At 47.4% G+C, this 143,692-nt stretch overlaps 2 protein-coding genes across 13 annotated transcripts; both read left to right on the top strand.

Moving 5' to 3' along the window:
- The first annotated feature begins 33,986 nt into the window (after positions 1-33,986).
- LOC118882033 (neuroendocrine secretory protein 55-like) lies at positions 33,987-36,071 on the top strand. Its single transcript, XM_036827544.1, has one exon. The coding sequence runs from the start codon at positions 35,120-35,122 to the stop codon at positions 35,852-35,854; it is 735 nt and encodes a 244-aa protein (XP_036683439.1). The 5' UTR covers positions 33,987-35,119; the 3' UTR covers positions 35,855-36,071.
- Positions 36,072-48,110: 12,039 nt separating this feature from the next.
- On the top strand, positions 48,111-102,967 carry GNAS (GNAS complex locus). Of its 12 annotated transcripts, XM_036827532.1 has the most exons (14): positions 48,111-50,060; positions 50,282-50,401; positions 88,342-88,414; positions 91,361-91,405; positions 95,653-95,707; positions 95,794-95,913; positions 97,647-97,744; positions 100,899-100,953; positions 101,091-101,164; positions 101,296-101,354; positions 101,463-101,583; positions 101,750-101,880; positions 102,097-102,164; positions 102,442-102,865. In XM_036827532.1, exons 1-14 carry the CDS (start codon positions 48,113-48,115, stop codon positions 102,586-102,588), a joined length of 3,114 nt encoding a protein of 1,037 aa, XP_036683427.1. In that variant the 5' UTR covers positions 48,111-48,112; the 3' UTR covers positions 102,589-102,865. The 12 variants fall into 12 exon arrangements, with proteins under 12 accessions (XP_036683427.1, XP_036683429.1, XP_036683428.1 ...); XM_036827534.1 differs by lacking the exons at positions 50,282-50,401; positions 91,361-91,405 and adding an exon at positions 93,623-93,625; XM_036827533.1 differs by lacking the exon at positions 50,282-50,401.
- The last annotated feature ends 40,725 nt before the right edge of the window (positions 102,968-143,692 follow it).

The following is a 143,692-nucleotide window of genomic DNA, read 5'->3' as shown; positions in this document are numbered from 1 at the left end:
CATGGCACCCAGCTGGGTTTATTCGCAGCTGACAACGGGAGAGCTGGAGGCCCCCGACACAAAGTCTACTCATGTCTGTCTGTGCCTACTGGCCTCCAGCACCATTTTAAAACCTCAAAAAGACCTTCCAGAAACTTCTCCACAAACCAGCCAGAAACTCTAGCTCCCCAAGAACCTGCCTTTCCCAAGCTCAAGTCTAAATCAAAGTTGGGCAGAAAGAGTAACTAGGATTTCTAGAAGAAAATAACCAACCAATGGGGAGATGACCACGAGTTCATGCACGGGAGACCAGGCTGTAACCAGATGCCAATGAGCGAGCACTTTGGGTATTCCGAAGGCAGATGGGAGGGCTGGGGGCCTGAGAGGTGCTGCCTTTGTGTAGCAGTGACTCCTCTTGGTGCCCTTGGCCCACCCTGCTGGAATGCCCTTTGCCCTAATCAGGACAAGCCCTTCTCCACTGGAACCCTCCCTGAGATTCCGCGGTGTGATTTAGCCTCACTTGCATTTAAGTATCTTGTAAAACAATATTGCCATCTCACGTGTTAACCAGTTGTTAGATCTTCTGAGGGGAGCTTTATCCCAGGACCCACCTCTGGCAGTCTCTTTATCCCAGGACCCATGTCTGCAGTCTCTCTGAGAATGCGTTGCAGGCAAGTGTCGATCCAGCCAGATGCTGGAGTTCATTAGGCTTCCCTTATCAGCTGAGGATTTGCGGCACTTAAGGCAAGAGTGACATCAGAGAATGGACAATATGTTCTAGAACAGAACGGAAAATACATTCTAAAATGGCATAGAAAGCGAGGGTCATCGTCTCTGAACAGAGGTGGGCAGACCCAGCCAAAGAGCACGGGGCACTTTGGGGAGACTCCCCACCCACCTGCCTGATTACAGGGCACCTGGATTTGCTTCTCGGCACGGTCACCGAAAGCTCACTGCAGATGCCTCTTTTTTCCTCTTTTCTTGATCCTATTGAGTGAGAGAGTCCAAGAGGCCAGGTCATCGAAAGTCAAGTAGATTTGCAGGGGAAGAAGGGGTGATGTTGTGCAGAGTTGTGTGTCCCCAGTTTCAGCCCCCAGTGGCCCAGCTCTGTGGTTTGTGCGTAGCTGCAGGCTTAGCTGGGCTATTATTTACTTAATATTGCTTTGCTCTTGCATTACTTAAGTAAATTATTTGAAAGGGAACTTTTACAGTCCCATAGTGAATGGAAAAATCCATATCACTTGCCACCCATAGGAAATATCCATAAAAACAAGTCCACGCTTATCAGCATAATAACGCACCCCGTATCAGCAGCCACCTTGCTTAGAGGAAGGAGGTTCAGAGGCAGGGGTTCTAGAGTAAGTTGTGGCCCACGACTGGAGGCTGTTGTCAGCACGCTGTAATTTGGAGACACCGAAAGATCACAGCACATTAGCAAAGCAAAGAGTCTCGGAAAACAACAGCAAAATGAAACATTCCAAGATCCAGAGAGGCGCCCGGCTTTGCCCAGGGGAATACGCTGGAGTTGGTTTCATAGAAATTCGTCATCCCTTCTGCCTGAGGCGTTTTTCAGAACAAATTAGCACGGGTGTGTGGTTGTTTTTTTCTTTTTAAAGGAAACTTAATTTTATAGATTAATTTCTGAGCACTTACTTCTGGTTCAAAAAATCAAAACATAGAAAAGGGTGTGCAGGGTCTCCCCCCCCCCACCCCCGGTCTCCCCCTTCCCCTCCTGGGACCCAGCCAGCACGATTCCCTAGTATATACACACTAGGTATATACAAGCCAACGCATACGTGTGTATTTTTTCCTTTTTTTATAAACACAGATGGTAGCACGCTATAAACACTGTTCCCCACCGTGCTTCAACAATGCGATGACGATGACGCATCTCCTCTCACTATACAATGAATCTCCTGGTCTGTTTTTAGCACGACGTGGTAATGCCATTGCAGGGAAGGAATGGGGTTATTTGACTGGTCCTCTACGGCGGGTATCTATGTGGTTTCCAGTCTGTTGCTATTACCAACCGCTCCGCAATGAATAAACTTGTATATTCATCACTGCCAGACGGAGCGAGGACAGCGCAGGACAAATTCCGGGCAGTGCAATTAGCATGCGTTTCAGAATGCTGCTTCGCAGGTGTTTGTAATGTTCCCATCCCCATGGGATGGAGACCTGGGCTGAGGAGGTCAAGACCAGAGGACATGAGCTTCCAAGAGTTGCTTTTTATTTTCTCCATTTCAAGAAAATCCTTCTCCTAGCCTCAGTCTTAGGAAAAAAAATATATATATATATATAATTCAATTTGAGCTGCCCACCCCCTGACTGGGTTCTCTATGAATTATGGATTTTTAAAAAGACAGGAAGGGAGGTGAGATATTGAATTTCCAAACTGGTTTTATCTTAGTTTAAACTTCATCTCTTGATTCTAATGTAGGTGCTGGCATACCAAGTGGCCGCAGTGGCACATGTCCTGGCCCTCTCCCAATTAGCAGGGGGCTTTGTGCACGGCCAGCGGGTTTGCTCTGTGGTCACTCAGCTGGAGCACAGCCTGTCTGACTGTCATTATTTGTAGGGAAACCGGAGCCCCAGACCTCACCACCTCCTGCTGGGACTTGTCCAAAGGACTCGGGGGCTCCCGGACCACCACGGGTCCCTGCCTGGGTGAGGGGCTGTGTCTCAGGTTGGAGAGCCACAAAGGGAAGACTTCTGAAGATGGAAAACAGGGGCAGTGACTCAGAAATGCAGCAGACGAGCGTCCTGACTCAGGAGCCTGTACCATTGCTTTGAGGTCCTCTCTTTAAAACACCAGGCATGCCCGGCCAGTGGCTCTGCACCAACGTGATCTTGGCACTCCCCCGCCAGACCATTTGGCCTTGACTGGAGACATTTCGGGTTATCACGACTTGGGGGAGGAGGGGTGCTATTAGCATCTTGTGGGTGGAGGTTGGGGAGACTGCAAGACACCCTACCGTGTCCCTGCTCCCCCCACCTCCCCCAAATGTCAACAGTGCCCTGGTGGAGAAACCCAGCCCTAGCCCGGCCTTGAGATGAAATCAAAGCGATCTGGGAGCTAAATGCTATCTTGGAAAGGTGGGAGGACCCATCCCGCCCACCCTGAGAATAAGAGCACGTGGACCCCGCTCTGTTTCCCAGTCCCTGGCACGTAGAAGACCCTCACTGAATACCAGCCTCCTAAATTTCTATGCTGCAAAAATGTACACATCACCTCAGAGGGGAAATATATGGGGAAAGCAATATCTCAGTGTTCTCAACGGTTTTTCTCCTCTGAGCTCGGAGAGCCTCTTTCCAGGACAATGTTACTTTATATTCCTACAATATCACGCAAGAAGGATTGTTCTTCTCACTTTCCAGATAGACATATTTTCCAGAGAGCTGTTCCTGACAGCTAGTTAGTGAGGGAACCAGATCAGAATCGATAAGTCCTGGATCCTTTTTTTGCTTTTTACAAAATGAAAACAGCTGTTCTTTTCAGATTATTAAAATGATACACGCACCTTGTTCCTTACAAAATTCAAACAGTACCAAAAACATCAGGAAGAAAAATAAAAAATTACCCAAACCTGTTCACCAAGAGAGAAACAAATTGTAGACGTTTTGGTGCTTATCTTTCCAGCCCTTTCTCTGCGCCTGAGCATATGCATATATTTTACCCACACCGTTTTACCCACATCAGGGTTTCCCGACCTGGGTGCTGTTGATGTTCTGGGCTGGATAATTCTCTGCTGTAGGGCGTCCTAGGCATTTGTAGGATGTTTAGCAGTATCCCTGGCCACCAGATGCTAATGGGATCTCCCCACCCCTGAGCTGTGACAACCAAAAATGTCCCTCGACATTGCCAAATGTCCCGGGGGGGGGCAGTGGGGGGAGGGGAGCAAAACTGCCCTGAGTTGAGAACCACTGAATCCTGTACCGACTGTTGTGTATACACCCAGTGTCTTGAAAGAGAGAAGGGTGAGGCTTATGACTTCTGTGTCCTTTGGCTTTAGCGTCAGAACTAGGCATCAAAGCCCAGCTCTGGTATTTACAAGGTAAGAGCTCTAGGAAATTACTTGACTTCTCTGCGCCTCAGTTTCCGGTCTGCAGGCTGGAACAGCGATGGGACGTCTGTGTCAGGAATGATCCCACGGGGCCCATCCAAAGATTACGCTGCCAGGTTTGGCCCACGTATGCCTCGCCCTGTGGTTCCTGCCGCAGGGACCCCAGGACCGGAAGGAGGCTGGCCCCTGCCCAGGCAGGAGAGGCGGGCTGCGGCGTGATTTAGTCCAGGCACCAAGGCGAGGGGAGCTGCGAGGGGCCTGGCGCAGATGGCGTCGTGAGGTTCTGTTTGTGGGCTTTGTTTTTTAATTCAATTCTTTCGGAAAACAGATAAGCACACGTCTGCTTCAATCTAGTGTGCTAGGTTTTTTTCTTTTCGTGTAAACTTTGGTTTCTTTTGAGCTTCAGATATTAAAAAAAAAAAAAGACAAATGTACTAGATCAGTGGAGGTTTAAGCAAATTGGTTTATTCCACTGCCGGGGGAATTGGGGTAGATGAGTCACCACCCCGGGTTTGTCGGATTTTTACCGAGAAGCGTATGGTTTCCATGCTGATGAAGAAGAAGAGGCCTGCAGTCTCCTGTTGGATGGGAGGTCAGGCCCCTAGGTCCACTGGCCCATTCGGGACCCTCCCTTCTCGGCCCCCAGTGGTCTTGGCTGGGCTTCTGCTCGCTCTGGCCTACGGTTCCTCGTCCATGAAATGATCCCGGAGACAGATCTGATTATGTCCCACCCCCTCCTTATAGCATCAGCGCATCCCCTCCCTCTCAGGACACTAAGCGCCGTCCTTTTCAGGGCCCGCGAGCCCTGAGCCCTGCCTGCTGCTCCGCCAGCTAGCCTGGCCTTCCTTGGGCGGCCCCCGCCTGCCCCCGGGTTCTCTCCCACAGGGCCTTTGCACCTGCTGGCACACCCCTCCACCTGGCCGAGCCTCCCCGTCCTCGGCTCTCAGCCCCGCATCCCGTTCTCGGGGCAGGGGGGTGGGGGGACCAGCCTGGTGCACACCCTCATTTGCAGCGGTTTGGCAGGTGCTGCTGTGATTAGCCAATTAATGTCTGTCTCCCGTTCGGCCACAAGCACCCAGGGGGCTGGGGCCCTGTCTAGTTTTGTTCACTCTCCCACTGCCAGCATTTCACACAACGCCAGGCACTGTCAATAAATAAAGTTGCAAGGAAGGAAGGAGGGAAGGAGGGAAGGGGACCCTCCCATCTTTGAGAGAGAGATTTTCTTTTTTACCTTCCACATCTCACTCTTCCACATTCAGGTGGGACATGAACATGAGCTCTCCCGGATGCCCCCTGCTCTCCCGTGAGTGGCCGGGAGCCACATCCATGAAGCCACCTGTGAGGGCCCGGCCACCTCCAGGCAGCACGTGGGTGGAGCCATGACTCAGCGCTTTCCCGGCACGGGAGAGCGCGGAGCTGCCAGCCTTCCCGGGGAGCCGTCCCCGCCAGTGATGGAGAAGTTATGTGAGGCATCATTTATAGTAAAAATCAAATGAACATTAATTCTGGTGAGTCACCCATGCAGAAAGGGCACCCGGCGGCTGTGGACGTGGGCTGCGGGTGAGGATGGCTGGAGGTTTAATCAAAGGAGGGAAGGCGCTGCCGTCACGGTTCCCGAAGTTTGGAGGGTGGGGTAGGGGTAGGGGGTCCGAGCCCCACCCGGTGACCACAGTCCCACATCTGCAGCATCTCGGGGCTCCTGGGCTCGGAGGGGATTTGGCCAGTAGCCCAGCCAGCTCCCTTATTTTACAGATGGGGACTCGAAGAGCAGAGAGCGACACCGAACTCACGGGGTGTCTGGCCCCCAAGCACCCCTTCCCCGGCCTCGCCCATCCCTGCTGCGTCCTCGGTGGCCCCTCTGCGCAGCCCCCGGCGACCAGGGCCACCTGCGCCCGGCGCTCTGCCCTCCTCCCCCTCCTCCCCGGCCCAGTGCGTCCACCTCTCAAGGGGCAGCTCCAACAGCCTCTCCCTGCACTTGTGTCCCCACTTCCCCTCTGGCCTCAGATGGCATCCTCGAAGGAACTTTCCAAAATGCAAATGGACTGTCAACTGGCCTGAAACACTTCAATGGCTCTTTCTTCCCTGACCCCTCAGTCAAATCCAAGCTGGGAGTGGGGCTTGGGGGAGCTCTGCAAGGTCAAGGCCTTCCCATTCGCTGCCCCCTCCCCCCATGGGCACACTTCCCTTCTACCTAGTCGTCTGGCTTCTCATCCCATGTACATGCCACCTTCTCCGAGAAGCCCTCCCTGCTTTTCCTGGCCAAGACCCTGCTATTCCCATGGCCAGGGTCTGTGTCAGGCATGGGCTCTATGCTCCATGAGGACAGGCCCGTGTCTAGCTCGTCCTCCCCTGTGTCCCTGGGGCCCACGGCAGGGCCTGGCTTGCAGTAGGTGCACTTATGTCTTTTCACACTGCCTGCAGGGAGAGGTGGGTAGTGACTGGCCCCGGAGAGCTGGTGATGGCACTGGGCACCCCCTGCTCTTCTTCTTCCCCTGGCCTTTCAGGCTTCTTCCCAGAGGGAGCTGGTCCTCAGGAAAGTTGAGGGGCGCCCTTGCTCCCACCCACCTGCCCTCCCCAGATCCCTGGCTGCCCCATCCCAGCCCCTCCACTCGGCAGGAGACTGCAGCCTTCCTCCCAGCTCCGGGCCTGGACCGCAGGCCCAGACGTCACAGTGAGATGTGAAGGAACAGGCCCCAGATGGCTCCCGTTCGCAGGCGGGTGCGAGTGCCCAGGACACGGGCACGTCCTCTTCTTGAGAGGATGGCATCAGTCCCAAGCCACCTCGGATGACGAGAACATCCTGCCTTTTTGAGAAAGGGAAGAATGTCGGCCGGGGTGGGGGGGGCGATATTTGGGGCAGACGGGGCCTCCCTGGATCTCCTTCCCCGAGAGTGTGCTCTGAGTTTTCCTCACCTTGTGGAAACCACTGCCAGCTGCTAGGAAGGCTGGCGCGACACAGCCTCAGGGCCGCAGGGCAGGCTCTGCCAGGCAACCGGCCAGGGAAGCTCTGGAACTAGTGGTTCCGGCCCGAGGAGGCCTTTTCCCCAGGATGTCCTGGTGCGCACGGCAGGGGCATGTGGTAGCTTCCAGGGAGCAACACCCCGCCACACCTGTCCTGTGCCTTAAACTCAGACCCAACGCCCACGCCCGCACTTGCCCAATGCCTGTCTTTGGTGCCGAAGCCCCAGGCACCTCCTGTTCACCGACCTCCTCTTTCCTGCCCCCAGACATCCCCTCATAAGGGGCTGTCTCCCTCACCTCTTCCACCTGGACGTCGGCTGTGCACCTGCTGGGTGCCAGCACACCTGGGACTTGGGAGACCCAGTGGGCAGAGCAGAGCACAGCCCCGCCTTCTGGCAGAAGAGGGCCCCAAGCCCTGTGAATACGCACACAATAGTGCGACGCGGGGAAGCGGCATCAGGAGCCTCATTGGGTGGGGCTGGGACGAAGCGCAACTCGAGGGCCCCGCAGTGGTTCTCTCTGCAGCGCCCAGCTCCGTCCAGGAAGGCCCGGTCCTCTGTTACTGTTTCTCATGAGGCTGGGCCCAAACCGTTTCCATATGTATACACCTGTATATTTTTTTATGGTGTCACCTCCTAATTTTATTTCTGTATTACTTCTTTTTTACCATTTTGGAGTGCCTTTTTCTTTTTCTTTTTTTAATTTTATTGGAGTATAGTTGATTTACAATATTGTGTTAGTTTTGGGTGTACAGCAAAGTGATTCAGTTACATATACACATATATTCATTCTTTTGCAGATTCTTTTCTCATATAGGTTATCACAGAATATTGAGTAGAGTTTCCTGTGCTATACAGTAGGTCCTTGTTGGTTGTCTATCTTATGTATAGTAGTGTATGTATGTTAATGCCAAGCTCCTGATTTATCCCTCCCCCCAATCCCATTTCCCCTTTGGTAACCGTAAGTTTGTTTTCCATATCTATAAGTCCGTTTCTGTTTCGTAAATAAGTTCAGTTGTATCATTTTTTAAAAATTAGATTCCGCATATGAGTGATATCATATGATATTTGTCTCTGTCTGGCTTACTTCACTTAGTATGATCATCTCTAGGTCCATCCATGGTGCTGCAAACGGCATTATTTCGTTCTTTTTCTGAGTAGTATTCCATTGTGTGTATATATATACCACATCTTCTTTATCCATTCCTCTTTGTATTTCTTTTTTTTTAATTGAAGTATAGTTGATTTACAACATCATGTTAATTTCTTCTGTATGGCAAGGCAATTCAGTTTTATATATATATATATATATATATATATATGTCCTTTTTCATATTCTTTTCCATTATGGTTTTATCTTATTTTATTTTATTTTGCCGCACCGCACGGTTTGCAGGATCTTAGTTCCCCGACCAGAGACTGAACCTGGGCCACGGCAGTGAAAGCCCGGAATCCTAACCACTAGGCCACCAGGGAATGCCCTGTACACTTATATTTTAAGTAAACTTTGTATTTTAGAAGCTTTAGATTTACAGAGAAGTTGCCAGGCAGCAGTTTCTGTGTGCCCAGCACCTGGTTCTGCCACTGTCACGTGCCATGGTAATTCATCACAACTAATGAGCCAATACTGATACATTATTATTACCTGAACTCCCCCCGTTATTCTGGTCTCACTAGTTTTTCTCTGATGCCCCTTTTCTGTTCCGGAATCCCCTGGGGGACCCCACATGACACTCTGCTGTTATGGCCCCTTAGGCTCCTCTTGGCTGAGAGTTTCTCACATTTTCCTAGTTTTCGATGACCATTTTGAGGAGTGCTGGCAGGTATTTTGTAGGGTGCCCCCTGACGTCTGGGTCATGGGTTTGGGGGAAGCCCACGGATGCGAAGGCCTTCTCAGCATGTCCCTTCAGGTCCACACTCTCAGAAAGGCTCCACCACTGACGGGGGATGTGGCTCTAGGCTGTGACATTCCCTCTCCCTCCTTTCTACACTGGACTGCCGCCCAGACTTCAGGGTTGAGGAGTTATTTGCCCCTCCTTGAAGGGGCATCTATATGAATTCTTTGGAGTTATGATATCCATGTGGTCTCGTGGACATAGATTTTACACAGTGGGTTATGACCCAGTACTATGACTTGGTTAGTCAGATGGTCCTAGTCTGGGGCTCCAGGCTCGTCCTGCAGTCCTCATCCCAGCCCAGGACTAAGCTCTTTTTGCAAGGAGACTGGTTCCTTGTACTGGAAAGTGGTATTAGAAACCAAAATCTGAGTGTGGGGTGTGATTGTTGCTACTGGGTGTCATTGCTTCTCAGAGCCCTGGATAGAGCTGGGAAACTTACGTACGTACACTCGCCCGTGTAGACACACTGGCCTGTGTAGACACGCTAGCCCCTGTAGACACACTGCTCGAGGACCATTTCTTCATCCATCCATCAGTCTCTACATCGAGCTAAACATCCTCAATCATCAGGACCCTTGAAGGGCATCTTCTTTACAACTCAGCTGCCCTGGTGCATTAAGAGTCTAGGTCAAGTTTAAAGAGGGCAAGAGGTGATGTGCTAAATCTCCTTTTTTTTTTTTTTCCTTTTCTCCCTGCCAAGCAGGTCAAGGTAAAATTTGTTTAAGCTACTTTTACACCAGTAGTTCTCAACTAGGCATGAATTTCCCCCAGGAGGACACTGGGCAGTGTCTGCAGACGTTTTTGATTGTTAAAGCTGGTGAGGGCGGCATCTCGTGGGTGGAGGCCAGGGGTGCTGCCCCACATCCCACGGTGCCCAGGACAGCCTCCACAGCAGAGGGTGATGCAGCCCCAAATGTCCGTGGTGCTGAAGGTGGAGAAGGCTCCAGGCAGAAAGATTCAAGTGGGAAGGAACACTTGAGGGGCCCCCATTAAAGTCGTAACCTGCTTTCTTTTCTTCTCATGAAATAATACATAAATTTAATAGAAGTGATGCGTTATACTTTCTCATCTATGATATTCTAATCCTTTGATTCTTTAATTTTTTAAATTTAACTATAGTTAATTTACAGTATTGTGCTAGCTTCAAGTGTACAGCTTCAGCTTCTTTTCCATTACAGGTTATTACAAGATACTGAATATAGTTCCCTGTGCTCTACAGTAGGTCCTTGTTATCTATTTTATATACAGTCGTGTGTATTTGTTAATCCCAAACTCCTAATTTATCCGTCTGGCCCCTTTTCCCCCATAAATTCATTTTCTATGTCTGTGAGTCTGTTTCTGATTTGTAAATAAGTTGATTGTGCTATTTTTTTAGATTCCACATATAAGTGATATATAATATTTATCTTTCTCCGTCTAACTTACTTCACTAGGTCCATCCATGTTGCTGCAAATGGCCATAATTCATTCTCTTCTATGGCTGAGTAATATTCCATTCCCTCTCTCTCTCTCTCTCTCTCTCTCTCTCTCTCTCTCTATATATATATATATATATATATATATATATCTCACATCTTCTTTATCCATTCATCTGTTGATGGACACTTAGGTTGCTTCCATGTCTTGGCTATTGTAAATAGCACTGCTATGAACATTGGTGTGCATGTACCTTTTCCATTTACAGTTTTCATTTTTTCTGGAAATACATCCAGGAGTGGGATTGCTGGATCATATGGTAACTCTATTCTTAGTTTCTTAAGGAACCTCCATTCAGTTCTCCGCAGTGGCTTCACCAATTTACATTCCCACCAACAGTGTAGGAGTGTTCCCTTTTCTCCACACCCTCTCCAGCATTTATTGTCTGTAGACTTTTTGATGATGGCCATTCTGACTGGTGTGAGGTCATACCTCACTGTAGTTTTGATTTGCATTTCTCTAATGATTAGTGATGTTGAGCATCCTTTCATGTATTTGTTGGCCATCTGTATGTCTTCTTTGGAGGAATGTCTGTTTAGGTCTTCTACCCATTTTTTGATTGGGTTGTTTACTTTTATGATTTTTTTAAACATTAAAAAAATTGTTATTCATATACATATGAATCACTCTGCTGTACACTTGAAACTAACGCAACATTGTAAATTAATTATACATATTCTTTTCCACTACAGGTTATTACAAGATATTAAGTATAGTTCCCTGTGCTCTACAGTAGATCCTTGCTGTCTACCTGTTTTACATATAGTAGTGTGTATATGTTAATCCCAGCCTCCTTATTTATCCCTCCCCCAACCTATCCCCTTTGGTAACCATAAATTTGTTTTCTGTGAGTCTGTTTCTGTTTTGTAAATAAGTTCATTTGTATCATTTCTTTAGATTCCATGTATAAGTGATATCATATTTGTCTTTCTCTGTCTGCCTTACTTCACTTTGTATGATCATCTCTAGGTCCATCCATGTCTCTACAAATGACCCAATTTCATTCCTTTTTATGGCTGAGTAATATTCCATTATATATATATGTACCACATCTTCCTTATCCACTCATCTGTTGATGGACATTTAGGTTGCTCCCATGTCTCGGCTATTGTAAATAGTGCTGCAGTGAACACTGGGGTGCGTGCATCTTTTCGAATTAGAGTTTTCTCTGGATATTTGCCCAGGAGTGGGATGGCTGGGTCATATGGTAGCTCTATTTTTAGTTTTTTAAGGAACCTCCATAATGTTCTCCACAGTGGCTGCACCAATTTACATTCCCACCAACAGTGTAGGAGGGTTCCTTGTCTCCACACCCTCTCCAGCATTCGTTATTTGTAGACTTTTTGATGACGGCCACTCTGATTGGTGTGAGGCGATACCTCATTGCAGTTTTGATTTGCATTTCTCTATTAACTAGCGACGTGAAGCATCTTTTCACGTATGTGTCTGTTGCCTATCTGCCATAGAGACCACATTTGGAAGAAATGTCTATTTAGGTCTCCTGCCCATTTTTTGATTGGGTTGTTTGTTTTTTTTGATACTGAGTTGTATGAGCAGTCTGTATATTTGGAAATTAAGCCCTTGTCTGTTGCATCGTTTGCAAATATTTTCTCCCAGTCTATAGGTTTGTCTTTTCGTTTTGTTTCTGCATAGACTGCTTTCTTGCTTCTCCTACCCCACTACATTTTTCTGCAGAATTTATCAGTTTCTAATACACTACATAATTCCTATTTCTCATTTAGGCCTTCCTCTTCCCACCAGAGGAAACTCCACGTGGGACGCTGGCCTCTCTTGCGTGCTAAGGGACCCCAGCCCCACGACGGGCCATGTGCCCATTGGCTTATTGGAGTGGCGGGAAGGGGGAGGTGGGAGTGGCATGGAAGCCACAAGAAGGAAGGTTGGCCTTGGAGAGGATGGTTGCATTGTTCTCCCTGAGACAGAAGTAAGGGCTACAGTGAGAAACGGTTGGCAGTTGGTGTTACAGGAGGGAGGCCAAGCCCACAGCAGCGCCAGGGGCGGCGAGAGACGTGGGCCTTGAGAACAGAAAAGGTTTGGAGCAGTGATGAGGCGGGCACGAGGGGAGCAGGCGATCGAGGTGGGCAGCTCTGTGCCCTGTTCTGGGTGTGGAGGGGCACTCAAAGAGGAGACGGCTGGGGCGGGGGGGGGACTTCGCTGTAGAGCTCGTGACCAACCTCCTACACAGTTCCCGAAGCGACACGACACTGCTTCTCCCAGCTCTGAGGGTGGCCTGGGAGCAAGGGCCTCACCGTAAACCTCGTCTCTTGGCCTTCCCCAGAGCCCTGGGCCTCGCCGTCCTGTTCACCCAAGGCCTCTTCTGCCCGGTACCTTGTTGTGGAAGGCACCCAAGCCCGGCTGGCATAACTCCTGGGGCAGGCAGAGGGGCGGCCGTCTCTGAGGGCCCGGCTCCCCAGCGCAAAGCCACTGTGGACCTGGCACCTTTCCTGCAGGGCCCCCTCAGCTCCCCTTCCCCAGCCTGTGGAGCCAGGCCCAGCCTGCGAGGTCCGTGAACGGGGCCCAGGGGTCCTCGGGGCCCAGGGGTCCTCGGGCCGCAGGAGCTGTACATCAACTACGTGTTGCCATTGGGATGGGGGGTCAGTTTCTCAGAGGAATCTGTCTTCAAGAATTCATGGCTCTACTGGGGACAAGGTGTCTTCCTACTGCCTCCTCTCAGTACTCCCTGGGGACACGTCCTGCCTCCACACCACCCGCCTGTGCCCAGCGCGTCCCAGGAATTGCCGGGAAGCCACTCTGCACTTGTGACACATTCTTCAAGTTCGGTTGCCTTTTCCACACCCTCAAGTGTCTGAATCTTTTTGTTCTGCCCATCCATCCACCCACCCACCCACCCACCCATCCAGCAATCACCTGAAAGCCTATCTGGCTCTACATGTGCTCTCTGGGGTTTAGTGTGGTGGGCAAGATGGGCATTAAGGAGATAAGTATACGATTCCCTGCTGTGCTGAATGCCATGAAGGAAAGGAGCAAACTGTACCGAGAAAAATGGCAGCGAAACTGACCCGACGTGGTCTGGGGTGGCGTAGGTGGGGTTTAGGCTTCCCGCAGGACCCCCAAAGCATCGACCATGAGTTAGGGGCACACTGGGAAGGGCCGATAGGGACGAGTGCACGTACACAGGCTACACGTGCGGAGCTGAGCTCGGTGGAGAAAGAACAAAGACAAAGAGACCCACCTACTCGTTCCACACAAATTTATTAGGCACCTACTTTGTGCCACGCGTGGAGACAGAAGCTGGAGAGCGTGACAGTCCGCGTGGCGGATCTGGCCGTCACCTTGGGGTTCAGTCTAGAAGAAGTAGAAGGCGTGGGCAGCAAACAAGTGTCCAGCAAAGGGACCGAGACGAGAGGGGCTGTGGCGCCCAGTGAGGGCTGGACGGTCAGGGGGCTTCCCAAGGGTGGGGAGGACTGGCCAGGCCAGGTGGGCAGCCAGGGTGAGAGCGAGCAAGACCCCCAGGAGGGGAGGAACAGGCCGGGTGCAGGCCTGCAGGCAGCTGCGGGCTAAAGAGCGTCGGGGGCCTCTGGGGAGCTGCAGGTGCTCCAGGCCAAGGTTGGCGCGGCTCGCATTCCAGGCGGTGGGGGGACACCAGAGGCCCGGGGCAGAGAACAGCAGGCGGGCTCTCATCTCGGTGCCCACTGGCCACCACGGGGCGGCTGACCGCGCTGGGGCCTCCATGGGGGAGCAGGCAGGCGACGTGGCCGGGCCGGCCTTTCCCTCGCCCGACTCCCCACGTCCTGCCGCCTGAGCACACAGCCTGTGGGTGCAGCACTCCTCAGAGCCTTCAGGAAAGCCTCCGCCCAACCCTCTGAACCAAGCACAACAGGATTGGGGGGGGCCCTCCGGAAGGGTCCTTCACGGTCACTTCCCACAGGGCTGTGCCTGATGCCCCCTCCCAGCCCTGCCAACGCGGGGCCCAGACGGACGTGGACCTCCCTGTCCGCAGCCCAAGTTCTCACACGATCATGAACCAAAGACCACGCCCCACCCGTTCAAACACGCACGTGGAAAGCTGCCTCCCAACTGCCCGCTTCCCCTCCCAGTTCGAAGGCAGCACCGTTTGCTTTGAAGAAACAGCCTTTGAACGTGGGCTCGGCAGCAGGCTCAGGGCCCCCTGGAAAGGAAGAGAAGTGGATCGCGGCTCTGCCACCGTCTCACGCATGACGGCAGCCTCGACATTTCACTTCTGAAGGCTTCTCTCGGGAGGCTCTGTCGCCGCCTTGATTTGAGTGGCGGGCCGCGCCGACGACGTCGTCCTGCGTGGGGACCCGGGGAGAGCCGTGATGACGCCTCCCCCGCCCAGCCAGCGCCACGGCGACGGAGACCCCGCCCAGTACCGAACAAAAGCTGCAGATCAAAACGGGGCTGGCAGCTCACCGCGAAGCCACGCAAAAGGCCCGTCCTTCGCGGCCCCAGGAAGCCCTCCCTCCTCGGCCCCCGGTCCTGTGTCCCGCCCCATAGGCTGGCCTCCACGACAGGTCCACGCGACTGACCGTGGGGGCTCTCGGCTGATGGGGCTGGACATCCTGCCTGGGGACAGTCGCTGTGGCCTAAAGAGAGTTAGAGACCCGCAAATGTGGCCAGAGCTGGAGGGGGGAGCCTGGGTGCAGCCAGGACGCGAGTGATGCCCGGGGCTCCGTGGGGCGGGGAGCTCTGCCCTCCAGGGTGCTGCTTGGGGGCCGGACGGCCACAGATCTGAGTAGCCCGGCGCCCTGGACGAGCAGGGACTGGGGGACGAGCCCGTGGCTGCCTCAGCCAAGGTCACTACATCCAACAGGCTCGTTTACTATGCAGCAGTACAAAGTGTTTGCTCTAGGGCTGCGCTGCTGTTTTTTATTTTATTTTTATTTTTAAACAGATGGTCTAGAGTTTCCTGCTTATCAGCTGATACGGCCTGGCAGTAAACTGGTACAGTAAATCCTCTTGTCTCAGGCGGCTACGGGCCGTGGGGTGGCCACCATGAATTAATCAGAGCATCTTAAAGAAGCCCCATGGTGAACCTAAGGTCAGCTGCGACGAGGTATTTCTAAGAGGCAACTTGCTGGGCCTTTATTCAAAGCTAGACGTGACCCAACTCTAATCTGCAGATCATGCAACATGGAAACCCTTAAGAACAGGCAGGTTCTGGTGGAGGGTGGAGACCACGCCTCACCTCCCGAGACTGTGCATAAAATTCTGTTTTCTTAGCAAACCTTTCCTTCAGAGGGCGAGGTTAGACTCCCATCAAGGAGGGGCTGAAGCATGAAGGTTTCAAATCAAGGAGGTGGCATCATGGAGGTTCAGTGGTACCGACAGAGTAGTGCTGGGGCTTCAGAGGGGGGGACACCGCTGCTGACGGCTCCAAGGACGCTCGAGAGCAGAAAGGCTTGGGGTAGAGAGAGAGAGAAGGGGGCAGAGGGTTAACAGGATGTAGGCAACCCCCACGCACACCCCACAACACCCCAAGGACACACTCGGACGGACCTTCGACTTGGCGTCCTTCTTCTAATGGCCCAAACAGCCCTCAGGGCAACGTATATCTACGGGCGATCTTTAGGCTGTCGTCTGCTACTGATTTAGGGAGAAGCGGTCATGGTTTTGAAAATGGGGCCCCTTTTCAGATGAAGGGGAGCAGGTTGTTAATGAAATGGGTTGAGTCGAGATCCCCCAGGCCTCTTCTGTGATCTTAGACAAATCCCCTGCCTGGAGCTGACTCCTTCGGGGCCCTAGCCAGGCTTAGAGGAGCTTCTCTGAAGCCCGTCCGGTTGGCCGGAGGAAGGAGTCGGAGCCGCGAGCTCCCGCTGTTTCTGTGGAGCAGGAACGGGGGTGGGGGGCCCTACCGTGTGGCGCTCAGGATGGAATGACAGAGCTGGTGGAACCCATGGGCCCTGCACCCAACCATGGTATGGACGGGGAAAGGCACACGGGTCGTGTCACTTACCTGTGAGCACACAGCCAGGTCCAAGAGCAGGTCCAAGAGGTGTCCAGGGTGCGGGAAGCCGCAGGAGCCCCTACCCCCGGAGTCTCCTGAGAAAGGGGCGCGGCCAGCTTGGTTACTGCAGCTGCGCCACCTGGTGGCGGGGGCCTGGGGCACTTCGTGCCAAGGCTCGGGCCCCCGGGAAGGTCAATCACCCAAAGAGAGTAGGACGCCGGGTGGGGCTCCAGTGGGAGCCTGGGGGTGTCCCAGAGACCCCTTCACAGTGGACCCACAGCACGAGGCACCCGCCCAGCCCCCCCGGCCTGCTGTTCCCGTCAGGGGGCTGGAGAAGCGGCCCCCAGCACTGATCCTCTCCCCAGGATCACTTTCCTCACGGGTCCAAAAAACCCCGGAAAACCTGTAACACCCTGGCAAGAGGATGAAGACGGGTGGCCCCTTCAGAAGGGGGCCGGTGGGAGGGAGGCGTTGCCGGAGGCTGGGTCACCGTGCACGCTGGTGTCGCCAGTCTCGGCCATCTCCCCAGTGGGGACAACCTCCCCACCACGTGGGCTCCAGGCCAGAAGGAACCAGCTCCGAGGACAGGCTGAGCCCCAAAGGGCTGAGGAAGGGTCCAGAAGTACCGGGGACCCTCTTCTACACTGTCAATAACAAGGACTCAGAGGAAAAGCCTCCCTGAGACTGGGAAGCAGACCCCAGCCACCCCAAGTCACCTCTGACCCCTCTCATGCGCCCACCGGCCGTGCTGTGAGCCCCCCAGATCATCTCAGACACTCTCCCCGCCCACTGGTGGCTCCGGCCAGGCCTCATCTGGACTGACTGGTCCCCCGCTGCTCCCTCCTGCCTCCGACCATCTCCTCCGCGGTAGCAGGGAGGCTTTGTTTTTTCCTTTTGGCTGCCCTGGGTCTTCACTGAGGCATGCAGGGCTCTCTAGTTGCAGTGCGCGGGCTTCTCTATTTGTGGCGTGCGGGCTCAGCAGTTGCGGCGTGCAGGCTTAGTTGCCCTGCGGCATGTGGGATCCTCCTGGACCAGGGATCGAACCCACGTCCCCTGCGTTGGAAGGCGGATTCTTAACCGCTGCGCCACCAGGGAAGTCACAGCAGGGGGACTTTAGGAGGCGTGGGTTCAGACCACGGCTTAGACCCCTCAGCCTGCTGCCCTCCTCTCCCACCCTGCCCGCCCCCCCCCCCACTTCCTGCAGCCAAGCTGGACTCTGCTGTCCCTACGGCCCACGGCCAGCTCTGCCCACGCCAGGGCCTCTCCCCAGCTTGCGACCCAGCAGGCTCCTGACTCAGTCCAAGCTCCATCTCAGACCCCTCCCTGGGGCCCCCTCATGCCCTGAGCAGCATTCGAAGGCAGCGGTTTGGAGAGTGAGCTCTGGAGCCCGACCCCCCACCTGACTTCCAATCTAGGCTCCCCCATTTTCCAGCTGTACGGCCTCGGGCAAGTTACTTGACCTCTCTGTGCCTCCGCTTCCCCGTAAGGTTACTGTAAAGCCTAAGTGAATGAATGTATTCTCCTCGTGTCTGGGAGAGGGCAGGCACCACGAGACACATCAAACGAAGAGGAACAAACAAATCAGGAGTAGGGCTTCTCCACGCCAAGACCGAGCGTGGGGCAGGCCGTGTGCTGACAGCCAACCCAGCGCTTCTCCCACAGGAGAAACGAGAGAGGAGGGACCTCCTACTAAGCCTCCGCGTAGGTGGCCCTGAAGGCCCAGCCGCAGTCACGGCTGCCACGGCTCCTTCCCAGGGGCCTGGACAAGCAACAGAGAAGTCTGAAGTGCAGAGGACAAGGAGGAAATTCTGCACAGGAACAGGAATTAACTCAAGGGCTGCCCGCCGCCAGCCAAGGGCCCCAGGGGCCCCAAGAGAACCCCACCCCCAGCCCGGCCCCCTCCGCTTCTCCTTCCCCTGCGTCCAGGAGCCACACCCGGGTTTCGGCCCTGCCCTGGCCTCCTCACACCTTCCTGAGCCCCCGCCTGGCCACAGCCGAGAGGCCCGGAGACACACAAATGCCAGTGTAGCCGCGGTGACTGCCCTGACCCTGTTGAGTGTCTGTTCAGGCTACGAAGCGGCCGTGGGGAGAAAACTGGGCCGCCTCGTTGGCCCCGTGGGCCTGGCCGAGGCCCGGCGAGGGGCTCGCTGCCCCCGTCCTTCGCCCGCTCCTCCCCAGGCTGGGCCACTCAGGGCTCATCCACGAGCCCAGGTCTCCCGGCCCAATGTCACGGCAAAGTCAAGGAGGCCCCGGCCAGCAGCTCAGAGGCTAATTCTGATGGCCCTCGTTCCTTCTGAGATAATAATAGCTCCACTTTACTGCCGGAGGACAAGTGCAAATGCCTACAGAGGCCAGGCCCTGCTTGGCCTTGAGTGACGGAGCCAGGTGACGGCGCGGTGGCGTGTGTGCGGCTCGCCGACAGGGGGCGCCCAGCCCTCAGCTTCGGGGGCCTGTGGATGGCGGGCCCCAGACACCCAGACGCTCCCTTAGGCCAAGAGAAGTCAAATCTCCAAAGCTTCTGGTCAGATCGCCTACTATCAAAGCACTGGCGGCTATCAGAAGTCGGACCTAAACACATCTGCACGGTGGAGACACAACCCGTCCCTGGGTGGGCTCAGGCCTGGGGGCGGCTTCCACCTCCACTCGGGGCAGGGGGCGGCTGTGCACCGACGAGGTTCTGCTGCTGACAGCAGCAGCGACGCTTGGCGGCTTGGTCCCCCAGAGCCCCGGGCCTTCCTAGGGAGGGAGGAAGCGCCCGGGCAGATGAGCCGTGGCCCAGGGGCGTGGGGTGGACGGGCAGGGCACTGAGCCTGGCGCTCCGGTCTGTCTGACACCCAAAACCAGGGGCCTGGACCACAGGCTGCATCCTCATCCCGTCCCTATGAGCGGGGGGCTCAGTCCTGCCAACCTCCCACCTCCAGACCCGTCCTGGGCACGTCCCCTGCCCCCGGCACCTGCTCCGAGCCCTCACCTGCCCCTCCTCCGCCCGCCAGGGCCTACCACTCACTCCCATGACCCTCCTGCTCCCTCTTCACATGCTGGGCTTCTTCCCAGACGCTAATCCTGCCCAGCTCTCCCGACCAAATCTAGCTATGGCGAAGTGGTGTCCTCCAAATCCCCCTGCCCCTCTACCCTGCTGCCGACTGGGCTTCCATTTGTCCTGGGACATTTAAAAATATCTGTCCAGCCTTGGCATATAGAACCCAATACCCCCAGCTGTTTGAATACCGGGGCCTCACTCGGCCAGCACATGCCTCCGCTTCCAGTAAACGCGTCAGCTGACCCGGAACACGGGGTCGGCCGAGCCCTCCGTCCCCATCCCGCCACTCTTCGCTTGGCTCCTGCATCAAGTGTATTGCCAGCTCGAGCCCATTCCCGACCCTACAAGGAGAAGACAGGCGCGGGCTGGGGGCCTCTGAGCCATCTGTGTGCCCGTGACACGGAGCACATGCCGGGAGCATGTGGTGTGATGTCTGCCACAGCTGTCCCTCTCTCCCTGGCTTCCGACCCCGATGGGCCCCGTGGCCCTGGTATTAATATAGCACAAAGGGGACCGGCAGCTGGCCGTGGCAAAATCTTTCCACACGGACGGTGACAACTGACATCACACTGATTTGGGGCCCGTATGTTCCAAACGGGCATTCTTTTAGAAAGACCATGGCTGCAACCTGCCTGGTCACTGGAAATGTGTCCAACTTTGCTTTGGGAACTGGGGACATCTCCACTGAGCAGTCGGGGGGCCGGAACCCAAACGATGGGTGGTGGCTTTAGGAGCCTCCTAGGGCTCACAGGAGTTAAGGGTCCCCTCCCCTGGCGAGGGTCCCCTCGGTCGGTGCGGTGATTAAACGCCTCATGGGGAAGAGGCAGGGAAAGCAGGGCCCGTGACCCTGACACGCTCTCCCCAGGGGCGGAGAAGGAGGGCGGCTTCAACAGACCCCAAAAGAACTCAGGAAGAATGGGTGCAATGAGATGATTTCTGGGATTTAGATGCTTTAAAGGCCGCTGGAGAAAAGGCTGGGGGTGACGAGGGAAGCAGGGCGCCGGGGCTTATGGCCACGCAGCTGTGCTGGGGCCCTAGGCCTCAGCTCCGCCTGCCTCATCGCTGCCTCGGGGCGCTTGGAAATTCCCATTGCAACTTTACAAATATACACGTGAAAACAATATTCAGCAAAAGTTTGCTGAGGGCCTAGTGTGCACCGGAACTCTCCGGGCGCCGGTGAGCCTGTACACACAGCAGAGAAGCGAGCAGCCCCTGGCGGTCCACGGCACGACGGGTCCACTCCCCGCACGCCCTGGACTGGTGTCAGATGTCCCTTCCACCGATGCAGACCTTTTAAATTTAGTGTTTAAAAATCCTACAATGAGCCCTGTAACCCTCCAGCCGACCCAAGGAAGCACAGTCGGTCACCTATCAACTAGAACCCCCTGCTCCCCTGCCCTGCCCACCTTCTCCGCAGAGGCAACAAAGATAGCAGCTGGGGTTTATCGTGTGCTTATCGTGAACATCATTTCGGCTTCCTCATGCATATACTAATTGCTTTTGAACTTTATGAAACGCGGATCCTACCACGTCTGAATATGGACTTTGAGGCACGGGCTCTTTTCTGGCATTTTCTGGCAGCCAGTCAAGAACAGAGAGCACGATGGAAGGAAAGACGCCACTGCCCCACGGAATTCCCGGAAAAGCCCCGAAGGAGAGGAGAGGCCACGGCTCTGGGGGGAGAGGGCGGCCCTGCGAGACGCCCGGCGGGAAGGAAGAGGGGCCCGAGCCTGAGTGGCTGCTGCTTGCGACGCGGCTCGGCGAGGCCAAGGGCACAGGGTGAACCCTCCCGGAGAAGCGTGTTTCTTGGCTGCGTCTGCAAACAAAAACATGCGAAGTGACGGCAAATGTCACGGTAAAGGCAGAGCAAGACAACTACATCTGTCGATTTATTATTAGAAGGCAAATGTCATGGAAAGAAAATCCACCCCGAGCCATTCGGTCCTGTTGAAACTCCACAGGGTGCAGCTGGCTGGAACCAGAATCCTTCCCACCACGCCTCCGCTAGGAGCGGCCTTGCTCCATCCTGGGGTCAACTCTAATTTGTCCCCTTTGATGGCAAAAAGTCACTGGCGAGGGAGACAGGAAGACCACCTGTCTTCACAGCCTCCCTGGGGTCCACGTGAGTATGTGTCTCGGAGAAGAGGGCGCTGGGCTAGATCCAGGCGGCGGCCGAGGCGATTCTGAGGGGCACGAGGCAACAGAGGGGCGGTCCGTTTTAAGAGCTACTCGCTGATCTTGGCGTGTATTTAAAAAATACTCAGCCAGGGGCTTCCCTGGTGGCGCAGTGGTTGAGAATCTGCCTCCCAATGCAGGGTACACGGGTTCGAGCCCTGGTCCGGGAAGATCCCACGTGCCGCGGAGCAACTAGGCCCGTGAGCCACAACTACTGAGCCTGCGCGTCTGGAGCCTGTGCTCCGCAACGGGAGAGGCCGCGACAGTGAGAGGCCTGCGCACCGCGATGAAGAGTGGCCCCCGCTCGCCGCAACTAGAGAAAGCCCTCGCACAGAAACGAAGACCCAACACAGCCAAAAATTTAAAAAAAAAAAAAAAAATACTCAGCCAGAAGCTAAGTGACGCTGGTATAATTTTCCTTTAAAACCAAACTCATTTACGTGAAGAAAGCAAGTCGGGTTAAAGAAAACTATTACGTGCTTAGAGGCTGGGGATGCGGCAAAACTCGTGAAGGCAGAACAGAAATATGTGAAGTCTGAGCACAGATGATCTCGATATTTCTAAGAGACTGTTGTAAAATTTGTTCTAACTCCTAAGGTACTGTTGAGCTCAGAAAGTTTTGACTATGTTCTCTGCCTAAAAATGGCCATTCCACAGAGCAGGCCAGCCACCCCAGCCTGGACTGAGCCTTCTCTGCTCGAGGCCCTGTGCTTCGGGGCGTTTCCACGGCTCTGCCGGCCCAGAGCCCACCCCGCTACCCACTGCAGCTGCTGCCAAAGGAAGCCCCAACAAGCGGGGTCGCTGGGCTCAGCTCTCGGTCAGGAACCCCAAGGAACCCCTGGAGAAGCTCCTGTTTCTCCTCTCCTGACTTTGTTCTTTTCCCCAAGTTTCCACAATGACTTCAGAAAGAAACACAGATGAACAAATGTCACTCTTCGTGTAGGCAGTTCACCCAACTTAACAGGTGCTCTCAACGGCAGACCTTGCTCTCATCACACACAAGTCTATTTTAAAAATACTTGAAGTGGGAACTGACTCTTTTAAACATGTTAAAAATAATTATATTATTGTTCACTGTATTACCTCATTTATTTATTTGTAGTGTCACATTATTAATAACAGTATTATTATTATTAAGGAAAAGCCAGGTGCCCATACAGCCCAGTTTGCCAGGGAAGTCCTGCCTTACCTGTCATCCCAGTATCCCCCCGCAGTTAGCACTGCCTTGCACACTCAAACATGTCCCGGTTGGCTGACAAATGATTAGGTCACCCTAGTCATGCACCAGACGTAACATGTCTACGTCTGCAGTGAGTAGGGTGGGAAGCAGGGGAAGGACAGAGACCTGGATTTCAAAGGCTGGAGGGCATTCTTTAAATCGTGGCCATTCCCAACTTAAACTGTCTAGATCCAGGATTAGGAGAGGAGGTCTCCCGCTCAGGTTCAAAACAAGCCAGCGCGGCGGAGCTCTCCACCCCGAGGTAGTGCTGTGAACGGTGCTGTTTCTAAAGGAGCTCAGTTACCTTCAGGAAGAACTAAAAGTGGCCCCGACCCCAGCACACCCAGCCTCTCTCTTCTCAGATCTTTCAGTGGGGTTTCCCGCCCCTTGTCTTCGTGGCAGATCTCTGAAACGAACTTCACTGAAGTTCAAGGTTTTTTCTTGACTGGTTTGAGACAAGAATGATGAAGCCAAGGTCACAGCCCCAGAGGCCCAGCCCCGAGCCCTCACTCCCAACCCAGGGAGGTCCGGGTTCTCTGGGTCAGAGGAACGGGGTGGTGTTGAGAGCGGGGACACACGCACCGCTGGTGGGGACGAACTGGCGGCCTCGTACTGAAGGGCGGCTGAGCCAGAGCCCCGTGTCTACCTGCGACCCAGCAGTCCCACCGCTTGAGATGGACCCGAGAGAAACCCCTGTGAACGCGCACACGGAGCAGGTGCCGGGACGGGGGCAACGCTCTTCCAACAGGGACCAAGCGCACGTCAACAGGGAGGTGACTGTCAGTATCTTCTATTCAGACCAGAGACAACGGGTGACAATCCAGGCAGCTTTCGGAAACCAGTGCAGAAGGGTCTCTAAGATACAGGGCCAAGTGAAAAGCCACAAAGTGGCATAGACGCTGCTGTGTTTTTTTAAAAAAGCCATTTTTCTGTGGAAACTGGCCAGTAACCTCAGGGGGATTCGAGAGGTGGGTTATGGAGCCCGTGGCTGGTGGAGGGTCACTAAGGCAGCCTTTAGCCTTAGCTTTAGTTAGTATTTTTAACTTCTTATGTAATATATCTAATTCATATGTTCCACATGTAATTAAACATTAAATTTTTTAAAGTAATGGCTGGGAGAAGCTGCTAATATACCACGGGTTTCATAGAGTAGACATCCTGAGAAAGGGTCTTGAGGAAGATTAACTTGCCTTTCTTGTACCTAATTCCCATATTTGAGGGACGAGCTTTAGGTAATAACTGGTACTTATGGAGTTGGTTGGATATTTGAATAACCGGCAGAAAAAGAGAGTGTCGCCAAACAATCTTCGCTTTAACTGCGCCCAAGTCCTTCTCCTGGCTGCCGTGTGGACTTTGCCAGGCTTGATTCCTAAGGGCATGGTATAGTTCTATTTCTAGCTTCCAAACACTTGTAACCAGCTCTTGCTTTGCTCTTTCTTTAATAAGGAGCCGGCAGAATGTCAGTTCTAAAGTGATCAAGAAAAGAATGTGAAGCTGTGAACTGTCCATTTGGATGCTGACAAAAAATAGATCTGGAATCAGGGGGCTGACATCCGAGCCCTTGGCTCGCATTCCGTGTCTCCGTGAAGGCCCCCGGTTGGCACAGCGAACCAGGCACTGAACCTGGACCACAAAAGATCCCGTCTGAGAGACGGCTTTGCCACTAGCTGGCAGGTCCCACCCGCCTCTGAGCCTGTTTCCTCACCTGCACAGCCAAGGAGCTAAGATTTGGTCTCCCAGGTCCCTTCCAGCTCGGGGACAGCTTCTGTCCTCCATCGGGGTGCCCCTCCCTGGTGCCCCCCTTAATGCCAGATTCCTTCCGCTCCCACAGCTGCCCTTCCGTCGAGCTCCAGACCCATGACCTCTTTCTGCCTAGTCGACTCTTCCTCACACGTGGTCCAAAGGCACTTCTAACTCCACAGGTTAAGGACTTCCCTGGCAGTCCAGTGGTTAGGATTCAGCGCTTCCACTGCGGGGGGCACTGGTCTGATCGCTGGTCAGGGACTAAGAGCCCGCATGCTTCGCGGCATGGCCAAAAAAAAAAAAAAAGACCCTAACCCCACAGGTTAGTTAGAATGGCCGCCTCTCACCCCACTCACCCCATCAGAACTCGAGGTCCCCCGTCCCCTCAAGCCCAGGGAAAGGCACTGACTTCGGCCAGTTCCGCCAGGTGTCATCCTTCACCCAGCCAATGCCCCACATCCATGCTGCTGCCAGGCCTTGTTGGTCAACCTCCTAAATAGCTCTCAAAGCCGTGCTCCCAGCCGCCACCATCTCTCTGCCCCTCAAATTCCATCCCCCTACCCCGTGGCCAGAGAGACTTTTGAAACCGACAACTTGATGACGGCACCTCCTGCCCATCAGGACAGAGGCGTCCCTGTTCAAGACACAATAAAGACCGCATTTCGTCCTGCCAGGCCAACGAGGCCCTTCGTGGCAGCCCCTGCCCACCCTCCAGACCCAGCTCACTCTGTGCCCCAGTTCTGCTGACCTTCGGCTGGTTCCCCTAACACGCCATCCCTGACCTTGGAGCTGTACGCCCGACCCCCACCCCACGTTCATCCTTCAGTTCACAGCTCAAGTGTGCACACATCATTTTCTCAGGAAAGTATTCCCTGACGTGCCCAGATCGAGGGCAGCTTCCTCCGCCGTATACTCTGAAAAAAAAAAAAAAGCACGTTTCTTTTCCAGTGCCCTTAGCTCGAGTCGGGTTGTAATGAGAACCTCCTTCACGTGGTGATTCATTGTTTCCAGATCCCCAGCTCTGGGTGGAGAGACAGGGTCGGAGAGAGCTCACCTTCATATCCTGGTGCCTAATACAGAGTATGGCCCATAGTGGGTACTCAGTGCATTTCTGTAGATCAAACTATGGCTTCTAAGACCTTCCATCGAGAGGCCACAAAGAGCTCATACAGCTTACTATCAAAAAAACAAACAACCCAATCCAAAAATGGGCAGAAGACCTAAATAGACACTTCTCCAAAGAAGACATACAGATGGCCAACAGGCACATGAAAAGATACCGAGTATCACTAATTATTAGAGAAACGCAAATCAAAACTACAATGAGGTATCACCTCACACCAGTCAGAATGGCCATCATTAAAAAGTCTACAAATAACAAATGCTGGAGAGGGTGTGGAGAAAAGGGAACCCTCCTACACTGTTGGTGGGAATGTAAGTTGGTGCAGCCACTATGGAGGACAGTATGGAGGTTCCTTAAGAAACTAAAAATAGAGCTACCATATGACCCAGCCATCCCACTCCTGGGCATACATCCAGACAAAACTATAATTTGAAAAGATACCTGCACCCCTATGTTCACTGCAGTGCTATTTACAATAGTCAGGTCATGGAAGCAAGCTAAGTGTCCAATGACAGATGAATGGATAAAGAAGATGTGATATATAAGAGGGCACTAAGAGACAAGACCCAACATGACTGGTCTCTCCCACTTTCCGTTAGGTCCTTTCTGCCTCGCTGGGCTCCTCCCAATCCTTACCATCACTTTCCTGCTTCTTGACCTTTACCACCACCATCAGTGACAGCTACCCTACCACTGACTGAACTCTCATTTCAGCAGCTCAGTACCAGTTTGCTTGCTATCAACCACTACTAAGCACTTCCTATTTCTTTCCTCATTTGATCACCTCCACAACCCTGGAAGGCAGGTTTCTTTGGACCCTAGAAGGATCTTGTTTTGCAACTGTGGAGGCAGAAGACCAGACAGGTAATGCCACTGGTTAGCTATGAAGCAGAAGGAGGCAAGGTGTATATTCAGCCCAGCTGGTCCCAAATCTGGCTTCTTGCTTCTCATCCCAGCTCCCTCTGTTGAGTTCCTCTCATTGGATACCATCTTGTTTCCTTTTAAAACCCACCTAAATACTATCAGAGAAAAGACATTAAGAGAAAATCCCTTTAAAGAAAGAAACACAAGGAGATGCCCCATTGCACCCATCTCATTTAGAAAAGGAGCAAAGATTCTCGTCTCTCACATCCTTTCAGAGAACATGGCGATACACAAAGGAAGGGTGAAGAAACCAGAAAAAGATGAAAGAAGAAATAAAAACACCAATTTAACTAAATGATATGGCTAACTAGAAGACAAAAGAATAAACGAAAAATTATTTTAAATTTTAAAAAAGCCCAGAATTACCAAATATCACAAAACTGTGGAGTCGGAAAGGACATGAGTTGGAAGTTCCTGATTTTGAGATTTCAGATGATGCTAAAATTTCCAAATAAATATGGAATGCCAACCTGAGTTGCCACCCAGTTTTTCTTTTTTTTCAATATGCTAAGTAAAGTCATGTAAAAAACTAAATAAAAACCAAATTTAAAAACAAAATCTTAAAACAAAAAACCCCATATTACTATCCATTGTCATTCAAAAAGAAATGACACTGAAATACCAAAAGGTAGGATGCTTATGCAGCCTCCATCTCAAGGACAGTCCCTTCCCTGAATAAATTTAACCTGATGAAACCCCCACTACATCATCTTTATTTTTCTCACTTCACTGCGCATTGGCATTTGGCAACCACCGACTTAGCTCAACTCTCTCCCTTGTGCGGGATTGCCTTCTACAATATCCTCCTGCAGCAACCTCCTCTGAGCGTTTGCTCGAGCAGGCTCCTGGTTGCCTCATAAGCCAACCAATTCTAAAAGTAGCAGAATAGGAGAAAAATGCACAAAACTCAACACCATTCCTATAAACACAAAATAAACAGCCTGAATATAATGATAAAAGAGAGTCCGTTCACAGTAGCAATAAACATATCAAATACTTGGGAAATATATGATATATATTCACGTATCAAACTCCACATATATACATCAGAATTGTATAAAGAAAACACAAATCCTTAATGGGAGAAATAGAAACTCAAACGAAGAGAGAGACCATACTTCCGGCTGAAGGCTAAACACAGAAAAAAATGACGGTATTTCCTAACTTATAGATTAAATGAAATTCCAGTCAAGGCATCACCAGGGTCATTATGGAACTTGACAAGAATGATTCTTAAATTCTTTTTTCTTTTTTTTTTGGCTGTGCTGGGTCTTCGTTGTGGCGCGCGGGCTTAGTTCCCCTGCGGCGTGTGGGATCTTAGTTCCCACATGGACGCGGGGATCGAACCTGCGTCCCCTGCCTGGGAAGGCAGATTCTTAACCACTGGACCACGAGGGAAGTCCCGAATCTTAAATTGTATAGAAAAATAAATGGACAAAACCATCAGAGGAGTCTGAGATTAATACGCAGTAAGAAGATTCTTGCCCCAGCAGATCTTAAAATATAGCATGAAACGATGATCATTAAGGCTGTAAACCAACTAAACCACTGGGGAATGATGCCACAGCTTAACAAACACGGCAGAAGTAAACTCGCTACCAATAAAAGATACATAAGCCGCACTATGCCACCGTAGTCTTGAGGACAGACTGATGTTTTTCAAAACTTTCCCATCTCAATTTGGAACAGGAAGTTTCGGAGTTTGTTTGTTTTTTTAAAACTAATTAAGCAACATCAGAAAACTTCAAAGTGACAAAGATGAAGATTTCCTGACAATCTAGAAAAACCTTTCGTATTCCTGTGTGTTTCGTATTCCTGTGTGTTTTGAATTCCTGTGTTTTGAATTCTTAGGGCCATCTCAAGCTCCCACCTCTGAGGCTGTCCAAAACACGATTTGAAATTCCTTAGATTCATCTTGTTCTCTAGTTGTGAGTGTGAGGGTGGGGTGGTGGAGGTGCCAGGGAACCTTCTGGGCTCCTTAGTCAGGGGCCGCGGCCCACCGGCCCAGCACCCAGCAGGCCCCACAGGGCCCTCTTGCCGTTCTCGGCTTCCTAACTACACGGATGGTTCTCAAGGGCAATTAGGCCTGAAGTCCTCACTTGCCGCAAATCAATCAGACCTCAGCGATCTGGAAAAACAAAAGTCTTGCTCTTCCTTCTTCCCTCAGGAGTGAAGAGGTGGGAGGGAAGTAACGGCTCTTTTAGGAAGGAATTTCTAGACCAGCAAAGGGGAAAACTCCCAATTTACAATGATTTTTAGCCAAAAAAAAAGGATGAAGGTGGGAGGGTCCAGAAGTCATCATCACCAGACAATAGTGAGTTTTCATTTCTGATCTGAGAAGACCTGTTCTTTTTTTCTTCTAGTTTTGTGACATCTTCTTTACCTTGGGTGGTTCATGTCTAACTGTGGGCCCTGCTGGGACCTGTATTATCCTGGCACTGGAGGTGACCTTGTCCATCATCTGCCCCAACATCTCAGGACCCTCATGCACAAGGGAAGAAGCGGGGGGTAGGCCTCCACCAGAAGCAGGAAGCAGAGGTCGGTCACCTGGACCACACCTGGCCGTGGACCTGCCGACAGGGAGCTGATCCAGAGCATTCCCTGGCCCCTGCCTGGCTGACAGGTCCCACAGCCTCGGGGTGCCACAGACCCTCACACCTGTGCGGGCAGGATGGCCCTTCCCCGACTGCCACGGGGAAAGACAAAGCCGAGAGCACGTAACAAATACCTTAGAATCCTCTTCAACTCAAAGCACCGCCACGGTGAATGAGGCTGATTCCCCCAGTTATGAGGACGGGCTGATTACAGAGCCCAGCATCATTTGCCTGAGGATAATTGCCTCAATTCTCCACTTCACTTTGCACATATAGAAATAGTCCCAATCTACCGAGGCCTCAATGACTAGATATGTAAAATTGGTCTAATCATGTCTTGAAGAGCTTGGGCTGAAAGGACAGCTCTGAGTGCCATCCTGAACCAGGACACCAGCGAGACTCTCTCCCTCGGCCCCGCTGCTGCCTCGCTCCCCCACCAAGCCTGAAGGGGTGAGTCAGACCCTCAGCAGAGGACAGAAAAACAACCTTGAGGCTCTCTGTCAGTGCCAGTGGCCGGGGGACCAGGTGGGAGACTGGACGAAAGCTAAACCACGCGCCCCAGGACGGTCCTGACAGCTGAGTGAGTGGTCCTCTGCGATCAGCAGTGTTTTCAGCCACCGCCCACTAGCCTCAGGAGGGGCAGCTGGGCAGGGCAGAGGACACAGCGGACACCAGCGCCACCTGGGCCACGGGCAGCGCTGGCCACAGGAGAGCACCAGGCAGGCTGGGGCAGGGCAGGTGACAGAATCCAGTCGCCATTTCTCCAGGACAGAGCCAGGCAGAGGGCCAGAGTCCAGTGTGAACCAGGGACCACATCACATGAAAGCTGAGAGCCAGAGCCAAAGCAGAGGAAGGGAGGCACCACGCCCCAGGAGGACCTGCCCACCCAAGCTTACATTCTGCCTGGGGGAGGGGCCTTCCAGACACTTCCTGTTGGATTAGGAGCCTAGAAATTGCTCCTCCCATGACAGGAGTAGGCAGGTAGGCAGGCAGGTGGATGTAGCGTTGGTAGGATTACCTCGACAGCACACAAAGCCAAGAGAAAAGAAGGGCCATTCCTGAGAGGACGACCCAGCAGCTCTGCACAGGGACACAGCTCACTTCTGATCCTATCTCCCTTTAAAAACGAAGGGCACAAACAGAACACTGTAATCCCAACAAAGGCCTGGACAGAAGCCAGCCATGCCAAATAGATGATGATTTCCCCCTGTTGTTTGCTTCTGGCTCTAGATGGCACACCCCCAAAATCACAGAATCAGGAGCCCGGGCTTGTCGCCCTTTCTACTGGTGAGAGCCGACAGATACCGGCGCCGTCTGAGTGACAGCGACGTGGTGCCCCAGAAAAGCGAGCCAAATGCTCTTGTACTGGACCCAGACCTCTTTGGGGGGGCGGGCAGCAAGGCCATGCCAAACTCCCCGTGGGCTCGGGCCTTTCTGGTTGATTGCCACAGTCAGTGGTGGGGAGCACGTCGTACTCCCTGAGCTCATTTCTACCCAAAGGGAAGTTTGAAAAGCTCGCCATCTCTAAAAATAGTCCTTATCAATGATTGTCCAAAAAAATGTGTTCAAGAGTGACTGTACCCACTCGCCTGGCGAAGCAGAACCAAACTTTCGTGTCTCATCTTGGAAAACGTGTTGGTGCCGAGGGGACCCAGGACAATGGCCTGGCGAGCCTTTGGAGAATTCACGTGAGTCATCTGTCTCCCCTAGAGTGACCAGAACAGGGCTTCGCACACAGTAGGCGTGCGGGAACAGGTGGCTTGAAAGCACTCCTCTAACGGGCTTCGGAAAAAAAGAAAAGAAAACCTCACAGTCAGACGAGGTAAAAGCCCACCTCTTTCAGAAAACCACCAGATGAACTCTCCCTGATTGTAACCACGGGCAGGCAGCTTCCCTCCCTGGTGTATCTATCTGGCGAGGATTTAGAATGTGGCACCTGTTGGCAATCCACTCTTTAATAGTTGGGGGCATTTCACATTGACATGCATGTTGTCAGATGACAGGGGCTGGTCACTTCTCAGTCACCTCCGTCTCCCCACGATGCCTGGAAGAGTGTCTTGGTCACAGAAGTGACTCAACGTGTGATTGCTAAATAGCCAACTTCACTTTTAATTTCCGAGACAGCTCAGGGAGGGGAGGCAAAGAGGCCCGATACAATTAATAGACAGAGACGGATTTCTTTGCTTCAGCAAATGAGCTGCGGAGAGGAGAGTCACAGAGCCCTACCCTGGTCACAAAAGGTCCACCACTGGCCGAGGCTCCATCACTGACACCTGTTTGCTCGTGTCCTGAAACTGCCACCCAGACATTCCTTCCTGCTGCTGAGCCACTTGCACTTTCAAATGCTTCTAAAATAGAAGCCGAGTCGGAAGAGCATGTCCATCAATAGAGCCCCCGAGCCCCTCTCCCAGGGCCTCCAGATCCCTTTCATGGAACCAGAATCTGACTTGAAAAGAACTCGGTGAGCGTGGAGTTCTAATTCCACCTGGCTCAGGAGTCCCAGGGAAAACATCTCTAATATGTGGTCATCTGTCCTTTGATTTAACGCCGCTTCTGACAAAGAGCCAACCATCTCCTGACAGCCGTTCCATTTCAGAGTCCTAATTGTTGGAATAACCTTCCCTGGGCTGAGCTGAAATCTGCCTGTTGAAACTGCCTCCCATAGGTTCTAATTTTGCCCTCCCGAGCCACATAAAATACATCTTAATGCCTTTTCCACAGGACAATCCTTTAAGGGGCTGAAGACAATATTCTTCACGATTCATCCAAATAAGAACCTGATCGTAATGAACTGGGAGCTGCGCTTTCCCGTCCAATGGGTTCAGGAGCCTCCCTCTGGCAGAGCCCCGCCGGTGATATACGTCCACATTTTATTCACCGCAGACAGACAGAGCCCCTCGTTCCTTCGCCTGGTAACAACCCGAGGCCGTTCATCACCCACTTGCTCCTTTTAGAAATTCACTCTGCAGCAAGCACTTTTAAAGTCATGCACGTAATGCGTTTTAAAGAGCGCTCTCTGCACAGAGCCGTTTGCTCAGCCTCGGCACTAAGCGCGAGATGGAAGAGTATTTCAGCGAGGCCCTCCTGCTCCCAGAGCCCGAGTCGAATGTACGCCAGAAATGTATCTGTAACTATACATGACTGGGGCTCTAAATGCAGTGCTTTGTTAAATGTTCATTTGCTGATTAAAATGCATCTTGCGAAGAAAGTGCATTAGTAATGCAGAATCTAGTCCAAAAATACGTATTATGTAATGCACATTTTTTAATAATGCAGGCAATCTCGGTGTATCTATATTAGTGGATCGGCTCCGGGCTGCCAGCTCCATTATAGGCAGAAAGCACTCCTTTTGCAAAACGAAGTACTTTCTTATGTACACTAAAGAATCATAATCCACCTCGTTGCTGACAGCTGGCATTTGTCTCCATTGAAAGGGCATTCAGCAGCACCCACATATTCCTGATTTTTTCCCAATGTGCCCTGAGAACCACTTGAATGATGTCTTTATGTTCCACTCACTGTCAGGGGGGCCGCGCTGATTGAAGAAAGAAAGCGGGTGGGTCAGTGTGAGCAGAGCCTTTGGAAATGTCTCAGGTTGGGGCTGAGAGACCAGGATTTGAGATCTGCAGCTCCAAAGGGCCCTGTCCCGTGTCCCCTAATACCATCCACATGATGACTGGAGCCATCCAGTCACCTGTGATAATAAAACCCTTTCAGTCGCTCTGCAAAGTGGTAAGGAGGAGAGCACAACGAGAACGCAGACATCTGTCCTTTTACGAGGTTTGCAATCAATCCCACTTTATTAGACCAATCAGTATTTTAATGCTACGAACTAACTCGAAGAAAACAAGATGCAAGATAGACACAGCCAAGAAGACAGGGCAGGAGCATTCAAGACCATCCCCAGCGAAGATGCAGAAACAAAACCTCCACATGTCAAAACGGTCGCTAGGATCTCACTAAGGTCTTCACTCTGGGCTCGACAGCTCTAAGGCAGGCATGGTGCGCGAGGGACAAGGGGGAGTCATGCCACACCGAGGAACAGCTGTGGGTGCAGGACACTTCGGGCACCAGCAAGCAGTGCCCGGAGGGGACACCTGGTGGACCACCTCAGAAGGGAAGGCAGAATTACCTCATGGACTCTTCAAGTTTCCCCCATGTTGATTCAAAGACAAGAAAAACCACCTGTCCCACCTGTAAAGCCTTGTTGTTGCCTCCACAGATTCTAGGAAGATGGTTTTGCTCTGAGTTATACCACCGGTGGGCCTGTCACAAGGGCAAAAGCGATGCTCCGTATTTTAACGGGGAGGGCACGCACAACCCAGAAGCAGCAGTCAGGTTACAGCTGGAACCCCAGAGCTTCCGAAGTTCCATCCTGCCTGAGCAACGACCACTCCAGGGATCCCCCTCCAGGAGGACACGGAGCTCATTTGATTTTCCAGGGCTGAGAAAGAGATGGACTCATTTCCTTTGGGGTTCAACGACATGACCTAGGGTGTCTAGCTGTCCCTTAGCCCTAATGCTCTGGTTGATCCAATAATTTTCTCACTAGAATGCACGCCGGGTTAAACAATGTTGGTGGGTAAGGAGGGAGTCCTGAGTGATTTAATGCTCTTAGTAACAGCAGATTAATCCTAAGTATCCTTTCCTTAATGTAAGATTTTCTTCTCTTTCCTTTTCTTCTTCCTACTCTATCTTCAGCACCTAGAACAGAGCTTGGCATGTGCTAGGCACTCAGTATTTGTTGAATGAACTCACTTGTTGAATGAACTCACTTGGTTGAAAACCTATTTATGAAAAGAGCTTTGAGTGGTACCCAGCGGTTTCCTTGATAGCTGATCGCCCTGCAGCGCCCCCCAGGGGCAGAGAATTGGCTGCATCTACTGAATATCAGCACAGAGATTAACTAGTGGTTCCAGCTTATTAGACTTTCGGCACATGTTCTCAGCTAGAGCTCAGGGCGGTCCACCAACAGGCTTGGGGACGTGTAAACCATCACTCCGTCTGTCTGTGGGGGTCCTTCTTAGGGAAGATGCTCATCTATCCATCGGGTAACTAATTAGTCTCTTGAGACCGCATTGGTGGTTGGGGGGATTGGAAACTGCTCAGATTACAGTCACTGTACCAGGTCTGCCAAAGGTGATCTCATGATTAATGATTGCCTGAGGTTACCATGCTCAGACTATCGAGCCCCTGGAAAATGCCCGGAACCGCACCGTTAATACTGACGTACAGATGCTCATTCCTCCGGAATATCCGCAATTTTGCGGTCTGGTTTTTAGCTGCTTCGGGCTTTGTTCAACTTATCGATAACCCTGGAGAAGCTGGGGAGCGGTACGGACCCCGTGGAGAACCCATGCCCAGCTGCGCAAGCACTCTAACCTGTAGCTAGCTTGCTCTCTCGCTCCTTGGCACCCGCCAGGCCCCCAGCCGCTCCCATCGCCCAAATCCTTTCAAACAAGGTTCCCTCCTGCCACCTGCCGGCCCATTAGGGTCTACGCCTCGGGCTCGGCGCCACTGCGCAACTCGCGCGGAGCCGCCCCCCGCCTCCCTACTGCACATGCCCGGCAGAAGTCCGGGCGCGCAACTTTGCAGAACCTCTCCGCCCCGTTTGTCTTCGCCTCAGTCTCCTTTCCTCTCCCAGGCGAGAGGACCAGCGGAGGCACCTCTCCCGAGTCTTAGGCTGCAGAGTCTAAGACTTAGAGAGAGGAGCCTGGGAGGAGACAGACTTTTCCTCCCCTTTTCCCATCCCTTCTTTTTGCCCAGAGAGGCAAATAGAGGCGCGGAGCTTTAGAAAGTTGAGTGGTCAAGAAGGTAGGTGCTTCCCTTTTTCTCCTCGCGCCGAGGTGGGGCTGGGACCTCCGCACCCAGCTTCTTAACCTCGCGAGGAGCACCTTTGTCGGCTCTAGCAGCCGATGCTCTTCGGAGCTGCTCTCTGCAGAGCCAGAGGGTGGGTCGGATTCGCCGAGTGTGCGTGAGGATGGATCGCAGGTCCCGAGCTCAGCAAGGGCGCCGAGCTCGCCACAGTTACAACGATCTGTGCCCACCCCTAGGCCGCCGGGCAGCCACCGCACTCCTCTGGCTCTCCTGCTCCATCGCGCTCCTTCGTGCCCTTGCCACCTCCAGCGCCCGCGCCCAGCAGCGCGCGGCTGCCCAGCGCCGGAGCTTCCTTAACGCCCACCACCGCTCCGCCGCCCAGGTATTCCCCGAGCCCCCCGAATCCGACCACGAGCACGAGGAGGCAGACCGCGAGCTCTCCCTCCCCGAGTGCCTGGAGTACGAGGAAGAGTTCGACTACGAATCCGAGACCGAGACCGAGTCTGAAATCGAGTCGGAGACCGACCTCGAGACCGAGCCTGAGACCGCCCCCGCCACTGAGCCTGAGACCGAGCCCGAGGACGAGCGCGGCCCCGTGGTGCCCAAGCGCCGCACCTTCGACCAGTCTCTCACTGAGCGTCTCAACGCCCTGAGGTTGCAGAGCCCCGACGCCTCCCCGAGTCGCGCGCAGCCCAGCACTCGGGAGTCTGAGAGCCCCAGACAAGGGGAGGAGCCCGAGCCCGAGGACAAGGATCCGAGGGACCCCGAGGAGTCCGAGCAGCCAGAGGAGGAGGAGAAGCAGCGGCGGCGCCGCTGCAAGCCGAAGAAGCCCACCCGCCGCGACCCATCTCCGGAGTCTCCTTCCAAAAGGGGACCCATCCCCATCCGGCGTCACTAATGGAGGACGCGCCCCAGATTCTCCTTGTTTTCTTTGACCCAGGTTGGTGGCCCACCGCTAAACTGGGGAGTCTGGGGTCGGTGCAGGAGCGGCGGGAGGAAGGGAGGGAGAAGCAAAGGCAGGTTAGGAGGAAGGCGGGAAGAGAGCGGGCTCAGCTAGCTAGCCCTGGAGGCGGGGGCGCAGGGCGAGCTGGGAAGAGCTCCGCGAATCTCCCCCAGGGCGCTGGCGGGCGCCCGGGTGGCCAAAGGCTTGTTGGATGGAGGGGCGGCGGGGCGCTCCTCGCGCCCCTCTGGAGACAGCCTGAGGTCTCCGAGCTGGTGTCCAGGATGCACGACTGAATTCCGAGAGCGCCCCAGGTTTCGAGCTGCACACCCAGAAGGCACGGGTAAGTCACTTGCTTTACGTGCTTTTTTCCCTCCTAGAGTAAGTAGTCTCAAACCAGTTGGCCTTGGCGGGTGCCAGAAACGTGGTTCGGAGGTGCTCGCGCCAACTTTCAGAAAGCAGAGCCGCCCGGCTGTAGCGACACTGTTGCAATGTGCAAATACTAACCAGGCTGGGATTGGGCGACAACTCCGGAGACTGCCGGCTCCTGGGGAAAGTCGCGCGCGCACGCGCGAGCGCGCCGCTTAAGACGCTCGGAGCCTAGAGCTCAGGTCCCGTCGCTGTCAATTTGGAGCCGCCGGACCTCGGCGCCAGTGCCCCCCGCGGCTGCGCGCCGGTCCTGGCCGCCACCGCCCGTCTCCGGGCGCTCGCGGGGCCGGAGACCGCAGCAAAGAGCGTGCGCACCTGCCCGCACGCCCCAGAGCCGACCTCTAAGAGCCGGCCGGCGGTTCCCCACGAGTCACCGGTGCTTGGAGGGCAGGCAGAGGAGGTACGGGAGTCTTGGGAGGTGCCCAACGGGCTACCAGGGTTGGTGGCGTGGGCTTGGTCACGTCGGGGCATCGCTAGCCTTTTGGCGCAGCTAGTCTGGTGGTGGGGCTGGGTGCAGCTTGTCTGGAGAGGTCCCGGGCTGTTTGCGCAAGGGCCTGGGGATGTAAGAGAGGGGCTAAGAGGTCAGCGAGGTGGTCACGAGCGGAAAGGTAAAGCAGAACAAGGAACAAGCTGGAGAGGGAGTCGCGCCTATCACCAGGGAACCCTACAACGCGTCCCCAAAGAGCGCGGCACCCGCCGAGCTGGGGAAAGGTGTTGGATCCGACGCAAGTCCTTGGGCGATCGGTCGAGAGGGGGCAGGGGCCGGCGGCTACGGCAGCCTCGAGGAGGGGAGGGGAGGGGAGGGGAGGCTGCGTGCACCGGCCATTTTCAGCTGGGGTGGAGCTAAGTTTGGAATCTGTAACCTGGAGGCGAAGCTGCCCTGGTGTCGGAGCACAAAAACAGCCGCAATCCGGTAACGCATCTTCGGTGCGGAAAGTGTGCCTTTCTCACCAATCCTGGGGGAAAAGACTGGTTAGTGAAATGTATTTACAAAACCTCACCCGATTTGGAAATTGGCCGTATCTTGGTGCGCGCGCGTCTCGTCTGGCGTTGGTTTGAGCTGTTCTGATGAGAATGATTGGGGGGGGGGGAGTGAAACGTTTTGAGACTTGAAAAGACGGGTCAGGTTCTTAGACTCCTAAGATAAGGTTGCGGCCAGAAGGAACACACGTTAAAGGGTCTTCCTTCCAGGTCTCTTCTCTGGGAAAGGCGTCGCGGAGCCCCAGAACTTAGTTATGCTGGGCTGCGGCGCTAATGGCTGTTGGATGCTGTTCTGGTCTTCACTAGTAAATACCGGGAAGGGGGCTTCCCTGGGCAGCGGGGAAATGTCCAGAAGTCTGGAGGCTGCCGAAGACTTGTAGAAGGGTCCGGTGTGCCCTGGCTTTGGCTTGAAAGCGTGAAACTGCCTAAGTGAAATGGGGCTACCCAAAGCTGACATTTCTACTTAGTGTAAAAACAGCGGTTCTGTGTTCCTTTCCGTGGCATTAAGTGTTCTGTTTTTTCTCTGTTAACGTCTTAGCAGCCTGAGTTCACCCAGTAAAATGTCTCTGGTGAATAGGCAAAATCAGCCAGGGTGCGGTTGGCTTTTTTGGTGTGCTTTTCAGTGCGAGGGCTGCCCTCACAGGCTGGGGAGTTTGGGGAGACCCGTTTTCCTGCAGAGCTGGGGTTTTCACTAGAGAAATTAGCATATCGCCTTGTTGCAGGATGAATATACAAGTTTTTTTAAAAAAGTCGTCAGTGCCTAGCCCACACCTGCCCCCCCCCCCCAGTCTTGGGCTCTTTTTTAACCTGAAGCGTGCATATGGAGAGGCTGGCTTTCTTAACTGTAACCAATATACCAGGTTAGTTGTTGCGGGGCCGGGAGGGGGGGGGCATCTAGGAACGCACAGTTCGCCATCTTTCAGACGCTCCTCCATAAACTACCTGATTGTGAAAACCTGTTACCCACCCAACCCTCCCCCACTCAGTTCCCCTCCCCCACCCCCCTCCTTCCATCCTGATTCCAGGGTGGAAGAATCATTAGGCACATCCAGAACAACTGAGGAGCATACCAAGCCCCTATGACCAGGACTCACCCCCATGGAGAGGGGGTTTTGCTACAGAGACGCTTCCAAAAAACCCTCTTTCTACCTAAGGCACTGGTGTTTAGCTGCCTCTCTTTTCTAGAGGCATTTCTGGCAAGTTTTCCAAGCATTCCCAACTCACTAGTCTCCCAACTAGCCCTTTGTCTCGCCCTGCTCAACTGGGGTGTTAGCATTTGAATGGGCTTACTTGCCCTTGCAACTTAGGAAATTGTCTCAAAAAAAGCAGACCTTAGAGTTGACCACAGGGGTGAATTACCAGCCAGTTATAAGGTTTCGATTGGAGAGAAAGAGGAAGAGGAGGGGAAGGAGGGTTAAAGCTAGTTAAGTAAAGCTACTTAAATTGTATGCTCTGATATTCAGGATTTTTAATTTTGCGACATTAATCATTTGCTTAATAGAAATGTGCTTTTTCTTGGACAAAGGTGCTCTTTGAACTGAACTTTTTGAGTCGGAAAGTCATGCAGCAGTGTTCAAATACTGTGTGGTGTCCACAATCTGGTGTAGGTTTACTTCTAAGGTTTGGCAAACAAGACTTTTAATCTGTTTACCAGAATTCAGGAATTGGGAATTTTAAAGTTTGGAATTGTTTTAAGATGATGTTTCTTTAACGCACTAGAAACTTTTTCCCCCTGGAATTGCTATCAGCCCTTTACCCTTCAGCCCTCATTTTTAGCAGCTGTGATAGAGGGTTTAATGAGAAAGAAAGCTGAAACTTCAGTGTTGGTTAGAAGGTTTGTTTTTTTGTTTGTTTGTTTTAAATAACCTGCATGGATTTTACTTAATTTGTCTGTATTATTACTGCTCTTCATGTAAAGGGAGACTATCGAGAGGAAACTGAGCAGAAACCTTGGTGTTTGGGAAAGTATGTCTCTTTAACAGAAAGGTGACCTATAACAGCAAATCACTAGAATCAAATTAAGCTTCCAGAGTGATGTCATATGCCAGCTCAAGTGCTGCCCTTCTCTTAAAAATTGTCCAGCAAAGGGGGAATGAGATTCTCATATTACATCTTTAATCCCCATGTTCCAGAATGAGGGATGGAATTCCTCGTCCTGCTCTGCGGGTTTGACATTAATGACGCTATTTTCTAAATCCTGATGCCCCAGAACTGGGCAGCAGGATCTAAGACCTCAGGCTCTCCTCACCCTGGCCCTGCCCAGCAGCCTCGGGTCAGACCCAGTGGCCTCTGGCCTCAGTTTCTTCACGTGGAAAATGAAGTAGCTGAAGAGATGGTCCTAGCATCCCTTTCTGCTCCCAACACTTGGAGGTTGATTAAGAAGCCCGGAGTTGCCCAATTTGACTCATACCAATGATTTTAATGCTAAAGGAGCCCCCCCAATGTTAAACGTTGATAGAATAAAAGCACCAGTTGTGAAGAAATCCGTTTTGTGTTGATCTAATTTGATTTTCCCAAATCTGGTTTTGAATTGGGGGCAAAAATGGTTTTGAGGCCAGTTAGAAATAAATGATAAATAAGTAAGTAAATAAGCAAGCAAGCAGGCAGGTTAGAGAATTCAGAATTCTACTGTGTCCTGTTACTAACCAGGGGGGAAAAATGGCCTCCTCAAGAGCAGATACTTAGTGTTTGCCTTAGGTGTGCTCGTTTTCCCACCTGCTCTCCCTGATCTCAGGGTCGGAAGACAAGCTTTTCAGGGTCGGGGCAGGGAGCACTGCAGCCTGGAGATGCTGGCCGCTTTGGGAGAGCGAACTTAACAGCCCCGCTGCTTAACTGACCATAAGTGTTGAATATATTCTTTGGTAACACTTTCAAGTGCCCTGATTAGGTGAGACCTGAAAAAATGGCCCAGAGGCTGCAGCTAGTTAGGACAAACCAGTTTTCTCAACCTTTGTATCTTTTTTCTCTATCACTCCCTCCCAGGAGCTTCTTCAGACATCTTTTTCTTAAACAGTCCTCGCCCATGAAATGTGGACACCACCGATATAGAGATATACCGTCTATGTTTCTGTACTGCGGGATCTGGTAATAGCTAAGGGTTTTTTTGCACTCCCCCCAAACCAATCTTGCCTCTGTTGCAAATGCATGAGATAAAGAAAGCAAATGTTTAAAAAACTGGTTTATGTCAAATTAAGTGATTTAACATCCCGTTTTTGTTTTGTATTTTAAACTTTTGGGGAGCTACATATTAAAAGGCTCTATGTAAGGTGAAGTTTACTGATGTTTGTTTTCTCTTTTTTCCATCTCGTGTTTTTTCCCCAAGCCCCCTGGTACCGATACTGATGCTAGTGCCTAGTTAGTTCACGTGGCAGAGAAGCCAGCGTAAACAGCCGAGTGACTTCGTTCTCCCAAGGCCAGGAGCGTGCAGCGCAGGGCCACCATCACCTGCTGACAGCGCTCAGCCAGTTGAGGCAGGACACCTGACAGGAGCTGGCGCCATGGAGCCGCCCCCCAACGCCCTATTCCAGGGCAGAACCGGGGAGGCAGCCCCCCCAGCTTCACGCGTGGACACGGCCTGTTTTTATTCTGCGGGCTTAGTTTAGGCTGAGCGCGTGGCCAATTAGCTGGGGGGGGCACAGCTGTCAGAAAGGCCATAGCTAGAGGAGGCTTCATGGACAGAGGGCAGGTGGTGGCTGTAATGGGGGGGTCGATGTGAGGACGACAAAAGGAAAAGGTTTGGGGGGATCACAGGAAAAAGGAAAGAGGGAGACAAGACACCTGACAAGGAAAAGATGAGGTTTGGAGATGGGGGTCACAAAGCCTGTACATGTGAGGGCTAGGAAGAACAGGCTGAAGCAAGAGATTGGGGGAGAAAAAGGTTTAGGGGCGACTCCGTGGCAGTCTTCAAATGCAACGTCAGCTTAGCATTAGGAAGAGCATTTTTCACAGCCAAGGATGTCAGGGGACGGCCGCTAATGGGGGTCTCAGATTAGTCACCCTTAACGTCCCTGTCCCTCTGAGAGGCCTGGCCCAGAAATTTCGATTTCATAGGTGCAATAGAGTTGTCATACATATACCTCAGCTGCTTCAACTAAATGGAAAGATTCACAGCCTAGGAAATCTTGCTTTATATGGCTCAAATCCTAAGTCTTGGATTCTGGTTCAGGGAGAGTCCCCGAATCTCAAACTTGAGGGGTGTGAGGGGTGCAGGGCCAAAGTCTCCCCCACCCCGCCCCCGCTGAAGAAGACAAGCTTCTCCTCCCCGACGCGAGAGCCGGCTTCTGAGTGCCCTGGCTTATGTTGCTGTCTCAGTTAGATTTCATTAGGAAACTTCGCTCTGGGTAATTGAGGTTGTGCGCGAAGGTGAAATATACCATTCCCCTTAAATTCAAATCACGTTGCCAAGAATCACCCGGGGTGCCTGGAATTTCCACCATGAATTACCGAAATTTCAAACAGAGCTTCCACTAAAGCCAAATTTCTCTTCCGGGATTCCCTCCCGCCATCCCAGCCCCCCACTTTTGCCCCCTCTCTCTCAGTCCCCTTCCCGGGGTGGCACTGGAACCACCACTTCTCCCCCTGAAATTCTCTGCTGCATCACCAGCCAGCCTGGAGTCCACAGCTTCGTCCAGGTGACTGGACAATGTCTGGACCCACCCTACACGCGCAGGGGGTCAGATGCCGGCCGGTCTGGCTGCAGACCCGGGTGGCCGGTCCAAAATGAGGGCTCCTGAGCACAGCTAGTGAGCTGAACTATAAGGAGTCTGAATTCATGGTGGGAACCCTTGGCCCCTGGGGCTCCAGCCTGGAGCTTTTTAATCTGAGCAGATCAAGTCTTCTCATACATCTGGCTGCCACTGTCTTGTACCGTCATCCCTGCATCTGCTCCTGACCCTCATCCATTGGAGGCGTTCTCCTTGCACTTAGCATTTGCCTGAAACAGCCCGGTCACGCAGACCCTTCTGCAGACAGCAGTAGGCTGTTGCCGCCTCCACCGGCCACGGCTGGCAGAGGAGATGCTGAAAGGTGGAAGGATGGGCGCAGCGAGTCCTAACTGAGCAGTAATTAACTGAACATCTTCAAAGTCTTACTGCTACTCAGTCAGCACTCAGAAAACATTTGTCACCGGGAGGCTGAGAAACATAATCGCTGCCTGGATTCGCTTCCCTTTGTCCTCCCCTTTCTGCTTTTGCCTTTTCCTCACAACTGGTGGAGAGATTCTCCTTCTCCTCATTTGACAGTAACCCACTGACAACTAATGACTCGAGGGGGCTGCAGAGAAGGCTCTTCTGCAAACTGCCCCCCACCCAGCCCCCTGCTAGGAGGAAATGCCACCGCCAAAGATCATTTTTTCCTGGTTTCTGCTCTCTTCTCTCTTGCCTACCCCGCCTCCCTCTCAAGGGACCCTCTTCCACTTTGCTTTCTCTTTCTTGAATATAGGGATGAACTAAAAAAGAAAGCTGACAGGCAGCTACTTAAAATCTGGATGGGCCTCGTGCCTTGGGCAATGCGTAAGAGTCCCTGAACGCAAGTACACTGACGATCGTTCACTGATGATGACGTGTGCTGCCACGGAGGCGTCGCTATAGCGCAGGATGGAGTTGGGGAGGCCCAGGGAGTCGTGTGGAGCCACCAAGGAAGGGGGCCACATCCCTGCAGGTGGCACTGGTGCCTTTCAGGTCAACAGTGAAGAAATACCGTCTTTCCATTTGGGGTTACCTCTTTACAAAAAGCCAGCCGATTGCTACCTGTGGCACCTGGGCCGTCTGGTCTGAACAGACTGACTTTCCTTAGAAGTGCAGCATTTAACTGAAACATGAGTAATTTTCTCATCCTTTCTTAATGCATCAAGTGGAGAAAAGCTATCCTTTTCAAGTAGCTGAGAATACATAATTTTCAAGAACCCTTCACCTAGATACTGAGAGCCAATCCTCTCCTCCTCTCACGGGCACCTCATCTCACTGTAGCCCCTCGCACACTCCCTGTCGGGGAGGGTCCAGACCCTGGCCCACAGCTTCACCCCAGCTCAGCCTTCCTTCAGGCACCCTGACTAGCCTAAACAGCCTTCCTCTTCCTGGGCTGCGTGAACCCATTAACTAACTCTCTTCCCCCTTCCTGCTCTTTCCTAGAAAAGGTTTACCTCTTCCCCAATAGAAATCCATCCAGAATTGGAAATCTATGCCCCAGGTACTTTGCGATTATAAAATTACAATGGCAGATCCTAAAAACTGTGCCCTCTGGCCATCTCCATCCAGGTCAAGGCCACATTTCTGTCTTAGCCAACAAGATCGCCAGCCCTGAATGGGCTCACCAGACAGTCCCACCAATCAGTGTGGCCCCCAGTCAGCCCACCAGCTGATCACCCCCAGCTCTTACCATACCCGTTCCTCGGGTCCCTGTGGCCAGGCTACCCAGCTGCCTTTCAAACATCGGCCACATTGCCGCAGTCTCTCAGGTCCCACTGCTGATCTGTGGTGGAGTTGCAGCTCTGATCCCCATTCATCCAAGTGATTTGGGGTTTTCAGATTCTGGTAGCCAGTCACTAGAGAAAAATAAGAGTGGACAAAAAGGGGAACACTGGAGTTAAATGCTGGAATTTTTTCTCCTTGCTCCAACTTTAACTGTTAAAGTTCCTACTCAAGTCTAAGGGTCCTTTCGCAGCCCACAGCAGTGGGGCAGTTTCAACTGGGGGCGATTTTGCCTCTCAGGGGACGTTTGACAAAATTTAGAGAATTTTTGGTTGCTACAACTAAGGGGATGCTACGTCTAGTAGGTAGAGGCCAGGGACGCTGCTAGGCGTCCTTCAGCGCCCAGGACAGTCACCACAGCGAAGAATTACCTGGCCCCAGAGGTCACCAGTGCGGAGGTTAAGAAACCACCATCGAGATGAGATCTGTTGACCAATTCTTACACTCTTCCCTCCGGCGTACTCCCACCCATCCCGTCCTAGCCCCACTGCTCTCTCCTGTAATGTCCCCCCTTTTCTTCTCCAGTGCTCCAGGTGTTTGAGCTTCTATCACCAAACATAGTTCTCCCCTTGAAGGTTTTATCTGATCTAGTCATTTCATCTTCTAAGAAGGATAACTGTCCCTTTGAATTCGGGGTCTTTACCTTCCTTCTAAACTTCCGTCCCCTCCTCCTAAATAATAAGCTGAAGAAAATCTCCACCCAGACTGTACATCCTTCCTTCTCCTCTGCCATGTCTAAAACCAGACTGGCTCCACCACCATGCCAGCTTCTCTCCAGATCCTCCACAACGTCCCGATCCCACAGGTGTCCCATCATCCAGGCGCCAGACTTGACTCCCCCACCCTTTGTGCGTCGCACAGAGGTCGCCAGAGGGTCCTCTGGGATCCCTCTTGAGTCCCTCCCTCCAGCCCTCCTGCTTCCTTCCCTGTGTGTGGTTCTCTCTCCCTTAAAGGTCATGACCAGACACAGCCTCCTTTGTTCTCTTCAACAGGACCATCCTCCGCACTGCCTCAAACCTGTCCTAAAACTAGGCTCAAATCCTCACTTGCGGGACAAAAAAAAAAAATTCAGTATCTCTTCCATTTCCTACCAAAAGAGCCTCAAAACTGCTTGCCCTGAGAAATCCTACCCAGTTTTTCCTGCCTCTCTCTCCCACTGCTCCTCCCGGACCCGGCGAGGTGGCCTGTTCTCTTTACCCAGCCATGTGCCACGTTTCCCACTGTTGGATCTTTGTTCGTGGTAGGCCAGCGTCTCCCATCCCCCCCCTTCTGTTCACAGCCTAGACATCTATCCCTCCATAGAGGCCCACCTGAAACTCCATTTTCCCCAGCAAGGTCCCCCCAGTTGCAGGTGTTTTCTTTCGTTTTTACGTTGCTCAGCCTCTGCGAGGGAGGCCCGCTGTCTGCCCAGTCTGTATCCCGCCAATGCCTGTGCTCTCCTGGCGAACAACCAGGATGCTACCGGCTCATGAGGGTGTAGAACAGAGACCCTGTGCCCATTCCTTGCTGACGTGGGCGGCGCGCGAGGCCTGGCGAGCGCAAACCGTCCCTCCGGGGCCCCCATCGTGGCCTCCCTGAGGCTCCACACCGCGACGTCTACTAACCTTCCACTTCGGCAGGGCTCAGCACCCCCGCGACCTCAACTCCTTATCCATCTGGGGCCGCTCCTCTGCAGCGGGGCAGTGAGCCCCTCTCCTCAGGGTCTGGGCCCTCTACCTCCAGGGCCTGGAAACCCTGCTCCTCGCCTCACCCCGGCGGCGGATCCCTGTTAGGTGGGCTCGCCCACCGCCATCAGCGAGAACAAGGGTTGGTCCCTGAGAGCCCTCACCTCCCCTTTCAGCCTTGGTGACTTGGGGCGCCAGGAAGAGCGACCCCACGGCGCCACCCGGCCTCGTGGCGGTCCAGGCCTGGCCGCCATACGCCCGCCCACCAATCCGCTTCTAACCACCCCGGCCGCATAACCTCTTAGGGCGTTCCAACGCGGCGCCCCCTATTGGACCTCCCACTCATATCCGGTTTCCGGTCCGGCGCCCCCCGCTCATTCGCCAGGCAGGCTTGATTGGCGTGACCCCAGCCCAATGGCCGACCCAGCGCTGGGGTCGGAGGGGAGCGAGTTGACTGTTGCAACCCAGTTGGCCCATTCAGTGGATGCCCAAAAGGTTGAGCTGTTACGCGTGGGGATAGTTGTCCAAAGTTTGAACCAAAGTTCAGTGTTGGCACTTGGAAGTGTGTAGACCTGAAGAGCTGAGAGGAGACGCCCTTGGGGAGGCTCCACACGTTACCCGGGGTCCAACTTGGTCAGCTTTCCTCCTCGCAGCGCGGCCGCGTGCGGGGGCAGTGAGGCGCTCTGGCTGTGACCCCCTCGTTTGAAGAGGGTTGCGTTAGGTTTCACGAGGTTGGAGCGTGCGTGCGTACGTGGTTCGCTCGACTGCGGCTGGCAGATACAGCGATCCAGGCGATGCGATCCCGGCGATGCGCCCCGCTTGCCGCATCCCGCCGCCCCTCCCCCCGCCCTAAGGCCAGGCGACCACCTGACTCTTGCCCAGCTGCCTTCCACCGAAAAGTGGCTCACAGGTCCCTGTCACCCACTGGCGAGACAGATACGATGCCCGAGTCCTGGGTCTTACGCGAACCGCAAACAGCAAATTTTTCCCGGGGCTCAAAGCCAGATTTCGCCGACCCCACACCCAGATCAGTGTGCATGCACGCGCGAGCCCACCCAGGTGGTGTGGGCATTGATCCCCGCCGGCTCGGAGCCCACCACGCGCTACGGCGACGGGAATGCAGCCGGGCGACTGCCGGGTTCGTGGCCGGACTTGTGTGCCTCCTCAGCGGGCTCAAGCACTGGAAAAGTAAAGCAGCTGCTCTGGGAGACCCACAGCGAGAGCAGAAGTACTGGAAGGGGGCTAGAAGAGGGCTAGAGAGGGGCTAGAGGAGCAGACTGACCGACCCCGCAAGCCACTGCCCGAGGCGGGGAGCAGCGCACCGCGGCCGCAGCTGCCCGCGCGGCACGGTGTGTATTTTTGGATTTGGTGCGCATGGGGTTTGTCAGTCTCTGAGACCACCCTAAACCGGCCATAAATTTCAACTGAAATTCCATTTAGCCCTTCCCCCCGCACAGTAGGACCCCCGGAACTCTGGGGCCTACAGTCTGTGGGGTCCCTGTGTGCGTCCCATGCCCCCCCGTTCCGTGCCGCGGCAGCTACCGCTTAGAGAGTCTCGGTGGTAGATGCCCGAGACCCTCTTATTCCCCTGTATTTATCATAGTCCCCATAAACGGGGAGGAACCCTGCCTGCGCCACCGCAGGCCACTGCTGAGACCCCAGAGTGTGGTGGGGATGGGGGACATAGAGGTGCTTTATAGGAGCCAGCCTCGGCAACCGGCAAACAAAAACTGCAGAAGCGATGGGAAGTACCCCAACACATTTTAAAAACAAATTGCGTGCTCACACTCGGCACCCCTTGCCCCTCGCCTCCTGCCTGCTCCGCCGGTGGGCTCACGACCACCTGTCGCATCCCCGCGCGCGCCTGCACCCCCTTCCCACGCGCCCAAAGCCTTGCGCTCCAGACTCGGAGCTTAGGATCCGAGGCTGCTGGGGGCTGGGGCTCAGGGGTTCAGGGGTAATTTGGGGTTATGAAACACTCCTGCAGTCCCCCCTCCCCTCGAGGAGAGTCTGTTGGGTCTGGGAGGGAGGGTTTCAGCTCCTGCGCTCAAGCAGCCCGGGGCCCACGTCTTGCATCACGTGTCCCGCAACGCAGGAGAGCTCTCTCTCTGGCCAGGGGAGAAGAGAGGAGAAACACTCCAAATCAGTCAGGGAGAGGACTGGAAGGAGCCAAAACGTCCCTGCGTGGCCTGCGCTCATCAGCCCCCTTACCCAAAGTCCGGGGCTCCCGGCTGCCGGAGCCGGCTCCCGGAGCCACCTCTGCCGGGGCTGGAGTCCCCTGGTGGCAGAGAAAGAGCACTACGAGCGATTTTCGGACCGAATCGGCGCGCTCCTCTGATCCAAGCAGGCGGGGCTGGCCTGGAGCTGAGAGAAAGAGAGAGGAGGGGACGAGGCAGGCCAAAGGGGGGGCCAGGGGCAGCCTGAGGGGATAAAAAGTGGCCAGAAAGGAGCCAAGACTCAACCAGCAACAATAGACTTGCTTCTGCCATGGTCTGGGGTTTGAGGTCCTGAACCCCTAGACCTCACTAGGGTTAGAAAGTGAGGTTGGAGAACTTTCCAGCTGGTACTTTGATTTTTTATTTTTATTTTTTGGAAAATATTTTTTTCACCCTAGTTCGGTCGGGTGCTCCGTCTTACGGGGCCCCAAGTTTATTTTAAGAAGCCGCCACCGTGTTATGGGCGTGCGCAACTGCCTCGACGGCAATAATATGTCAGGACAACGCAATATCCCCCTTGAACTCGGGGAACAGCCCGAGCAACCACCTTTGGAGGCCCCAGGGGCAGCTGCCCCCGGTGCTGGGCCTGGCGCAGCCGAAGAGATGGAGACCCCACCGCCTCACAGCGAGCCCGTCCCCGTCGAGATTGAAGGCGAGGCCTGTGGACCCCCAGAGGTCTCCAGGCCCAAGTTCCAGGGCCTCAGCCAGGCCATCAAGGAAGCCGGAGCCCATGGAGGCTACAGCCCACCTCCTGAAGAAGCCATGCCCTTCGAGGTCGAGCAGTCCAGCTTGGGAGGCTTCTGGCCTACCCTGGAGCACCCTGGAGACACCACTGGGGCCCATGCAGGCCTTGAAGCCTTCAGCCCACCGATCGTGGAGCCCGGAGCCTTCGGTGAGGTCAGGCCAAGCCTGGGAAGCTACAGCCCTCCTCCCGAAGAAGCTATGCCCTTTGAGTTTGAGCAGCCTGCCCAGGGAGGCTGCAACCAACCTCTCTTGCAGGTCTCAGACCTCGCTCCAGGAGGCCCAGGTGCGGGGGTCTTCAGGGCTCCTCCCGAGGAGCCCCGAGCCCTCAGACCTGCAAACGCAGGCTTCAGAGGAGGATGCAGCCCTCCCCCTGAGGAGGACATGCCATTTGAGTTTGATGGAGCAGACTTTGGGGACGACAGCCCACCCCCTGGGCTCCCCCGAGCTATCCCACAAATCGACGGCCTTGGCGGCAACCAGATCGCGGCAGTCGCGGCCCCGAGTGCGGTCCTCCTCGCTCCCGCCGCGAACGAGCCCCCCCTCTGGGTCCCAGGCATCATCGGCAGCCCATCTCGAGAGGCTGTCAGACCTCCTCCACACTTCGCGGGCGACAGCCCCCCGATGGAGATCTCCGGACCCCCGCGCGAGATTGGCAGCGCCCCCGTTGGGGTCGACGACGCTCCCGTCAACGTGGACAGCCCCCCAATCGCGCTTGACGGCCCGCCCATCGAGGTCTCCCGAGCCCCAGTTAAGAGAGAGCAAGCAGAGGGAGAGAGACCCCCAGTTGAGGGAGAAGCAGCCGAGATGGAAGGAGGCTCAGCCACCGCTGCCGCGGAGAGAGGCAAAGTCCCCGATCCCGGAGACGGAGCCCCTGCCGCCGGAGCAGCGCCTGACACGCCAGCCGCCGGGGCAGCCCCTGCCGCCCCTGACACTCCAGCCGCCGGGGCAGCCCCTGCCGCCCCTGACGCTCCAGCCGCCGGGGCAGCCCCTGCCGCCCCTGACGCTCCAGCCGCCGGGGCCGCCCCTGCCGCCCCTGATGCTCCTGCCGCCCGGGCAGCTCCTGTCGCCCGGGCCGCTCCTGTCGCCCGGGCCGCCCCTGTCGCCCGGGCCACCCCTGTCGCCCGGACCGCTCCCGCCGCCTGGGCAACCCCAGCCTCTGGAGCGCGACCCAAGATCAGTTTCCTCAGACCCCCCAGCCCCGAGATCCAGGCTGCCGATCCGCCTCCTCCGCGGCCTCCGCGCGCGTATGCCTGGCGGGGCAGGTCTGAGCGTAGCTGCTACCGCGGCGGCGACGACGACGACGACATGTCGGCCAGCAGCGACAGCGGAGACGAATCCGACGACGGGACCTTCGGATGGCGCCGCTGGTTTCGGTCCAGGCGAAACCGCCGCCGCCGAAAGAGCCGGCGCAACTTGCTCCGCAACTTCCTCGTTCAGGCCTTCGGAGGCTGCTTCTGCCGATCCGAGAGCCCCCAGGCCAGAGGCTCCCTCAGCCCCAAGGTCAAGAAGGTTGCCCTGGCGGAGAAGCGCAAACAGACCCGCAAGGAAAGCATGGAGAAGCGCGCCCAGAAGCGCGCCGAGAAGAAACGCGGCAAGCTCATCGACAGGCAGCTCCAGGACGAGAAGATGGGCTACATGTGTACGCACCGCCTGCTGCTTCTAGGTAATGCGGCGGACTCTGCCCGCGGGGAGCAGGGCCGCCCGGGGGCCCCGGGAGCGGGCGGCAGGGCTGCCCGGTGGGGCCTGGGGCCCGGCGGCGGGAGGAGGGGGTCTGGGCAAAGGCGGGAAGAGCCTGCCAGAAAGTTCCAGCTAGGGGCCCTAACTTGGCCCCGGGAGCGGGAGGGGTCTCGGGTGGGCTTGGGTGGCGAAGTGTATGCCCTTTAGGGAGAAAAGTGGTGCCGTACAACACTGAGGGTCGTTTCCAGCTGGACAAACCAGCGCCAGCGACCGTAAGACGTCGCCGAGTCGTGGGGTGGGGGACGGCAAGAAAGGCGGGGGCTTCAGGTGAGCCAGGAACTGCAGGGGAGGGCTCCGGGGTCGCTCAGGCTAGGCTGGCTGGGGCCGTTGGTGGGTTGGGGTCACTGGGGAAGGTGCGTCCCCGCCTCGCCTGGCACGGCTGCTTGGACTAAGACGGCTTGTTGTTGGTGTGTGTTGGTGTCCATATTGTGTCCGCCTGTGCATGATATGCTCAAGCGTTCTCCCATTCCCGCCCCTGGCACCCCCAGATTACCCGCCGACTGTGTACTTGTACCGGGGAACGGGCTGTCTTGTGTTTTGCGCCATTGCGCGGGCAAAAACTTTCCGTGTTCGCACACTCGGGTGGTACCTGTGCGCTGGCGCTGTGCAGCGGGCGGCGCAAAAGCGCCCGAGAAGGTAGCGGGAGAAGCCGGGCAGGATGTCGGGCCGCTGGCGGGGCGCGGGGAGGGGGCCGCCTCCGGCCGGCCTCCGTAACCTGTTTTCTGTCTGTCTTTCTCTCTTTTCTCCCTTTGCGCTAAGCGTTTCCTCACTTCTCATTCGTTCGCCCAACCCTCCCGCCTTTACGGTTGAAAAACCAGACACTCAGGTATCTGGGGCGTCCGGGGCTGCGCGCAGAAATTCGGTGTTCTGCACACACTCTGCCCACCTGGCGGGGGATGGAGGGAGGAGGGGGAGAAAACCCCCCCCCACTTAACCCGCTGTAGGCGAGTCCCACATCCCAAACCAAACGGGGCTGGTTCTGGGGGAGGGAAGGGGGTGGGGGGGTTGGAGGGGGGCGTGGCCATGTTTAAAAAATATGAAATCATTTTTCTTCCTAGGGAAGAGCCTGAGGTAAGCCAATCACTTACCCTTTTACAGAATACAGTAGGAGGGGCTTGGTTTAAAGAGAGAGGGGTTATGCGTTGGGAGTGGAATGCCCATCTTGTGTTTGAAATGCAATTAAAATAAAACTTTAAAAAAAATGCTTCCAGTGTATTTTAAGTGTGTGGACAAAATGTGATAAAACTGTGAGACATGTAAATGTTTGCATGTGAATTTTTTCAAGCAGCTTTAGCTGGGGGCAAAGAGGCTCAAAGGTAAGATCCTCTGCATATGGGCTTGGGATACAGAAACATTAAAAAGATGTTCATAATCCCATTGAAAGGGTACCTTTGGTGGCCCTGGCCTTCCCCCTCCTCCTCCTTTCACCTATGCCAGCTTTCAGGGTCCTCTCCCTTCTCCAGGACCTCCCTCCTCCCCCCACAGCGAGACCCTCTCCCGTATCTCCAAGTCCCTCCCTGGCCCTGCCCAATTCCCCCCTCCCCCTTCCCTCTTCCCCCTCCCCTAGACTCAGCTCAAACCTGGGGCTTGACTCTTGTGCCACAGCTAATCAAAGCAGCAATTAGCAAAGGTCTGAATGTGGGGCTTAAGTGAAAATTTCAGATGTGAAACTCCACAATCTTAATTTCTTTATTTATTCTCTAAGACCTCTCAAGGGATTTCAAGATCACAACTTTTCAGGCGGTGCTACGTTTGTTTGCTAAATATTTTATAATGTGTGATGGTGTCTATTAATGACCTTATGGGCATCACTGGTTGCTGTTGTGATATGTGCCTCTTACGCATCACAGTTTTAAATGTGATGGTCATTCTATTTATGCCCACCCAGGGAAATATGGACAACATCATTTCCCCAAAAACATACAGGAGGGAGACAGTTTTAACATTTCAGATGCCTCAACTGCGTGGAAGGCACAGCGCTTCAAACGACAACGTGCTGTTTTCCTGCAGACAACTGATTTTGCCACAAGAGCCCCATTTCAATATCCCAAGCATAGCTCTGGGTAGCAAACCTGTGATGGGGGAGGCGGCCATAATTGGGGGCAGACAGGAGAGCCAAGTGACGGTGTGCACTTGACCCCTAATTGGCCAGTGCCCCTCATATGCCGGGGCCTCAGTTGCCTCATTTGTGAAATGAAGCTTTCAAGCAGATCTTCACTAAATTCTCCTTTGCTCCATGGCCTGAATCGCCTATTCTGGGGGTTTGGGATGGGGGTGGGGAGCACCATCCACTTAAATCAGGACTGGAGCCTTAAACCATAGATTATGCACGCATCGACTCTGTAGCAAACAGTCCGTGTCTGGGGCTGAGCCTTAAGAATATTAGAAGTTTCCCTTGCTTACCCATGTTTTATATGCAGGGGGGAAAATTCACCTTAAGTAAAGGAAATTAGCCGGGGTCACCCTGCCATCATCCTGGCCCTGCACCCAGGTCAAGCACGTTTGCATGCAGTGTAGTCCAGTGAAATGTGGGCCCTGTCTAGCATGAACCTGAATTCAGAAAGCCAGATTGCCTGCTGTGGCAGTGCGGCTTGTTGAGCCAGGCTGCAATCTGAAAAGGTTTCATTTTGCCAAAGTGACAAGAGAGGCACCCCGCTGGGTCTGAATTACTGATTGCGGAGGGGGAGAGGAGGCAGGATGAAGACCCACTTCCATTTAGGACAAGGCTTTTCACTAACATTTAAATCCTAACATAGAAAACAAGACATCCGTATACGCTGACCACTGAAAATGCAGATCAGATGACCATCCTTTGATAATTGGTGACATACAGATTCATCTGTTGCTTTAAAACTGTGTGTGTTTCTGTGTATATACCCTCTCCATTTTTATTGCCCAGACAGCTTAACCACATTACAGGGAATCTTAAAAAGGAAAAAGGTAGATAAATAGTTAGAAATAGATAAATAGATAGAGAGACAATCAGTAATATGACTGAAATTCTAGAATAGCTAAAAAGTTGAAGCCTTTTTCTTACTCAACACTAGCCAATAATAGACTTATTTCCATGTTTCTGTTGCCTTTCTGAATAATTTTGGTGGCTTAAACATGTTTTGGAAACCTAATTTGGGTGATTCCCTCATTTTTGTTAAGAATTGAAGGGACTGCTAGACTAGAATTTCTTAGTAGCTGCTGAATTTATTAAAATTGTACAGGCAAATGCTATATATAATGCTATTCTGCCGTGACACTTTATTTATACAGTGAATCTCAATTAATTGTATGATTATTTATGCCACCAGGTGCAACAGTGAGGCACCCATCTCATCCTGCTGGAGTGCCCTTTTTCTTTGCTTTGCTTATTTCTTTATTTATTTATTTTTAATTCAGAGATTTTTCCGTATTCAAAATGCCTCCACTGAGCTGTTTGGTGCAGTGGGAAGGACATGGCTTACCAGGCCAAAAATCTCTTCCTTGCCTTTTAAAATCCAATTTCCATAGATTTTTCTCAAAAAAAAAATGCCTTTCTATACAGCTATGTTAATTTTTATCATTCACCTACATTACATATACCATGGAAAACCGGTATTAAGCAAAAAAAAGTGGGGTTTGTCACCTTTTTGTACATTCCTCCCACCCCCTTACTCTCCCCACCCCCAGCTTGAGAGGGATAGCCTCACTGCCTTCAGAATTGTTAGTAACCTGTAAAAGTAATGATTACACATAATGATAGCACCTTTTTTTTTTTTTACTGTAGTTTTAAAAGCCTTTCATCCAGTCACATTTGTCCTTTGCAACAGCCTTGGGCAGTAAAAATGTGATGGGACCCCATTTCATAGGCAAGTAAACCAAAAGCTCAGAGATTAAATGTCAGGGACTTTTGCTCAAAGACTGCAAGGTAAGTGAAGGAATCAGAAGTTTCTAATTCAGTGCTTACCCCCAAAATGCGGTAATAAGCTATAAACCGTCATTTCATCGTGAGGCATGATTATTGTTAAGTGCGCTATGTGCTCTTAAAATCCCTTGTCAGATGACAGGTGTCCCGCAGTCTTCTGCTTCCTGAATTATAGCCAGAACCAGACAGATCCTTGGTTATAAATGTCCATTGAGTGTACGTGAAATGTGAGCCTCCTCATTGCTGGGATACCTGTCACTGCTGTGGTGATATTTTGTTTCCACATTTGCTGTAATTCATCTGCCAACACTGCAGTCTTTGTTTGTTTGTTGGACTTCTTTTTTTAAATGCAGGTTTTCTTTAAAGTCTTTTTAAAATCCCCCAGAAGTGTTCTTTAGCAAGGTCTAAAGCTTTTTTCTTTACTCAGGTTTCCACTAAAAAATCATTATCATCATCCTTTAAAAATACAGTTGCTTTTATGCATAGCCCCTCCGTTATTAGTGTTTGAGGGTAATAGACTGTTTAGAATCTCCTGGCCTGGATCTAATGACCCTATTAAAATAACTCTTGCTCAATATTCTTCATAGTGATGATTTTTTAAAAGTATTCCTTCCTTTCATTCGGGGCTAATTCCTTCTTGGTGAGTACATAATCTTGGAAATCACCTTTGACTTTTATGGAGGAAGGTTGGTATTAAGCAAAAAAAAAAAAACTTTTTTAGAGAAGGTAACCTAATTGACTAGATTTGAAATTCTCCATCCCAACCGTGTGTCTTCTTTTTAGAGTCAATTTCCCCACCAAATAAAATATACCCTTCACCCCCAGCAAAACCGTGGCCCTCCAAATCCCTCTCCATTAAGTGACTTTTAGGAGGCATGTAAATAGCAAATGAAAACTGGTCTCTACACTTCTTGGTTTCTTTAACCTGTGGCAAAGGCGGGGTTCTTCCCAACCCACCTTGTGCCTCCTGGGGTTTCTAATGGAATGTGAAATTACCATGCCAGTTGTCCATTTCAAAATCGGATTCCTCTGCAAGTGTAGCAATTTTCAAAACAGAAAGGGCAGGGCCAGTTGCTGTGACAGGGTTCCCACCAGCAATTAAAACAGTTAGTCAAGTCAGTCTAATTAACCCTCTCCAGCTCTGGTGGCCCCCCAGTAAGAGGAACTCAGACTCTGGCCCTATTAACACCAACCTCAACAGATTTCATTGAATTAGACTGAAAGGGTCTTTGTCCCATCAGATTCCTGTTCTGGCCTGTGGTCACCCTGGGCATAAGAGCCTCATCTCTTTAGAGAGTGAGAGAAAGATGGGCCTGAGTCTCTCTCTTTGGGATTCTGCTAAAGAGTCAGCAAGTCAAAGTGGCCTTTATAAAACTGAGGAAGGCTAGTGGGAAGCCCCAGATACAAACTGGCCATTGGAGTAGGCCAAGGGAGGGGAGGGGTGTTTGCAGAAGAATCAGAGGAAGATGTGTCCTTTTCCTTAATTCCTCTAAAATGGGGGCCAGATACTAGAAATTGAGAGAAGCCTTTAACCCAGGGCCTGGCACATGTAAGTGTCTCATAAATGGTAGCCATTATTTTTAGAAATTTACTTTTCTTCCTGGACTTTTCTCTCCCTGGTCCAAATGAGGGTTTTTTTTTTTTTTTTTTTTTTTTTTTTTTTGGTGTTTTCTGTTTGTTTTTAATATTTTCTTGGCCATACCGTGTGGTATGTGGGATCTTAGTTCCCCGACCAGGGATCGAACCCATGCCCCTTGCATTGGAAGCGTGGAGTCTTAACCACTGGACCGCCAGGGAAGTCCCTGGTTGTTGGTTTTTTTGTTTTCTGTGTTCCCCATGAGACCTAAAGTTCTAAAAGTCCCAGGCACCCATCCTGTCTTTCTGTCTCGATGTTTCAGAGTAAACTCTTTGTACACGTTTTATAAATAAGGGTCAACCCAAGCCGTAGACTGACGACACTTTGCCAAATTTATGATCGTGTGGAGTCACTGGTAGATGCGCAACAGGATGAGGCGGGAACTTATTTTTTACCTGTCCTGAGAAAGTGCCGGCTACCCCCCTCTTGGAGCCCACAGCCCCCTCTGCCACCTCCCCCTCTTTTTATTAGCCCCCATTTATAAACCAGCCGGATACTATGGTTGAGCCCGGGGTCCTGAGCACAGATTGCTCTGTGCTTATTACATATCCAAAAAAAAAAAAAAAGATTGTCTCTAGTTTTCCTTCCCGACAGCCAGATGGTGACGAAGGCCAGCCACTGGGAATGGAAGATGAGGAGACCTCCAAGAACAAGGTAGGGAACAACATACACACAAAAAAAAAACATGTTGGAATTTTCCTGATTGTTGATCATCACATGCTCAGTTGAGATATGGGATGCTCTGGTCTCTGACAGACAGCAAACACTTGAGAGGTGTAGCCCCCTCCAATCAGAATTACTGGCGTAGTTTTACCCAGACAGCAACTGGGGGCTGTAATAGAGAAGGATGTTAGGTAACTGATCTGTGACAGAGCAATGAAAATCAAGGGCGTGCGCCTCTGCCGTCCTTACTTAGAAGGAAAATCCCACGTTGCATTGCAGAGTAATTTGTTAAACCTCAGGAGAATTCCCGAGCATTTCGACTCCTGGAGTTCTGCCCACAGAACTTGAACATTAGATCTTACTAAATGTTTCTTAATGATTCAATTTGGGGCGAGGAGAGAGGTAAAAAGGTAGAAATTGTTATCGGATCCCGAATTTATTATGAGTCAGTCAATGTTTCTGAAGTTGTCACACATACTTGGTGTGTGGGACAGAGTACGTACCTTAAACTTCCTTTAATGAGTTGATAATGGGAAGGAAAATCTCTCGTACCCACTTCTGAAGGAGTGCCACAGTCAAGCTTTCACGAGCTCTGTGTCAACACGGAGCATCGATTCTTCTAAGGGAAAAAGAACTCGATTTCTCCAGCTCTTGACTCTCCGCCTCAATCCGAAGACCAGAGTACCTCTCTCCTCTTTCCTATTTGAACAGTTTTGCCTTGCCTCAAACTGATTGCTAATTTGCAAATGACCTTGGAGATTTTTTTTATAGGGAACCTCCATTCAGGTAAGTTTGCAGCTGTGGGATTTTTGCAAAGAAAGAATAATTCGTATGATGAGGCACACAAACTAAAATCAGGCATTGTGATAGAGTCCAGGGCCAAGAAGGGCTGCTTGCCAGAGCTCAGCCCAAGGAAATAGGAACAAGGTCCTACACCTCAGCTAGTGTCCATCCCAGCACCCTGCTGACCTTGGGGACCACATGCCTAGGCCTGTTTCTTTAGCTGTAAAAGTAGCTGATTGTTACCTTTGAAAAAGAAAAACCCATCTGTGGAGAATAGGCCATGTTACTTAGGAAGTATATAGCTACTTAAATTGCTGGGGCCACTTGGACACCCCCTTTTAAGTAGATGCTACTTGCTTCTCTGTGGTTATATAAGGTAACTCCTAAGGTTTTTGGCCTTTGTGGGCTGCTGAAATCATAGAAAGTTCATCTTAATTCCTTATCGCTGTTCTCTATATAGGTCTGTTAGGCCTACAAGATGCTTAATTAACTTATTAATAAAATCATATACGTCGTTCGGGGTCCTTCCACCCACTGCCCCCCCCAATATGAATTTTTTAATGACTGACTCTAGAATGGCGCAGAGATGGTGAAGGTGAGTTGATATTTCAGGTGGCCACTAGATGGTGAGACAGTACAGGCAGAAGAAAGGTGTCACATCTATAGTGAAAATGAGAGGGGAGGGGGAGAGCCAGCAGAGGCAGAGGAGGGTCCCACTCCAACTGCACCCTCCCACCCCACCCCAGGACAAAGCCTGGATTTAACAGGCCCCAGAGCTTTACTCAGACCTAGCCTTTTATGTTTAAGCTCTGACTTCTCCCTGCTGGCTCTGTGCTGGGATTTTGGCATTTTCAGGGGGCTCTGTCTAACAAAGGGGTCTTCCATAGGCGTTCCATTGCCATGGGGACCATCCTGTGCAACGTAGGGTGTGTAGCAGCCTCTCTGACCTCTACCCACTAGACGCCAGTAACACACACACACACACACACACACACACACACACACACACACACACACACACACACACACACACACACACACACACACACACACACACACACACACACACACACACACACACACACACACACCCTACACCACCAAGCAGCACCATATATACAGCGTGACAACCAAAACTTCCTGTAGTCATTGCCAAGTATCCCCTGGGGTGGGGGTGGGGGGGGGCAGAAATCATCCCCAGTTGAGAACCACTGCCCTAACATTATCAACATCAAATCCTGGGGAAGGTAGCGATCATACAGGTCAGAACTTGAACACCTTAAAAATAAAAAATCATCTTCAGAGAAAAGGCTGTTGACTTCAGTTACTAATAACCAGTCAGAAATGTTTATGCTATGTTATGTTACTAATAACCAGTCAGAAATGTTGGTGATCCTACATTCCGGGGTAGAACTAATTTCCAAAAATCTCTGAAAAGAAGGTGACCTAAAAAGTCACCAGCTGACCCTAAGTAGAATAGAAAAGGGTGGAAATTATGAATCGGTCTAAGACTCTGATTAACCAAGTCAGTCCCATAGCTAATCGATGGGCCGGGATAAATGGGGGCTTACATAGACTTTAACCCTTAAATGATCACATCTACCACTTAGGGGTTCTTTAGGGGCCTTTGTCTGCAGCAGGCAGGGAATTCTCCCCGTCTGATGTGCGTAAATTAACTCGCTGTGCATCGTGGAGATCGGCGGCCAAGATAATAAGGCCTGGTACTCGGGTGGCTGCGGGTCACATATCAGCTCTGGGATGGCTGGGGACCCACCTTGCGTGTGTCCCACAAAACGCAAATGGAGCCTGTGATTGGCAGTGCGTACACACCTGCCATGGGCGTGGGCCCTGTTACCTGGGTCACCTGAGTCCCACGACCACAGGGAACCAGCCCACTGAATGGAGGTGCCCCCTCACCTTTAGCAACTGATATTTCAAGGCAGGAAGCTGTAGGGGTGGGATAGGGGGCAGTGGAAGGAATGCCTCAGAACGACTGTACTGAGGAAGGTAAAATAAGATCTTTTAGGAGTAAAACATACTTGTGCCAACAGGAATAAGAACCCAGGGACGTTTCCTGATCAAGAGAGTTGCACTTGGTTTTTGATAAGATGGTAGATGCACCCTGCCTCCCCCCCACCCCATCCTAGGGCAGATTCTATAACCAGTATCTTGGAATAATCACAACAGGAATAAATCATTTTTTAATTTTATTTTTTACAAATTTTTTTTTTTTACTGAAGTATAGTTGAATAAATCATTTTACTTTCAAATAGTGGTCTAGGCCCCCAGCTTACACCTAACGAGTCTCTCCCCCAGGTATCCCTTATGGAAGGAGACTTTATCGCTTCTTTATTATATTTTGAGCCTAAAACATTTATATTTTTGCCCCCTTCTGATCTTCCAATACAGTTATTACAGATTCATCAGAGATTTAACTTTTTTTTAAAAAGTTTTTTTTTTCTTTTTCCTTAGAGAATTTGGAATTTGTGGCCTTTAAGTTAATTGCAAAGTCTAGAAGGAAAAACAGAAAACAAAAAACCCACTCTCCACTCCAGACACCTATATGAACTTGGACTTTTGCTTTTACTGTTAAGATTACTTTAGGGTAAAGGGTGGAAACTGATTGGTAGTTTGATAAATTATATATTGGACATGTTAAATTTAAAATATCATTTTTTTTATAGGTTCCAAGTTTAGTTAAGTGAAGTGCCCCCTAACTAAGATCTTCTTATTGCAGAATCCTCGAAACTACCCAAGGCATGTTTTTTGAATGTTGATTTTGACTTTTTGCCTGGGACCAAGTGCAGCATCTTTCCAAGGAAATGCTTAGAAGGCTCCAGGCAGAACCCAAAAACAAATGCCAGACGTTAGGGGAAAATTTTTTAAAGTTGGATTGCCAGAAAATAATAGCTATTTATAATTCAGCACTTAGGTGATTTCATTTCTTCCTTTTTAGCTGCTAAAAGGGCAGCGTATTAGATCATTTTGTTTTGCAAACAAATGGCCAGGGCTGATTTTAAGATGGACACTTGATGGGAGGGTTCCCCCTTTCCAAATGGAAGTCTTTGGGCCTTTTCCCGATGGGATCCGGTCATTCCGGAGCGCTATCAGGAAATCTTTATCCTTGAGCGGTTTGGGATGGGGTGAGCTTGTGATGATCATCCTTTGCTGTCTCCCCACGTTGCCTTGATTGTAGAGGGGGCGGGCAGAGGGGCCCAGGATCGTGGAAAGAGCACACTGGGTAAATGCTAGCGGGCTCTCATTTCCGGAACCTTGGTTGATTCCACTGCTCTGTTCAAGGATTCCATGAATTTGCCAGGTGACATCCAGAAAAGGCCAAAGTTTGACTCTTGAAAGTCCCGACAGGGCTCCATGTCGTGATGATTCTGCCATGGTCAGGATAGGGACTTAAATTTGGCGGGCCGTCCAAGAGAAAGCCAGGGGGGATCTCTCTCTGTGTTCACCTTTATGTAGAAAGAGGTAATGACCCAAGGGACAAATCCAAAACCCTTGCAGACATCTTATCCTGAGACTTAAGTTGCCAGACGGCAGGGGCCTCACTTCTCTCTTTCTTTCTGGCCCTAGAACCTTGATTCCCCAGAGATAGGGTCTGACTTCCGATATTAAGGCAGGCTCCAAGCTGGGCACTGATCTTTCATTCTGCCAGGAAGAAAGGGTCAGGAGACAGACCACCAGGGCTGCCTTCGATGGAGAAAGCGGGGTGCCCTGCCCCATTCTCCCCAGAGGTCCACACAGCTCAGAAATGGGGGAGCAGAAATCATCTTAAGAGATTCCCTCATTTTTTCCTTGCTTTCCCTTTTTTCTCTCTCTTTTGAGATTTAAAAAAAAAAATAAGATTCTTATTTTAAGGGGGTTTCTGAGCAAGAAATACCTTTTTTTTTTTTTTTAAGGGAAAGAGATGAGAACACCAACTATTTAGGGCTGAGAAGTAGAGACAATAAAATAAAGCAAGGCTGCTCAGAACTGGCTGGCAGATGGCGCTCGGCTTTTACTGTTGAGAGCCTGGCTTTTCAAAATTCACCGTGTGCTGGTGCCTAAGGCAGAATTCCACGGCCCCTCCCCTAATCCTCTCTCCCAGGGACACAGCTCCCGCCCCCAAGGCCCAGGGATAGTTTTAAAGGTGTTCCAGTTGAACAATTGATATCTGAGGTCAAACCCTGTCCCTCTTATTTATTTTTTTAATATTTATTTATTTATTTATTTATTTTTATTTATTTGGTTGCACCAGGTCTTAGTTGCAGCAGGTGGGCTCCTTAGTTGCGGCTCGCCAGCTCCTTAGCTGTGGCACAAGAACTCTTAGTTGCAGCATGCATGTGGGATCTAGTTCCCTGACCAAGGATCCAACCCAGGCCCCCTGCATTGGTAGTGCAGAGTCTTATCCATTGCACCACCAGGGAAGTCCCAATCCTGTCCCTTTTAGCTAGTGGCTCTATAAGACCTTGGCCAGTGCAGGAACACACACTATCACAATGACCTCTAAATTCCTAGGCCGTGTGTGTGCCCTGGGTCTTCTGGGAACCAGTTTCTGAGACCTTGGGCAAATTGCTTTATCTTCTGGGTCCCAGTTTTTCTCATCTGAAAAATGAGAGGGATGTCCTTCTCACTTTGAAACTTCTTTAATTCTCTTATTAAAAGTTTCAGTAGAACTGGTATGCCAAACCACCCCCCTGCCCCACCACACACTCTCTCTCTTTCTTAAAGTATCCTTTTCAAAATGGCAGCTTGTACAGGAAATTTTAGGCCTATCTTTTGCCCTTTGGTACATAATTAATAATTTCTTGGAACCCATCCCTGGGAGAATCTCTGCAGGATGCAGAGGAGAGTGGGACAGTCTTTCTCACCCCAGTCAAGGGCTAGAAAAGAAATTCAGAGGTGGGTAGAGGTCCTTTTTTCCATCAGGGAAACCCAGGGAGCCTTCCTGGAGGAGTTAGCATTTGAGACAATATGGGAAGAGGCAGGGAAATGCGGGAGTAGACTTTGGGGTGAATGCTCGGTGCTGTCTTATAGAGAAGACACTGGCTGAGGGTAAATCCTTATGGTTTTTCCATTCATGGAAGCATCATTGGGTTTTTGAGGGTCTCTGAGATTTCAGAGCTAGTTTTAATTTTCTCCCCTTTACAGCCCTTCTCTACCTCTCAGGGCTGCAAACCCGCTGAGCACTCAGGGGCATTCTTACTAAGAGTCTTCTCCATCTAAGGCTGGGACCCGCACCCTCCATCTCAGGCCCAACCCTGGACTTGGGGGAAGGTCACTTCTGTCTTGTTTAGGCCAAGTTTCCAGTGGAGGGGAGGTGAGATCTGATGGCGTCTGGGGCCAAGTTCCTTGGTTCGAAGAGAACAGGCATCCTTGCCATTTCTTCCCCCCACCTCCCCTCCCCTCCCTGCAGCAGCTGTAGAATCATGAGGTCATCTATTTGAGAAGGGCCACGTGAACTTACCATGCCAGGACCTACCAAGTCCCGGCATGGGAGTTTATTCCTTTCCAACGAAACTTACCCTCCATATACTGTTCTTAGATACTCTCTCTCCCCTCCCTCTTTTATAGTTGAACAAAATCAAAGGGACTGAATAAAATATATTAACTTCGGGCAAAAGCTTCCCCCGCCCTGCTAGTAAAATCCTCTTCTTTAAGTCAACAAACTTTATTCCGACATGCTTCTCTTAAGCTCCTAATCACCTGGGGCTCCTTGAAAGCTTTTCTGACCTTTTTCCTCCTCACACCTTCCAACCTATAGCCCTGAACCTTGGACGAGGCAGGTTAACAAAGCCCCCCCCCCCGGGGAAGGGGGTTCCTCTGGATGCTGGGGTCCCTGGGAAAGCAGGGCAGGTGCGCTGCCCAGTTTCTAACACCTTTTCTGGGCCAGTAGAGCTCCTCCCCCACCAGAGGTCAGCAGAGAGCTCAGAATGGCTGGGATGCCCGCAGGAAGTGGGATCGCTTAGAATTTTCTAGATGAAATGTAGGAAAGCCCTACGGAAAAAAGCCCCAGGTTTCAGGGGATATCTCAGGCTGCGGTCTCATCCTGTGCTGGGTCCCTGGGAGTTTAGTTTTAACACCAATCCTGCCATTCTGTGCTTTGGGGGAACAGGGGGCTTTGGTCTGTTCATTTGATGGGTTTCTTTGCCAGTTTCTCCCCGCCCCCCCCCCCCCGGACAGCACGCACATCTTTACCTTCTAGGGGGCCATGCCCTCTTAGAACGCAGGGTCTCCCCCACGGGGCCAAACCGCGCACTTTCGCTGCCCACAGGACTGGGAATCCACACCCCATACTTTCCCTGACCCCTTTCCCTTTTTCTTCCAGAAGTCGTACTTATTGTTAAAATGACATTATAATATTACAGGAAATCCCCCCCGTCCCGCCCTTATCCTGTCAGGATTTTATATCTCCTTATCTCCTCCTGTTCTTTACCCAGACGTATGGATGTTTCTAAAGAGGGTACTAATCGTGGTGTGCAAACAACTTCACCTTTCGCTCACCCCCCAGCCAACACACACTGACTTCCTGAGAGCTTTTCCCACATTCTCCATTGTGTCTTTTCACGGTTCTTTTACTTGCTCAGCGCTTTCCCTGGGGTGGGATGGGGGGGGTGGGGGAAAGAATCTGAATTCCTTTTTTTGTGTTTCCTCCCCCGAACTTTTGTGAACTACTCCAAAGTTAAAAACCAGCTCCCCCCAAGCCAGTTCTTTATTGTTGAAAGAGAGAGAAAGAAGGTACAAAAGGAAGGAAAGAGCTACAGAAACACAGAGATGAAATGCAAAGCTTGAAAGGGAGAGCAAGAGGAGGGAAGAAGGGGGAGAGAGAGAAAGAGAAGGAAAGAAAAAGTGCCTTTGCTAAACTTAGCTCTAGACACTAGACGTGGTCCCTGCCCTCTAGGAACTTAGAGTCTGGAAGGGAGGAGGAGGAGGCGTGGGGTGCAAGGAATGGAAGTTGCCCCAGGCAGAGGATGGAGAGCTGCCAGGGCCTGCACAGCTGAGGGGCCAGGCTGCCCTTGACCGGAGGACTGGGGAGGCAGGCCCGGGAGTCTGGCGGGGGGTGCATCGCCCCCTCCCCGTCCCTCTGCCCCATGGGCCCCATGTGGGTCCCAGGTGCCCACTGAGCCCACAGGGACCTGAGGGCTGGTGGAGAGTGCCAGGACCAAGGCCCCCGCCTCCCTTCGCCACTGTCCCCGAGCTCTGACCACTGCCTTCTCTCCCACAGTCGGCCCTTTTTCACTTTCCCGAATGTTCCTCTCCTGACCCTAAAATGATAGCTCAATTTTTTTTTTTTTTAATTAGTAATAAGCCCCCTTCTAGCATGACCTAACTTTCCGAGTGTTTTCACCAGCCTTACCCCACTGAGTGGTTTGATTTTAAGAAATCTGGCACCCGTTGGACCTTTTTGACCTAAAAAAAAAAAAAAAAAAAGGCCAATCTTTATGAGTTCTTTGATAATTACTCAAAACAAAGCAAAGCAAATCTTAAGGCTGAAAGCAAACACCCTGTATATTACGTATACATCTCAGACGTTGAGGAAATCCTTGGAAGTTTATAGGTTAGTGTCCTCAAGAACTTGGCTCCGGCCAGACCCAGTATAGGCATTGTGTGCTTTTTTTTTCCTTCCTTCCTCCCTTCCTTCCTTTCTTCCTTCCCCACACTTTTGAAAAACAAGTTTTATTCTCCTGGGTATGTTCATTAGAGAGGGGAGACAGTTCTATTCAGTGAGGAAGGGGGAGGGGGATTCTGCAGCAGGAGACAAGATTGATTGCTTTGTGCTGGGGGGCCCCCAAGTGCCCATCACACCCAGATGCAAATCTCTCAGGCTATAAAAAAAAAAAAAGTACAACACGAGAGCAGATTTCAGCTTCCTGGCATTAGTGGGGAAAATATTCCGTCAGCTGCCTCTGTGTCCTGTGCTTTATTCATTAGCTCAAGTGAAAAAAAAAAAAAAAAAACAAAGTCTTGTCCTAATTTGTTGTAGTAGGGCTCCATTCTCCCAAGTTTGGGACTTAAAAAAAAAAAAAAAAAAAATGGCACAGCCCACTGAGGCAGAAGAGGTTTGCTAGGTTGACCAGGATTTGGTTTGTTCTCAAGGTTTAACTTCCCTCCACCAGGAAAAGTTCACACTTTTCCCAAGCCCCCAAAAGTTAGAAATGTGTTACTAATTGATTGGAGCTAAATTTGCATTGCTTTGAAACCCAGCAAAGTTGCCGATTAGGGGCCAGTAGGGGGAAAAACAATTGCTGTCCTAATAGCCAGGAAAGGGGATTTGCCACCAATATGCTTATCAAATGGACCTTCTGTGACCTTTAAGAATCGTTGAGGGAAAGGGGGTCATGGCTGTTCTTCAGAAAAAAGAAAGAAAAAGTTGTTGGGAAGTGATTAATGGGAATTTAGCATAAAGTGACACGCCTAATCGAGGGAAATCATGGTTCCAAATGAAGACAGTTGTCACGAATTAATTTTTCAAGTTTCTGACTATTGGCAGATCTGAGGTTTACCTCATAAGTAGACTGTGTCCAGCTTGGCAAAGAGCATGGAATACTGCCCAGTTCTCGGTGCAAATGCTCCCATTTTCCCTCACCGATAAGTTCTTTCCTAATTTGGGGGTTAAACGGGATGTCGAAATGGCTGTTTCCTTTTTGCCTTTCTAGTAGCGTCTCTTAACTTGCAGTAGCCGCTCATGTGTCTGCCAAGCCTCCCAGAAGGATGAAATCCTTGCCGGGTCGGTGAGTTGGCCTTCGCTGGGGCATTTTCATTTATTCATTCATTCAGTCAATATACACCTAATATGTGCCCTTCCCCGTGGGGAAGATAAAGGTATAAGACATTGCTGCTCCCTTTGAGGGTCTCACAATCAAAACAGCCCCAGGAAGTTAAGTGTGGACCGTCGCTGCCCGGTGATTAAATAGGGTAATAGACATGGCAGCTGAGAAAAGATGGAAAGGTTGTCAAAAAACAGACTTTAGCGACCTTCCGACACGACTCCAACCTAGTTGAGCAAAGCAAATCAGTGGTTACATGAAATTATTGTTGAGTCCTGATAATGAGATTGCAGAAAACCCCGAAGGATCTGCTTGGGTCAAAACTAACACACGTGTGTAGATATTGGCCAGGCATACGGTTCAGATTTCCATGCCAGTCTGGGGCTGAACAGTTATATGCCAACAGCGGGCACGGGCCTTCTGCAGGCGCCGTGTGGGCCTCGGGGATGCTACTGAACGATGCATTTCTCCGGGAGGCGTTGCCCTGGGTCACTGGGAGAGCTGAGGCGCGGGCTTGCTTTCAGAAGGGACTCCAGAGGCCTGGCCCTGGGGTGGTGAGAGAACTGCCCTTAGCCCCATCTCTCTTCCTTTTCTGATCTGTCTGGAGCCTATGCCTTCCAGGATCTTCAAGGACTGAGAATTCTCTTTGGGGTAGCCCCAAATTCTTCCACCGAAACTTAGAATCTTCTGTGTCTAGGGTTTGTATTATGAGGGGTGGGGTGAGGGAGTGTTCGTAGTGTGAAGCCAGAAGTCCTGTGGGGTGTTTTCACCTTAGCTTGGGCCCTCCATCTTAGCTTCTGGGCTGCCCTCCATTTTGGCTCCAGTCCTCCATCTTAGGCCCTGGCCTGCCCTCCATCTTAGCTTCCATCCTCCATCTTAGCTTCCGTCCTCCATCTTAGGTCCTGACCTGCCCTCCATCTTAGCTTCCGTCCTCCATCTTAGGTCCTGACCTGCCCTCCATCTTAGCTTCCGTCCTCCATCTTAGATCCTGAGCTCTGGGCCTCTTTTGCCTGTCTCCTAATGCAAATAGAGATCCGCGATATTCAATAGTATAATTAATTCCCGGTCATTGTGGAAAGAAAAATGCACTCTTAATTCCAGAATTTAATTTCCAGTGTTTCTTTCACAAACTTTGCAGTCATCTCTTCAGTAGCCTTGGAAGGGTCGTTTTATCTAAAGGCCTCCTGTAATGCTCAGCACCATGGTATGTGATTTTTATAAAATATGTGTGTGTGTGTGTAGATAGGTAGATGGAGAATTTTTATCTTAGCTGTACGATGAGGGAAGTGCTTCTGTGAAGGTTACTGAACTGAAGGAACTCCCCGACGACGGGGACTGGTTTTATTCCATGAGTAAAATTCAGGTTTACAGAATTATTAAGTTTGGGCTTCTCCTTGTTTGTGACATTTTCATGCTCTTCACCTGAGAGGCACACTAAGAAATCAATGTGAGTGAAAACCCATTTTCAGGGCATAAAGCGAAGCTTGTTTACCAGCTCAGGAAAAAATCAGTTTGCCAAGTCACTTTGAAAACGTCCTTTATTACAAGTGGCTGCCTCTGTAAATGAATTAGTTATGTGCAATTACTTCCCCACTGCTGGCCTGATGCTCCTCTCTTGAATCCGGACCACTCTGCTAGGATACCTTGAAAACGATGTCCATCCTAAGAGAAATGATTGGAAAGAGATGGGGCCACCAAGGCGCCAAGAATTACAGTGAGCAAACGATCCCACTGCTGGGACTCGGGCTCTGGCTGCAGAGTCCCCTTTCAAAGACATCTGAGACGGGGAAGGCTGAATTTTGCTTTCCGCCTGTTCAGGGATGAGCCTTTGGCAAATTGGAGAAGGTGGGGTCGGCCCCCAGGCCTCCTTACCTCCCTGCAGGTGGCTGTGTTCTGTTCACTTAATCCCATTAGCTGGCAGAGGCTTATGGGGCTACCCTTAAGGGACGTTTGCATTTTAATAAAGAGCTCTCCGAGGCCAGAAAGCTGAGAGAGTCACATTTTTAATAGTGGAATAGAATTCTAACTGGAGGCGGTGGAGGAAGACAGGGGAGGGGGCGTTAGGGCAGTTGACACCTGAGCCCCGTTCTCCCCAGCCCAGCTCTGTGCACCCCCAATGCAGTGAATTCAGCCAACTGGCTCCCTCGCCCCTGCCCCGTGACCCCAGGACTTTCTCCCCCACCCCAGCTCTCCAGGTACAGCTTAGTGGGTGGTAGGAGGGGGGCCCCATCCGAATGGCAGAGTCAGGTCCAGATCGAAGCTTCGGGTGCCTGACTCATTCCGGCTCAGGCCGGTAATAACAAGCCCCATGTTTTTCTCCAGCGTCCGCTGCTCTGACACACAGAATAGTCAGGAAATAAAAGATTTGAGTACTATACAGCTGCTTTGCTTTCTCTAAAAAGGGGGGGAAAAAAAAAAAAAAAAGGTCGGGGGTTGCGGGGAGAAAGGAGCAAGGAGGCAGGAGGCCAGGCCGGCAAATAATGAAGCAGCAAAAACAAGCTTGCTGCTGGCGTGTTACATAAACAGCCCCACCATCCCGCGTTGCAGCCCGAGGAAAAAGTGGTGCTTTAGTGACACTTGGGTTGGTTTCACACCTGAGCTTGGAGTTACTCAGAGGTGCATTAACAACTAATGATTCAATTGAGGGAGGCCTGGATTGCCATTTTGACTTGCCAGATATTAGCATACCCTTCTAGAAACCCGGAAGCCTGCCAATTAAGCTCCCCAGTGAAACTCAGAAGGGGCCTTTCCAAGATGCATGATATTTAGGAAAAGGAAATTAAGCTAATTTTGAAATGTTTCCTTAAAATCGAAGTAGTTGAAGGCTGGGATGACTATTATGAATTCCTCACATGATACGAGTTGGAATAATATGTCATGGATTCCAAAGGCACAGCTCAAAAGTACTCAGGGCCCTGGGTTCCTTTTCGTTCTTTTCTTTTTAATCTTTTTTTCTTTTTTTTTTCACCCTTAAACATTACTGCATTGCTCACCTGAAATGTCCTTTTTAGAAAGTTCTCTGATAGCTAACAGGACAGAGTGACGTTTTCACAAAATTAGATGAGATGCCATTTCCAGAGAGAGCCCTGGGCACTGCAGTGGCCGTGACAGGAGTGTCACCTAGGGGCTCGGTAGCACTCGGCGGGGAGGAGGAGGGCATTTCATTATGCGTCTAAGTTATAGCTTTATTTCAAACACAAACACGCAGGCTGACGAGGATATTAAATATGCAGTCACGCTTTCCCTCCGAGCGAGGAAGGCGCTTGGATTTTATCTTCCCAGATCCAGAACCTGTTTACTTCCTTCCAAGCAGCTTCCTCCTGCCCTTTAGATAAGTCAACGGGGGAGAATCGACCTCCAAATGTGGCTAAATTGCGACCCCTGACAGTGTCTGGTAATTAGGGAGCCGGGCGTGGACGGAGCCAGAGGGATGCGGCAGCCGGGAAGATATCCCCGCGGCACCTAGGCTGCTGCCGCAGAGGGGCCAGCTCCCAAAACACCGATTTCTCTCCCCTCCCTCCCAGGGTTAGCATTCTGCTTAGAACTCTCTGCTTCCTGCTAAAATTTCCATCACCAAAGGGCCTGATTTCGGGCAGAGAAAGGACCACTTTAGCAAATGAGAGGAGAGGAAAGCAGAGGGTCATTTCAACTGCGGCAGAAATCAGCCATGCCATTTTCCCTGACAGCACTTTAATTATGATGAAAGAACAAGATGGTTTTTGGTTTTTTACCGAGGAGGCTTGTGGTGGGGGGAAGGGGAGGGGGCTCGGAAAGAGATGCGAGTGGAGTGCAAAGCGGGCTGTCACCGCGGGCTGATGTATACACTGAAGGAGGGAGGGAAGCGCCTCCCCCCCCCCCACCACCACCACCACGGTCCTGGGTCCCGGTCCCCGTTGCGCCGGTCAGGCCCGCTGTTTGCAGCCAGGGGTGAGCCGGGCATAGGAAGGGCCGGTAGGACAGAACTTAGCCAGCTGCCGGGTGCCGGCTTCCCCCTTCCCCTCTGTGGGGTGAGCTGTGACTTTAACCCCGAGCCTTGGAGGAAGGGGGGGGGGTCTACCTTGTGTTCTGCTCCATCGGCTTTGAAAGCAGCCGAGGGGTTTGCAGTGGCCGTATGTCTCATTCTTGAAAATGGTGGGTGGTTTTTTTTTTTAAGTCAGGTGCTTGGTTCAAACGGCCATTCCAGGGCCTTGGAGCTGCAGAGGAGGCCAGAGAGAGCCCTGCAGGCCCGGGGCTGCTGTTCTGAGGGCAGAGGAGGCGTTTTAGCGATGGGAAAAGAAGTGGAAAGCAGATGTTAATCAGTTTCATTCAGCTCAAGCGAGAATCAGGGAAAGGGCCCATTTCCCCTTCCACCCACCCTGCCTTGACCTTAGACACTGAGCCCTCAGGAACTCCCACCCACCCCCGCCCCCAACTGGGTTGCTAACAGCCCCTGAAGGTGGCCCTGGGATTCGTGCTGGCAGTGTCTCCCAGCTGAAAAGAGCCTTAGCTCCTGGGCTTGGGAATGTGAGGAAGAAAGCACCCACGTGCATCCACATTGCCCGCGGGTCCCCAGGGATGGAGGGAGCAGAGGGGGGGAAAAACAAAAAAGCATAGAAGGTGCATTATTTCAGCCCCCTCCTCCGTTTTAGAACCCTTTCATGCCTTGCAAACACCAAGTGCAGGCTGCTGGAGAGCCTCTAGGACAGAACTACACAGAACAGGAGAGATGATCTGACCCTGCTCATCTCCGCTGCTTTTGTGTAACTGAATTACCCGATGTCTCTGTTAAAAGTGATGTCGCCCACGGAGAGCACCCCGCAGCCTTGCGATAAACACCGAGGGGCCTTACTCCCCTCTCCCCAGGGAGGCTCTCTATGCGGCAAGTTCTCCCAAACAATCCGTGATTTTCCCGGGATCCCTTATGCCCCTCACTGAATCATCATGCTGCTGGAGACCCTTCTGATTTTGATGATTATTACTGGGCAGAGGATAATGAAACAGCAGGGACTTAGGGCTTTGTGTGGTAGGTGAATGATGGACATTTCCGAGTAAAGCCACTTTATTTCTTGCACTTACCAAGAGGATTCACAAGCCAAATGCAACATCTGCAAGATCTTATGGGAGGGGGTAGTGGTCTTGGGATGCCGAGGCGGTACTGCAGGGATGCAGAGGTGCCTCCTTTTTCTAGAACAACTGCAGTGTCCCCATCTGAGCCCAGCCAAAAGGCAAATTCTTTATCTGGATGCACGGTGATTCTGCCTGCTGCATAGACGGAGGAACCGTGATCCTGCTGATTTCAGTGGACCGGTTGAGGAGAAAACACGAGGAAAAAAAATCTTTATTTTTCTCAGTTTTCCCTTTTCTGCTTGGAAAACAATATTAGGAGCCGGCAGTTCGGTCTGCAAGGAGAAGGATACAAGGGCAGCATCCCAACTTACGACCGTTGAGGTGTTTAGATATTTTAGAGGGATTTTAGTTCGGAGGAAAAAACCAAAAAAAGACAAATAAGATACAAAAGCTTGCTGAGTTGGGGGATGGGGGCGTGTCAAAGCAGCCCACGTTAGGAGGCTGTACCTTTTCAACGTCGGAATAAGGAAAGTGTGTGAGGATTTTGGTCCGCTCTTAGAAATAAACAGGCACTTTGGAAAAGGAAAATATCCCGTTCTTTGAGAAACAGGGTGAGGTGATCGGTTAATGTCGGGTGGTGGTGATCATAATCCTGTTTGAAGAATTGGTCTCATTTTTCGTGTCAGAATTAATATTGGTTGAGATTAGATGGCTTCTTAATTTAGACCATTTACATTTTATAGAGTGCTAAAAAAGAGGGCTCCAAGCCACTTTCTGGCAGCAGCGAAGCCAAATAAATAGGAACAATATAACCTTTTAAAAAATCCATTCTCTCTGCCGTCTCTTCACTCTGGCAAATTTTGAGTCATTTAGCACAACCTGAAAACTCAGATTTTTGTTGCTAGAAAAAGTAATGCTTCCTACTGTAGTATGTTTTTGTTTTTTTTTTTGTCGCCCACAAATTTCCTATTCTGGTGATCTTTTTGACTTGAGTTTTTGTCTTCTTGACACCAAAGCATCCAATCAATTTGGTCGAAAGTTCAATCATGAAAAAGCATCTGGTTGTTCTGTCCACAGACAGCCAGTTTGTCAAATATTTGAGAAAAAGCTCATCTGACCACCTACCCTGACATCCCCCCAACCCAATGCCGTAGGGAAACTTATTTTTAGGAACTGGAGGGAACAGACCTAGAAGCCAGACCTAGAAGCCATTCCTCTGCTCTCTGAGGAATGAGGAAGTAGAGAGGACACGAATAAGATGTTAGACCCTCTTGCTTTCTCTGCAGTGGCCCTCTGAAGTCTGCGGTAGAGGGGAGGTGGGGACACCGGTCTTTACAGACAGGCATGCAGAGGGGAATCTCTATGACTAGGCTCTTGGCAACATCACGGTCAGGGTCAAGATTTGTCTGGTGCCTGCGGCCATCTTAGGATGCGGTGAAGGCTGAAGCCACCTGCCCTCATTTTGTTTTAGGGTACCACCAGCCCAGTGCAGCCAGTGAAAAAATAAGGACGAGAGGTGTTGCTTTTATAGAAGAAAAAAAAAAAAAAAGGGTCATGATTCAGTTTCTTGAAAAAGCCGCCCCCCATCCTTTTATCTCAAAGTCACCATAACTAGGACTCCATCATCAATCTTTTTCTTTCTTTCGCATGTGGATAGCTAATTGAGGCTCTCTGGGCTACAGGTTTTTTTCCTGCTCTTTCAAGGCACTCAATAGCCAGGCAGGTGGGGGAGGAAGGGGATGCTAGGAGGGGCAGAGGAAGGGGCAAGGGCTCCTTGGCGCGCCCCCTGCTGTACTTCAGTCTTGTGCAGAGCATTCCTATTTGCAAGCAGCTCAGCCCAAAGCAGAGCGTTGCTATTACCCCCAGATGCTGTTTCTAATCGATCTGCCTTATTTTCCCCCTGGGGTGCAGGCAGGGCAGAGCCCAGATGTGCTCAGACCTCCAAAGCCACCCAGCTTTGATCCTTTATTTTTATGTTACAGTCACAGAACCTTGAAAATATGTTTTCAGCAGTTTAACTGCATACCGAGAATTTCAGGGGAAAAAAGGTCAAGAAGTGATGATGACTTACATTTATTAGGGACCCCATTAAGCAGACCTCTGAATTCTAATAAAGACAAATCAGTGTCATGTTTCTTAAAGAGTGACAGCTGGGTGATTTCACAGAATTATCAGGTGTTGGGAGGAAGGTAAAGCAAGGGTTCAATTACTATAAATTAGAGTGATTTTTTTGTTTGTTCCCCTGGGGTTTTCATGCTGCTGGTACCTTTTTTGGTGTGTTTGTAGTTTTGCTGAAATACACATATATTTTTCTCTCAATATCTTTTCTACTTTGGCATCCATTTTAGAAACTAAATTTTTGTTGTAGAGTTCTATTCTTTAGTTTTCTTCTTCTTCTTCTTTTTTTTTTTTTTTTTTTACAGAGTTGCCCTGTCTGCCTTCTGTACCCTCAGTAAATCTAGAGGATATGTAGTTATGCCAGGTTGAGGAATACACATCTATTTAACACATTTAAGAATGTGCAAGGCAAATGAAATATAAAGTTATGTTATATCTAAGATTAAAACATTAAGTGTCCTTGGGGATCACCCTAGTTAGCCCACAGTTTTTCCCCCCATTTTGCATTCAACTAACTCATGGCAGATTACTGAAATGATGTATTTAGACTAATTACTGATTTAACTAATAGAAAACCGTTTAAGAAATTCACTTTTAAGGCTGAGAATGACTTTAAGTTCCCCTGCTCTAGGGCGCCCCCCTGAGGCCCGGGTTAATAATAACATCATGATAGGATGGGGTCACTTAGGTTTTTCTAGACATTAGGATGCTTTGAATAGTTATGAATACATGGAATATCCATTTAACTTGCAGATTAGATGTCTTTGGGTCCCAACTAAGTTTTATATCAACTTCCTTTGAAAAATTCTTTCACAGCTAGGCTTTTTGAAGCAGCTCCCAGAGAGTACAATTATGAAAATATCCTGGTACTCAGAAGGTAGAGATTTGTCTTTTCAGGATAAGGAAGCAAAAAACCTAATGCTGCTTTAAGCTGGTTGATGCCTTCAACCATTATAGTGAGACGCATCCTTATTGGAACCAGTCCCCAGAGTAGGAGATTTGTCAACTTTTGGAGGTGGTTCTCTGTCCGTCAGCCATCTGTTATCATCTTGCTGGAGGATAGGGACCCAGGGCCTTTGTGGCTGGTGGGATGGACCAAGGAAAGCTTTTTCATCTAGGCTCCTTTTTGGCTTAGCAGAGCCTTCTTTCTGCCCTCTGCAGACCAGGACACCCCGTAGGTATTTTGCTCAGGCCGGACTTTGACATTCCAGAGTTGCCCTCTTACCAGCATGCTGACTTCATACCAGAGCTCCCAAGGTTTGGTCTGGAGCCTCACTGGTCCTCCTCCACTGTTGCCAAGTTCCCTCGAAAGTCGACTACCTTCGTGACTGCTGATTTCTAACCCCAGGTCAGATTAAAGGACTCAGTGAAACCTTTGCCCTGTGGCCCCTACCCTCAAGGTGTTCATGTCTTGTATACGTCAAAGGCTAGTTTTCTAGAGTTTTTATTTCTTGGTGTTAGGTCACTGCAACCCTGGGATAAAAATAGGTGTAATTAGTATGTTACAGATTAGACTCTGTATTTCTAGCTTTGTGCCACTTCCTCTAATAATACCAATTTTGGTGACACATTTCCTAGAATCCTGGGCTTGCTTCGTTTGCTAAAATCCTCCAAGAGCCAATTATAGGACAGATCTGTTTGCTTTAAAACCTAGAAGGGTCTGATCCTGACCAGACCTCTCAGCTCCCACTTCCTCTTTCCCCTGTCTTCTGAGGTCTGTCTTGATTTTCTTGTTTTCTATTCAGGGAGCAGGGCCTCCATCCCCCTCAAAGGCTGGCATTTTTGTTGACGGCTGAGCACACATGGTCTTCCGTGGCAAAAGGCCCTTTCCTGGCTGGCTCCAGAGTCCCCACCAATTAATCGGGGGCGGGGGGGGGGGACTTGAGTTAGGCATCACTTCAGCCAAGCTGGGCATACATCGAGCACACCTGTCACTCGTGCCGGTGTCCAAAATTCAGCCCTAAGGGTCACAGCTGTGGCATTATTTCAGCATGAGCAATTCAGTATTTAATGTTCCTTAGAAAAATAAATCATTCCAAGCTGCTACTGTTCACCTATTAACCCTTAGAGGATTTCATAGAGGGAGGGCGGGGGTGTCATGCATAGTTTTCTTGGCCAGTAACAGACACTTCCCAGTTCTCCTTTTAAAAGAGCATTTCTTACATAATGGCGAACAGGAGCTGCAAAACCAGCATCCTCTCATTCTCCGGCAGCCACAGCCTCCCAGAGTGAGAAGTCAGACTTTCTTTTCCTTTCATTTATATTTTTACCTGCGTAGTACGTAGCTTTCTACACATTGGTATTCCATCCCTTTCCTTTTTCATGGTAGCTTATATTAGTCTGCCATCATTGACACGTCTTTTTTTTTCTTTGTTTAAGTTTTGGCCACACCGAATGGCATGCGGGATCTTAGTTCCCCAACCAGGGATCGAACCCGCGCCCCCTGCAGGGGCAGCGCGGAGCCCTAACCACTGGGCCGCCAGGGAAGTCCCTGTGGCAAGTCTTAATTTACAATTAAGTGCTGGAGGGTGGGGTGGGGAAAGTTCATCATTAACCAGATTTGGGATTTTATGTAAATGGCCCCCCAGAGCAACACACATGTTAGATGTGTCCTCCCTTCTGTCACCTGGGTCTTCATAACTGTCCATCTGCAGTTAATCCACATAGTACAAATCATTTGAAAGCTGAGTTGTCTGCCTTCTGAAAGAAACTGGCTATATTTAGTTTTTAAAGCAAGCCTGCTTTGTGTTCTTTGTAAAGTCAGCGACATTCTTTCAATTTTTTCAGTGTAATTAGCACAAAAGGAGCCGTAATCTGAGAAGGTAGTAGAGACTTAAGCGACTGAGAGACAGGAATGTTGGAGAAAGCGGGCAGAGGCCTCTTTCCCCTTTCTGGGCGGCGGGCAGAGACCCCGGGACGTGGGTGTGGGTAAAGCTGAGGTCTGTAGCTCGTAACAGCATCTCCTTTTCATCTGATCCCCAGACTGATTGCAAATGCCTGATGCTTTGGCTGGATAGTTATCTCCTCCTGCTAACTTTCAGAGGTCGGCAAAGACCTTAGGAAGCCACAGTGCCATCTGGGCTCCGCTGAGTCGAGTGGGCTCCTGACTTGTCAGGGAGAGAGGGCTGTGCAGGCTGCCAAGCTCCCCATAAAGTGCCGAGTGAGGGAGGGAGCGCAGGGCACAGCCTCTGGCTGGGACTTATGTGTAGCCACGTGCAAAGGAGGAAGGAGGCTGCCTTCGTCCTGCGGGAGCCAAGCATTTGTGCGCCCTCAAAATAAAAACCCGGGGAACGAGGTGGAGCTAAACTATAATTACACGTTTTTCAATTTCAACGTGTGTGGGCAAACACAGGCGGATGAAAAGGTACCTACATTTTTAGATAAATTAAACGTGTGACTAATTAGGTCCCATTAATTGCTTAATTCCGGGTTTACCAACAGCAGGCGGAAGTGGGTTTAGAGAGGAGGGTTCAGCTACGAAGGCAGGTGACACCTACAGCCCCATCAGAATCTCACTTGTCCCAAACTGAGGCTAGTAACTAAGGGCAAGCCTGTTTGAAAACGGTCACCGATGCTTGGTTGGTAGGTAAATAAAGTGAAACCCCAAGATGTAAAAGTTGTATTTAGCAGTTGTTTTCTATGTATATATGTATACACAAAGCAGCATTTAATGAAAGGAAATTTATTACCTGATTCATCCAGAGTGTTGAACCTCTGAACTCTTAATTATATGGGGCTAAATTTGAAGAATTGAATGCAATGAAAAGAAAAGAAAAAAAAACACTAAAATCTTTAAAATCAGAGCTCTTTTATCTACAGAGATCTTATTAGGACTTTGAGACTCTCTTGCTTGCGCCAACTTGCTTTTCGTTTTGTTTTTTCCTGTTGGTACTTGTTAAGTAAGATGTTGGATCAAAATGTCACTTAAATAAGGCACCTTGTAAATAAAAACAAAAGTTAGCTGACCTGCACCTGTTTTTAACTAGTCCTCCCTGCATTATTCCCCATCCTGGATGAGTTTCCATCCTCAAGGCCAAATTAAAAGTTCTAAGCAACAGGCTTTCCCATTACCTTAGTCCTCATGAAATCCCACCCCCAAGGGAAGCTAAAGATATTTTAGTTTAGGAAAATTATAACTTTCCTGCTATAGAGTGGTAACAAATTTACATCTCTTTGCCCCCCCAGGATCTCCAGTAAGTGGGCCCATTGGTCTGTGGTTGATGTCAGTAAGCCCCTAATCCAAATTATCCATCTAGAATCTTTTCAAGGCTACCATATGTATCATATTATTTAGGTTTAAGTTTTTAAAAGGAACACTGTAATGCACGTAGTCTCTACTTTATTGTTTCCCCCTTTTAAAATAGATGGTGGCTTTGGTAAAAGTCCACTCCCACTTACTCTGGGGCTCCTGGGGATGTTGTGAGAAAGGCACTAATCGTCCTGGGAACTGGGCATCCATGGAGACCAGGAAGTCCCCCTCTTCGATGGTGTCCACCCATCAAAGTCAAGGAAGGTCCATAAAGGCACAAAAGTCCCAACTGCCCTCATTTTGTGAACTGTGGTTTTAAGTAGATGTTTGATTGGAATCTCAAAGCCACTGGCTCAAGAAATTGGGCCCAAACACATTGGCCAATGTGCCCCTATATTTTGTTTGGATTCGAGTATGTTCTAAATTAAAAACAAATTATTTTTAAAATTAGTTGATAGAAATTAAATAGGGAGATTTCATATGGCCTTGTAGTTAGTCTCTTTTTTTTTTTTAAATAAATTTATTTATTTTTATTTTTGGCTGCGTTGGGTCTTTGTTGCTGTGTGTGGGCTTTCTCTGGTTGCTGCGAGCGGGGGCTCTTTGTTGCGGTGCGCAGGCTTCTCATTGTGGTGGCTTCTCTTGTTGCGGAGCACGGGCTCTAGGTGCGCGGGCTCAGTAGTTGTGGCGCGTGGGCTCAGTAGTTGTAGCTTGCGGGCTCTAGGCACGTGGGCTCAGTAGTTGTGGCGCGCGGGCTTCGTTGCTCCGCGGCATGTGGGATCTTCTCGGGCCAGGGCTCGAACCCGTGCCCCTTGCATTGGCAGGCGGATTCTTAACCACTGTGCCACCAGGGAAGCCCTGTAGTTAGTCCCTTAATGTCAGGGCTTTTGAAATGAGGTTTTACTAACTTGAGCACCATGTTTAGTTCTGAATGCCAGTTTTGGATTACGTTGTGGTTGCCATTATTAACTAGTGAATATGACAAGGGAAAAAAAAATGCTCTAGGTAATCACTACATTAGATTTTTAAGAACTTTATGGTCCTAAGTAATAGAACCTTCTCACCGGGGATTAACTGGGACTAGGAAAAGGCTTTTTACAATACCTGCTTCATCATCAGTATGGTGCAGGCTTCAGGTCACATTCATTTGCAACAATTTCAGTAATTCTACTTAAATAAAGTGCGAAATGTGCTTTAAAGACAGAAAGCACCATTGAAGTGCTAAGCACTATTATTAAAACCTTACAGCTAAAAAAAAAAAAAAAAAAAAAAAAACCTTACAGTTAAGGTTTCTGTTTCAGTGGAAACCAATTTATTGTTTCCTGGGCTATTAAAATAATATTATATTTCTATTTTCTCTGGGATCTTACAGTGACCCCATCTAATGAAAGGCCAAGAAGAACACCCTTGTCCAAAAACTGAATTACATCATTAAGTGTAAAAATGTTTTCAAGATACTAAGCTATAGTGAGTCTGTTTCTTCTAAGAGCAGACGAGGCATTCTTTCTCAGACAGGAAGATGCAAAAGGGCCAAGGAACACATCCACCCATAAATACGAAGCTTACAGGACCACAAAATTCAAACCCCGACATGACATGCAAATCCATCCATTGTTGTAAAATATGCATTGCTCGAAAGAGCTTTTGCTAGGCCGGCCCTGTGTATAGCAGTGGGACCCCCATCTGTCTTACCAAGTTGTATCGTGAGGTGACCCTAGTGCTTTAGGTTACGGTTTGTGTTATTATCCCAACTTGCTGGCTTTGGCATGAAGCAAGTCACCTGAACCAGACATTTTACACCCAGGACATTCTGGCCCTTTGCCCCTCTCTGGAGCTTGAAATTTCCACAACTTGCATCTCTCCCTGAGCCAAAAAAGAGGCCCCTTCCACTGGAAAACTCTAGAGTCTGGACTGTTCCAAGAATTATGCTAATGGGTTGCTCACTTGCAAAGCATAAACCGGGCACTTAAAATGGTAACAACCTATTAAAATAAATTACTAATTCATATGAAAAGGTCACGCATGGTGACCTCCAAACCTGAAAGCCTTTTTTTTTTTTTTTATTAAAATGTTTAAGGCCCAGGTAGGTCAAATGCTAGACCGAAAACAGTAGACGGGTATCAGCTCACCACGCCAATTAAGTAAAAATCTCATCTTTCACTTTGTGTCTGGTGAAAACAGAAAGCTGAACAGACCACAAACGAGCTTGTGTTTCAGAGCTCTCAGTGGCCTTTGCTTACCTGTAAACCCTTGATTCCACCTGCTGTCATTTATTTACAAAGTAAATGCTTTATTTGTCCATCAGTGGTTGGTCATAATAAAATATAGGTGAAACCTACACTTAAAAAAATTTTTTTTTCAAGGATGGCCTGCCGGGTTAGAAGTTGAAATGACTGAAGCCTGACCTTGCTTTATACATTCTAGGACAATAGTCCCGATTGTGCCTTGCCTGGAATATATGTCAGTATATGACATGGGACAGCTTCACTCCTTTCAAAGTTCAGGTGTGATATTTATCTAAAAGGGGGGAGATGGTAACCCAACTCAGGGATTTCCAAATAAGGAGCCTTCATTATATTCATTGTAGTAATGTGTAGCTACTGGCATAAGTATCGAGGTTGTATTGGTTACTATTTACCTTCTTCCTCTTAAATACAATGTATTTGCGCTTTGCCACATTAGAAGCAGGAAGGAAGATGCTTTGCAACAAATGGAGCATGACAAAAATTTCTGGCCTATTCCGCCTCCTTATAAGTCTTCACCAATTTTTAAAAATGACAATCAGTTGATTAATCAAATTCAACCAAAAGGTTTTTATTTAATACTTAAAGGTATAAAACTTGGGCCCCGTCTTTAGGTAGTTTCTAATCTAGTTGGTGAATGATTGTGTCATGATCTTTTCAAACAGCCTTACTGTCGAATTTGCTTAGGAGAACATTCCCGTCTATAGGGTCAGTATTTTTATCGGCTTTTGTTTAGACGAACGGTAGTTCCTTTGAGTTTTTGTTGAAAGAAGGTGTATTTTTGTGTAAGAAGGAGAGGCCATATCCAGAGTGTGCTCAAGACCTGGCTTATTTGGATGTGAGGAGGAAAGGGCAAGCACAGCAACTTTTCTGCAGAGTTCGAGCGAGTCTGAGACCCGCAGTCAGGCGAGGTAGCAGATGTAGATCATGAGGGTCTGGCGTGAAGATTTCGCTTCCTGTTCTTAATTCCAAGTGTTCTCTGCTGGCTTTGAATTGCCCTCCGCTGTCTTTCAGGTCCATAAAGTGAGGCCTTGTAGAAGGAGGGTAGAGGTGTACTGGATGGGGCCAAGAACAATAATAGCTGACATCTTCATCTGTCACAACTTTTCTTACTTTGAGTTGAGCAAACTGAGGAGAAGCGGGGGATTGCAGCAGTCCCGTTGAATGGTTAACAGTGTCTATTTTCAAAGAAAACAACACTATTTGGACAATTTACTCAAGGCCTCTGACCAAACCGAACAATCACCCCACCCCCTAGGTATGTTAGCTGTGTTTCCATTTACAAGTAGGCAGCCTCTTTCTTTCTATCCCCCCAAACATCCAAAGTTTTACTGTTTCGAAGTGAAAGAAAGTTAAAGGCGGGAGAGTTCACGACTACTTCGTGGATTTGCGTTGACCGGCAGGCAGCCGTGACCCACCAAAGGCAGTTGCCAAGTCTTAGATTGACGGCCGGGCTACTCTTGACTCACCTGGGCCCAAGGTGGGCCGCACGGACCAAACTTTTATTGACTGAATGAATGAATTGTACCCAAGCAGACACGCGCAGGGCTCAACCGGGAGGCTCAACCAAGGTCCCAGGAAAAGTGAGCTGCGGCCGAGTCGTTGAGAACTTGGTGTCACTGCTCTTCATTCACCCTATCCTCATATGGGACAGGGCTGGGGTGGGACTCTTGAAAGTCTTTAAACAATTCTCAAACAAATTCGTGTTCAATAAACTACTTTTCCGTCTGTTCCAGAGCATCCCCCCGCGGCGCCCCGGCCCGGCCTCGTATAACCGGGACGCCCTGGCCCGCCACCTGTCCCGCCCAGGAGGACTCCGGGGGCGCAGACCGCGTGGCCCCGGCCACCACCGCTCGGCTCTCGAGTCGCCGGCGCCTGCTTGCTCTTGCGATGCTCGTTTTTCGCGCTCACATAACACCTCTCATCGGACGACCGACTGCCGGGCACGCGCCGCCGGGAGGGAGGGGTGGGTGGCGGTCCCCGCGCGCGCTAACCGGGAAGCTGGAGGTAAGGAGGCGCGCAGCAGGGGTAAGCGCCGCCGTCGCACACTTTGCACGCCGCCCAGGGCTACACCACTCACCGAAAATTGGGAGGCAGGTCTGGGAGGCGGGGTCCGGCACCCACCGCCTTGGGCGCCCCCTCGGCCCCCGCCGCCGCGTCCCCCGCGCCCCGCGCCCACTCCCGCGTGGACCCCGCACCGGCCTGCACCTCCGGGGTGCGCGGCGGCCCGTTTGGGCGCGTCCCCGGCGGGCCGATTTTTCGGCTTCCCCTTCGGTTTATAGGGGCCGCCACGGTGGGTCCGTCCTCTGAAGAGGCTGGGGCGTCATCGGGCTGCTTAGGAGCGCTGCTCTCCGGCGGGGACACTCAGTCGCGTCGGCACCGCGGAGCGGGCTGCGTCAGGTGGCCGGCCCGGCGCGGCTCGCTCGCTGGCTCGCAGGCTCTCTGGCTCCGGGCTGCGGCGCCGCGGCTGGAGCGAACCCCTGTCCCAGCGCGGGGCGGCGGCGGGCGGCCGGCAGGCAGGCAGGCACTGCCTTGCGTGTGAGTGCACCTCACTCACATGTAAGTCCGGGGGCACCGTGGCCTCCCGCGGAAGTGCGAGTCGCCCGGCGCGGGGAAATAGCCACCGGGGCCGGGACGGGGCAGGGGTGCCCCAGCACTGCCGCCCTGCCCGCGCCTCCCGGGCACCCCCCAATTCTCTCTCTCTTCTCTTTTCTCCATTGGCGTGCCCAAGAGCCTAACCAAGGAGCGCCTGAGGGTAACAGCAACCTCGTGCCATCGCGCCTCTGCACTTTTCTTTTTTGAGTTGTTTGACATTTCTTGTTGCTTTCTGATTTATCGTGTTGTTGGGTGCTTTTTGGTTTGTTCTCGCCCCTTTTTCGTTTGCTCCCCCTTTTTGGCGCTAACTCTTAGGCAGCCAGCCCAGCAGCCCGAACGAAGCCCGGCAGCCGCGCTCCGCGGTCCCGGGGCAGCGCAGCGGGGATCGCAGCCGACTCCCCCGACACGGGGCGCACGGGGTCCGGCCAGCCCGAGGCCGGGGGCAAGCAGGGCGCCCGGGCCAGGCGAGAGCCAGGCACCCCGAGGTGGCCGAGCCACCATGCTGAAGATGGCCATGAAGATCAAAGCTTGGGCGGTGGAGAGCGAGAGGAAGACAGCGCTGGCTGCGGCCGGGGCGGCTGCCGAAGCTGCGGCGGTGGCTGCAACGCTGGCCGAGCCGCACGCGTCGCGGAAGAAAGGGGACACCGAGAAGCCCCCCAAGAAGCCGGAGCAAGAGGCGCCCTCCGAGAAGTTGCTGACCGAAAAGGAGCGGCGGAAGATCGAGAAGAAGCTACTGGAGCAGAGAAGAAACGAAGAGAAGAAGAAGGAGAAGGAGAGGAAGAAGTTGGAGAAGATGCAGAAGAAGAAGAAGAAGAAGAAGGAGAAGAAGAAGAAGAAGAAGAAGAAGAAGGTGCCAGAAGCCCAGGAGGAGGCCCGAGGTCCGGAGGTCGCCGCCGCTGCCGCCGCCGCCGGCGCAGACGAGGGCGCCGCGGAGGGCGCCGGCGGGGGCGGCGTGGGCGCCGGCGCCGGGGCCACGAGTAGGATCTGGATCGAGTGGGACACGGACTCGAGCGACGAGGACGAGGACGAACTGTTCGACGCCTTGCGAGGCTTCAGGGGCGCCGTGTGGGGGTCCGGGCTGCTGAAGATCAGCGCGCTGAGCGCCCACCTGCCGCTCCTGACCTTCCTGGTCCTCTCCGTGCGCAGCCCCGCGTGGGTGCTCGACTTCCTGCTGCAGAAGCGCCCGGAGCAGGGCCGCGGCTGCGGCTTCTTTTTCGGGGCGACCTGCTGCTTCCGAATGTTCCTGGGCTGCGCCTTCTTCTCCTTCGTGGGCGGCCGGGCCAAGCGCAGAGGCCGTGGGCGCTCCGGGACCTCGGGTGCCTTCGGCTCGGGCCATGGCGCCCAGCGCCAGGGGCGCGACGAGCGGCTCATCTAGTCAGACCCCCGTCCCCTCCCCCGCCACCAGACACCACCATCGCTGTGTAGTGTGGAGTTTTATTGAGTATTTGTGTGTGTGTGTGTGTTTGGACACATTTTCCTTTTCGGTTGCTCTGTCCTTTGGTTCGTGCTCGCCTCGCTTCTTCCACACTCCCTGCTCTCTAGCTCTCTCTGTCTCTCTCTTCTTTTCGAAAAATTTCCTAAGTCCGGGCTCTGGCTCGCGCTCCCTCCCCTTCCGCCCACCCCGGCCCCTCGGCGGCGCCCGCGGGAGGGGGGAGGGGGCTCGGCTTCGGGGGCCGCAGGGCGACGCGGCCCGGGGGGTGGAGCGTTGGCGTCGTGCGAGGGGTCGTCACCGGCTCGGAGACGCCCCCTCTCCCCCCGCGGACGGCCCCGCTTGGGGCCCGAGCCAGGGGGGCGAGGGGGCGTCTCCCAGGCCCGTCCCGTCCCGGGCCGGGCGCGGGCAGAGGGACCCCCTCCCCGGGTACCCGTGGGGGGGGCGCCTCCCTCCGCCAGCTCCCGCCCTCCCTGCCGCCGCGGCCGCTGCCGCGGCTGCTCCTCATCCCTCCTCCTCCTCCTCCTCCTCCTTCCACCCCCCTCGCCGCCGCCGCCTCCTCCTCCCCCCGCCTCCCCCCGCCCGCCGCGGAGCTTTGGGTCGGGGCGGCGGCGGGGCCCCGGCCGAGGCAATAAGAGCGGCGGCGGCGGCAGCGGCGGCAGCAGCTCCCGCAGCTCCTGCTCTGGTCCGCCTCGGTCCGCGGCGGCCATCAGTCCCCTCGGCTTCGGCTCGAGGGGCCGGGAGCCGCGCGCTCGGCTCGGTCAGACCGACACCACCCTCCCCGCGCGGCCCGCAGTCCGCCCCGCGCGCTCCTCCCCGAGGAGCCGAGCCCGCGCCCAGCCCGCCCGCCCGGCGCTGCCCCGGCCCTCTCCGCCCGCGTGAGGCCGCCCGCGCCCGGCCCCGCCGCCGCCGCCGCCGCCGCCGCAGCCCGGCCGCGCCCCGCCGCCGCCGCCGCCATGGGCTGCCTCGGAAACAGTAAGACCGAGGACCAGCGCAACGAAGAGAAGGCGCAGCGCGAGGCCAACAAAAAGATCGAGAAGCAGCTGCAGAAGGACAAGCAGGTCTACCGGGCCACGCACCGCCTGCTGCTGCTGGGTAAGGGCGGGGCGGGGGGCGCCGGCCCCGGCCCGGCCCGGGGGCCCCTCGGGGCGCCCCGCAGGCCGCGCGCGCCGAGCCCGCCCCCCGCCCCGGGCGCGCGCTCCCGAGCCCGCCGCCCGCCCGCGGGCTCAGTCTCCCGGGGGCGAGGCCGGAAGGGGGACCCCGGGGCGCCATTCGGCCGGGCGGGGGCCCAAAATGGGTCGGGGGGCCGTAGCGACGCGGGCGCGGGTCCCCCTCCCCTGGCCGCTCGCCCTCTGTCTCTCTCTCGCCCTCCCCCTCGCTCTTTTCTCTCTCTTTTTCCGCGAGGCCTACACGACGCCAGGGGTTCGGGTGCGTGTTGGGGAGGGGGAGGGGGAGTCCCATAGGGCTCGGGAGACTGCGACAAAAAGAGGGTTTCGGGGACAGGAAATGGGGTGGCGGGCCGAGGGAGGGGGACCCGCCTCCGTTGGGTGTGTGATTTGTTGGGAGAGGGAAGGGGAGAAAGCGAGAGGGGCCGGCGGAGAAGGGGGGGGCGCCGCGGTGGCGGAGGGGGCCTCGTCGAGGGGAGGTTCGGCGAGAGAAGTGGCCGAGGAGAGTGGGGGGGCGGGTGACATCAGCCCCTCGGAAGGGCTCGGAGTGGTAAAGGTGGTGCAGCGAGGGGGAGGGGGCGCGGGCGAGTCGTGGCGCCGGAGGGGGGGGGCGGGCGGAGGAGGGAGCGCGGCGGCCGCTGGGCGCGACTTGGTGCGTTGCGGGCAGGACACACTGTGTGCGCGGAGCAGACGTGTCCCGGGCCGGGCCGGGCCGGGCCGTGGAAGGAAGAGAAGGAGAATCGAATAAAATAAGGCCGAAAAAAAAAAAAAAAAAATGGAGTTAGTACTCTAAGTGCCCAGTGAAGCCAAATGACACGTCATTTTACAGTATGACCTTTTTTCCCCTTCCAGATATGCAGGCTCTTTGAAAAGCAAAGAAGAGAATTAACTGTAGCAGCTGCCGCCCCCCCAAACCATTAACACACACACACACATTTTCCTGTTAGTCGGCCACATTGAGAGTGCTTTGTGAAAAAAATGGAAAGAAAAAAAAAAAAACATGCACAAATCAGAACTGGAAAATGACATTTGTCTGTAAATGGCTTCTTGGTCTGGAAATGGCGTGGTTTTTTTGTCCTTTTCAAGGTGGGAGGGGGGATTGAGAACGCTTTAAGGAAAAGACTTTTTTTCCAGGTGGAAGGAGATGAGACTACATTAATTAGTTGTTTGTCAAGTGACATTTGGTTGTTTGGTTTGGGGTTTTCTCTTTTGATTGCGGTTTTTCCTCTTTGGCCAAAAAAAAAACAAAAAAACGCGGGGGTGTGTGTGTTAACTCTTAAGGAGATAGCCTTTTCCCCTTTTGTCTTAAAGGTGCTGCTTTGGAAAAATAAATCAAAAGAAGCATAAAAGAAATTGTTGAAATAACCAGAAGAATTACACAAGCATTAATTAGTATGGAAGTTTTCCACTTCCTTAGTAATTTGGCTATCTGAGTTAATTTGTGAATTTGCTAGGTTAAGACCTAGTTCATGGTCACATATCAACAGAACAGCTTGATTATGAAGAATCAAATGTAAAGGGCTGTTTTTTCTTTGTGGTGGCGTCTGCTTTGCTTTTTTTTTGGATGGGTCACGTCTTTGTTCTCCTGGGTCCAGATTTATGTAAAGCAGAAAATTATTAAGTGAAAATAAGTCCCTTTGGTGTGTGTTTATGCATTTGCAGTTACAGTAATTAAATGGTACGTATGTTGAGGGGTTGTCAAAAACTTCTAAAGGTGGAACTATGCTATGTGAATATTAATGTGCATGTAATTTGATTTCAAAGTATAAGCCTAGAAAAGTCTAGAATCTTTCCTAGGAACACTCCTGCTATCTGAATACTAATTTAAAAAAAGTGTGATGCTAATGGTACCTTAAATTTCTAACACCCTTGCACGGACATCACAAAGTCTTCACCTGAGACTGTTGCTCTGAACATACCTGGCATCACTGGGCTAACCTTTCCCAGGTGTCCTAGCCCTGTTACCGTAATTGATGGAAGGCTCTGGCATATGGGGGTCTGCAGCCCAAGGCAGTGCCACACATTTTGCATCTTTAAATGGTGATTCTCACCAAATGATGCCCCCCCCCCCACAAAAGAGGGAAAGTAGTGATGCCCAGAATCCTCTTTTTTAATTTAATGATATGAAATCTGAGTGAATTACAGTACCACAAAAGATCTTGCAGTAATTTTTCAGTCCAATTCTCTAATTTCCTAAATGGGGAAACTGAGGCACGGACCTGTTTGTGCCCGTAAAGAGAGGTGATACACAACACATTTTAACACGAGAGTGTTGGAGATTCTGATTAAGACTGTGTGTTCTCTTCATGGAATCTCTTAATCATACCTTTAATATTTTAATTTATGAGAGTTAGGCTCATTAAGAGAGAATGTTTGCTTTGAAATCAATGTTTCTGTGGAAACTGATTTTAACTTTTTACAGATATCGATTACAGCCTTGTGAAAAGGCAAGAGAAGGAGGAATGCTTTGCTCTCTGGGCAGTAAAACAAAACAATTAATAAAATTAAAAGTGTAAAAGAGGACTAAAAAATCAAACAGGTTTGTGCTTGAGGAGGACAAAAAATTGTCCCCTCAGGGTTAGTTGTTAGAGTATCCATTTGCAAAAACAGAAAATGAGAAACTATCAATCCTCCTTCTAGCTTGATGGAAGTGTTTTTTCCATAAAATATATGTTTTTACAAATGAAAGGTGATTTAAAATGGGGGCATGTGCCCCTTCTAGCTCTGTTCGTTGGGAAGGGCTTGGAATCTTTGAAAATTCAGTGGTTCCCAGGAATATTTTCCCTTCTGATTAAAGTCCTGTCCTTTTAACATGCTAATAGGGTAGTTCTCAAGCCTTGTATTTAATATTTAAATGTGTTTCTCGAGAAGTTGACAGCAAATCAATGGTGTCCCCCTCCCATGGTTGTCATATCCAGAGAGAGTTTATCTTTAGAAAAATAAAGTTAGCAGGGAAAGGGGGAGGGGTGTGGAGAAGTGGATAAAGTGTAATATTATGGGGCTTAGGGGTTGATTTTTAAGTAGCCCAGGGGGGCGAGAACCCTGCAGAGAAGGCAGCAGCCTTAAGAAAATGTTGAAGAGGCAGTTGCTGCGTCAGTACCTGAGCTGGGGGCGCCTGCAGGGCCGGCGCATTCATTGTTTGTGAATACTGGGGTATTTTAACCATGAAACATCTGACAAGCAGTAAATTATGTGGCCGTATACATTAATGTGTACATTTTTACCAGTGAACGCTCACAGTTCAAACATCCAGTTTCATGGCTTTAACTGTAATTTTCTTGACCCCCCCCTCCCATGACAGAATTGCGTCATTCTTTCTTTGCCCCTTTGCCCACCCCACAAATTTTAAGGCAACCAAAAGGAAAAATAAAACAAAACACCTGAACAAAGCAAAACCTTTAATTCTTGTTTGTTGTTCTGATGGTGAAATACTGCAGGTACACACAAAGTTAGATGTTTATTTCATTTTCTCTGCGTCGAAATGTCAAGGAAAACTGCAAGTCTCTTGTTTGTTTTTTGTGTGTTGCTTCTATGGAGAAAGAAACCGGCAGTCCTCTCTCTCTCTCCTCCCTGCCCAAAGTGTGTAAAATGCCTCCCTCTTAACCTGAGACTTACTTTCATTTTCTAGGTGCTGGAGAATCTGGTAAAAGCACCATCGTGAAGCAAATGAGGATCCTGCATGTTAATGGGTTTAATGGAGAGTAAGTGTCAAATCTGTGGCAAGGGCACAGGCAGAGTAGCACATTGGATACTAACCTTTAGGAAGTTTAGGTAGCTTTTGGGGGCTGGGCAACGTCTGCTTGATTTTTTTCAGCCTACATGTTAGAAAATCCAGGGAAGAGCTCTTTAGGGGTTGTTCTCCTCTCCCTCCTTTTACTCTTTGGTGCAGCAACGAAACAGTAATAATAATAAAGCCCCAGTGTTGGCCCCGTGACGGGTCTGCGGCAGCTTTTGGTGCAGTGGGTCTCCGACATAGCTGACGCTGGCCGTGGCCACCCTTTTGCCTGGTGATGCTGACCACGGCAGAGACGCCCCCCGCCCCCAAGCACATTTCAGCGCAAGGCACCAGTGCAGGATGTTGTAAACTACTAGGGAAACATGGTTTCAATGAGATTGTCACATAAAACAAAGTTGGAAGAGTCAGCCCTTGTTCATAATTCCTCATTCCCCACCCCCACCCCCCTTTGGAATTATCATGGGTAAATCATTGTTTCCCTTTTTAAAAATCGATGGTCTTGCCTAAAGAAAAGAAAAAGGAGACGTTTAAATGATGGAAAGGCTGGGAGTTGGGCACTTCCGGCCAGACCAAGAGGTACTTTTGCCTTTGAAAAGTCCTTCAGGGCATTTTGCTATAGGACAATGTGACAATACCGCAGTGAGAATAAAGATGAAACGAGAGAGTGCCTATATCAGGGATGTAAAAGATGGGAATGGCCTTCTACTTGCCAGGAAGGATGTAAATAAGGGGCGCAAGTCTCCCCAGACCCAGCCTCTGTTTTCACGGGGGTGAGAGCAGTTAACCTCACTAGATTACAAACACCTGAAGGCACTAGTTTGCAGTTACTAGTTAGCAATCCTATTCCCTTTCTTAAACATGGATTCAATTGAAAGTTGCATTCCCCCTTGGTTTCAAAAGGGAAGATTGAGTCAAAGGGGCATGGTTTAATTCAGTTGTGCACCCCAAACAAACCAGTTAAAAAAAAAAAAAGTTACTGTCGCCTACTGGGGGTGGGGGGACACGACAAAGATGAATTTTATCACCTTTCAGAGGTAAAAGAACTGCGCTGAAGGCAGTTTACGGAAAACAGGCCTCTTTATGGAAAATTCTAGAATTTCTTAGACCAAATAATGGGGGGGGAGTGGAGAAAAGGATGACATCACTCATACAAACGGACAGTTTAGGATGCTTTTTAAGCTTTAAAATTCAGAGGGATGGACTATTAATTTTATGAATGGCTCCTGATGAGTTACTGATATGCACATACATGCTGTTAATTAAATAAGTCAGTACACTTGTCACAAACCAGTTCTGCAATTCTTAATTTCTAAAGCCTTGCCACCAGAGTTGCCATCCGTCAATTAAAACAAAAAACCTGAAATAGGCTTCTTGCTATGATTTTGTAATTTAAAGAAAAATCTTGCATAATTTTCCCCCCTGCAACTTGCTGGGGAGAGCTGCTTCATGAGGCTAGTTAAGCAAAAATAATTTGACCATGTACCCTCTAGATAAATATTTTGATTAAAACTGGACATGGCTCGAATTTTTTAAAAGGATGCAGCAGCCACTGTTTACCTTAGCTCGAGTCCAATAGAAGATAGGACATCCTTGACATAATTCACTTAAAGTTTTATTACTCTGCAGATTGCCCTAAAATTTTTTAATTTTTAGGGAAAGGATTCTCCTCCCTAAGTGAGCCCGTCCGTAATGCAGACGAGGCATTTAAACCAGAACTTCTCTTTTCTTTTTTTTCAAAAGAGGAAGTGACATTCCCAGTTTGCCTGCTTTGTAGAGGAAGCCATAGGTAATCTCCGAGGATGTTAAATTTAGCCCGTGAAAGTGACATACAGGGGAATTCTTTATGTGAGTCTAGAAACCTTATTTTTATCTCGTCCAACTGAGCCTCCTTTTTTCTTTTTCCTCGCTGTGGTATTGCAACAAAAGCGGTTTCCTTCTCCACTAGGAATTCCCTGTGAAGTGGGGACATCCGTCCACGAAAGGGTGTTTTGTGTGGTGCAGGGTCTCTCCCTCCTTCCTCCGTAAATGTGCGCTTTGTCAGGGCTGGGCTGAGCTATTACATTTGCCTTAACTGTCCGCAGACTGCTGTGCCGAGTACATCTGCAGAGTAACATGTCATTAATCTGACCTTCAGAAATACAGAGGTCAAATGCGGATTTTCCTAACTCAACGCTAACTCTCTATCTTACATTTTTTTTAAAAAAGTGCCATTAACACTGGTTGAGCTAATAAGCTAATCAAGTACAAACCCACGTAGACAGCTTAAGCCATCTTGCCCGTCCCACCTTCAAGGAGGAATTCCTACCATTCATGAAGATTGGGTTTTGGGGGGTGGGGAGGGTTGGTGGTAGTGGGTTTTATTCTATTTTTTGTTGCCTTACGGTCCAGGCACACTTTTCATTGATGACAGTTTATGGGGAGCAGTTACATAGAAATAAAAACATAGGTAGTTTCCCGATTACAAAAAGGGAGGAAATTAATATTGGCAGCAGGAAATCATGGGCCAAAAGCACCCATGTCTGTGTTCAGATGCAACATGGTGAAGACTGAGGTCTGGGACAATCAGGGGCCTTATGTGCTGCTGTATTCTCCAAAGAATTGTGAGATAAGTCACTGCTTTAGCTCCCTGATGCATGTACATTTAGTGAAAGCACAAGAAAATAATTATCCGTCTCTTATGTACCCGACGGGAGTCCCCAGAGGACTCTGCTAATACTGCAGCGAAGGTGTGGAATTCTTCCCTCTACGGCCTGCAGTCTCAGTAGACATTCCAATTTAGCCAGGAAGGCGACCTAAGAATTAACGGGAGGATGGTGGCCATTTGTTTAGGAATGTAGAGAGGCTGTGTGGGGTTTTTTGTGAAATTGCGGTGCCTTGCAGATTAGGTGAGCTTTCAATCTCTCTTTAAAAGGGGCGGCGAAGAGGACCCGCAGGCTGCAAGGAGCAACAGCGATGGGTAGGCACATTCAAAAACAGAAAAACTTTTTAACACACACACTTGACACACATGAAGATCATACTGGGAAACTGAGGACACAGAGACCCGGGAAGAAAACCAAAATCATTTAAGGGCCCTCAGCCATCTTGGTATACGTCTGCAAACAGCACGATTTCTTAACATTTCAGAGCAAGTGAAGTGCAAAACCATTTTTTTTTTTTTTTTTTTTTGGGGCCAACCTTAAAGTATAATTAGATCCAGCTGGGGGAAGGCTATAGATTTCAGCTTTAGATGATCAGTTTAGGGTTTCTCGAGAATTGCTGTTTTTCCATATGGTTTCCAACCCCTCAGCTCACCATTTGAATTGGCTACTTGCTTTTAAAACTGGCTACTTGTTTTTAAAACTACTAAATTCCATCTACCCAGTGGTTGGTCTGATTTTAAAATTTCAGACCTCCGGGGGAAAAAAAATTTTTTTTTTACCTCTATTAAAATACGTGGTGCCGCACTGTCCTTAATTTTGGAAAAAAAAATTGCTCGGCACGTTGAGGAGGGGAGGTCATTGTTGAGAATGATCTCGAAAAGCCTCTGGTCTTTTTAAAATTGTCAAATTTATTTTAACCCAAGGCACTTTACGTTAGCTAGTGGACAGGAAATTAATGATGGCCTCCATCTTTTTCCATTCATTATCAAATTATTTTTTTCTTCACTTCCTGCATCCGCACTGCCCATCACGCGTGCGCGCGCGCACACACACACCCCCACACACCCCCACGTACACGCACACACATGCATGCCAGGTAACCCTCTCTGAGCACTGCTTTGCTTATTCAGCTTGCAGTGGGGGAGCAGCTATTTCTCCTGAGAACATGCAGAGCCGACTGACCTAGCCTAGGGCATCTCAAAGAAATAGCTTCTGTGGCCTGGGAGGGGAGGGGCAAAGGATACTGGGGGGTTGGGACCAAGTAACTGACACATGTTTGTTCATCTGTTTTTTTTAGACAATATTACCCCTAGATGATGGCTTCAATTTCTCATCTTCCCGGCTATGTCCCATCACACTTTGCATGCTGGAATTGCCCGTCTTAGGAACTTCTAATAAGAATACTATTCTGTTGGGGAGGGGGGAGGGGGCCCTACCACCTAACCTCTAAAGATAACAAAAAAAAAACACCAAAAAAATAAAAAAATAAAAAAAACAAAAAAAGGAATCCCTAATTGACAAAAATGTAGTGTATCAACCATCCAAGGCATCTACATAAAAAGTGATTGACAGTTTACTGTACCAAAAGTTGGCATTTGAGAGCTATGACACATCCTTACTGAGCCACCTACTGTGTACTAGATGCTATGCTAGACCCCTGAACCCTTCTAATACCTACTAACAGCCTGCTCTTCTATCTGTGACTCTGTTCTACAAGTAGAAATAAGTATTAACATGTGATAAATAAAAATTATCTGCATGTCTCAGCATTCCCTGTATCTTGCGTCTGTCTTCTGTCTTTTCCCACCAAAGGAAAAAAAGAAAGGCATAAATATAAAAAAGGTATAGAACTTAGTACGACATAGCCTTCCCCTAATACTAGCTGAAGGGGGGAGCGGGGTGGGCAGCTCTTAGAATTCAAACCTAGCATAGAAAGCAGCCCTGATCTGCTTTATATGTGGGGGGGGGGGGAGAAGCTATAATATCCTAAAAGTACTTCCAGCCCCCATTTTTCAGTCCATCAGAATTCTAGCAATTGATACACAATTTGGCTTTGTTAAGTAGTTTAGAGACATATGAGGAATCTTCTCCGAATGTCACAATCAACGTTAAGTTCATTAAGCGATAGTAAAAATTATGATAAACCTGCCAGCCCCCAGAATCATAGCTCCATCTACAGAGTAACTGCTTCAATGGAGGAATTTTTATGTTTTAGTATTACACGCCCGAATTAGATTTTAGATTTCTATTTTAGCTGTTTCAGACTTGATATACTCCCACACCTATTCACATACGTAGATGAATACTGAACACGTTCTCAAAATATCCGTATTTAAGACTGGAAGTTTTCCAATTATCATACTACTACTTAGACCAAAATATCAAACTGAATGAAAGAATCAGGTTTCTGGAAATAACTTTTCTCTTGCTCTGTGTTCATTTGGGTATTAAATACCCGGACATATCTAATTTTAACTCTGGTGGGACCATAAAACCAAAGGTTAAAGGCTCTTAGTACCATGGAAATGGAGCTCGTTTCTAATGAATGGGAATGGATTTGTCCTATGGGGTTTTGAATTTGAATTCCTGGGTGAACGTTAGGGACAAACACGTGTCCTTTTAAAACTCCAACGTCTTAAATACCTGATTCAGACTGTGGCACCAAGTCTGGACACGATTAGTAATTTTCAGAAACGTACAAAGCAGAATAGTCCCACAGCGGGGTCGGGACAGTCTCCCTTTAAGCCTAGGGTCGTTGCGTTAAGAGTCTGGGGGCTTGGGGCACGGGTCCCACTCTCCTGGTTAGCAACACAGCTCTCATATCCGTGCCTGGAGTTCTCCCGACCATGAGGGGGTTCCTGGTACCACCTGTCGCCCCACACCCTCAGCCCCTGATGAGCATAGCATCTCTAAACCAGCTCCGGATTCCGGTGTGAGAGGGGCGGGGTCTCAAAGGCTAGTTTGACCCTGGGGTAGGGATGAAATGCGATGAGATCATTCCGAAAACGAGGGCCCACCCCTCAAACGAATATGCAGAGACTTATTTTGAAAGGATAAAATGGAAGGAAAGGCCAGGTTCTCGAGGGGGCGGGGCGCTTGCAGGCGAGCACGTGACATCCCCCGTACCCCGACCCGAGAGCCGCCTCCCCACGTCACATGCTGACCTCCCCGCTGGGCTGCATTTTGCTGTTACCCCCGCCCCCCACCCCTCGTGTCCTCTGCATTAATGTCCTGTCGTGTTCTGCCCCTGAGGGGCTACGTGGTTTAATTTCTACCTCCATCCCACTACTCTTGGGCAATTAACCCCGTGAATACGTCAAAAATTGGTACTCTCTTTAAAGAGATTTCTTTAAAAATCCCGGCAAGAAAAACGTAAGCTCTGTGTCCCCCTCTGTCCTCCTGCCTCTGTCACTCAGACCCTCCCTCCCTCAGCCTCAGTTCCCTCCTCTGTGAGGACAGCACCTTAGTTCCTCGTGACGGTGCTGTCACATCCCAGGGCCTAATACGCAGTAGATGTGTCATGGCTGTGGGTTCAATACCCCATCCCACCCCCCAAACCAAGAGGTGACGCCTGGGCAGTAGAGTGGCAAGATTTACACCCCGAGCAAGAGGTCCTTAACCCCTAAGAACACAAACCCGAGAATGTTCCCTGGCTGTGCCTGTGATGAAGGACAGTGTCTGAAAGACACCGGGGGACAAACAACATCAGGGCACCCCAGAGCCAAAGGGCGTGGTCTTTACCTGTGGTCCCAGGGACCCTGAATGTAGATGGTTCCACATCTACACACAGGCCGTCCCAGGTGCCCAAGTTAAAATCAATAAGCAACAAACGCTAACCTCTACTTAACCGAGGGACGTGGGCCACACCGCCTCCCTCCCCTTCCCCCCAATAAGTCCCAGATCATAAAGCCTTCTGGGGGCAGAATCTTATTTTTACCTTATTCACATCGAGGGATCAATCTATATTAACATCATCAACTAGAAATGTCATCCACTGCTGCTGGCTGCAGTGACAGACACACAGTGACTACTGAAATAAACAAAAATAAATAAGCAGGGCCCCAAAGCCCTCAAATCTGTAATTAACACTACCACCTGCATTTCATCCACTGGTTGTCCATGTGCTAATCCAGTGACTGAGGAAGCCCCGAGCCACACCTTGAACTTTTCCCCCTCCCGAACCCCACCCCCAAAGCAGGGATGCTAGCAAGGGCCAATAGGAATCTTTTCGGAAGTGCTGGAGTGCGCTGTGGGCCTCAAGAAAATGGAAGCACCTCTGAATAGTGATGAGCCAGCCCCCACTTCTGGTACAGTAGCCTTGATCCTTATCTAGATGCCGACTTGGTAATCTGCCCCAATTGGGCGTGTCCTCGGGACACAGTCTGGGAGGTTATGATTTGAAACCACCTTTATTCAGGAACCTCCAACCTCTGCACAGATCTGAACCCACCACTCCTTCAAGAACAGAATACTATTTTAGTTGGAAAATCGTGATTGAAGCGACACTGTGAGTCAGCGTGATGCAATATGATTTTTTTTTTCCTTTTCAATCCCACTGTAGTGAGAAGGCCACCAAAGTGCAGGACATCAAAAACAACCTGAAAGAGGCCATTGAAGTACGTGCCCGGTCCTTTTTGTCGTTCTTTTAGCCTCCCTTTCAGACAGCGCTGTCCCCCTGACCGCTTTGCTCCATCATTTTCAGACCATCGTGGCCGCCATGAGCAACCTGGTGCCCCCCGTGGAGCTGGCCAACCCCGAGAACCAGTTCAGAGTGGACTACATTCTGAGCGTGATGAATGTGCCAGACTTTGATTTCCCTCCCGTAAGCTAAGCCCCCGCCCCTTCCCACCCCACACCCCCCCCCGGGATGCCCCCCCCCCACAGGCGCACTGCCAGCGAAACCCATTTCTGTGATATTGATAGGAAAAATAATCATTAGAGCTTTGGTCAAGATGGATGAGCGAATTTCTGTCACCCCTCGTCAATCTTGGCTCGCCCGTCCCCGCAAGTAAACATCACAGTTCAATACTACAATTCTCACTGTATTAGACTGTAAATCTTTATGAGAGAAAAAGTCATGAGTCGTGGCAGCCTTAATTATTCCCTTATACACATCTTGTGACAAACGAAACTGTTAAGTATGGCACACAAATGCTAATTGTCCAGCTAATCGAAAATATCCTAAGATACCAAGGAATGCAGAAATGAAGTGCCAGCTCTGAGTTTTATAAACGGAAGATATTCTCATTTTAAACAATTTGCCATTTAACCTTTATTAAGGTTTTTCTAAAGTCAGTCCTTGTCTTGGGGCAAATGAAGTCTTTTCTCATTATTCAAAAAAAAGAAAGAAAAGACCTTCACCTAAATAAATCATAACCCAGGGACTGTCCTCTGTGCACCCTGGCTGGCGTGCAGGACACTGCTTACAAAGATTTGTCTGCTCCATAAAGAACTATTTTTAGGGAACACAAAATTGCCTGTGGCCCAAGCATATATGTTTTGACCCCTTTGTGGGGGAAGAATAGTTTATAAGAGGGGAACAGGAAACAAGATGGAAAGATGGGCAAGTTTATAAGGCCCAGAAGGAAAAGACTTGTCTACAGCAAAAACAATGACTTATTGTTGCCTTTTGTCAGGCTTTCGTGGGAATTTGTGTTTGTGTATTTTAAATGGGTTTGGCTGCAAACTTCTCCTAGCAAGGAAGCAGTATTAGTAAGTATGGCTAGGTAAATTCTTTTAAATGGAAAAAAAGTCGAGCAGTAAACACAGCACACATAATGCCAAACACAGACTTTTTCATGAGACGTGATTCTGTATTTCTAATAGGAGAAAAAAGGCAGCCCGTTAAAAATACACCAGGACGGTGACCGCTTAAGGGTCTTCTGTTAGCTGAACTTCACGTTCCTGCCTACTTTTGACCCTCTTCTTGCTGCATTCACATTGCAGAAAAACCTTCTCTTTCCTTGTAAGGGACGAATTGCCCCGATACAATTAAAAATGTTTTTCTGTTCAAATGAAATGTGAATCATGACCTACTGCAATTTAAAACCACGCACAGGTCATTTGCTCTTTTGATTGACAGGCATTGACGGACAAGGTCAGATTTGCCAGCGACTCCCAACCATAATATTTTTTTCTAAAATTCAGATTTTCCTGGAAGGAAAATTTCGACCCCACCACATCTTCACAAATGAAAACGTCCTGTTTCCACGACATGGAATCATATATTGGCAGCGCCTCCTAATTAGATTATACGTCCTAGATGAGCCGTTGGGTGAAGAAACAAAGTTATTCAATAGTTTACTCTGGCCCCTCCCCCCACTCCCAAAAATATAGGATGACAACTACCCAAGAGCAGTAATTCACAATCAGAGGACAGCAGGATTCAATTTTTGAATACGTTTAGCACGCCGAAGGTCTTTATGAACGCCCATTCCTTAGTTTGCCCCGAAATTGGGAATAATCACACCCAGGGTTGGTGGCAGAGTGAACTCCGGTCTCACTGACTTGGAGCAGCTCCCGCGTCTAAACCTTCCCTCTCGTGTTCACTTTCAGGAATTCTACGAGCACGCCAAGGCTCTGTGGGAGGACGAGGGGGTGCGTGCCTGCTACGAGCGCTCCAACGAGTACCAGCTCATTGACTGCGCGCAGTAGTGAGTAACGCCGTCTCCACGTCCGCGCACACGGGCACGCGGAGAGAACCTTACAAACCTCGACTCCCACTTTCCAAGTTACTTGTAAATGAGTTCTTTTCATAGGAGCCAGCAGCCAGTTATTCCCACCTGCGGTTAGAAAGTTCTAGTCTGATTCATTTGTTTCATAAAGCCCTTAATTGCACTCTTTAGTGCGGTGACATTATTTTTATACAAACAATTAATGCCTGTTAGAGCAAAATGATAATTACCTGCAATAAAGTGACATTTATAATGAACTAGCTTGAAGTAATTAACTGAATTGGCCTCCGAGCATTTTAGGGAGATAGGGCAGCTCTCACACTTTGGATCAGGTAGAAATATTCTATTTGATTGCTGTAATGTAAAAACCTGACAAAGAGGAACAGTGAGGACAAAAATATGCCTCCTCCTCCTTGGTGACTGATAAGTTGCTTTGCTGTTTCTGCTATCAGGTAGGTGAGTACCATAGCTGCCGGAGTCCAGTATTTCTAGTTCATCTAGAGTCGGGTATTGTGTTGAATTCCATTTCCTATCCTTATTTATTCATTCACACTGGGCCTTAATTCAAGGGTGCTCCCCCCATGGGGTCCTCGCTCTGTCCTTTCATGGGCTGTCTTCCAGTGGATGTGATAACACAGCTGGAAAGTTGCCTTTTAAATAGTTTATGACCTTCCTTATCCCGTACATAATATAGCAAATATGTGATGTTCGGAGCCATAAACAATATTTTAAAGATATCGTTTGTTTGCTGATGTTGCACAAATGTACTAAGTGGTCTCAGTTATCATTTTCTCAAGTTGGATTGTCTTTTACGACCGGGGGAAGGGCAAGAGAGATTTGTGATGTTTTAGCCTCTCTCATGTAAGTAACTGAAACTCACGAACAATTTTGCTATTGAAAATATTAAGTAACCAGGACCAAGGTACCCCGGCTGGCTCACAAAAAGCTAAAATCGCCTTACGTAGGAGCCCCACGCCGGAGGAACTTATTGTGAAAACCACTCGAATAAACAGGAGGGAGGAAGAGGTGACAGCACTCAAACAGCAAACACAAAGCAAGCTCCCCAGAATCCTGTTATAGACACATCACACAGGCTGATGTTAGGGGCTGTGAAACCTATCAATCTATCTTTCCCTGGCCCTGCTTTCCCATCGGAAATGCATTTGATTATTTTCAGTTGTCACACATGTAGCTATTTTGTGATTTAATATACAAGCAAATCTGTATATTTTTTCAAGGAGCAGAAAAACAGTCCATCTGGGCCGGTCCCTGTGACCCTCCCACCCCCACCCCTTCTTCAACAAAGCCCCTGATTTTCTCAAAAGTTTGAGCTTAAAGCTGGAAGTGCTAATTATAGTAACGCAAAACAAATGGAAATCCTGGAATTGTTTGCCTTTTGTATTTTGGATCCAAGTCAGAAGTACAGGTACAAGATTAGGAGGGTTTAACCATCCCAGTTTTGAGCGCTCTGGAAGGGGGGAGGGTGTAACAACTTCATTGATGAACAGTTTAGCCAGTTTTTTTTTTTTTTGAATCTCACACCATTTAAAAGTTGTTTTTTTAAGGCAAAATTCAGTTACTCCTGCAACTTTATCTGAAAATGGCAACATTTGCACAATTTATGGAAAGTTTCAAGGGAACTCCGGGAAAAAGAGAACATAGCTTGAATCTTATAAAATGTCTTCCCCAGCCCGATGATTAAAGTAGCCCTGCCTTTGCAGTGACCAACGTGTTTCTGGTTTAACGGCCTTTATGTTAAAGTTGAGCTCCTGGTACCTTGCCCGTTCCTTAAGGTGCCTATTTTTATTTGTTGAGCTGGGGTTTGGCTGGCCTTACTCCAGATGTCTCTCTCACAAGATTTGGTGCTGATGATCTATTTATAGAACTGTGGTTCTGTTGCCATGGCAACGTGCTGCAGGCCAGGGCGGCTGGGGAGCTATTTCTGGCCCGGTGCTGTAATGTAAGACTGATTGGGCAAGTCGGTATATCCTCTAAGCCAGACTAACTTTAAACTGGTAAAAAGGAAGGAGGGGGGGAAAAAAAAAAAAACCTTATAGAATTTCTTTAAATAGACTTTTCTCTCTTTGTGATTTTTTTCTGATTAGCCCACTTTACAACAATCCAGACCCCTGCCCCCAAAAAAGCTGGTTTTAATATTAACTTTCCACAGTAATTAAATTAGTCCAGTCTTTTAGAAGTTATTTTTCCTAACAGTGTGTCTAGTCACGCAACACAAGTAAGATACTTTTTACTTTGGGAACAGTTATGGCTGTGGAGCGGGAGATAGAAAACACTGCTTTTCCCTCTAAAGCTTTCGCATCACTAATGACGGCCCCTGAGACCAACCCCCGCCCCTCCACCGTACTTGCTCCCTGCCCAGATAAGGGCCCCTAACCTGGATGGCCCTGAGGTTTTTTGAAAACTCAAAGTTTAATATCTGGACTGTTCTATTTCATGGACCAAGTAGAACGGAAGGGAACTTTGTGTCTGTTTCCTGTTCACTGTGGTAAGGGCCAAAAGGGCCCCTTCTTAAAAGTAGAAGGAAGGGATACCCTTTCTGAGTAACTCAATCTTATTTTCATTAGTCCCTTGGGGAAAAAAATCCTTGTTCCTTTTAAGTGTGCCATCTTTTTCATTTTTTTAAAAAAACTGCGTGACATGGAAGGGTACAATTTTCAAACTACTTGCCGTTTTAGTCAAAGCCAAACAATTTGAAAATCTGAATTTTTTACTCAGTCTTTATCAAATGGCACAAAATCAGATAGACCTGATTTTGGGCCCTCAGCTAATTGACATGCACAGAACCAGCCTTTTAAAATTAAAGCAAGACCAGAGCTCTGCACTGGCCTGTGCTGTACCTGTAGGCCAGGGGTCCTGAGAGCCCACCCCTAGTTCCTGGTTCCTAGACCTACTGGTCAGCCAGGTACATTTATCTTAAATTCTGTTTGCTCTAACCTTTTCTAAGGCATAAGCTTGGACCCATAATGAACACAAGCAAAGTCCCCATTGACTTAATGCCAGGTAACTGTGGGGTGATCATTTCCATTTAGCTGGACTTGGCAGAGAGGCAGGAATAGTGGGCAAAGTGGCATGAGTGTGTGGTCACCCCTGTGCATCTTTCTTTTCCTCCCAGCTTCCTGGACAAGATTGACGTCATCAAGCAGGCTGACTATGTGCCCAGCGACCAGGTATGCACACGGTCTCACAAGCAGAGGACGTGGAGCTCTCTTTCCAACCTAGTCAAGACTTTTGCTCCAGATTGTCAATTATTAATAATGTTTTGGTTGGTTTGGGTGAGATCCCTTGACCTAAGATTTTGTTTTAGGACCTGCTGCGCTGCCGCGTCCTGACTTCTGGAATCTTTGAGACCAAGTTCCAGGTGGATAAAGTCAACTTCCAGTAAGTAAATGGTTCCCTTTAAAAAAAGAAAAAAAGAGAGAGAGAGAGATTTCTTGACGTTCCCTCTGGCAGGGAGAACGGTGGACCAGTGTTGGCCCTTGGAGTGACCAGGTGTCATTTCTCTCCTGCAGCATGTTTGACGTGGGCGGCCAGCGTGATGAACGCCGCAAATGGATCCAGTGCTTCAATGGTACGGAAGCCATGGGCTTCTCTGCTCTTTAAGGACATTCTGGTTTTTTCATCGTTGAGGATCATTTTCTCTTCTAACATGCACTGCTTTTGCTTTCTTGTGCCGAAGATGTGACTGCCATCATCTTTGTGGTTGCCAGCAGCAGCTACAACATGGTCATCCGGGAAGACAACCAGACCAACCGCCTGCAGGAGGCCCTGAACCTCTTCAAGAGCATCTGGAACAACAGGTTTGTGCGGTGACCCCCCGGTCTCCTCCCCACTGATCTCAAGGCCCTGTATTTGCATGGCTAGTAGAAAAGAATCCTGTGCAAGTTCTTGGGCAAGCATCTCAAACCCCTTGCAGAAAGAATGCTTTCTTTTCCTGGGCATTAAACCCGTGTCTCTCTTTCTTAGATGGCTGCGCACCATCTCTGTGATTCTGTTCCTCAACAAGCAAGATCTGCTCGCTGAGAAAGTCCTTGCTGGAAAATCGAAGATTGAGGACTACTTTCCAGAATTTGCTCGCTACACTACTCCTGAGGATGGTATGTGTGGCCTTCTGCAGTTGATTAGTGCCCCTTGGTCCTATGGGGTGTCTTGCATATGTTAAAATTTTCCGTTCTGGATTTTAAAAATGAACGTCCTCTAAGAATGGAAACCCCCCCTCCCCCAACCACCACCACACTATAAGGGATCTGTAGGGGGAGCCAAAGAACCTTATTTTAATCACTTAAGTAACAAAATATTTATATTCTTTACAGCGACTCCCGAGCCCGGAGAGGACCCACGCGTGACCCGGGCCAAGTACTTCATTCGAGATGAATTTCTGGTGAGTAGAGACTGTCTTTAGTTCCCTCTCTCTGCTTGTTCTCTTATTCTTAGGGGTGTAAGTTCCCTTAATTCTAAATTTGGGGATCAAACCATCCACTTCCTCAGTGTTATTTCACCAATAGCCGGTATGAATCTTAGCCTTTGTGCCCCTCAACTTGGGTTTGTTTTCACATAACATCAGCGACTGGTGGGCAGTCCTTGGTAGATGACCCCACTGCTGACAGGGGGAGTTACTGGAGAGGCGGCACTGACCGAGTTTCCTTCTGTGCCCACAGAGAATCAGCACTGCTAGTGGAGACGGGCGCCACTATTGCTACCCTCACTTCACCTGCGCTGTGGACACAGAGAACATTCGCCGTGTGTTCAACGACTGCCGTGACATCATCCAGCGCATGCACCTCCGTCAGTATGAGCTGCTCTAAGAAGGGAACTTCCAAATTTAATTAAGGCCTTAAGCACAATTAATTAAAAGTGAAACGTAATTGTACACGCAGTTGATCACCCACCATAGGGCATGATTAACAAAGCAACCTTTCCTTTCCCTCAAGTGATTTTGCGAAACCCCCTTTACCCTTCAGCTTGCTTAAATATTCCAAATTTAGAAAGCTTAAGGCGGCCTACAGAAAAAGATAAAGGAAAAAAAGGCCACAAACGTTCCCTCTCTCTTTAAGTAAGTAAAATAACAGCAGCAAACAGAAATAAAGAAATAAAAGAATAAATGACATAAATGAAACAAATGAAATAAATATTGTGTTGTGCAGCATTAAAAAAAATCAAAATAAAAATTAAATGTGAGCAAAGGATGTGACTCCAGTGAATTATTTGTGGTTTCAAGCAGACACCCATTGTTCAGGATTTTGACTGCATCAAAAGTTGGGAGGCCCCCGTGTTGAGGTGACAAGGCCCCAAGGTTATAAGTGGGTATAAAATATTGCCACTCTATGTTTTTGTTGACCTAATCTTGGGTTTCTGAAAACAATTTGCAGACAATACAAAATGTCCATCCTGTCCTCCTCTCAAAACCATGCCCCATAGAAAGCCACTAAGCCCCATCAAAAAAGTTCTAGGGCTTCCCTGGTGGCGCAGTGGTTGAGAATCTGCCTGCCAATGCAGGGGACACGGGTTCGAGCCCTGGTCTGGGAAGATCCCACATGCCGCGGAGCAACTGGGCCCGTGAGCCACAATTACTGAGCCTGCGCGTCTGGAGCCTGTGCTCCGCAACAAGAGAGGCCGCGATAGTGAGAGGCCCGCGCACCGTGATGAAGAGTCGCCCCCGCTTGCCACAACTAGAGAAAGCCCTCGCACAGAAACGAAGACCCAACACAGCCATAAATTAGTTAATTAATTTAAAAAAAAAAAAAGTTCTATACTTTGATCACTGCTGCCCTATCCAAAGAGTCTACCAACTTATACCCTTATATATTGTCTCACAGTGTGCCTGCTTACCTAGTCTCCCCAAATAGGTGTTTGAATTTCGGCTGTCTGTCTTGCATTAAGACAGGGACTCAGTTGGGTGGGAGGAATTTAGGAATGCAGTTTACAATCAGGAAAAGTGGAGTTATTCAAGAAATGGTGTACAATGTATATTAAATCATCACATTTTACACTTTAAATATCTTAAAATTTTGTCAATTATATCTCAGTAAAGGTGGGAGGTGGGGGGTAAGGAGGAATAAAGCTGGTACAAAGCTATCAAATAATCAGAAAGAAATGGTGTAGCGATTTGGGGAAAAACTTAAACTGGATCCCTACACCTCATTCCATACACAAATGAACTTAGTGTGGGTCAAACACATATGTTTAAATACAAAAAGTTACTTCAAAAAAGGTCATTTTTTACAATGAAAATCTTGGTTCATAGAAGGCCTCTCTAAGCATGACCTAAGATTTAAGAAACATAAGGGGGATGGGGTGGGGGAGGACTGTATGAAAATTAAAATCAAATATGAACGGGGGTGGGAGTGGAGGCTGGGTAAAAACCTGTAACAAAGGGTTAATTTCCCTAATAAGCAAAGAGCTCTTAAGAATTAATAAGCAAGCCCATCACAAAAATGGGCAAGGTACATAAACCAGCAATTCTACTTTTTAAAAAGGTACAAATAACTAATTATCCCTACCTTGTTCCATACACAAATGAACTCAACGTGGGTCAAACATATCTTTAAGTACAAAAAGTTACTTTAAAAATGGCAATTTTTATAATTAAAATCTTGGTCTATAGAAGGCCTCTCTAAGCATGACCTAAGATTTAAAAAAATCATAAAGAGGGGTGGGGGATGACCGTACAAAAATTAATATCAAATATGAATGGGGTGGGGGGGGAGACTAGGTAAAAATCTGTAACAAAGGGTTAGTTTCCCTAATAAGCAAAGAGGTCTGAAGAATTAATAAGCAAGCACCTCGCAAAAATGGGCAGGGTACATGAACAAGCAATTTTACTTTTTTAAAAAGGTACAAATAACTAATTAACATTGGGGAAACCATGCAACCTCACTCATAATGAAGTGAAATACAAATAAAACAATCTTCCACCACTGTTGGGGGAGGGGGTGGCCACCAGCACTCGTGGGCCCCACATCAAACTCTGAATCCTTGGTGGGTTATGGCTTAGACCTGAGGTCCACTTGGGCTCCCTAGTCCTTCACCCCCCCAGGCTCATCCCTTAAGTTCGTGGTCACCCATGGTGTGGCTTCCTGGAGGGGTGGGAGGGAGAGACCAGTTTGCCCCCAGCATCAATCATTGCACCCTCTGAAACTGGCCAAATAGGACAGTAATCAAGTTGATTCTGTAATTCAGGCCAAAAACCTACTTCCTGTTCCATTTTCTAGGTCAAATTAATCCCAGCCAATTAATCCTCAAGCAGAGTATACCAGAGGTGAGCAAAGCATGCCCCACGGAGGGCAGAAAAAGTAGCAAATACCCCATGTCCATAAACCTTCCCAAAGCTTCCTATGTAACATTCATTCCACATAAAAATTGTTGGCTTACTAGGTAGATTTCATTACAAAACGACCCTCAAACCCCCCGAAATTAACATATAATCTACACGAGTGCTTGCTATGCAAATATAGCCAGAAGACCAGTCCCCAAATTCCCATAATCGTCCAAAGTACTCCAAATAAACACAATTAACTAAAACCTAGGCAACAAGTACAAGACCAGCCCACCATACAAACAACCGTCCAAGTAAAGTGCTGGGGGAGAATAAAGTCCCAAAGCCCCTCTTCCAAGATGGCCGCCTGTATGCCCCGCCCACACAGAAATTCTAGAGCCTTCTTCTCTGAATAATCCACATAAGATTGCCATAGCGCTAGCCACATAGCCATCACAATTAGGAAACAAATTCTCAGGCTATAGAACATTTATACATAGAAAATGATATCCCAGAATCCCCGGCCCTTGCTGGTCAAAACTGGCAGAGACTTTGTGATGACGTCCAGAAAGAGGGTAATAAAAGTCACGGTTATCCACCCCCTACCCTACTATGTGCCAATTAAATCACTGCCCAATGAGACAGGTACAGCTATTACTGCCATTTTACGAGGCCTAGAGAGGCCAAAGTAACTTGCCCCAAGAGTTAAGCAGGGAAAATGGGCTTCAAACTCAGGTAGCCAAAGCCCACTGCTTGGCTACTACAATATCCTGTAGTTCTAAAAGATACAGAAAAAAAGAGAAGGTCTCCTGTTGTTTTCCTGGATGCCAGTTGCCAGGAGCCCAGGACCCATGACCCCAAGGGGAAATCCTGCATGTCTCCATTGATTCCATATCCGGTGGTGATGGTGGGGTTGGGGGGGGAGAGGGACGTCCTCGTCCCTCAGAGAATGGCACTGGACACACTCCTGCCTTACCCCCAGTTCAGAGGTTTGCCATGGGGCCACCTTCAGTCACTCAGATGTGTTTCAGGGTCCCTTCTCCTCCTTGGGATTTATCCCTTCTACTAAAACAATTTCATTTTCGTTTTCCCTTTGACTTGGTACCAAACGTAACTCTTAGAGGGCTATTTTAAAATCTAAATTCTAGGATCTTCAGAATTCCAAAAAATCATGAAGAATTTCATCTAAATATTTGATTACAATAAACCATTAGTTTTTTAATTGTTAGCTGAATTTTACATCCCTACTCAAATGCAAAACAACATATTTTTCTAAAAGTAACAATTTGTGCTCCACTTTATAAAGCTGTAGAGGCCAAATATTAAAAATAACTATTCTCTGATCTTTTTGAGATTAAAAAATAATAATAATAATAAACCACTAAGCCCCCTGAGGGTTTAGTTTGAGGAGGGTCTAGAATTGGGCAGAAATTTTACCCACCTTCACTTTTATTTAAATGTAGGCAAAATTATCCCCAAAGAAATGGCCACCTCAGAACAGCCTTTCTATGTCAAATGGTATTCTCTCATGATAATGGTTTCTTGGACATTTTTGGTGATCTTTTTACTCAACAAATATATAGAGAGTACAGAACCTATGCCAGCCACTGGGATTTCTGCTCTCATGGGTAAGTTCTATCAGGGGAGACATGCATTTACGAAATAAATAACTAAGAGAATTACAAATGATGAAAAGGTCTCTGGGCCAATAAACAGGATGGGGGTGATGGGGAATGGCAGCTATTTGGGGAGGAATTCCACTTGAGATAGAATAGCCAGGGAGGGCTTCTCGGAGGAGGTGACTTTTCTTATGGGAATGCAAAGGATGACAAGGAGCTAGTCATCTAAGTATGAGTAGCAAACATCACTATTCTTTAATCAATATTACTTATTAAAACATTATAATTAACATTTATGGAGCACTTTACCATGTGCCAGGCACTGTCCTAGGCCCTTTATATGGATTATCTCATTTAATCATTTTGAAACCCTAGGAGGATATACCCTATCATCTGTACAAGATGTAACCAATCTGTATCCCATTGTACAAAAATGAAAAAGGTAAAATACATCTAAAACACTGTGAATAATTTATGCAAATTATGCTTTTAACAATGGTTACACTAAAAAGGCCATGCAATATGCACTTAATTTGTGTAATTGCTACTCAGGTTCCTAACTTAGAGTTGGGGAATTTGGTGTCTCTACAATAATTTTTCTGTATATAAACATTTACATACTATGAACAACTAAAACTGTCCGGTTTCGCCTAAAAACTGTCTGGTTTCACCTATCTTACTTTCTATATCAGTTAGGAATGTATTCAGCTGCAAATAATGGAACCCTGACTTGGAGCGGCACAAACAGAGGCTTATACCTCTTACTTACCAAGAATTCTGGAGGTAGGTGTTTCCTGGTGTTATCTCAGCAGCTCATCTATGCCAGAGCCTATGCCTCCACAATTCTCTTGGCTTCTCTCCTGTGGTTGCAAAATGGTATCATGTCTTAGCCTAAGGCAGAAAGGAGAAGAAAAGGACAGCCCAATCAATTCTCTCATCAGGAATGCAAATGCTTTGTAGATGCCCTTTGTTCTCTCTACCATGTGAAATATAGATACCAGGATAGCAAGATAAATAGTTAGATGGCGAGATAAATAGCTAGCTAGCTAGATAAGACAGAAAAGTATGCGTTCAATAACACTATTACACACACACACACAGATTTATAATTTTTTGTCGCATGGACCATGATGGAACTTTAGAAAGATACACCCAGAACCTGTAGTTTTTAAGGATTAGGGAATATAGCAGGTAAAAACATTCAAATCATAAAGGACTAATTTGCATAATTATATATAAATTAGTTTGAAAGCTTGAATGAAATAGATAATTGTCCAGAAAAATACTGTTTATCAAAACTGACTGGAGACAAAAAAATCTAAGCAGTCCGCTTAACATAGGAGGGGAAAAAAAATACAGAGCCTAGAGAGCACCATGACAAAAGGGCTTCAGCCTCTTGTTGTGGGAACCTAGTGAGTGGAAGGAAACATGAAGGAGGCTTATGGGGCACCAGGGTCTGCTTCTTGATCTAAATGCTGATTAAACAAATATACTCTATTTGAGAAAATTCGCTGAACTGTACACCTATGATTTGATATTTTTTTTCAGTATATATACTGAAAAATAATTTTAGGATGGAGGGGAGGAAGGAAAATTTTTTTTTTTTTTATAATGAGGAAAAGGAAAAAGGCACCAGACCCTTGTAATTCTATAGGGGAATTCTACTAAACCTTTAAAGGTCAAATAATTCCAATACTACTTAAAATTATTCCAGCATATAATGAAAGGAAACTTTCAAAAGTATTTTTATGAAGTATAACACTGACTCTGAAACGTGCCAAACATTGCATCCAAAAATAAAATTACAAACCAATCTCATTTATGAATATCAATCATAAAATCTTTTTTTTTTTTTTAAACACTACACAAATAGTTTGTTTATTTATTTATTTACAGCTGTGTTGGGTCTTCGTTTCTGTGCGAGGGCTTTCTCTAGTTGTGGCAAGTGGGGGCCACTCTTCATCGCAGTGCACGGGCCTCTCCCTATCGCGGCCTCTCTTGTTGCGGAGCACAGGCTCCAGACGTGCAGGCTCAGCAATTGTGGCTCACGGGCCTAGTCGCTCCACGGCATGTGGGATCCTCCCAGACCAGGGCTCGAACCCGTGTCCCCTGCATTGGCAGGCAGATTTTCAACCACTGCGCCACCAGGGAGGCCCCAATCATAAAATCTTAAAATACAAGCAAGCAGAATCCAATATTAGTTTAAAAAAATAAAACATCATGCCTAGGTAAGATTTATTCTATGAATTCAAGCCTGGTTCAATATTGGCAAAATAGTAATATTTGCCAAATTTTAACACCCATTTATATTTTTTAAAATCCAATAAAATAGTGATTAATGGATGCTCCCTTAATATGAGTCTATGTAGCATATATTATATAAATGTTATATATATATAAATTATATATGTATGATACATATATAAAATATATTTTTCTACAAAACACAACATTTTATGTAATGAGGAATATCTAAAAGCTTTTCCACCAATGTCAGGAACAAGAATCAAAAAAGACAAGGATGCCTCACGTTGCCATACTATATTTATCATTTTATCGAAAATATAAGCCAATTCAATTAGACAAAAGAAAGCAATCAGAGGTCTGAGAGTTGGAAAGAAAGAAGTAAAACTATTCTTTATTGCAAATGATATAATTAAATACCATAAGTCCCCTCCCAAAAAAAATTCACAGAAAAACAATTACTAAAAAATGAGAATTTAGTAAGAAATAGGTTTATAAGATCAACATACAAAAATCCGTAGCCTTTTAATAACTGATTTTCTTTCTGGATGTTCTATCCAACAGCTGACTTGAACAACACAATAGACCACATAGACACAAAGACCTAACAGATATATACTACTGAATAAACCTTATTCTCAAATGCACATGAAATATTCTCTAGGATAAATCATGTGTTAGGTCACAAAACAAATCTTAACAAATTTAAGAAGATCAAAATCATGCCAAGTATCTTTCCCATCTAACATGGAATGAAACTAGAAATCAAAACACTAAGAAAATGAGAAAATTCACAAATGTGGCAAGTAAATAACACATTCTTGAACGATTATTAGGTCAAAGAGGAAATTTTTAAAAAAGGAAATTTTAAAAGTATTTTGAGGGCTTCCCTGGTGGCACAGTGGTTAAGAATCCGCCTGCCAATGCAGGGGTCATGGGTTCGAGCCCTGGTCCGGGAAGATCCCACATGCCGCAGAGCAACTAAGCCTGTGCACCACAACTACTGAGCCTGCGCTCTAGAGCCCACGAGCCACAACTACTGAAGCCCACATGCCTAGAGTCCGTGCTCCACAACAAGAGAAGCCACCACAATGAGAAACCCGCACACCACAACGAAGAGTAGCCCCCACTTGCTGCAACTAGAGAAAGCCCGCACGCAGCAACAAAGACCCAACTCAGCCAAAAATAAATAAATAAATAAATAAATAAATAAATTTATTTTAAAAAAGTATTTTGAGATAAACAAAATTGAAACTATAACATGACAAAACTTATGGGATGCAGCAAAAGCAGCACTAAGAGGGATGTTTACAGTGATAAACTCCTACATTAAAAAAGAGGAAAGACCTCAAATAAACAACATAACTTTACATCTCAAAAAACTAGAAAAAGAAGAACTAAGCCGAAAGCTAGTGAAAGGAAGGAGATAATAAAGATTAGAGCAGAAGTAAATCAAATAGAGAATAGAAAAACAATAGGAAAAAAACCAGGAGTTGGTTTTATGAAAATATAAACAAAACCAACAAACCCTTAGCTAGACTGGCAGAAAAAAAGAGAGAAGACTCAAATTTTACAAATCAGAAATGAAAGAGGAGCCATTATGACAGATGCCTCAGAAATAAAAAAAGATCATAAGGGATTATTATGAACAATTATATGCCAACAAACTGGATAACCTAGATAAAATAGATAAATCCTAGAAACATACAACCTGCCAAAACTTAAGAAGAAACAGAAATCCTGAACAGACTAATAACAAATAAGGAGATTGAATTAGTAAGCAAATCCTTCCCAAAAAAGAAAAGCCCAGGACCAGATGGCTTCTTGGGTGAATTCTACCAAACATTCATAGAAGAATTTATACCAATTCTTATTAAACTCTTCCAAAATAATAGAAGAGGGAGCACTTCCAAACTCATTTTATGAGGTAGGCATCACCCTAATACCAAAGCCAGACAAAGATAAGAAAAGAAAGCTACAGACCAATATCCCTGATGAACATAGATGCAAAAATCCTCAATAAAATACTAACAAACCAAATTTAATAACACATTAAAAAGTTCATATACCATGAACCAGTGGGATTTATCCCTGGGATGCAAAGATAGTTATACGTGTGCAAATCAATCAATGTGATACACCATATTAACAGAATGAAAGGTTAAAATCACATGATCATCTCAATCAATGCAGAAAAACATTTGACAAAGTTTAACATCCATTCATGATAGAAAATCTCAACAAAATCAGTGTAGAAGAAACTTAACACAATAAGGCCACATATGAAAAGCCTACTTCTAACACAATAATCAATGGGGAAAAACTGAAAGCTTTTCCTCTAAGATTCAGTACAAAGCAAACATGCCCACTCTCATCTGTTTTGTTCAGCATAGTACTAGAAGTTGTAGCTAGAGCAATTAGACAAGAAAAAGAAATAAAAGGCATCTAAATTGGAAAGGAAGAAGTAAAATTAGTTCTCTTTGCAGACGACATGATCATATATGTAGAAAACTCTCAAGACTCAACAACAACCAAAAATACTGTTAGAACTAGTAAATGAATTCAGTAAAGTTGCAGGATAAAAAAAATCAACTTACAAAAATGAGTCACAGGGACTTCCCTGGTGGCGCAGTGGTTAAGAATCCGCTTGACAGTGCAGGAGACATGGGTTCGATCCCTGGTCCGGGAAGATCCCACATGCGGAGCGGCTGAGCCCGTGCGCCACAACTACTGAAGCCTGCGCGCCTATAGCCTGTGCTCCACAACAAGAGAAGCCACTGCAGTGAGAGGCCTGCGCACCGCGGCGAAGAGTGGCCCCCGCTCGCCGCAACTAGAGAAAGCCTGTGTGCAGCAACGAAGACCCAACGCAGCCAAAAAATAAAAAAATAAATAAATAAATAAATAAAAATAAAAAATAAAAATAATCCACAAAAAAATAAAAAAAAATAAAAAAAAAATGAGTCACAATTCTATACAAAAAACAAATTATCCTAAAAGGAAGTTGAGAAAACAGTTCCATCACAAAAGCAAGAAAAAGAATAAAATACTTAGAAATAAACTTAACCAAAGAGGTGAAAGACTGGTGCACTAAAAATGATAAAACACTGATGAAAGAAATTAAAGAAAACATAGGTGAACGGAAAGACATCCTATGTTCATGGATTGGAAGAATATTGTTAAAATGTCTATTCTACCCAAAATGATCGATAGATTCCATGCAATCTCTATCAAAATCCCAAAGGCACTGCTTACAGAAATAGAAAAAAATTCCTAAAATTAGCGAGGAACAACAAAAGATCCCAAATAGCCAAAACAATCTTGAACAAGAACAACAAAGCTGGGGGCAACACACTTCCTTATTTAAAAGTACATTACAAAGCTAGAGTAATCAAAACAGTATGGTACTGGCATAAAAATGGACATAAGGAAAAATGGAACAGAATAGAGAGCCCAGAAATAAATCCACACATCTATGGTCAACTGACTTTTGACAAGATTACCAATGAGGAAAGGATAGTCTCTTGATTAAATGGTATACGGAAAACTGGATATCCACAAGCAGAAGAATGAATCACTTCACTGTACACCTGAAACTAACACATTGCAAATTAACTATACTTAAATTTTTTTTTAATAAATTAATTTTATTTATTTATTTTTGGCTGCGTTGGGTCTCCGTTGCTGTGCGCAGGCTTTCTCTAGTTGCAGCGAGCAGGGGCTACTCTTCGTCACGGTGTGTGGGCTTCTCATTGTGGTGGCTTCTCTTGCTGCGGAGCACCGGCTCTACGCACACAGGCTCCAGTAGTTGTGGCTCGTGGGCTCTAGAGCACAGGCTCAGTAGTTGTGGTGCATGGGCTTAGTTGCTCCACAGCATGTGGGATCTTCCTGGACCAGGGCTCGAACCCGTGTCCCCTGCAATGGCAGGCGGATTCTTTTTTTTTTTTTTTAAAGTTATACAATTTTTATTTATTTGTTTATTTATTTATGGCCATGTTGGGTCTTCGTTTCTGTGCGAGGGCTTTCTCTAGTTGCGGCAAGTGGGGGCCACTCTTCATCGCGGTGCACGGGCCTTTCATTATTGTGGCCTCTCTTGTTGTGGAGCACAGGCTCCAGACGCGCAGGCTCAGTAATTGTGGCTCACGGGCCTAGTTGCTCCACGGCATGTGGGATCTTCCCAGACCAGGGCTCGAACCCGTGTCCCCTGCATTGGCAGGCAGATTCTCAACCACTGCGCCACCAGGGAAGCCCCTGGCAGGCGGATTCTTAACCACTGAGTCACCAGGGAAGCCCCCTATACTTCAATTTTTTTTTAAATAAATTTATTTATTTTATTTATTTATTTTTGGTTGCGTTGGGTCCTCCTTGCTGCACGTGGGCTTTCTCTAGTTGCGGGAGCAGGGGCTACTCTTCGTTGCAGTTCACGGGCTCCAGGAGTTGTGGCACGTGGGCTCAGTAGTTGTGGCTCGCGGGCTCTAGAGCACAGGCTCAGTAGTTGTGGTGCACAGGCTTAGTTGCTCTGCGGCATGTGGGATCTTCCCGGACCAGGGCTTGAACCCGTGTCTCCTGCATTGGCAGGCAGATTCTTAACCACTGTGCCACCAGGGAAGCCCCTATACTTCAATTTTTAAAGAATGGTTAAAAAAAAAAAGAAAAAATATCAACTCAAAATGGATTAAATAAAGACCTGAAGTCATAAAGCTAAAATAAGAAAACATAGGAAAAAAGCTTTTTGACATTGGTCTGGGTGATGATTTTTTGGATATGACACTGAAAGCACAGGCAACAAAAGTAAAAATAGACAAGTAGGATTGCATTAAACCAAAAAGCTTCAGCACAGCAACGGAAACAATCAACAGAGTGAAAACCTGATTATAAAATAGGCAAAGGACATGAATAGATATTTCTCAAAAGAAGACATACAAATGGCCAACAGGTATATAAAAAGGCACTCTATCATTAATCATCAGGGAAATGCAAATCAAAACTACAATGAGATATTGCCTCACACCTGTTATAATGGCTATTATCAAAAAGGCAAAATATAAGTGTTGGTGAGGATGTGGAGAATAGGGAACCCTTGTCCATTATTGGTGGGATGTAAGTCAGTGCAGCTGTTATGGAAAACAGTATGGAGGTTCTTCAAAAAATTAAATATAGAGATACCATATGATCTGGCAATCCTACTTCTGAGCATCTGCCAAAGGAAATGCAATCAGTATCTTGAGTATCCCTCCTCTCCTGTTTATTGCAGCATTAGTCACAATTGCCAAGATATGCAAACTGCCTAAATCTGTCTATGGACAAATACATAAAGAAAATACTGTATATACAATGGAATATTATTCAGCCTTAAAAATGAAGTAAATCCTGTCATTTACAATAATATGAATGAACCTGGATGACATTATGCTAAGTGAAATAAGCCAGACACAGAAAGACAAGTATTGTGTGATGTCCCTTATATGTGGAATCTAACAGAGTCAAACTCATAGAAGCAGAGAATTAGGATGGTGGTTACCAGGGGCTGGGGTGATGGGGGGGGCAGGGGGTGGTGAGGGGGCTGGACTGTTGTTCAGGAGGTAAAGTTTCAGTTACGCAAATGAATAAGTCCTGGGGATCTGATGTACACAATGTGACTTTTGTTAATACTGTATTGTATGCTTGAAATTTGGTAGGAGAGTAGATCTTAAGTGTTCTCACTACAAAGAAAAAAAAAGAAAAAGAAAATGCTATCTATGTGAAGTGATGGATGTGTTAATGAGCGTAATGTGGTGATATATCAAAACATCAAGCTGTACAACTTAAATATATACATTTTCCATTGTCAATTATACCTCAATAAAGATGGGGGAAAATCAGTTAGCATGTGAAAGGTAAAACAAAGTTTTTAGGAGAAAGCATAGAAAACTACTGCTTGGATATGGCCCACATGTTGTATTTGTGTTGTTTGTTTGCGTTTTAATTAATTAATTAATTAATTAAATTTGGCTGCACTGGGTCTTAGTTGCGGCATGTGGGATCTAGTTCCCTGACCAAGGATCGAACCTGGGCCCCCTGCATTGGGAGCACAGAATCCTAGCCACTGGACCACCAGGGAAGTCCCTTGTATTTGGTTTATATGACTCTTTTTTTTTTTTAATATTTATTTATTTATTTTTGGCTGCACTGGGTCTTCATTGCTGCGTGTGGGCTTTCTTTAGTTGTGGTGAGCGGGGGCTACTCTTTGTTGCGGTGCGCAGGCTTCTCATTGCGGTGGCCTCTCCTGTTGCGAAGCACGGGCTCCAGGCGCACAGGCTTCAGTAGTTGTGGCTCTCAGGCTCTACAGCGCAGGCTCAGCAGTTGTGGCATACAGGCTCAGCTGCTCTGCAGCATGTGGGATCTTCCCGGACCAGGGCTCAAACCCGTGTCCCCTGCATTGGCAGGCGGATTCTTAACCACTGCGCCACCAGGGAAGTCCCTATATGACTCTTAAATCTTGTTTAATTTGTAGGTTTCTCGCTCTCTTCCATTTTTTTTTTTCTTTTACAACACTTATTACAATTTAGTTGTTGAAGGAAAAGGGTTATTGTCCTCTACAGTTTTCCATAGTTTAGATTTTGCTGATTGCATCCCATAGTATAGACCTATTTGGAATTCTTATTTGAACAAACCAACTACTTTTTTTTTTTAACAGATTATTTTTTTAATTAATTAATTTATTTATTTATGGCTGTGTTGGGTCTTCGTTTCTGTGCGAGGGCTTTCTCTAGTTGCGGCGAGCGGGGGCCACTCTTCATCGCGGTGCGCGGGCCTCTCACTATCGCGGCCTCTCTTGTTGCGGAGCACAGGCTCCAGACACGCAGGCTCAGTAGTTGTGGCTCACGGGCCTAGTTGCTCCGCGGCATGTGGGATTTTCCCAGACCAGGGCTCGAACCCGTGTCCCCTGCATTGGCAGGCAGACTCTCAACCACTGCGCCACCAGGGAAGCCCAACTACTTTTTAAAATTATGAAAAAAATAAAAAATAAAAAAATGAAATTATCAGGAAAATCTGAACAATAAATGGGTATTTGACAATATTTTTAAAATTGGTGTTAATTTTTTAGTATGTGACAGGGGAATTATAGCGATAATTTTTAAGGAATTCTAATATTTTAGGTGTACCCACTGAAACAAAATAATATGATGTTCCAAAAGAATCCAGTGGGGTAGGAGTGGGAGCAGTGGGTAGTCTGGTAATTCCTTAACAACAGGCTCTCCAGCCCGGAGGTGGGAGAGAGAAGGAAGGCTTGTAGTATTTGCCAATTTCCATGATGTAAATACCCCCATCACAGTTGGTTGCAAACTCCCAGCAGTGTGTCACTGAACATGGAATTGGGAAGAAAATCAGGTCTTGGCAGGCAGAGCAAGGCAGATCCAGGACATCACTGATAGGGGGCAGAGGCGAAACAAGATTGGCTGTGAGTTGATACTGGTTGAACCCGGAGGATGGGTCCATGGGGGTTCATTATACTATCCTAATCTTTTAAATGGAGATGTAATTGACATATAACATTGTATTCGCTTTAGGTGTACAACATAATGATTTGATTCATGTATATATTACAAAATGATTACCACAATAAGTTAACATCCATTGCCACACAGTTACAATTTTTTTTTCTCGCGATGAGAACTTTTAAGATCTGCTCTCTTAGCAACTTTCAAATAGACAATACTGTCTTATTAACTATAGTCACCACGCTGTACATGACACCCATCTAATTTTGAATATGCTAATTTTGTAAGAAAAATTTTAAAACAAGGAAAAAAAAATCCTAAATCTCAAGATTAAATTTTTAAAAACTTCTAGTGTTATGAGTGGCCATTGCAAATAATGATGAACAAGAATTACATGTAGGGACTTTCCTGGTGGTCCAGTGGTTAAGAATCTGCCTTCCAATGCAGGGGATGCAGGTTCAATCCCTGGTCCGGGAACTAAGATCCCACACGCCCGTGGGACAACTAAGCCCACGTCACAATGAAAGATCGTATGCCACAACTAAAACCCGATACAGCCAAATATATAAATAAATAATTTAAAAAAAAAACAAGAATTAGATGTAATCACATCAGTGGTCCACGAGAGACATGCCAAAGTAAATTAATGACAAAAGGAAGAGCTACAATGTTGAGTGCCTACTACCTGCTTGACCCGGTTTAGTGCTTTACAAGGAATAACTCGACGGGCTACTATTATCTGTGCTTTACAGGAACTCAAGGAGTAGAAAGCTGAACAATTTCCTTGGTCTACAATCACACAGCCATAAGTGGCAGAGCTGGGATTCAAATCCAGATAATGGGACTCTAGAGCCTGTGATTTTAAACTCTGACCCAAGACTCTTGATTCAAAAAAACACCCAAAATTGTTGGACTGGAAATAAACTCAGTGATGTTGCTGAATGATAGCCAATCCGCCATCTAGGAAACCCTTTCCCCATCACTGATTCACCCAATGCCTCCAGTAGACCAGTGCTGGACCTGCTGATGGCGACCAGGCAGCTTGGCCCCTGTTCCCATGGAGTACTTCTCTACCGAGAGGCAAAGTGCATTTCCAAAATGGGGATTTCGTTGACATGGGGCTCAATGGGACCGGGGCAGGAGGATTGTTAATATAAATTTCTGGGTTCGTTTTTTATCGCCATGGTGTTCTGGTAGTTTCTCTGCATAAATCTGTTGAGAGTAATTTTCTCTCTTTGTCACAGCACAGACTATTTTATCCACTCAGCAGATATTTACTGAACACTTACTATCCCCCAAACGCTGTGCTAGGCACCAGAATGACAGCAGTGAACAGAGTGGGAAAGCTCTGTCATTCTAGAGACTGAGACAGTAATGGTAACCTAATAAATAATCGAGGTGAGTCAGAGGGTCACAAGGTCTATGTAAAGTGACATGATGTGATGCGGTGGTGGAGTTGCTTAGAAAGATGTGGTCAGGGAAGGCTTCTTGGAGGAGGTGACACTGGAACCGAGACCTGAAGGGTAAGAAGAGTATGAGGGTCTGAGGAAGGAGCTCGAGCCACTGGGCACAACCCCAAGGAAGGCTGAGTGCCCTCCATGTCTTTCAAGCACACATTTTGAGACACAAATGTGCTTTTGTAATGAGGGTCTTTGGGGACTTACTATGTAGGTGGTCTATGGCCTTGCATCCCAGATTCCTTCCTTTCCTAAGTGAGGTTCTACAGAAATACACACGAAGAGCTGAGATTCTGGCCGAGAGGAGGTCGGACTTGGGGGTGGGGCTAGGAAGAGAGTGAAAGATGGAAAGACTCACATATCAGAATCTGGAGTCAATGGCCTCCACCACAGAGCCCAGAAGAGCACCTGGTACAAAGTCATGAGTTTGAGGATGAAACACCTGGAGAGACAGGAGGGCGTTTGCGTCAATTTTCTCCTGAAATTGACGAGCTCATCAATATGGCTCCTCCAATAATAGGAAGGTGAGTGTAGGACCTCCCTGACCCCACCTACCAATACTGTTCCTCCCCTTTGCTGCTTCAGAGATGAAGTTCAAGTCTGAGAATAAGTGAGATCAGCTGCTAGAAATGAGGATCCATGGACCAGTAACAAGAATTGGTTCTGCTCTTTTTCCAAGAGGAGAGAAATAGCTAAAGAAAAAATGTACTGTGACCTTGTTCCCCAAGGTCGGGGTACCTCGAAGGAAAGACAGTCTCTATTGAGTTGGGTTTCAGGGAACAAGGTCTTTGAGGAATGGAAAACCACACACAGGGTTGGGATTACCGAGCAGCCCCCGAAGCAAAGGTTAAGAATGCTTTTGTGTATGCTCACCATTTATTCCCTGATCATCTGGCATTTGCTTTAGAATTTTATAGATTGGCAAACTGGGGATATCGTAGTAACTGATCAGTGGGGGCATTCTAAATTATGTTCTTGGGGTTTTATGATTTATTAGTGCTTAGCAAACATCTCAAGACCCATTATAAATCCCATTGCATTTAGTAAATCTTTAGTTATTCAATATTTCTCCCGCTTTCTTTCTTTCCCAATTATCAAGTAGCCTTTGGTGGCAGAGTCCACAAAGACAAAATTTTTCTGATGGCTCTCAAGATTGTAATGTCTTAGATTCCTTAGGTTTGATGAACCCTTTATGTAGTTTCATTCATGTGATTTGATTCTACATTTTTTCTCTTAATTTCAAACGAAAACCTTTTTTAGTATCAGATTGCAAATAGATTGGCCACTAAAAAGCTGTAGATCAGAAAAATAGGGGCTCCTAAAGAAAAAACGGTAAAAAGGTGAGGGAGAAATCAGACTGGTTTTAAGGAAAAATTCAAATTTTCTCGCCTTCTCAGAAAAAGAGAATTATTGTCACGGAAACAGCTAGAATAATTCTTATTCGTCTCTAGGAACCAGAATCCAGTGAAGAAATGAATACATTTCACAAAAGTGAAGAGGCCTTTCCTTAATTACTAACTGGGAAATCTAAAAATCGGCAGGTAATCCAGGTTAAATTCAAAGCGACAGCACATGATAACAAAGCATTAAACCTTTACCCATAAAATTATAGCTCATTGTACAATCAGTTGACAAATTACCCCATAAAGAATTCCGTAATTGCTTCTATCCACAACTATAAACATTTCCATTATCTTCATATAGAGGTTCAAATATTCTTATAACAGTTTCAGCGATTAATTGAAGTCATAATAGTAGCTTATCATTTGTCTTAAGGCTTTTACTTTTATTAAGTAGTAATAGTAGCTGAGACACCATGAGGTCCCTGCTGTGTGCCTGCAACAAGTTCAATCAATGAAGGTTCAACCCTCAATGAAACCTGTAGTGTGCTCAAAGTAAAACTGTCTTACCTGTGCTTACCAAAGGGGAAACGTGGGCGGCGGGTGGGGAGACATAAATTAGGAGCTTGGGATTAACATACACACACTATTATATATAAAATAGATAACCAACAAGGACCTACTGTATAGCACAGGGAACTCTACTCAATATTCTGCAATAACCTAAATGGGTAAAGAATCTGAAAAAGAATGAATACATATCTATGTATAACTGAATCACTTTGCTGTACACTTGAAACTAACACAACACTGTAAATCAACTATACTCCAATAAAATTAAACAAACAAAAACACCGAAACAAAGTAAAACAGTCTTCTATTTCTTTCTCTATAAAAAAGGATTTGTTTTACACCTATGTACCGCAAATAAAAATTTAACTGATGTCACTTTTTTTTTTTTCCAATTAGGAGTTTTAAATTCGGACATAGAATTAACTCATACTCACATCTGATCAAGAGCTTTTCCAGGTACAATTTAGTGTGTCTTCTGAAACTCTAACCTTCACTGTAAGAGTTTAAATTCAAATGAGTCTTGAGAGTTAGTCTCTGCCCTTGTCCTCAAAATAAGCAATTATGACAGATTTTGCTTTGGGTTTGTCAAAGCTGGATCCACCGGTTGATAGGATTTAGAGGAATGTTGTCATGTTGGACTTGGTTCTGGCTCGTTTGGTTCTTCTCCAAAATGATACTGATCCTTTGCCTCCTGACCCTGATGCTTGATGTACTTTACAAAGTGAGAGATGAATTGAATCATAGCAAACAGGATTCAGACCATAGCAAGATGGGTTTAGGGACAGAATGCAAAGATGAGTATAACAAAATCCATCAATATGATTCCCATTTAACAGGTCAAAAGAGAAGACACCTTCAGTAGCTCGTTGGGGACTGAAAAGGCATTTGAGAGCATTGGGTCCCTTCCTGGTTGCTTTTTTTGTTTGTTTGTTTTTTAAGGCTTTGGCAGACTAGTAATAAAAGGACACTTCCTTAATATCATTGTTTGTGAGAATGGATCCAACAGCTAGCAATACTCTTAACATTCTTTTTTTTTTTTTAAGCCTTTAGGCAATTGGTTCTTAATTTTATTTATTTATTTACTTATTTATTTTTGGCTGTGTTGGGTCTTCGTTTCTGTGCGAGGGCTTTCTCTAGTTGCGGCGAGCGGGGGCCACTCTTCATCGCGGTGTGCGGGCCTCTCACTATCGTGGCCTCTCTTGTTGCGGAGCACAGGCTCCAGACGCGCAGGCTCAGCAGTTGTGGCTCACAGGCCTAGTTGCTCCGCGGCATGTGGGATCTTCCCAGACCAGTGCTCGAACCCGTGTCCCCTGCACTGGCAGGCAGATTCTCAACCACTGCGCCACCAGGGAAGCCCTACTCTTAACATTCGTGAAGCCAGGAACAACAAAACAATCTACTCTCATCACTGTTATTTAATTTTGCTCTGAAAGGTTGCACTTCTAGTACAATTAGACAAAATAATAATAATAAATGGAATTAAAAACACAAGAAAGTAGAAGGTAATATTGTCATTATGTGTGGATGACATGATTGTACAGCTTAAGAAAATCTCAAAGAAAACTTACTAAGTGTAGTATAATATAAAATTAACACAAGCACTCGGCACTGATTTAATACTCACCTACTATATACCAGTAAAAGCTAGCATCAATGGAGTAGTCACCATGGGCCAGGCACTGTTTAGTACTTTGCTACTCATAAACTATACAACTATAACCATAAAATTTTATACTTACCGAGTGCTGATTATGGGCTAGGTCTTGTCAAAATACTTTAATACTTTTAACAATTGTAAGAGGCTTTAAATCCTATTTGTGTCATAAGATACTTAGATTATTAACAATATATTACTAGATATATTTATATAATATAGTTTACATTATAATCACACCTATAGGTAAATTTTACATATTATATATTATTATATATTAAATTATAATTTATATTGTATACCATAAATTTTATTTTATTACAGATTATTAGTAATGGTTATATTTTTATATTACTACATACTGATATAACTTTTCACATTATAATTACACATGTATAAGGTGATATATTATGTTATATATAATTTATTATACCACACTATATTTTATGATATAGATTAATATGTATTGATATGTTACATTACTACATATCTATATATTTTATATCATAATTACATGTGTATAATGGGGTATAATATCACAGATTAAATTACATGCAACTAAATTACATTATACTACATTACATTATGTTTTAATCCCACCATCTATGGAGAATGAAACAGGCACAGGGAGGTGTCGCTTGGCTGAGGTTATGAGGCTCCTGGAGCTCCCATCCCACTCTGGTTCCAGAATCCCTGCTCTTTTATTTCTGGCCCCTCTGCACGGCGTGCAGGATCTTAGTTTCCCGACCAGGGATCGAACCCGTGCCCCCTGCAGAGGAAGCTCCCAGTCCTAACCACTGACCGCCAGGGAGGTCCCCAGAATCCCTGCTCTTAACCTCGCCTCTCCACCCTCTCTGGAACCGGCTGAGCTCTCCATTGGCTGTGGGAAGCTTTGCCTGCTCTGCCCCCTCCGCGCCTTGAAAGAAATAGAAATGGTTCTGCTGACGGCCAGAAGCTCCATGAGCGTGTCCGTGTGTGTCTGTGTGTGATTTTAAAATTCCAAATGGCCCCATTCTCCCAGCTACAGGGGACTGAAGGAGGGAGGAACACGTGGAGACGCAGAGCACCTGCAGGGCACGGAAAGGGGAGGTGATGCCATCAGACTTCCTCCCTCAGGGACGTGAGGAAAGAACCACACTGAAGCAGCCGCCGGGTGATGGGTGCTGCAGAGGAAGCGCTACAGGGGACCCAGGTAGGGGCAGCTGGACCACTTTGGAGCCGAAATCGTAACCAGGAGCACGTTGGAGGAGCCAGATGTCCGAGCTGGGAGAACGGAGCTGATAAGCGGGTCAGCAGAGGAGCCGTGAGGAGAGAGCAGAGGACCTCCAGCAGAAAGGGCGAGCGAGCAGCTTCGGGGTTCTCACCCGCCTCCCAGGTCCCCTGCCTCTGCGGTCGGCCTCGTCTCCCTACCTGGATTCCCCTCGGCCACCACTCAATTTCCCCGACGCCCGACACACACACACACACACACACACACACCCCACACTTTGATTACTTTGAGGGAGTCTCCATTTCTTGCAACAATTAGACCCACCCTAAAACCACTTGATAGACTCGGTACAGAATAAATACACTCAGAGACTACAGCATATATACTAACAATAACCTCTTGCAAAGGAAAACTGGAAAAAGACACCAGTCACAACAGCAAGAAAAATTGTAAAATACCTAAGAATAAGTGTAACAAGTGCAGGATTTTATTAGATAAAAACTTAAGTTGGGACTTCCCTGGTGGCGCAGTGGCTAAGAATCCGCCTGCCAATGCAGGGGACACAGGTTCGAGCCGTAGTCTGGGAAGATCCCACATGCCGCGGAGCAACTGAGCCCGTGCGCCACAACTGCTGAGCCTGCGCTCTAGAGCCCGCGAGCCAGAACTACTGAAGCCCGTGCGCCTAAAGCCCGTGCTCCGCAACAAGAGAAACCACTGCAAGGAGAAGCCCACGCACTGCAACGAAGAGTAGCCCCCGCTCGCCGCAACTAGAGAAAGCCCACGCGCAGCAACGAAGACCCAACGCAGCCAAAAATAAATAAATTTATTTAAAAAAAAGAAAAAGAATATATATGTATAACTAAATCACTTTTCTGTACAGCAGAAATTAACACAACATTGAAAATCAACTATACTTCAATAAAATTTTTAAAAAATTAAAAGTAGAGAGAGAGGCTGGGAGATATGTGGCTTTAGCTTGGCAGCCTGGCGTCCAGCTAGAAGCCAGGGCTCCTAAGAAAGAGAGGATGGACGTTGGTGTCAACTGGTGGTCTCTGCCCCAGGAGTCACCTGCACGTGGGTGGTGATTGACGCTAAGGGCATGAGTGAGACCAGGTGATGGAGAAGAAAGCCAAGAGTAGGTGCTGGCGTGCCCTCACCTTTGGAGTTTCAGAGAGGACGATAATCAAGAAATAGACTGAGGAAGAAAGGTCTGGAAAGGGAAGGGGCACCAGGAGGTGTTTGTGCCAAGAAGCCAAGGGAGCCAATGTCTCAAGGGAAGGGAGACGTCACCTCTGTCCAGCGCTGCTGCGGGGGAGGGATAGTGAGATGAGATTTTCTACCAAATGACTGATTCGTAAATACTGATAATTGAAGTTGGAGGATGGTGGTTCATGATACTCTTCTCTCTACTTTTGAATATATTTGAACATTTTCATACCTCACAAGAAAATAAAGCAAAAAACCTATTTGATGTATTGACATGGAAGTCACTGGTGACTTTCACAAGAGTAGATAAAAAGCAGAAGCCAGACGAGAGAGAAGAGGGATTTGTGCGCGCTGAGGCCGTGGAGGCTGTGATGGTTATGCTGGGCGGAGGGCGGAGCTTCCCACAAACGCCCACAGGAGTGATGCTGGCTTCACAAGCTCTTCTAGAACCTCGCCTCTGCACATCCAGATGTGGACTCTATCCCCAAACCCGGGAATCTGGGGGCACCTGTGACTTCTTTCACCAACAGAGAACAGGGGGTTTGGTGGCATGCAGTTTGTGAGGCTGCATCATAAAAAGGATACGGAAGGATACAGCTTCCCTGGTTCACGTTTATTCTCTCTCTTTCTCTCTCTCTCTCTCCAGCTGTGTAACATAAAATGTACCAGTTAAAGCGTTTTAAAATGTACAGTTCGGTAGGGTTAAGTCCATTCACATCATGGTGCAACTCATCTCCAGAACTGTTTTCAACTTGCAAAACTGAAACTCTGTCCACATTAAACACTAACCCCCGACTGTCCCCCCTCCCTAGCCCCTGGCAACCACCATGCTACTTTCTGTCTCTGTGAATTTAACAACCTCTGGTTCTGTTCAATACATTCATCCTTGGAATCCAGCTGCCACGCTGGGAAGAAGCCCAAAGTAGTCCATGAAGAGACCACTTTGATCCCAGCTGATAGCAATCGCCCACCTCCTCACGTGAGTAAACAAGCCTTCACGTGACGCCAGCCCCAGGTTTTGGGATAACCAGCCAAAGCTCAGACATTGTGGAACAGAACCAAGCTATCCCCACTGTGCTCTATCTGAAGTCCTGACCCAAAGAAACCAATAATAAATGTCACTAAGTTTGGGGGTCATTTGTTATGTAGCCATAGTAACTGGGACACTTGGTAATCCTTACAAAGCGTTTGTCTGCGAAGGAGAGAAGGAAATTGGGGGGCGGGGGGTGACCCAAGGAAGGTAGGTCAAGGGAAGTTGGTCTTTGTTTTGCTTCTTTAAGATGGAAGCAATCTGAGTGTGTTTAAGCATTGAGGGGAAAGAAATATCCATGTGAGAAGGAGACTTGAATATTCAGATGAAAGAGGACAGGTCTGTAGAGACCGTCATACAGAGTGAAGTCAGTCAGAAAGAGAAAAACAAATACCGCATGCTAACACATATATATGGAATCTAAAAAAGCCAAAAAGGTTCTGAAGAACCTAGGGGCAGGACAGGAATAAAGACGCAGACGTAGAGAATGGACTTGAGGACACGGGGAGGGGGAAGGGGAAGCTGGGACGAAGTGAGAGTGGCATGGACATATACACACTACCGAATGTAAAATAGATAGCTAGTGGGAAGCAGCCGCATAGCACAGGGAGATCAGCTCCGTGCTTTGTGACCACCCAGAGGGGTGGGATAGGGAGGGTGGGAGGGAGACGCAAGAGGGAGGGGATATGGGGATATATGTATGTGTATAGCTGATTCACTTTGTTATACAGCAGAAACTAACACACCATTGTAAAGCAATTATACTCCAATAAAGATGTTAAAAAAAAAAAAAAAAAAAGGACAGGTCCGTAGGGTAAGGCTCCTGATGCTGCAGAGGAGAGAGGGTTCTAAGCACAGGTGGAGGGCTAGCCCACCTGTGAGGAGGGACCACTTCTTTGTTATCAGGCGTAGGAAGGGGATGCTTAGGGGAGAGGACCAGGTGCTCACAAGGATATACCCTTAGTGGTGGGAACGTGATGGGACACTTGTGTGACAGCCACTCTATTTCTCTGTAGGGGGAGGTGAGTGGGGAGGGGTGAAGTCAGAGGTTTGGGGAGAGAACAGAAAGTCTGAAACATCTTGGCAGAAAGGGGGAGAATGTGATGACCCAGAGGAAGCAGTAGGACGTGAGGACAGATGGTTCGGTTGATGCCGGTGATTAGGAATTTCGAGGGAATTGGGTTACCCTGTCGTGTGCTTTTTTTCTCTGCAGGACTTAGCTACCCAGGTGTAGGCATGATACAGAGTTAGATTCACCCAGGATTGGGGTTCTGAAAGCACACATGATAAAAAGATAACAGGGCAAAGGAATCAGGGCTTTAGCAAAAGAATGATTACGCGTGATGGAGCATGAAAGTTAAGCTAGAGAAGGAGGGAAATCATGGTGGGTTGGGGCAACTGAGGCATACATTTTGACTCAGCATCTCCACTTCTAAGAATTTACGTGAAAGAGGGCATTGTGCAGACCACTTCCGGTTTCTGAGTCCCTATGTAAGGAACTTAGAAGTAATCGCTCCATCCTAACCAGTAAAAAGCTGAACAGATTGAAAAAAAATCAACAACTCTTCTTGGACCCCTAAGACGGAGGAGGACACAGGGCAAACCGCTGCCTCAAGACTGGAGAGACCAACCAGCAGATGCAGGGACTCATTACTTACCAGCCCCTTGGGGACCAGCGCCAGGTAGGAAAACCTGAAGTGTAATTGACAGACTGCTGGAGGCTCGGTGTGGACAAGAGGGGCCCCAAATATCGTGAGATTTACCAGCAGGTGCTCAGCCAGGTTCCCCTGGTAAATATCTGAGAAAAGTCCCCTCAGGCTTCCAGGAAGGAGAGGGGGAAAGGAACCACTGGAACTATTTTAAATACTCAGGGCAATCCGTTCTCCTTAGCAAGGCCTGCTCTCAGGGAAAAGAAGTAACCAACACATGGGGAAGGGAAACACCCAACTGTAGCCCATTCAGCCATTCTGTCTCACCTAAGCGTGGAGAAGAAAAACGGAGAAACACTGATGAAGTTCTCGGTCTAGAGACACAGGCTCACGAAAGACGGAGACTTGATCACAGGCTATAGGACCCGACCCTCCCCACACTCCTCACCACCACGTTACCAAGGGGCTATTTACAGCCGTTCTTTTTACCCAGTACACCATGTCTGCCTATCAAGAAAAAAACTACGAGGCACACCAAACGGCAAAAACAACAATCGGAAGAGACAGAGCAAGGGTCAGAACCAGACATGGCAGGGATGTTGGAATTATCAGACCAGGAATGTAAAACAATTAAGAAAAAGAAAAAACCAAGAAAATACACTCAGAGTGCTAATGGATAAAGTTGATGGCATGCAAGAACAGATGGGCAATGTAAGCAGAAAGATGGAAATACTAAGAACCAAAAAGAAAGGCTAGAGATTGCAGGAAAGAAAAAAAAAAAGCTGTAACAGAAATGGACAATGCCTTTGATGATGGACTTCTTGGAAGACTGGACATGGTTGAGGAAAGAATCTCTGAGCTGTGGAATATACCAGTAGAATCCTTAAAAACTGAAAAGCAAAGAGGACAGAGACTAAAAAACAAACAAACAATCCAGAATATCCAAGGATTGTGGGACAACTACAAAAGGTGTAACATATGTAATGGGAAGACCGTGAGGAGAAGATAGAAAAGAACAGAGAAATATTTGAAACAATAATTTCAAGAAATTCCCCAAATTAATGTCAGATGCAAACCACTCATCCAGGAAGATCAGAACACCAATTAGGATGAATGCCAACCACCCTCCCCCCAACCCCCAACAAAAAAAAAACCCCTACACCAAGGTATATCATTTTCAAACTACAGAAAATCAAAGATGAATAAAAAAATCCTGAAAAAAGCCAGAAGGAGAAAAAGCCCCACCTTACTTATAGAGGAACAAAGGTAAGAATTATACTCGACTTCTCCTCAGAAAGCATGCAAGCAAGAAGAGAGTGAAATGAAATATTTAAAGTGTTAAGAGAAAAAAAACCCCACCAACCAACAATTCTTTATCCTGGGAAGTTATCCTTCAAAAATTAAGGAGAAATAAAGATCTTCTCAGAAAAACAAAAACTAAGGAAATTTGTTGCCTGTAGACCAGCCTTGCAAGAAACGTTAAAAGAAGTTCTTTAGAGAGAAGGAAAATAAAGTAGGTCAGAAACAGATTAAAGTAAGAGCATTGAAGTAGAAATAGTGAAGAGAAAATAAAACCTTCTATTTTTCATGTTCTTAATATATCTAACAGATAATACTTTGTTCAAAATAATAATAGCAACAATATATTTGATTATGTATGCTAATGTATATGTATATAAATATGCTTATGTGTGATTATGTATAAATGAAATGAATGATAGCAGTAATACAAGGGATAGGAGGAAGATATTATGAATAGTTTCTTATTATAAGGTATTCACACTACCTGTGAAATGGTATGTTATTTGAAAATGAATTTGGACTGGTTGTAACTATATATTGCAAACTCTAGGACAACTACCAAAAATAGTGAAAAAAAAAGTACAATTGATATGCTAAGAAAAAAGAGAAAATGGAATTATTTAAATACTTGATTGAATTAACAAAGGACAGAAAGAGAGACAAAAATAGGAAAAAAGAACAAGGGTAACAAATAGAATACATTAAGGAATATAGTAGGTATTAATCCAACTATATCAGTAATCACTTTGAATATCAATAGTCTAAATGCATCAATTAAAAAACAGAGATTGTCAGAGTGGATTAAAAAAAAGAAAAAAGACCAAGGTATATGTTGTCTACAAGAGACCCTCTTTAAATATAAAGACACATATAGATTAAAAGTACAGTTGACCCTTGAACAACATGGGTTTGATCTGCATGGGTCCACTTATATGCAGATTTCTTTCACTAAGTATGTACTACAGTACTACATGATCCAGGGCTGGTTGAATTCATGGATATGGAGAGCCAGCTATAAAGTTGTACATGGATTTTGACTGCACAGAGGGTCAGCTCCCTACCTCCAAGTTGTTCAAGGGTCAACTATAAATGGATGGAGGAAAATATACCATGCTGACACTAATCAGAAGAAAGCAGGAGTAGCTATATTAATTTCAGACGGAGCAGACTTAAAGTAAGGAAGGCTACCAGGGATAAAGGGCATTACATAATGATAAAGGGGCCAATTCTCCGAGAAGACATAACTTCCTCAATGTATCAATACATGCACCTAACAACAGAACATCAAACAATGTGAGGAAAAAACTAATAGAATTGCAAAGAGAAACAGATAAATCCACTATCGTAGTAAGAGACTTCAACACCCCTTTATCAGAAATAGACAGATCCAGCCAGCAGAAAATCAGAAAGGACACAGTTAAACTTAACAACACCATCAATCAACTGGATATAATTGACATCCATAGACTACAGCATCCAACAACAGTAGATTCTTCTCAAATTCACATGGAACATTCACTAATATAGACCACATTCTGGGCCATAAAAAACACCTTCACAAATTGAAGAGAATAGAAATCATACAATAAGACATTCAGAACCTAATGAAATTAAACTAGAAATCAATAACAGAAAGCCAACTGGAAAATCTCAGTGATTAAACAACACACTTCTAAATAACACATGGGACTAAGAAGAAATCTCAATAGAAAATTTGAAATATTTTTAAATACGTGAAAATGAAAACACAATTTGTCAATGTTTGTGGGATGTAACAAAACAGAGCTCAGAGGGAAGTTTGCAGCATTGAATGCATATATTAGAAAAGAGGAAAGATCTAAAATCAATCATCTTAGTTTCCACATTAGGAAAATAGAAAAAGAAAAGGAAATTAAAGTGAGCAGAAGAAAATAATTAAGAATTTGAGCAGAAATAAATGAAATTGAAAACAGGAAATCAATAGAGAAAATCATGACACCAATGCTGGTTCTATGAAAAGATCCATTAAGTCGACAAGGACTTCACTAGAGATTCTATAGACATTAAAATGATAATAAAGGAATAGTATTAGCTATTTGATAACGATGAAATGGACCAATTCCTTGAAAGATACAATCTACTAAAACTCACACAAGAATAGATGATCTGAATGAGCCTATCTATATTAAAGAAATTGAATCAATAATTAATAACCTTCCAAAACAGAAAACAAGAGCCTGAGAGGGGTTCACTGATAAATTCTACTAAACCTCTAAGGAAGAAATTATACTGATTCTCTACAATCTCTTTCAGAGGATAGAAGCAGGGGGAATCTTCCTAACTCATTCTATGAGGCCAGCATTACCCTAATACCGAAACCAGATGAAGATATTCTGAGAAAACTACAGACCAGTATCTCTCATGAACATAGATACAAAAATCTTCAACACTGGAATTCCCTGGTGGTCCAGTGGTTAGGACTCTGTGCGTAATAAAATATTAGCACATCAAATCCAATGACGTATAAAAAAAATTATACACCATGACCCAGTGGGATTTACCATAGTTATGCAAGGAAGGCCGATTCATCATTCAAAAATCAACTAGTGTGATCCACCACATCAACAGGCTAAAAAAGAAAAATCACATGATCAAATGCAGAAAAAGCATTTGTCAAAATCCAATACCCATTCATGATAAAAAACTTAGTAAGCTAGGAATAGAGGGAAATTTCCTCAACCTTATAAAGAATATCTTAAAAACCCCACACTTAATAGTGAGAAACTCAAAGATCAGGTACAGGGGAAGGATGTCTTCTCTTACCACTGCTTTTCAACCTTGTACTGGAATTTCTAGACAATGCAATAAGACCAGAAAACAAACCAAAAAGTGTACGGATTGGGAAGGAAGACATAAAATTGTCTTTGTTTGAAGATGACATGATCATCTACGTAGGAAATCCAAAAGAACTGACCAAAAAAAACCTCCTAGAGCTAATAAGTGATTAGGGCAAGTTTGCAGGATACAGTTTTAAAATGCAAAAGTCAATTGCTTTCCTATATACCAGCAATGAACAAGTGGAATCTGATTTTTAAAATACCATTTACATGAAATACTTAGGTGTAAATCTAATCAAATACACAGAAAATCTATATGAGGAAACTATAAAACTCTGATGATTGAAATCAATGAACTAAATAAATGGAGAGATATTTCACATTCATGGATAGGAAGATTCAATATTGTCAGGTTGTCAGGTTCTCTCAACTTGATCAACAGATTCATTGCAATCCCAATCAAAACTTACTGACTATTTTGTGGATATCAACAAAGTGAATCTATAAGGTATTTAGAGAGGCAAAAGACCCAGAATAGACAACATAATGTTGAAGGACAAGAGCAAAGTTGGAGGACTGATGCTACCCTACTTTAAGACTTAGTATAAAGCTACAGTCATCAAGATAGGGTGGAGTTGGCAAAAATACAGACTAATAGATCCATGGGACAACATAGCTCAGAAATAGACCCGCATATATATAGTCAACTGATCTTTGACAAAGGAGCAAAGGCAATACAGTAAAGAAAAGATAGCCTGTTCAACAAATGGTGCTGGAACAAGTGGACGTCCATATGTAGAAAATGAATCTAGACACAGACCTTAAACGCTTCACACATTTAACTCAGAACGGATCATAGAACTAAATGTAAAACACAAAACTACAAAACTCCTAGGAGAAAACCAAGATGACCTTGGGTATGTTGATGCCTTTTTAGATAAAGCACCAAAGATATAATCCTTGAAAGAAATAACTGATAAGCTGGACTTCATTAAAATTAAAAATTTCTACTCTGCAAAAGACATTCAGTGCTGGAGGGAATGCAAAGTGGTACAGCCACTTTGGAACACAGTTTGGGTTTTTCTTCTAAAACTAAGCATACTCTCAACATACAATACAGCAATCGCACTCCTTGGTATTTACCCAAAGGAGTTGAAAACTTATGTTCATACAAGAATCTGCCCGCAGATGTTTATAGCAGCTTTATACATAATTGACAAATGTTGGAAGCAACCAAGATGTTCTTCAGTAGGTGAATGTGTAAATAAACTATGGTGCACCCAGACAGCGGAATTACTATTTAGCACAAAACAGAAATGAACCATCAAGCCATGAAAAGACATGGAGTAGACCTAAATGCATATTATTAGTGAAAGATGCCAATCTGAAAAGTCTACATACTGCATAATTCCAACTATATGACATTATATGGAACCAGTAAAAAGATTGGGGGTGGAGGATGGGGGTATCAATAAAAGGACTGAGCACAGAGGATTTGGGGGGCAGTGAAACTACTCTGTACGATACCATCATTATGGATATATGTCATTATTCATTTGTCCAAACCCATAGAATGTACAACACCAAGAGTGAACATTAATGTAAACTACGGACTTTGGGTGATCATGATGTGCCAGTGGTGTAGGTTCTATTGTAACAAATGTACCATCTGGTGGGGGATATTGACAATGGGAGAAGCTGGGAGTGGCGGGGAAGGAGTATAAAGGGAAATCTCTGTACCCTCCACTCAATTTTGCTGTGAACCTAAAACTGCTCTGAAAAATAACAAATCAATAAGGATCCAATAATAAGATTCCTTGACATAATTTCCAAGTTCCTTTGGGTCCATAGGTCCCCCTCCATCTCCCTTTTTTCTTCCTTGAAACAATTTATTTCCCACAGTCTGGACTTCATAGGTGGGGCTGTTACTTTCATTAGAAAAAACACGTTGTCTTGTTTTCCTTCTTTTTGTCGAAAGCATCATTGATGTTCAGTGTCTACATCAATTCCTCAGGGGCTGAAAGATGGTCAAAAACTCATAGCAGCATTCCTTTTCCATGTATTAGTTGGAATGCTTCTTTTGAAAAGAAACTTGCTCTCATCTATTTGGTTACCCAAATATACAATGTGTATAGGATAGGCAAGGTAAGTGCTGGATTCTCCATCTTTATTTACTAGTGTTCAAAATAATATATTTACCCTCTAGCATCCTTCAACTGTGACCAAGTAGGTTTCTGTTGTTATTATTATCATCATCATTAATTCTAACCTTTTAAGCATCTATTAACATTTTTTTTTCCCAAAGAAATTAAAAACTTTATTCTAAAAGAAGACTTGGGGGTGACTATTTCCAAATATCTAACACAGGAGGCCAGGGAAAGAAAAGCATCTTTCTTCTTCAGTGGTATTAAATACATTCATAACGTTGTGCAACCATCACCACCATTCATCTCCATAACTCTTTTTATGTTTTAAAACAAAAGCTCTATACCCTTTAAACAGTAACTCCCCAATCCCCAGCCCCTGGCATCTACTATTCCACTGTCTCTATGATTTTGACTCTGCTAAGTAACTCATATCAATGGAATCTTACAGTGTATTTCTTTTTGTGACTGGCTTATTTCAGTTAACATATGTCCTCAAGGCTCATCCATTTTGTAGCATGTGTCAGAATTTACTTTTCTTAAAGACTGAATACTAGTCAGTTGTATGTAGTATAGACCACATGTTGCTTATCAGTTAACCCGTGGAGGGATACTTGGGTTGCTTCTATTAATACATTTCAGCAGTTGTGAATAATGCTGCTACAAACATGGGTGTAAAAACTCTCTCTTCAAGATCTTGCTTTCAATTCTTTGAGTATATACCCAGAAGCGGAACTATGAATAATATGGTAATTTTATTTTAAATTTTTTGAGGGGGGAATTCCCTGGCGGTCCAGTGGTTAGGACTTGGCACTTTCACTGCTGGGGCCCAGGTTGGGGGAACTAAGATCCAGCAAGCCACACAGTGCGGCCAAATAAATACATTTTTTGAGGGACTGTCATACTGTTTTCCACAGTGGATGTACCATTTTAATTTCTAACAACAGTGCACAAAGATTCCAATTCTCCATTTCCCTGCCAATACTTGTTATTTTCTGTTTACTTAGGGGTTTGGTTGTTTTGTTTTGTTTTAATTTTTTTAAAATTTATTTATTTATTTATTTATGGCTGTGTTGGGTCTTCGTTTCTGTGCGAGGGCTTTCTCTAGTTGCGGCAAGCGGGGGCCACTCTTCATCGCGGTGCGCGGGCCTCTCACTATCGCGGCCTCTCACTATCGCGGCCTCTCTTGTTGCGGAGCACAGGCTCCAGACGCGCAGGCTCAGCAGTTGTGGCTCACGGGCCTAGCCGCTCAGCGGCATGTGGGATCCTCCCAGACCAGGGCTCGAACCCGTGTCCCCTGCATTGGCAGGCAAATTCTCAACCACTGCGCCACCAGGGAAGCCCCCTTGTTTTGTTTTGATAGTTGCTATCCTAATGGGTGTAAAGTAGTATCTCATTGTGGTTTTGATTTGCATTTTCCAGAATGAATAGTGACGTTAAGCATCTTTTCATGAGCTTATTGGCCATTTTTATATTTTCTTTGGAGAAATGTCTATTCAAGTCTTTTTTTTTTTTCCCCAGTCGTGCCTCACGGCTTGCCAGGATCTTAGTTCCTGGACCAGGGATTGAACCCAGGCCCCCAGCAGTGGAAGCATGGAGTCCTAACCACTGGACCGCCACGGAATTCCCAAGTCCTTTGTTTTTTAATGAGGTTTTTTGGTTGTTGTTGAGTTTTAGTTTTCTTGCTATAGTTTTCTTGCTATATTCTGGATACTCATCCCTTACTGACTTGCAAATATTTTCTCCTATTTTGTAGATTACCTTTTTACTCTGTTAATATTGTCTTCTGATGCACAAGATTTTAAATTTTTTAGGAAGTCCAATTTTTCTGTTTTTTTCTTTCGTTGCCTGTGCCTTTGGTTCATATCCAAGAAAACATTGCCAACTCCAGCCTTGTGAAGCTTTTGTCCCTATGTTTTCTTCTAAGATTTTTACAGCTTTGGGTCTTACATCTTACATACATAAGATCTTTGATCCATTTTGAGTTAATTTTTTGTATGGTGTTAGATAAGGGTCCAATTTCATTTTTTTGCACGTGGACATTTAGTTTTGACAGCACCATTTTAAAAACACTGTCCTTTTCCCCAGTGAATGGTCTTAACACTCTTGTCAAAAATCATTTGATGATGTATTTATGTGTTATTTCAGGTCTTTCTAGTCTATTTCATTGATATATATGTCTGTCTATATGCTAATACAACGTTAGCAAACACTGTTTTGATTACTGTAGCTTTGTAGTAAGTTTTGAAATCAACTAGTGTTAAGGCCTCCAGCTTTCTTCTTCTTTAACAAGACTGTTTTGGCTATTCAGGGTTCCTTGCAATTCCATATGAATTTTAGGATGGGTTTTTCTATTTCTGTAAAAAACAGAAAAATTTTAATTTCATTTCAATAGAGATTACATTGAGTCTGTAGTTTGCTTTGGGTAGTATTGACCTCTTAACAATATTAACTCTTCCAATTCATGAAGATGGAGTTCATTTCCATTTACTGATATCTTCTTTAATCTCTTTCAGCAATGTTTTAGAGTTTTCATTGTACAAGTTCCTTGATATGTTAATTTCTAAATTTTTTGAGGCTACTGTAAATGGAACTGGTTTTGTAATTTCCTTTACAGATTGTCCATACAACTGATTTTTGCATGTTGACTTTGTGTCCTGCTACTTTGCTGAATTTATTTATTAATTCCAACAGTTTTTTTGTGTGTGTATAATCTTTAGGGTTTTCTGCATGTAAGATCATATCATCTGGGAACATATGGCATCCAATTTGGATGCCTTTTATTTCTTTTACTTGCCTAACTGCTCTGGCTAAAATATACAGTACTATGTTGAATAGAAGTGGTGAAAGTAGGGCACCTTGCCTTGTTCCTAATCTTAGAGGAAAATCTTTGTCTTTTACCACTGAGTATGTTAACTGTGGGTTAACATACTCAGTGGTGAAAGACATATTTGGCTTTTATTATATTGAGCTAGTTTCCTTCTATTCCTAGTTTGTTGAGCACTCTATCATAAAAGGGTGTTGAATTTTGTCAAATACGTTTTCTGCATCAATTGTCATGTGTATGTGGTTTGTTGTTTTGTTTTTTTCCCTTTCACTCCCTTAATGTGGTGTATTACATTGGTATGTAGTTTTCTTTTTGGTAGTGTCTTTATCTGGCTTTGGCATCAGTGTAATGCTTGCCTCACAGAATGAGTTAGAAAGTGTTCCCATTCTTCAATTTTTGGCAGAAGTTTGAGAAGGATTGGTATTGGTTCTCCTTTAAATGTTTGGTAGAATTCACCAATGAAGCCATTGGGTCTAGGGCTTTTCTTTGTTGGGAGATTTGTGATGACTGATTCAGTCTCCTTCCTAGTTATAAGTCTATTCAGATGTTCTATTTCTTCATGATTTAATAAGTTTGTCTCTAGGAATTTGTCCATTTCATGTAGGTTATCCAATTTTTTGGACTATAACTTTTTATAGTAATTTCTTATCTATTTTTTTCCTGTAGAATTGGTAGTAGTGTCCCCACTTTCATTTCTGATTTTAGTAATTTGAGTCTTCTCTTTTTTTCTTAGTCCATGTAGCTGAATGTTTGTCATTTTGTTGATTTTTTTCAAAGACCAACATTTGGTTTCATTCATTTTCTCTGTTGTTTTCCTATTCTCTATTTTGTTTATCTCTGCTCTAATCTTTATTATTTCCTTCCTTCTGCTAGCTTTGGGTTTAGTTTGTTCTTTTTTAGTTCCTTAAGTTGTAAATTTAGATTGTTAATTTGAAATCTTTCTTGTTTTTAACGTAAGTGTTTATAGCTCTAAATTCCCCCACTAGTACTGCTTTCACTGCATCCTGTAAGTTTTGGTTTGTGGTGCTTTTTGTTTTCATTCATCACTAAGTATTTTCTTTGTGATTTCTTCTTTGATCCATTGGTTGAGTGTTAATTGGCACAAATGTATGAATTTCCCAGTTTCCCTTCTGTTATTATTTCTAGCTTTGTCCTGTTGTGGTTGAAGATACTTTGTATAATATCTATTAAAATCTACTGAGGTTTAATCTGTGGCCTAATATATGGTCTATCTTGGAAAATGCTCCATGTGCACTTAAGAATATGTATGCCGTTGTTGTTGGGTGGAGTGTTCTGTATACATCTGTTAAGTTCAACTGCTCTAACATGTAAACTTTTTAAGAAAGCACCTGATAATAAATATTTTAGGCTCTGTGGGTGAAGGGCAAACTCAATAATGTACATACTTATATAACAAGAGAGGAGACAAACTTGAAAAATTTTTAATTGATGAAATTCAAAATACAATAACTATAATTTTTGTTATATAGGTCTACTAATGAGAAGAATGGAATACTTTGGGGGGATAATATTTGCTTAATTGGTGATCAAAGTTAGTGTCCCCTATAATCAAAATCAAATGCAAATATTCATCTATAAATGCTGATCTGTGATGAGATTCTGTTTTCCATCTTTGAAAATGCTTTTTCACACAGACAGGTACTGCCGAAACTGGTAACAGTGTGTGATTTTAATTGAGCATCTTCATCACATACAAGGAGATTACAGAATTCTATTAGGTTCTTCTCTTGATATTTCCTTTTAGCACATCATTCCATTACAGGTTGATCACTTCCAGTTGAAGGTTGGGTGGAAGCTGCTCGGTTACACAGTTAAATGGATTTTTAAATATTCAGATTTCCTTTGAGCTTGCATCAAAGTCTAAAAAGCACAACTTGAACTGCAGTTTGAACTCAAAAACTATATGCACAGCAAGTTTGTTTGGGAATTGAGATCTTCCCTCTTGTTTCAACTTTTAAAGCACGGGAACTATATAAAGCAGCTTGACATTACTTGTGATTCAAACAGTAAAGTTGAAATGACTTAACAACAATGTGTTTTACATATAAGCTCTGTATTGACCTTTTTTTTTTTTTTTTGGCTGTGTCAGGTCTTAGTTGCGGCGTGTGGGCTCTTCGTTGTGGTGCACAGGCTTCTCTCTAGTTGTAGCGGTGGGTTTTCTCTTCTCTAGTTGTGGCGCGTGGACTCCAGGGCACGTGGGCTCTGCAGTTGTGGCTCACAGGCTCTCTAGTTGAGGTGCGCGAGCTCAGTAGCTGTGGCGCGCAAGCTTAGTTGCCTCACGGCATGTGGAATCTTAGTTCGCTGACCAGGGATCGAACCCTCGTCCCCTGCATTGTACGGCGGATTCTTTACCACTGGACCACCAGGGAAGTCCCTTGACTTTTAATATTAGTTTGAATTCATTTAAAAAAACATTTTCAAGTCCACAGGAAAATCCAATTTCCAAAGCCATTCAATATTTTTAATAGTGGTTGAAGGAAAGAGGTCCTTCTTGTTCAGAAAAATTTCAGTTTGACTCAGAGCTCAAAATATCTCAGTAAAACTTGGCCGCTGATAAGCCTTCAAATTTCTGTGTTAGGACAAGTGAGGAAATCCCTCTTGTATTGCTGACAAAATTTCACAGAACTGATGTTTATGTCCACAAGAAGAAATGAGGTCCACTATTGATACTACTGATTCAATAATACGTGATAGATTCAGATATTTTCCTCAAAGTGCCTGCTGATGAATAATACAGTGAATTACCATAGAGTTAAACACTTTACTTTTTCACAATCTTTGCATGTTTGTCCAACCAAGCCAACGGCTGCTCCACACATATTTTTTCCAGTTTTACTGAGAAATAATTGGCATACAAACTGTACATGATTCAGGCGTGTACAGCATGATGGTTTGATTTACAGATATTGTGAAATGATGACCACAGGAGTTCAGCTAACAGCCATCTTCTCATATAGATACAATAAAAAGAAAAAAAAAGAAAAAAGAAGAAGGAAAAGGGGAAAAAATGTTCCTTGTGATGAGAACTCTTAGGTTTTACTCTCCTACCTTTCTTATGGGTCATATATCAGTAGTAGCCCTAGTCATCTTGCTGTACATTACATCTCCAGCACTTATTTATCTTATCACTGGAAGTCTGTACTGTTTAATGTACACATATTTTAACACCTCTGGTTGTAACACATCTTAGTTAATTCTACTTCAGGCTGTACTCAATTTGCATTTTATCAATGTCTTTGAACTACAGGTGAGAATATTTTCAATCAGACTATTCAGAGAGGCTAATTCTTTAGTCACTTCTAACTTAGTATTGACTCCTTAAACAAACACCAACTGAGTAGTGAAATCTGCCCTGATTTTAAGTTGTTCTTGTTCCCAATGTCCTAAATTCCTCAAGCTACTACTCTCAATATGAGGCTAATAGTCTTAAAAACATTTTTTTTCCAGACCCATTTATTCAGCTGTTGCAATCAAACACCATTTAATTATCTTACCATTTACAAATGGCTTCTTTCTTGGCTAACAAATGAGCCCCTTGACAACTGATTTTGGTAGTGGATTCTTTTTCATTTTTTATTTGTGTGAAGAAGAATTCTGTCATGATGAGATATCGTTTTAAATTTTCTAATCTTTCTGACCACACTTCCCTCTGATTTGGGAATATTCTGATGAATGCTCAGTCTGGTCCTGTTGATGTATATTGTACTCTTTAAACACAGCTTTAGTGTCATTGCACAATAAACGCAACATCTTGCCTTGTAATGTGATAACAACAGAATCCACACTCCATTATGCCTTACCAGCAAGAGAGTCAGTCCACTTTTGTCTTTTTTTCTTGTTTTGACATAAAGGATATGCACTGGAAACTTTGTGTTTAAGTCACAGTATGGCAATACGTATGACACTCCAAATGCCACTGAGTGCCAACTGTGCAACTGCAATTGGCATTGTTCCAACCAGTGGCATTAAAAACCACGAAAGCACCACACAGTCTCTGCTGCAATTACTCACCTTTGCTTCAGTAGCAGGAAAACACCCACAGAAAGTATGTAAACAAATGAGTACAGCTGTGTACCCATAAAAGTTTATAGACGTTGAGTTTCAAATAATTTTCATGTGCTGCAAAAGAGTCTTCTTTTATTGTTTTCAACCATTTAAAAATGTAAAAACTATTCAGAACGAAATAATGCCATTTGCAGCAACATGGATGCACCTAGAGATGATCATACTAAGTGAAGTAAATCAGACAAAGACAAATACCATATGATATCACTTATATGTGGAATCTAAAATATGACACAAATGAACCTACCTACAAAACAGAAACTGACAGAGAACAGACTTGTGGTTGCTAAGGGGGAGGGGGGTGTGGGAGGGATGGATTGGGAGATTGGGATTAGCAGATGCAAGCTATTATAAATAGGATGGATAAACAACAAGGTCCTACTGTATAGCACAGGGAACTATATTCAGCATCTTGGGGTAAAACCATAATGGAAAAGAATATAAAAAAGAATGTATATATATATATATATATATATGTGTGTATATATATATATATATATGTGTATATATATATATATATATATATATATATAAATATACGTAGAACTGAATCACTCTGCTGTACAAGAGAAACTAACACAGTATTGTAAATCAACTATACTTCAATTTAAAAAAATGTAAAAACTATTTAGCTCATGGGCCACAGTAAAATAGGAGGCAGGTCAGATTTGGTCCACAGGCCATAGTTGCCAAGCCCTGCTATACATCAATAAATGTAATTTTTATTTTTTAAACTTCAAATTAATTTAATTATTTGTATAGGTAATTATTTCCACATGATCTAAAATGGAATAACTTCGAGAAGAGTAGAGAGTATAAAATCTCCCTCCCACCTTGGCCACCAGCTCCTGGTTTCCCTCCCTGGAAGCGATCAGTATTCCTAGTTTCTCATATAATGTCCCAGAGCTATTCTGTAAAATAATAAGCAATTACATACAGATACATTCTTCTTTCCTCTTCCTGTTTACATAAAAGGTAACATACTCCACTTCACACTAATATGGCTACAATCAAAGAGAGACAGTAACAAGTGTTGACAAGGATGCAGAGAAATTGAAACCCTCACACTTTGCTCCTGGGAATGTCAAATGGTGCAGCTGCTTTGGAAGACAGATTGCCAGTTCCTCAAAAAGTTAAACATAGAGTTACTATACAACCCAGCAATTCTGCTCCTAGATATAGACCCAAGAGAAATAAACACATGTTCATACAAAAATTTATACACAAATGTTCTTACCAGCATTACTCATAATAGCCCCAAAGTGGAAACAACGCAAATATCCATCAACTGGTGAATGGATATACAAAATGTGGTATATTCATATATAGAATATTATTTAATCATGAAAAAAAGTACTGATATATAACACAACATGGCTGAACCTTGAAAATATGATGCTAAGTGAAAGAAGTCAGTCACAAGAGGCCATATATGATTCCATTTATATGAAAAGTTCATAATAGGCAAATCCACAGAGACAGAAAGTAAATTAGTGGTTTCGGGGGCTGGGAACAGGGAGGGATGGGAAGTGACCACTAATGGGAACAGAGTTTCTTCTTGGGCTGATGAGAATGTTATGGAACTAAATAGCGATGATGGTGGCACAACGCTGTGAATATACTAAAAACCACTGAATTGTACACTTTGAAAAGGTGAATTATATGGTGTGAGAATTATGTCTGCATAAAATAAGGTAGCATCCTATACATACACCATGCCTTTTTCCCTTAACTTTATCCAGAGGCCAACTTAAAGGGGATGAGAAATGCAGAAGCTGGGAAATAGAGTGGTTGCTTCTGTCAGCGTCAGCAAACTTTAAAGTACCAGTAGCCCAAATCTCAAAACACTTGCCTCGAGGAAGGGAATAGAATCTCAGAGTCTTTCTACTATGTACTGGTTATAAGTAGGCCTAAGACTACCGGAAACCAAACCATCTCAGATGGATCCTACGCTTGCAGAATATACACAGTCAAGTTCACTCTCTACAGTACGTTTAACTGAAAGTTACAGCAGTGGTTGAGAAAGAAAGGCCGACAAGTTGGAAATGAAATTAAAATACCCAGGAATAGTCTGCGATACCCCCAGACCCCATCATTCTGAAGCACCCCTCACTATGCCTCCCCTCCTTAAGGAAAAACCCTCCCCCTCCCAGGAAAGATCCCGTTTCCCTACCTCAAACCTCTACTTGGCTGGGAACCAGCATCCCAATCCAACGTGGTCTGGGAGAGAAATGCAGAACCAGGGTAGGAAAAAGAATTACACTGTGGAAGAAGGGCAGGAATTTGCTAATGTGTATAGGCACACGTCTTGGATGTACTGGTGAGAATGGACTTGGGGAACTTGGGCAGGGAAGGTGGGGTTCACTTTTCCGTTGGAATGAAGTTATGGATTTGAGTGCATTCTTTCAGGAGGCATGACAGCTGCTTTTGCAGTTTGCTGTTTTGGCTAATGTTCTGAACTCTGCTCTGTGCAAAGTGACATGGGAAGGCCAGTAACACTTGGCATCAAATAGAAGAAAGAATTCAAAAACTTCAGGAGACAGGAATGCTGAACGGGAACTATCCTATGCTTCCCACTCACCCAGTACCCCCACCTCCTGCCCCCGCTATGTCTCCCATTAGGCTTGGAAAGAGTGTGCATACCTTTGCCTTGAGGCATGAGAAGGCATTGGTGAGAAAGATGTCAGTCTTTTAAAATGGGCTTTAATTGACTGTTCTCCTAGATGGGGAAGGCTGGGGGAGCAAGGAGGGGAGGGTTGCAATGGGCCTCACTGATCAATTGCAGTGGGGATGGGAGGAGCCAAGGGTGGCTTGTCCAGGTGGCCACTGTTACCTGCCAGAAGCAAAGTGGACCGAGTTATCATAACAGGCAACAGGACAGGCATGTTTATTTAACTTCATGAAATGGTGTGGTGCCCAGTGATCTTAGCTGCGGTTAATTAATTATAAATTCTCAAGAATTAAAGTGACAGATGACCCATTTTTTTTTCCCCCATAAAATAAGTCCAGGTCTAATGAGAATAGGCCCAGCTGAAGAAAATCAACCAAGTCAAGGCCTTTTATGTAATTCTTAATGCTGCTTCACTTCATTGATTCAGAGTCTCTAGTTTAGACTAAAGTAGATGTCAGGCAGCCTTGAGACCTACCGAAGCATCAAGGCAAATTATAAGTCTTTTTCCTCACATTCCCCAGAGAGAAATGTGCCCCAGAGGAATGGACATACTCAAATCTTTGGGCTACTGGATACTTATTCCAAGTTGATGCTAAGTATTGGGACACTATCAACGCTGATCATCACTATTGCCTGCCGTTTGGAGTGAGGACCACGTGGATCCAGAGATAAGAGGATCAGGTGCACCTGCGGCAGGCTCATCCCAGGGCTATTTTCTGTTCAAGTGTAAACAGCTGGGATGGATTCTCAGTGTCAGGCAGAATCCCTTGACTGGCTTCCTAAGGCATGGCGTAAGCTGCCACCATGGTAGGCAGGACCAAAAAGAAAACACTGGAACTTCTCCTTTCCTCCAACATAGCAATCAAAAACAATACCACCAAAGAAAAAAAAAAAAATACCACCTAAGAAAAATATAGATTGTTGCAACCATCAAATAATTGGAAGGGTTTGCTTGGTGGTTTTTATGACATCCGCACTGAATCCACAGTCCACCGCATAAGATGTCGGTGAATTAACACACCCTTAAAATCAGGTGGCCTCTCCTTATGGACAAAACCAACACAGCGTCTGGAAACTGGTGTTCACTTTGACTCAGCGAATGCATTAGATGTTTTCGTTATTCTTTTACAGTCCTTCCTCAAAATCCTCTCTCACCCTGGGGCTTAAATTGGTCCCACTGAACACCTCGCATGGGCCTGGTCAGTTACATTGAAAGTGTCATGTTTGACAGACATGTAAGAAGGTAAGAAGTAACAGCTGCCCTGAGGATTTTTTTTTTTTTTTAATGGCTTTTCTGCACCAAGAGATCCTTGGAGGGGTAGAAGTGTGTTCATTCATCATCTAGCAC

This window comes from Balaenoptera musculus, chromosome 15 (assembly GCF_009873245.2).
Source record: "Balaenoptera musculus isolate JJ_BM4_2016_0621 chromosome 15, mBalMus1.pri.v3, whole genome shotgun sequence".
Classification (NCBI taxonomy): Eukaryota; Metazoa; Chordata; class Mammalia; order Artiodactyla; family Balaenopteridae; genus Balaenoptera; species Balaenoptera musculus.
This window is presented reverse-complemented; position numbering and strand designations above follow the sequence as displayed.

What these genes read in the sequence shown, in the direction of transcription:
- GNAS (XM_036827532.1), top strand. Translation starts at nt 48,113, where the DNA reads ATGGGCGTGCGCAACTGCCTCGACGGCAATAATATGTCAGGACAACGC. An exon ending in GTTAATGGGTTTAATGGAGA is followed by an intron (nt 88,415 to 91,360) that starts GTAAGTGTCAAA and finishes TCTCTTTAAAAG; the next exon opens with GGGCGGCGAAGAGGACCCGC. An exon ending in CTACACTACTCCTGAGGATG is followed by an intron (nt 101,881 to 102,096) that starts GTATGTGTGGCC and finishes TATTCTTTACAG; the next exon opens with CGACTCCCGAGCCCGGAGAG.
- LOC118882033 (XM_036827544.1), top strand. Translation starts at nt 35,120, where the DNA reads ATGGATCGCAGGTCCCGAGCTCAGCAAGGGCGCCGAGCTCGCCACAGT.